Source organism: Oncorhynchus mykiss, chromosome 4, assembly GCF_057628025.1.
Source record: "Oncorhynchus mykiss isolate SJ-2025 chromosome 4, ASM5762802v1, whole genome shotgun sequence".
Taxonomy (NCBI): domain Eukaryota; kingdom Metazoa; phylum Chordata; class Actinopteri; order Salmoniformes; family Salmonidae; genus Oncorhynchus; species Oncorhynchus mykiss.
Genome location: NC_143025.1, coordinates 4,220,750 through 4,343,152, shown reverse-complemented (window position 1 = coordinate 4,343,152; position 122,403 = coordinate 4,220,750). Strand labels below are relative to the sequence as shown.

General features: G+C 44.1%; 5 protein-coding genes and 1 long non-coding RNA gene across 8 annotated transcripts in view; 4 read left to right on the top strand and 2 right to left on the bottom strand.

Moving 5' to 3' along the window:
* The first annotated feature begins 11,245 nt into the window (after positions 1–11,245).
* On the top strand, positions 11,246–27,193 carry LOC110517712 (E3 ubiquitin-protein ligase TRIM16). Its single transcript, XM_090230889.1, has 6 exons — positions 11,246–11,939; positions 12,363–12,458; positions 18,454–18,687; positions 23,948–24,107; positions 24,233–24,292; positions 24,524–27,193. Exons 1-6 carry the CDS (start codon positions 11,343–11,345, stop codon positions 25,033–25,035), a joined length of 1,659 nt encoding a protein of 552 aa, XP_090087015.1. The 5' UTR covers positions 11,246–11,342; the 3' UTR covers positions 25,036–27,193.
* A 4,320-nt stretch (positions 27,194–31,513) lies between these two features.
* Positions 31,514–32,483, top strand: LOC149983661 (uncharacterized). Its single transcript, XR_016495031.1, has 2 exons — positions 31,514–31,720; positions 31,778–32,483. It is a non-coding gene; the product is annotated as an uncharacterized LOC149983661 (long non-coding RNA).
* Positions 32,484–42,978: 10,495 nt separating this feature from the next.
* LOC110503178 (E3 ubiquitin/ISG15 ligase TRIM25) lies at positions 42,979–49,361 on the bottom strand. Its single transcript, XM_090230884.1, is given in 8 exon segments — positions 42,979–44,630; positions 44,673–44,743; positions 44,975–45,034; positions 45,160–45,319; positions 46,022–46,255; positions 48,179–48,227; positions 48,230–48,274; positions 48,709–49,361. Coding segments are annotated over 4 exon segments (723 nt in total). The 5' UTR covers positions 49,306–49,361; the 3' UTR covers positions 42,979–44,630; positions 44,673–44,743; positions 44,975–45,034; positions 45,160–45,319; positions 46,022–46,223.
* Positions 49,362–59,982: 10,621 nt separating this feature from the next.
* On the top strand, positions 59,983–72,805 carry LOC118947078 (E3 ubiquitin-protein ligase TRIM16). Of its 2 annotated transcripts, XM_090230875.1 has the most exons (6): positions 59,983–60,686; positions 61,121–61,216; positions 68,285–68,518; positions 70,627–70,786; positions 70,912–70,971; positions 71,204–72,805. In XM_090230875.1, exons 1-6 carry the CDS (start codon positions 60,090–60,092, stop codon positions 71,710–71,712), a joined length of 1,656 nt encoding a protein of 551 aa, XP_090087001.1. In that variant the 5' UTR covers positions 59,983–60,089; the 3' UTR covers positions 71,713–72,805. The 2 variants fall into 2 exon arrangements, with proteins under 2 accessions (XP_090087001.1, XP_090087000.1); XM_090230874.1 differs by lacking the exons at positions 59,983–60,686; positions 61,121–61,216; positions 68,285–68,518 and having other exon boundaries at positions 69,211–70,786.
* Positions 72,806–81,658: 8,853 nt separating this feature from the next.
* Positions 81,659–89,169, top strand: LOC149983660 (E3 ubiquitin-protein ligase TRIM16-like). Of its 2 annotated transcripts, XM_090230880.1 has the most exons (6): positions 81,659–82,255; positions 82,698–82,793; positions 86,130–86,363; positions 87,286–87,445; positions 87,571–87,630; positions 87,862–89,169. In XM_090230880.1, the coding sequence occupies exons 1-6, from the start codon at positions 81,659–81,661 to the stop codon at positions 88,383–88,385; spliced, it is 1,671 nt and encodes a 556-aa protein (XP_090087006.1). In that variant the 3' UTR covers positions 88,386–89,169. The 2 variants fall into 2 exon arrangements, with proteins under 2 accessions (XP_090087006.1, XP_090087005.1); XM_090230879.1 differs by lacking the exons at positions 81,659–82,255; positions 87,571–87,630 and having other exon boundaries at positions 82,695–82,793.
* A 13,521-nt stretch (positions 89,170–102,690) lies between these two features.
* Positions 102,691–122,403, bottom strand: part of LOC110513990 (E3 ubiquitin/ISG15 ligase TRIM25) — a 26,374-nt gene continuing 6,661 nt past the window's right edge. Inside the window, 3 exon segments of the mRNA XM_036972157.2 lie at positions 102,691–104,125; positions 104,357–104,416; positions 104,542–104,701. The gene's annotated coding sequence lies outside the window, so the exon portion shown is untranslated.

The following is a 122,403-nucleotide window of genomic DNA, read 5'->3' as shown; positions in this document are numbered from 1 at the left end:
TTTAACCCGATAGAACATCTCTGGAGAGACCTGAAATAGCTGTGCAGTGACACTCCCCATCTAATCTGACAGAGCTTGAGAGGATATGAAGAGAAGAATGGGAGAAACTCCCCAAATACAGGTGTTCTGTAGCGTTATACCCAAGAAGACTCGAGACTGTAATCGCTTCGAAAGGTGCTTCAACAAAGTACTGAGTCAAGGATCTGGATACTTAAAATATATATATATATATGATATTTATGTTTTTATTTTTTATACATTTGCAAAACGTTCTACAAACCAGTTTTTGCTTTGTCATTGTGGGGCATTTTGATACAGTTATACTGAGGCAGAGATTGTCAAGTGTAGGTCTTTCAGAGCATGCAGTTGCATGGTTTGCTAACTATCTGTCTGATAGAACAATTTGATGGGCTCATGTCTGTTAAATTGTCTGTCTGTAATGGTGTGCCCCAGGGCTCTGTACTTGGTCCCCTCTTATTCACTATTTATATGAATCATTTAGACAAAAATGTGCAAAATGCACAAATTCACTTTTATGCTGATGATACTGTTATTTACTGTTGTGCCTCGTCTCTTACAAAAGCTTTCCAGAACTTGCTGCTTTTTATACTGTTCAACATACCTTGTGTCAATTGAAGCTTATCCTCAAAACTGACAAAACTAATCTAATGGTGTTTTCTAAAGCAAGAAATAGACCTCTGAACCTTTCACCTATTACTACCTGTCAGGGCAAGGAGATTGAGGTTGTAACCTCAAATACATATCTTGGAATTTTAATTGATGATGGCCTCTCTTTTAAATTACATATTCAAAAACTTACAAAATAATTTGAGCTGAAGTTGGGATTTTATTTTAGGAATGTTTATTTTTTTTATTTCACCTTTATTTAACCAGGTTAAGTTGGAAACTAGGAGGAGGCTGAAAGGAGGCTAGTATCTGCTACATTTATGCCTTTACTAGACTATGGGGATATTTTATATATGAATGCTTCCATTCAGTGTTTGAGATCAATTGACTCCTTTACCATTGAGATGTATTATAAACTGCAAAACCCTTACACACCACTGCACTTTGTATATCAGGGTTGGCTGGCCTTCTCTAGTCAATTGTTGGCTCAGTCACTGGTATACTTTTATTTACAAAGCCATTTTGGATTTACTACCATTTTTGGGGGGCATTTGTATTGTTCAGAAATGTGGTGGTTCAGAAATGTGGTGGGTCGTCTCTTCGTTCACTGGACTTTATCCTGCCAACTGTTCCAAATGTTCCAAATGTTCCAAATGTTCCAACTGTTCCAAATGTCCGAACTGAATTTGGTAAAAGGGCTTTTATGTGCTCAGTACCAATACACCAACATCATCTGGGTCTCACTGGTTCTGTTCCAGTCTGTCCTGTCTCCATCTCTGGTATATTCAGTACCAATACACCAACATCATCTGGGTCTCACTGGTTCTGTTCCAGTCTGTCCTGTCTCCATCTCTGGTATATTCAGTACCAATACACCAACATCATCTGGGTCTCACTGGTTCTGTTCCAGTCTGTCCTGTCTCCATCTCTGGTATATTCAGTACCAATACACCAACATCATCTGGGTCTCACTGGTTCTGTTCCAGTCTGTCCTGACATATCATTACATACAGTATAGAACACCATCTAGAATACGTATCATTACATACAGTATAGAACAATATCTAGAAGACATATAATTACATACAGTATAGAACACCATCTAGAAGACATATCATTACATACAGTATAGAACACCATCTAGAAGACAGAGACATATCATTACATACAGTATAGAACACCACCTAGAAGACATATCATTACATACAGTATAGAACACCATCTAGAAGACATATCATTACATACAGTATAGAACACCATCTAGAGGACAGACATATCATTACATACAGTATAGAACACCATCTAGAAGACAGAGACATATCATTACATACAGTATAGAACACCATCTAGAAGACAGAGACATATCATTACATACAGTATAGAACACCATCTAGAAGACATATCATTACATACAGTATAGAACACCATCTAGAAGACATATCATTACATACAGTATAGAACACCATCTAGAACAGTATAGAACATACACCATCTACATACAGTATAGAACAATATCTAGAAGACATATAATTACATACAGTATAGAACACCATCTAGAAGACATATCATTACATACAGTATAGAACACCATCTAGAAGACAGAGGCATATCATTACATTCAGTATAGAACACCATCTAGAAGACATATCATTACATACAGTATAGAACACCATCTAGAAGACAGAGACATATCATTACATACAGTATAGAACACCATCTAGAAGACATATCATTACATACAGTATAGAACACCATCTAGAAGACAGAGACATATCATTACATACAGTATAGAACACCACCTAGAAGACATATCATTACATACAGTATAGAACACCATCTAGAGGACAGACATATCATTACATACAGTATAGAACACCATCTAGAAGACAGAGACATATCATTACATACAGTATAGAACACCATCTAGAAGACATATCATTACATACAGTATAGAACATCATCTAGAAGACAGAGACATATCATTACATACAGTATAGAACATCATCTAGAAGACAGAGACATATCATTACATACAGTATAGAACACCACCTAGAAGACATATCATTACATACAGTATAGAACACCACCTAGAAGACATATCATTACATACAGTATAGAACACCATCTAGAAGACATATCATTACATACAGTATAGAACACCATCTAGAAGACAGAGACATATCATTACATACAGTATAGAACACCATCTAGAAGACATATAATTACATACAGTATAGAACACCATCTAGAAGACATATCATTACATACAGTATAGAACACCATCTAGAAGACAGAGACATATCATTACATACAGTATAGAACACCATCTAGAAGACATATCATTACATACAGTATAGAACACCATCTAGAAGACATATCATTACATACAGTATAGAACACCATCTAGAAGACAGAGACATATCATTACATACAGTATAGAACACCATCTAGAAGACAGAGACATATCATTACATACAGTATAGAACACCATCTAGAAGACATATCATTACATACAGTATAGAACACCATCTAGAAGACATATCATTACATACAGTATACAACACCTAGAAGACATATCATTACATACAGTATAGAACACCATCTAGAAGACAGAGACATATCATTACATACAGTATAGAACACCACCTAGAAGACATATCATTACATACAGTATAGAACACCATCTAGAAGACAGAGACATATCATTACATACAGTATAGAACACCATCTAGAAGACATATCATTACATACAGTATAGAACACCATCTAGAAGACATATCATTACATACAGTATAGAACACCATCTAGAAGACATATCATTACATACAGTATAGAACACCATCTAGAAGACATATCATTACATACAGTATAGAACACCATCTAGAAGACATATCATTACATACAGTATAGAACACCATCTAGAAGACAGAGACATATCATTACATACAGTATAGAACACCATCTAGAAGACAGAGACATATCATTACATACAGTATAGAACACCATCTAGAAGACATATCATTACATACAGTATAGAACACCATCTAGAAGACATATCATTACATACAGTATAGAACACCATCTAGAAGACAGAGACATATCATTACATACAGTATAGAACACCATCTAGAAGACAGAGACATATCATTACATACAGTATAGAACACCATCTAGAATACATATCATTACATACAGTATAGAACACCATCTAGAAGACATATCATTACATACAGTATAGAACACCATCTAGAAGACAGAGACATATCATTACCTACAGTATAGAACACCATCTAGAAGACATATCATTACATACAGTATAGAACACCATCTAGAAGACAGAGACATATCATTACATACAGTATAGAACACCATCTAGAAGACATATCATTACATACAGTATAGAACACCATCTAGAAGACATATCATTACATACAGTATAGAACACCATCTAGAAGACAGAGACATATCATTACATACAGTATAGAACACCATCTAGAAGACAGAGACATATCATTACATACAGTATAGAACACCATCTAGAATACATATCATTACATACAGTATAGAACACCATCTAGAAGACATATCAATACATACAGTATACAACACCACCTAGAAGACATATCATTACATACAGTATAGAACACCATCTAGAAGACAGAGACATATCATTACATACAGTATAGAACACCACCTAGAAGACATATCATTACATACAGTATAGAACACCATCTAAAAGACATATCATTACATACAGTATAGAACACCATCTAGAAGACAGAGACATATCATTACATACAGTATAGAACACCATCTAGAAGACATATCATTACATACAGTATAGAACACCATCTAGAAGACATATCATTACATACAGTATAGAACACCATCTAGAAGACAGAGACATATCATTACATACAGTATAGAACACCATCTAGAAGACATATCATTACATACAGTATAGAACACCATCTAGAAGACAGAGACATATCATTACATACAGTATAGAACACAATCTAGAAGACATATCATTACATACAGTATAGAACACCATCTAGAAGACATATCATTACATACAGTATAGAACACCATCTAGAAGACAGAGACATATCATTACATACAGTATAGAACACCATCTAGAAGACAGAGACATATCATTACATACAGTATAGAACACCATCTAGAAGACATATCATTACATACAGTATAGAACACCATCTAGAAGACATATCATTACATACAGTATAGAACACCATCTAGAAGACAGAGACATATCATTACATACAGTATAGAACACCATCTAGAAGACAGAGACATATCATTACATACAGTATAGAACACCATCTAGAATACATATCATTACATACAGTATAGAACACCATCTAGAAGACATATCATTACATACAGTATAGAACACCATCTAGAAGACAGAGACATATCATTACATACAGTATAGAACACCATCTAGAAGACATATCATTACATACAGTATAGAACACCATCTAGAAGACAGAGACATATCATTACATACAGTATAGAACACCATCTAGAAGACATATCATTACATACAGTATAGAACACCATCTAGAAGACATATCATTACATACAGTATAGAACACCATCTAGAAGACAGAGACATATCATTACATACAGTATAGAACACCATCTAGAAGACAGAGACATATCATTACATACAGTATAGAACACCATCTAGAAGACATATCATTACATACAGTATAGAACACCATCTAGAAGACAGAGACATATCATTACATACAGTATAGAACACCATCTAGAAGACAGAGACATATCATTACATACAGTATAGAACACCATCTAGAAGACATATCATTACATACAGTATAGAACACCATCTAGAAGACATATCATTACATACAGTATAGAACACCATCTAGAAGACATATCATTACATACAGTATAGAACACCATCTAGAAGACAGAGACATATCATTACATACAGTATAGAACACCATCTAGAAGACAGAGACATATCATTACATACAGTATAGAACACCATCTAGAAGACATATCATTACATACAGTATAGAACACCATCTAGAAGACATATCATTACATACAGTATAGAACACCATCTAGAAGACATATCATTACATACAGTATAGAACACCATCTAGAAGACATATCATTACATACAGTATAGAACATCATGTAGAAGACAGAGATATATCCTTACATACAGTATAGAACACCATCTAGAAGACAGAGACATATCATTACATACAGTATAGAACACCATCTAGAAGACATATAATTACATACAGTATAGAACACCATCTAGAAGACAGAGACATATCATTACATACAGTATAGAACACCACCTAGAAGACATATCATTACATACAGTATAGAACACCATCTAGAAGACAGAGACATATCATTACATACAGTATAGAACACCATCTAGAAGACATATCATTACATACAGTATAGAACACCATCTAGAAGACATATCATTACATACAGTATAGAACACCATCTAGAAGACAGAGACATATCATTACATACAGTATAGAACACCATCTAGAAGACAGAGACATATCATTACATACAGTATAGAACACCATCTAGAAGACATATCATTACATACAGTATAGAACACCATCTAGAAGACATATCATTACATACAGTATAGAACACCATCTAGAAGACATATCATTACATACAGTATAGAACACCATCTAGAAGACATATCATTACATACAGTATAGAACATCATGTAGAAGACAGAGATATATCCTTACATACAGTATAGAACACCATCTAGAAGACAGAGACATATCATTACATACAGTATAGAACACCATCTAGAAGACATATAATTACATACAGTATAGAACACCATCTAGAAGACAGAGACATATCATTACATACAGTATAGAACACCACCTAGAAGACATATCATTACATACAGTATAGAACACCATCTAGAAGACAGAGACACATCATTACATACAGTATAGAACACCATCTAGAAGACATATCATTACATACAGTATAGAACACCATCTAGAAGACATATCATTACATACAGTATAGAACACCATCTAGAAGACAGAGACATATCATTACATACAGTATAGAACACCATCTAGAAGACATATCATTACATACAGTATAGAACACCATCTAGAAGACATATCATTACATACAGTATAGAACACCATCTAGAAGACAGAGACATATCATTACATACAGTATAGAACACCATCTAGAAGACATATCATTACATACAGTATAGAACACCATCTAGAAGACATATCATTACATACAGTATAGAACACCATCTAGAATACATATCATTACATACAGTATAGAACACCATCTAGAAGACATATCATTACATACAGTATACAACACCACCTAGAAGACATATCATTACATACAGTATAGACCACCATCTAGAAGACATATCATTACATACAGTATAGAACACCATCTAGAAGACATATCATTACATACATTATAGAACACCATCTAGAAGACAGAGACATATCATTACATACAGTATAGAACACCACCTAGAAGACATATCATTACATACAGTATAGAACACCATCTAGAAGACATATCATTACATACAGTATAGAACACCATCTAGAAGACAGAGACATATCATTACATACAGTATAGAACACCATCTAGAAGACATATCATTACATACAGTATAGAACACCACCTAGAAGACATATCATTACATACAGTATAGAACACCATCTAGAAGACATATCATTACATACAGTATAGAACACCATCTAGAAGACAGAGACATATCATTACATACAGTATAGAACACCACCTAGAAGACATATCATTACATACAGTATAGAACACCATCTAGAAGACATATCATTACATACAGTATAGAACACCATCTAGAAGACAGAGACATATCATTACATACAGTATAGAACACCATCTAGAAGACATATCATTACATACAGTATAGAACACCATCTAGAAGACATATCATTACATACAGTATAGAACACCATCTAGAAGACATTGACATATCATTACATACAGTATAGAACACCATCTAGAAGACATATAATTACATACAGTATAGAACACCATCTAGAAGACAGAGACATATCATTACATACAGTATAGAACACAATCTAGAAGACATATCATTACATACAGTATAGAACACCATCTAGAAGACATATCATTACATACAGTATAGAACACCATCTAGAAGACAGAGACATATCATTACATACAGTATAGAACACCATCTAGAAGACATATCATTACATACAGTATAGAACACCATCTAGAAGACAGAGACATATCATTACATACAGTATAGAACACCATCTAGAAGACATATCATTACATACAGTATAGAACACCATCTAGAAGACATATCATTACATACAGTATAGAACACCATCTAGAAGACAGAGACATATCATTACATACAGTATAGAACACCATCTAGAAGACAGAGACATATCATTACATACAGTATAGAACACCATCTAGAAGACATATCATTACATACAGTATAGAACACCATCTAGAAGACAGAGACATATCATTACATACAGTATAGAACACCATCTAGAAGACAGAGACATATCATTACATACAGTATAGAACACCATCTAGAAGACATATCATTACATACAGTATAGAACACCATCTAGAAGACATATCATTACATACAGTATAGAACACCATCTAGAAGACATATCATTACATACAGTATAGAACACCATCTAGAAGACATATCATTACATACAGTATAGAACATCATGTAGAAGACAGAGATATATCCTTACATACAGTATAGAACACCATCTAGAAGACAGAGACATATCATTACATACAGTATAGAACACCATCTAGAAGACATATAATTACATACAGTATAGAACACCATCTAGAAGACAGAGACATATCATTACATACAGTATAGAACACCACCTAGAAGACATATCATTACATACAGTATAGAACACCATCTAGAAGACAGAGACATATCATTACATACAGTATAGAACACCATCTAGAAGACATATCATTACATACAGTATAGAACACCATCTAGAAGACATATCATTACATACAGTATAGAACCCAATCTAGAAGACAGAGACATATCATTACATACAGTATAGAACACCATCTAGAAGACATATCATTACATACAGTATAGAACACCATCTAGAAGACATATCATTACATACAGTATAGAACACCATCTAGAATACATATCATTACATACAGTATAGAACACCATCTAGAAGACATATCATTACATACAGTATACAACACCACCTAGAAGACATATCATTACATACAGTATAGACCACCATCTAGAAGACATATCATTACATACAGTATAGAACACCATCTAGAAGACATATCATTACATACATTATAGAACACCATCTAGAAGACAGAGACATATCATTACATACAGTATAGAACACCATCTAGAAGACATATCATTACATACAGTATAGAACACCATCTAGAAGACATATCATTACATACAGTATAGAACACCATCTAGAAGACAGAGACATATCATTACATACAGTATAGAACACCACCTACAAGACATATCATTACATACAGTATAGAACACCATCTAGAAGACATATCATTACATACAGTATAGAACACCATCTAGAAGACAGAGACATATCATTACATACAGTATAGAACACCATCTAGAAGACATATCATTACATACAGTATAGAACACCACCTAGAAGACATATCATTACATACAGTATAGAACACCATCTAGAAGACATATCATTACATACAGTATAGAACACCATCTAGAAGACAGAGACATATCATTACATACAGTATAGAACACCATCTAGAAGACATATCATTACATACAGTATAGAACACCATCTAGAAGACATATCATTACATACAGTATAGAACACCATCTAGAAGACATATCATTACATACAGTATAGAACACCATCTAGAGGACATATCATTACATACAGTATAGAACACCATCTAGAAGACATTGACATATCATTACATACAGTATAGAACACCATCTAGAAGACATATCATTACATACAGTATAGAACACCATCTAGAAGACAGAGACATATCATTACATACAGTATAGAACACAATCTAGAAGACATATCATTACATACAGTATAGAACACCATCTAGAAGACATATCATTACATACAGTATAGAACACCATCTAGAGGACATATCATTACATACAGTATAGAACATCATCTAGAAGATATATCATTACATACAGTATAGAACACCATCTAGAAGACATATCATTACATACAGTATAGAACACCATCTAGAAGACAGAGACATATCATTACATACAGTATAGAACACAATCTAGAAGACATATCATTACATACAGTATAGAACACCATCTAGAAGACATTGACATATCATTACATACAGTATAGAACACCATCTAGAAGACATATCATTACATACAGTATAGAACACCATCTAGAAGACATATCATTACATACAGTATAGAACACCATCTAGAAGACATTGACATATCATTACATACAGTATAGAACACCATCTAGAAGACATATCATTACATACAGTATAGAACACCATCTAGAAGACAGAGACATATCATTACATACAGTATAGAACACCATCTAGAAGACAGAGATATATCATTACATACAGTATAGAACCCAATCTAGAAGACATATCATTACATACAGTATAGAACACCCTCTAGAAGACATATCATTACATACAGTATAGAACACCATCTAGAAGACATATCATTACATACAGTATAGAACACCATCTAGAAGACAGAGATATATCATTACATACAGTATAGAACCCAATCTAGAAGACATATCATTACATACAGTATAGAACACCCTCTAGAAGACATATCATTACATACAGTATAGAACACCATCTAGTAGACATATCATTACATACAGTATATCATAGATGTATAAATCCTTCCTTTATATTTCCTGTACCACTTTCCATGACAGTAGCCTTATTACTGGTTCGGGTTACTGCTGCTGGTACAGTGGAGGAATGAGGCATCACAGTACCTGTTACACCAATAAACACACTGTAATGTAAAGTGTTCCATCATTCTCAATGATCAGTCTGTACATACAGTATTCATTTCACCTAAAGTACATTGTATCCATTTCAAGTCCCCCCTCCCCCCATTGTAGCTAATTATCTAGAACACATTGTACAGTTTTACAACCACGTATGAGTTATTATGGACACTTATAGTTAGTATCACAGCACATCAGTTTAAGACTTTACAACATTCATTAAAAGCATTATAGATATGTACTTCATAGAAACTGTTACCCTTTATATATTCTAACCACTCTATTTAATTTATTCTATATTAAGGGTCCTAACCTAGGAACTAAGGCCTTCTCAACTCTGCCTGCAGTTTTCTCTCTCCCTCCCTTCCTCTAACCCCTCCCTCTCTCGCTCCCTCCTTCTCTCCCTCTAACCCCTCCCTCTCTCTCTCCCTCCCTTCCTCTAACCCCTCCCTCTCTTACTCACTCCTTCCTTCCCTCTAACCCCAGCCCTCTGGCAGAACCAGGAAGTCCCTCCCCTTCACAAACTCTCTTCAGTGTAAACTAAACTGATCTGAGTCTCTCTGTCGTCTGTCTGTGTGAGAGTGAACAGCCGTCCAAATGGCTCAACAGGGAGTTCTGCTGGACCAGGACCAGTTATGTTGTTCTGTCTGTCTGGATCTACTGAAGGAGCCGGTCACTATTCCCTGTGGACACAGTTACTGTATGAGCTGTATTGAGGGCTGCTGGGATCAGGATGTCCTGAAAGGGGTCTATAGCTGTCCTCAGTGCAGAGAGACTTTCACTCCAAGGCCTAATCTGAGGAAAAATAACATGTTGGCTGAGGTGGTGGAGAAACTGAGGAAGACAGGACTCCAGGCTGCTCCCCCTCCTGCTCTGTGCTATGCTGGACCTGGAGATGTGGTGTGTGATTTCTGCACTGGGACCAGAAAGCAGAAAGCCCTCATGTCCTGTCTGGTGTGTCTGGCCTCTTACTGTGAGACTCACCTCCAACCTCACTATGAATTTCCTGCTTTGAAAAAGCACAAGCTGGTCAAAGCCACCGCACAACTACAGGAGAAGATCTGCTCTCATCATGACAAACTGCTGGAGGTTTACTGTCGTACCGATCAGCAGTGTATCTGTCTGCTGTGTGTGATGGATGAACATAAAGGCCATGATACAGTGTCAGCTGCAGCAGAGAGGACTGAGAAACAGGTAAGACCAGAACAACTTGTTGGTGACTGTCTGATAAACAAAGAATTAAAGATACAGTAGGAACTAAATCTGTTTGAATATGAGATCATTATATTATATACAATATGAAATGGATCCCCAAATATGAACACAAACCTTGAGTATATTGAGTTTGTTACAAATGTATCACTATTTTCTAAAGTCAAACACTATTATCATTCTGAATGGCCTTTTATGAGTCCAAAGTTCAGTCTCAACCCCTTGATACATGTAGGCCTACCATACAAACTATAATCATTCACATAGCAACATAATATCATATTGTAAAGGGACTTCCTCAGGATTGTAGACCTTCCTCTCTATGGGTCCTATGTCACATTACTATACTATTGATCTACTGGACTAATAAAGCTTGATAGCTCATTGAAGAGTGATTCTCCACAGAGGCAGCTGGGGATGAGTCAGCAGAAGGTCCAGCAGAGATTCCAGGAGCGAGAGAAGGAGCTGAAGGAGCTCCAACAGGCTGTGGAGTCTTTCAAGGTGAGTATTGTTGACCAGAGGAGACACACCATTTCACTTCTCTCCTCCAGTCAGAGAGAGAGAGAGAGAGGGGCCCCTATCCAATCCCACTGACCCCACTGTTGGGAACAGGCTGTCTGGACCCCTTTCAGAGAATAGACTGGTTCATGTAACCAACTGGGCTGCCTCATCACATAACCATGAGTAACCATGACTGACTCATGTCCCCTATACATTAAAATGGAACTGTCTCTCTCTCAATTGAATTAAATTCATAGGGCTTTATTGGCATGGAAATATATGTTTACATTGCCAAGCAAGTGAAATAGACAATAAACAAAAGTGAAATAAACAATCAGAAATGAACAGTAAACATTACACTTGGAAGGTATTTGGGGGATGGGGGAGGGTCTATTAGAAGTTAGTAGGACTCTTTTATTTTCTCAGAAGTACTGAGTTAGGTAGGAGGATTTAGAGGGCTGTAAATCGTGATTGAACACACTCCAGCCCAGTAGGTGGCGCCATGCACCTCTTAAAGGATAGGGTGCAGCATTTCTACTTTTTGATAAAAAGCGTGCAAAATTTCAACTTCCTGCTACTCATGCCAGGAATATAGTATATGTATATGATTAGTATGTGTGGATAGAAAACACTCTGAAGTTTCTAAAACTGGTTCAATCATGTCTGTGACTATAACAGAACTTATGTAGCAGGCAAAACCCCAAGGAAAAACTGTTCAGAAAAAAAAAATCACTCTGGCAGTTGCCTGAATTGTCTTTGTCAAGGGAAATTAGATAGCGCCCAGTTTACAGTTCCTACAACTTCCACAGGATGTCACCAGTCTTTGGGTTGAAGTTAATCATTGGTGAAATGAAGAAGAGGCAGAGGGGTTACACTGTGGATTATGTAAGAGAGAAAATCGTGCATGTATTGTTGACTTGCTGTTTTTGAAATCAGATCAACCCGTCAACAATTTGATCGATTATTAACGTTTAAAAATACCTAAAGTTGGATTACAAAAGTAGTTTGAAATATTTTGGCAAAGTTTATAGGCAACTTTTGATGTCAAATGTTTTGTAATGACGTTGCGTTTTGGAAAGCTGTTTTTTTCTGGATCAAAACGGGCTTTATAAATGGACATTGTGGGTATACATGGACGGAATTATTCGAAAAAAAGGACCAATTGTGATGTTTATGGGACATATTGGAGTGCCAACAAAGAAGCTCGTCAAAGGTAAGGCATGTTTTATATTTTATTTCAGCGTTTTGTGTAGCGCCGGCTACGCTAATTCTTTTGTTTACATCTCGTTCAGGTTGTTCAGGGTTAGGGTTAGGGTTAGGGTTAGGGTTAGGGTTAGGGTTATCGGCCTAATTCTGTTTTGGTTTGTTTGGTTGTCAATTAGGGTGTGCAGGGTGAATACATGGTCTGTTGTACGGTAATTTGGTAAAAAGCCAATTTGACATTTGCTCAGTACATTGTTTTCATTGAGGAAATGTACGAGTCTGCTGTTAATGATAATGCAGAGGATTTTCCCAAGGTTACTGTTGACGCATATTCCACGGTAGTTATTGGGGTCAAATTTGTCTCCACTTTTGTGGATTGGGGTGATCAGTCCTTGGTTCACAATATTGGGGAAGATGCTAGAGCTAAGTATGATGTTAAAGAGTTTTAGTATAGCCAATTGGAATTTGTTGTCTGTATATTTGATCATTTCATTGAGGATACCATCAACACCACAGGCCTTTTTGGGTTGGAGGGTTTTTATTTTGTCCTGTCACTCATTCAATGTATTTGGAGAATCCAGTGGGTTCTGGTAGTCTTTAATAGATGATTCTAAGATCTGTATTTGATCATGTATATGTTTTTGCTCTTTATTCTTTGTTATAGAGCCAAAAAGATTGGAGAAGTGGTTTACCCATACATCTCCATTTTGGATAGATAATTCTTCGTGTTGTTGTTTGTTTAGTGTTTTCCGATTTTCCCAGAAGTGGTTAGAGTCTATGGATTCTTCAATTGCATTGAGCTGATTTCTGACGTGTTGTTCCTTCTTTTTCCGTAGTGTATTTCTGTATTGTTTTAGTGATTCACCATAGTGAAGGCGCAGACTCAGGTTTTCCGGGTCTCTATGTTTTTGGTTGGACAGGTTTCTCAATTTCTTTCTTAGATTTTTGCATTCTTCATCAAATCATTTGTCATTGTTGTTAATTTTCTTCGGTTTTCTATTTGAGATTTTTAGATTTGATAGGTAAGCTGAGAGGTCAAATTTACTGTTAAGATTTTCTACTGCCAGGTTTACACCTTCACTATTACAGTGGATGTTTTTACCCAGGAAATTGTCTAAAAGGGATTGAATTTGTTGTTGCCTAATTGTTTTTTGGTAGGTTTCCAAACTGCATTCCTTCCATCTATAGCATTTCTTAATGTTACTCAGTTCCTTTGGCTTTGATGCCTCATGATTGAGTATTGCTCTGTTTAAGTAGACTGTGATTTTGCTGTGGTCTGATAGGGGTGTCAGTGGGCTGACTGTGAACGCTCTGAGAGACTCTGGGTTGAGGTCAGTGATAAAGTAGTCTACAGTACTACTGCCAAGAGATGAGCTATAGATGTACCTACCATAGGAGTCCCCTCGAAGCCTACCGTTGACTATGTACATACCCAGCGTGCGACAGAGCTGCAGGAGTTGTGACCCATTTTTGTTGGTTATGTTGTCATAGTTGTGCCTAGGGGGGGCATATGTGGGAGGGAATGCTGTCACCTCCAGGCAGGTGTTTGTCCCCCTGTGTGCTGAGGGTGTCAGGTTCTTGTCCGGTTCTGGCATTTAGGTCGCCACAGACTAGTACATGTCCCTGGGCCTGGAAATTATTGATTTCCCCCTGCAGGATGGAGAAGCTGTCTTCATTAAAATATGGGGATTCTAGTGGGGGGATATAGGTAGCACACAGGAGGACATTTTTCTCTGTTAGGATAATTTCCTTTTGAATTTCTAGCCAAATGTAGAATGTTCCTGTTTTGATTAATTTAATGGAGTGAGTTAGGTCTGCTCTATACCAAATTAGCATACCCCCTGAGTCCCTTCCCTGTTTCACACCTGGTAGTTTGGTGGATGGGACTATCAGCTCTCTGTAACCTAGAAGGCAATCAGTGGGTCTGTCTCCTCTATACCAGGTTTCTCGCAGGATGACAATGTCTGTATTACCGATTTCTTTGGTGAAATCCGGGTTTCTGCTCTTTAGGCCAAAGGCAGATGACCTCAGGCCTTAGATATTCCAGGATGATATAGTGAAGGCTTTTTGTTCCATAGAGTGTCCAATGTTGTTGGTTGTGGTTTGGCCTCAGGCCAGTAAGTGTGAGCAGAGCCTGCTGAGCATCTGGTACATGCCATTGGCTTGGGCGAGTGTGAGAGTGGGGGTTGGGACTGTTTGCCCGCTCACTACCTGGGTGTATGTGTGGCTTCCATGTTGAGGCCCTCTTTGTGGGGGTGGGGTGCATGGGGTGGGCAGGAGTGGCATAGGTCTGATCTGAGGGGGCCTAAATGGGGTGTGGGCATGGTTGACGTGGGGGGGTGTTGATTGGTTGGGGTGGGGGTGTGGATGTGTCTGGGTGTACTGTGGTCTGGATGTAATTCCTCTTGGCGTGGGTCCTCTATGTGTAGGTCCAGGGGGGGGTCCTGCAGGTCTGGGAGAGTGTCTATTGATCTGTTGCTCCTGTGTGAAGTGTTGGGGATACGTTTGAGGGCGATGTCCTTTAGAGTCTGGGCAAAGGTGGGCACTGCTGCCTTGTAGAGGTGGACCTGGTCATAGAGGCTGTTCAAGTCCAGGGTGGAGTGGTGGGCCAGGAAAACATTTGGTTTTGAGGCACAGTCACGGGAAATACTTGCGTTTACCCGCTGTATTGTGGCAGGGTCGAAGTCTTTTCGTGGTAGCAGGGTGGAGATAACCACTTGTGCGTTGGGGAAAGTAGAAGAAGCCTTTTCAATCACTCCCTTCAGTGCTGTGGCCACCCTTTCCTGCTGTGCTCTCAGGTCGTTTGTGCCTGTGTGTATTATTATGTGGCTGGGTGAACCTAGTTGGTCCTCAGACAGAAGGTCGAGGGCGCCCTGGGTGTTTGGACACCAGAGTTTAGACAGAAAGTTTTTTATCTTCTATATATTTCCCATTTGAGTCCATAAGTTGTACAATCTGTGTCTTGTGTTTGTCCTCAGTGGGTGTGGAGGGGTTGTCAGAAGGGCTATCAGGGTGGCTGACAGGGGGGGTGCTCAGAGGGGGTGAGAGCCGCTGGGCTTGGGGTTCCTCATTTATCTGTTCTGCTGTGATGTCGACTCTATGGTCAGGGTCTGGTGTGGACTGTTCTGCTGTGGTGTTGAGACTTTTGTCAGGTGCTGAGGTGGGCTGTTCTGCTGGCTTCTCTGTGGGGGTGGCCACTTCTCTAGTGGATTGTTCTCTGTCACACTCCGCCCCCTCACCCTCTCCTCCATCCCCCTCAACCTCTCCTCCACCAGCAGTCTGATCCTCTCCTCTAATGCTCTGTTCTGCTCCTCTTTCTCCTGTTGAAGTTGTCTCACCACTGTCCAGAGTGCAGATATGTCTCTGTCCACCTCCAGCTCTCCGGGTCTGGTTAAGGGGGTGTTGTTGTGCTGAACTGTTGTCTGGGTCTGTGCTGACTGAAGTGTAATCACCTGCTGTTCCAGCTCCACCTGCCTTATCTCCAGCTGGGTGAATTTGTCCTTCATTTCAATGATTTTCGATAAGGAGCTTCATTTTGTAATCTTTTCTTGCTTTATCATTCTTTACATGCAAAGGGTACTGTAATTACCTCTGAACAGCGGGAGGGAGCTTCTAAGGCCTCTCCATTTGGTTGGGGTAGACTGTGTGACTCTCCTGCCATTGTTGGGCTAATGGACTTTGACACCTCTCACTTGACACGTCAGTGCTAGTTGAAGCTGTATCAGCTTGGCAGAATTATGTTAGAATTCAGTCCTTATAAAGTAATGTTGTGTATTTTTCTTCTTGGCTTTTGGAAATAAAATATTGTTTCAGACTAAACATTACTCACTCAGTTCCAGGTTGGATGGTGTTTTCAGGTTTCTGTTGTTTTCCAGAGAATTTGCTGTATAGAGAAATAAATCTTGGTAGTTGTGAACCTTCCAGGTAATTCCGTCCAAAATCAGGTTGTAGGTTTTAAGTTTAATTTGAAGTAGGGGTTATGTTGAAGAGGGTAGAATCCAGTATGTGTTCCTGACAAAAAATCCAAGTTTATCTAACTTCTAATCTATCTTTTTTTAAGAAAATGCTGAAAAATGCAGGAGCTCATCTGATCCTGACCTGTACTCTCTCTCAATTCAATTCAATTCAAGGGCTTTATTGGCATGGGAAACATGTGTTAACATTGCCAAAGCAAGTGAGGTAGACAACATACAAAGTGAATATATAAAGTGAAAAACAACAAAAATTAACAGTAGACATTACACATACAGAGGTTTCAAAACAATAAAGACATTACAAATGTCATATTATATATATATATATATATATATATATATATATATATATATACAGTGTTTTAACAATGTACAAATGGTTAAAGGACACAAGATAAAATAAATAAGCATAAATATGGGTTGTATTTACAATGGTGTGTGTTCTTCACTGGTTGCCCTTTTCTCGTGGCAACAGGTCACAAATCTTGCTGCTGTGATGGCACACTGTGGAATTTCACCCAGTAGATATGGGAGTTTTTCAAATTTGGATTTGTTTTCGAATTCTTTGTGGATCTGTGTAATCTGAGGGAAATATGTATCTCTAATATGGCCATACATTGGGCAGGAGGTTATGAAGTGCAGCTCAGTTTCCACCTCATTCTGTGGGCAGTGAGCACATAGCCTGTCTTCTCTTGAGAGCCATGTCTGCCTACGGCGGCCTTTCTCAATAGCAAGGCTATGCTCACTGAGTCTGTACATAGTCAAAGCTTTCCTCTCTCTCTCTCTCTCTCTCTCTCTGTCTCTCTCTCTCTCTCCAGCGCTCTGCACAGTCAGCAGTGGAGGACAGTGATCAGATCTTTACTGAGCTGATCCGCTCCATTGAGAGAAGGAGCTCTGAGGTGAAGGAGCTGATCAGAGCCCAAGAGAAGGCTCAAGTGAGTCAAGCTGAAGGACTCCTGGAGCAACTGAAGCAGGAGATAGCTGAGCTGAGGAAGAGAAGCACTGAGCTGGAGCAGCTCTCACACACAGAGGACCACATCCATTTCCTCCAGGTAACTAAACTGTCTTGTTACATGTGATATGAAATTAACTTCATGTGAAACTATTCATCTCAATCATTATGTTGTCCTGTCTCTCTCTCTTTCCCTGTCTGTCCCTCTTTCCCTCTCTGTCGGTCTCTCCCTCTCTCTGTCGGTCTCTCCCTCTCTCTGTCTGTCCGTCCCTCTCTCTCTGTCCGTCCCTCTCTCTCTGTCCGTCCCTCTCTCTCTCTGTCCGTCCCTCTCTCTCTCTGTCCGTCCCTCTCTCTCTCTGTCCGTTCCCTCTCTCTGTCCGCCTCTCTCTCTCTGTCCATTCCCTCTCTCTCTGTCCGTCCCTCTCTCTCTCTGTCCGTTCCTCTCTTTGTCCGCCCTCTCTTTGTCCGCCCTCTCTCTCTGTCTGTCCCTCTCTCTCTGTCTGTCCCTCTCTCTCTGTCTGTCCCTCTCTCTCTGTCTGTCCCTCTCTCTCTGTCTGTCCCTCTCTCTCTGTCTGTCCCTCTCTCTCTGTCTGTCCCTCTCTCTCTGTCTGTCCCTCTCTCTCTGTCTGTCCCTCTCTCTGTCTGTCCCTCTCTCTCTGTCTGTCCCTCTCTCTCTGTCTGTCCCTCTCTCTCTGTCCGTCCCTCTCTCTCTCTGTCCGTCCCTCTCTCTCTCTGTCCGTCCCTCTCTCTCTCTGTCCGTCCCTGTCTCTCTCTGTCCGTCCCTCTCTCTCTCTGTCCGCCCCTCTCTCTCTCTGTCCGCCCCTCTCTCTCTCTGTCCGTCCCTCTCTCTCTCTGTCCGTCCCTCTCTCTCTCTGTCCGCCCCTCTCTCTCTCTGTCCGCCCCTCTCTCTCTCTGTCCGCCCCTCTCTCTCTCTGTCCGCCCCTCTCTCTCTCTGTCCGCCCCTCTCTCTCTCTGTCCGCCCCTCTCTCTCTCTGTCCGCCCCTCTCTCTCTCTGTCCGTCCCTCTCTCTCTCTGTCTGCCCCTCTCTCTCTCTGTCCGCCCCTCTCTCTCTCTCTCCGCCCCTCTCTCTGTCTCTCCGCCCCTCTCTCCGTCTCTCCGCCCCTCTCTCCCTCTGTCCGCCCCTCTCTCTCCGTACCTCTCTCTCTCTCTGTCCGCCCCTCTCTCTCTGTCCGCCCCTCTCTCTCTGTCCGCCCCTCTCTCTCTGTCCGCCCCTCTCTCTCTGTCCGCCCCTCTCTCTCTGTCCGCCTCTCTCTCTCTCTGTCCGTCCCTCTCTCTCTGTCCGTCCCTCTCTCTCTGTCCGTCCCTCTCTCTCTGTTCGTCCCTCTCTCTCTGTTCGTCCCTCTCTCTCTCTTTCTTTCCCTCTCTCTCTCTGTCCGTCCCTCTCTCTCTCTGTCCGTCCCTCTCTCTCTCTAGTCCGTCCCTCTCTTTCTCTGTCCGTCCCTCTCTCTCTCTGTCCGTCCCTCTGTCTCTCTGTCCATCCCTCTCTCTCTCTGTCCGTCCCTCTCTCTGTCCGCCTCTCTCTCTCTCTGTCCGCCCCTCTCTCTCTGTCTGCCCCTCTCTCTCTGTCCGCCTCTCTCTCTCTCTGTCCGTCCCTCTCTCTCTGTCCGTCCCTCTCTCTCTGTCCGCCCCTCTCTCTCTGTCCGCCCCTCTCTCTCTGTCTCTCTCTCTCTCTGTCCGTCCCTCTCTCTCTGTCCGTCCCTCTCTCTCTGTCCGCCCCTCTCTCTCTGTCTCTCTCTCTCTCTGTCCGTCCCTCTCTCTCTGTCCGTCCCTCTCTCTCTGTCCGCCCCTCTCTCTCTCTGTCCGTCTCTCTCTGTCCTTCCCTCTCTCGCTCTGTCCGTCGTTCTCTCTCTGTCCGTCGTTCTCTCTCTGTCCATCGTTCTCTCTCTCTGTCCGTCCCTCTCTCTCTCTGTCCATCCCTCTCTCTCTCTCTGTCCATCCCTCTCTCTCTCTCTCTCTGTCCCTCTCTCTCTCTCTCTCTCTCTCTCTCTCTAATTCTCTCTCTCTCTCTCTCTCTCTCTCTCTCTCTCTCTCTCTCTCTGTCCGTCCCTCTCAATTCAATTCAATTCAAGGGCTTTTTGACATGGGAAACATGTGTTAACATTGCCAAAGCAAGTGAGGTAGATAATATATAAAGTGAATATATAAAGTGAAATAAACAATAAAAATTAACAGTAGACATTACACATAGAGACGTTTCAAAACAATAAAGACATTACAAATGTCATATTATATATATAGTGTTTTAACAATGTACAAATGGTTAAAGGACACAAGATAAAATAAATAAGCATAAATATGGGTTGTATTTACAATGGTGTGTGTTCTTCACTGGTTGCCCTTTTTTCGTGGCAACAGGTCACAAATCTTGCTGCTGTGATGGCACACTGTGGAATTTCACCCAGTAGATATGGGAGTTTTTCAAAATTGGATTTGTTTTCGAATTCTTTGTGGATCTGTGTAATCTGAGGGAAATATGTCTCTCTAATATGGTCATACATTGGGCAGGAGGTTAGGAAGTGCAGCTCAGTTTCCACCTCATTTTGTGGGCAGTGAGCACATAGCCTGTCTTCTCTTGAGAGCCATGTCTGTCAACAGTCTGTACATAGTCAAAGCTTTCCTTAATTTTGGGTCAGTCACAGTGGTCAGGTATTCTGCCGCTGTGTACTCTCTGTGTAGGGCCAAATAGCATTCTAGTTTGCTCTGTTCTTTTGTTAATTCTTTCCAATGTGTCAAGTAATTATCTTTTTGTTTTCTCATGACTAAAGTTATCAGTCTCTCTCTGTCTCTGTCTCTCTCTCTCCAGAGATATCAGTCTCTCTCTCTCTCTCTCCAGAGTTATCAGTCTCTCTCTCTCTCTGTCCGTCCCTCTCTCTCTCTGTCCGTCCCTCTCTCTCTCTGTCCGTTCCCTCTCTCTGTCCGCCTCTCTCTCTCTGTCCATTCCCTCTCTCTCTGTCCGTCCCTCTCTCTCTCTGTCCGTTCCTCTCTTTGTCCGCCCTCTCTTTGTCCGCCCTCTCTCTCTGTCTGTCCCTCTCTCTCTGTCTGTCCCTCTCTCTCTGTCTGTCCCTCTCTCTCTGTCTGTCCCTCTCTCTCTGTCTGTCCCTCTCTCTCTGTCTGTCCCTCTCTCTCTGTCTGTCCCTCTCTCTCTGTCTGTCCCTCTCTCTCTGTCTGTCCCTCTCTCTGTCTGTCCCTCTCTCTCTGTCTGTCCCTCTCTCTCTGTCTGTCCCTCTCTCTCTGTCCGTCCCTCTCTCTCTCTGTCCGTCCCTCTCTCTCTCTGTCCGTCCCTCTCTCTCTCTGTCCGTCCCTCTCTCTCTCTGTCCGTCCCTCTCTCTCTCTGTCCGCCCCTCTCTCTCTCTGTCCGCCCCTCTCTCTCTCTGTCCGCCCCTCTCTCTCTCTGTCCGTCCCTCTCTCTCTCTGTCCGTCCCTCTCTCTCTCTGTCCGCCCCTCTCTCTCTCTGTCCGCCCCTCTCTCTCTCTGTCCGCCCCTCTCTCTCTCTGTCCGCCCCTCTCTCTCTCTGTCCGCCCCTCTCTCTCTCTGTCCGCCCCTCTCTCTCTCTGTCCGCCCCTCTCTCTCTCTGTCCGCCCCTCTCTCTCTCTGTCCGCCCCTCTCTCTCTCTGTCCGTCCCTCTCTCTCTCTGTCCGCCCCTCTCTCTCTCTCTCCGCCCCTCTCTCCGTCTCTCCGCCCCTCTCTCCGTCTCTCCGCCCCTCTCTCCCTCTGTCCGCCCCTCTCTCTCCGTACCTCTCTCTCTCTCTCTGTCCGCCCCTCTCTCTCTGTAAGCCCCTCTCTCTCTGTCCGCCCCTCTCTCTCTGTCTGCCCCTCTCTCTCTGTCCGCCCCCTCTCTCTGTCCGCCTCTCTCTCTCTCTGTCCGTCCCTCTCTCTCTGTCCGTCCCTCTCTCTCTGTCCGTCCCTCTCTCTCTGTTCGTCCCTCTCTCTCTGTTCGTCCCTCTCTCTCTCTTTCTTTCCCTCTCTCTCTCTGTCCGTCCCTCTCTCTCTCTGTCCGTCCCTCTCTCTCTCTGTCCGTCCCTCTCTCTCTCTGTCCGTCCCTCTGTCTCTCTGTCCGTCCCTCTCTCTCTCTGTCCGTCCCTCTCTCTCTGTCCGCCTCTCTCTCTCTCTGTCCGCCCCTCTCTCTCTGTCCGCCCCTCTCTCTCTGTCCGCCTCTCTCTCTCTCTGTCCGTCCCTCTCTCTCTGTCCGTCCCTCTCTCTCTGTCCGCCCCTCTCTCTCTGTCCGCCCCTCTCTCTCTGTCTCTCTCTCTCTCTGTCCGTCCCTCTCTCTCTGTCCGTCCCTCTCTCTCTGTCCGCCCCTCTCTCTCTGTCTCTCTCTCTCTCTGTCCGTCCCTCTCTCTCTGTCCGTCCCTCTCTCTCTGTCCGCCCCTCTCTCTCTCTGTCCGTCTCTCTCTGTCCTTCCCTCTCTCGCTCTGTCCGTCGTTCTCTCTCTGTCCGTCGTTCTCTCTCTGTCCATCGTTCTCTCTCTCTGTCCGTCCCTCTCTCTCTCTGTCCATCCCTCTCTCTCTCTCTGTCCATCCCTCTCTCTCTCTCTCTCTGTCCCTCTCTCTCTCTCTCTCTCTCTCTCTCTAATTCTCTCTCTCTCTCTCTCTCTCTCTCTCTCTGTCCGTCCCTCTCAATTCAATTCAATTCAAGGGCTTTTTGACATGGGAAACATGTGTTAACATTGCCAAAGCAAGTGAGGTAGATAATATATAAAGTGAATATATAAAGTGAAATAAACAATAAAAATTAACAGTAGACATTACACATAGAGACGTTTCAAAACAATAAAGACATTACAAATGTCATATTATATATATAGTGTTTTAACAATGTACAAATGGTTAAAGGACACAAGATAAAATAAATAAGCATAAATATGGGTTGTATTTACAATGGTGTGTGTTCTTCACTGGTTGCCCTTTTTTCGTGGCAACAGGTCACAAATCTTGCTGCTGTGATGGCACACTGTGGAATTTCTAGCCTGTCTTCTCTTGAGAGCCATGTCTGTCAACAGTCTGTACATAGTCAAAGCTTTCCTTAATTTTGGGTCAGTCACAGTGGTCAGGTATTCTGCCGCTGTGTACTCTCTGTGTAGGGCCAAATAGCATTCTAGTTTGCTCTGTTCTTTTGTTAATTCTTTCCAATGTGTCAAGTAATTATCTTTTTGTTTTCTCATGACTAAAATTATCAGTCTCTCTCTGTCTCTCTCTCTCCAGAGATATCAGTCTCTCTCTCTCTCTCTCCAGAGTTATCAGTCTCTCTCTCTCTCTCTCTCTCTCCAGAGTTATCAGTCTCTCTCTCTCTCTCTCTCTCTCTCCAGAGTTATCAGTCTCTCTCTCTCTCTCTCTCTCCAGAGGTATCAGTCTCTCTCCAGTATCAGTGTATCTTCAGACTTACCCAGCATCGTTGTCCGTCCTCTTCAGTACTTTGGAGATGTGAGTAAGACTGTGTCTGAACTGAGAGAGAAACTAGAAGACTTCCTTAAAGGAGAATGGACCAAGATCTCCACTACAGGTGTGTTGAAAACAATAAGAACATCAACTTTAGACCATTGAAAGTTCCCTACTAGTCATATACATGTGGAATATGGTCTGATCTTAACATTCCCTCTCTCTTTCAATGTGTTTGTGTGTCTGTAGTGAATATAGTGGATGTTGTACTGCCTCCAGAGCCCAAGACCAGAGAACAGTTGTTACAATGTGAGTCTCTTTATTGTGAAGTAACTAACAGTCTCTTTTTACTGACACTCCTAACAATCCCTCTAGAAATATATAGCAATAGTAGATCTAATCAAAGACTGGGTATCTATCTGACTCCTCATATTTCTCTGATTTGATCTCTGCTGTGCTCTAATCAAAGACAGGGTAGATACAGTATCTGACTTAACTTATTGTTCTGACTCCCCTCATTGGTCTCTGCTCTTCTCCCAGATTCCTGTCAGCTCACACTGGACCCAAACACAGCAGGCACACTCCTCTCTCTGTCTAAAGGGAACAGAAAGGTGACCTGTACAGACCAAGTCCAACCATATCCTGACCATCCAGACAGATTCACCTACTGGTACCAGGTTCTGTGTAGAGAGGGTCTGTCTGGACGCTGTTACTGGGAGGTGGAGAGGACTGGTTATGTTGTTGATACAGCAGTCTCATATAAAGACATCAGCAGAACAGAGGATGATGGTGGATTTGGACACAATAGCAAGTCCTGGAGTTTAGAGTACTATAGAGGTGGTTATTGTTTCAGACACAATAATCTTGTGACTAAAGTATCAGGCCCTCAGTCCTCCAGAGTAGGAGTGTACCTGGATCACAAGGCAGGTACTCTGTCCTTCTACAGTGTCTCTGACACAATGACCCTCCTCCACAGAGTCCAGACCACATTCACTCAGCCCCTCTATCCTGGGTTTTATCTCTCTGGTTCGGCTGAGCTGGTTAAACTGTAGTAGGGTCCAACCATATCCTGACCATCCAGACAGATTCACCAAATACAGGCAGGTTCTGTGTAGAGAGGGTCTGTCTGGACGCTGTTACTGGGAGGTGGAGTGGAGTGGGGATGTTGTTACAGCAGTCTCATATAAAGACATCAGCAGAACAGAGAGAGGTAATGATGGTGGATTTGGAAACAACAAGTCCTGGAGTTTACAGTACTATAGTGGGGATTATTGTTTCAGACACAATAATGTTGTGACTAAAGTATCAGGCCCTCAGTCCTCCAGAGTAGGAGTGTACCTGGATCACAAGGCAGGTACTCTGTCCTTCTACAGTGTCTCTGACACAATGACCCTCCTCCACAGAGTCCAGACCACATTCACTCAGCCCCTCTATCCTGGGTTTGGGATTGAATATTGTTTTGCTCTCACTGGTTCTGCTGAGCTGGTTAAACTGTAGTAGGGTCCACATAGATACTAGTCATGCTGGTGTAGTCTATAGCTGAGCTGGTTAAACTGTAGTAGGGTCCACATAGATACTAGTCATGCTGGTGTAGTCTATAGCTGAGCTGGTTAAACTGTAGTAGGGTCCACATAGATACTAGTCATGCTGGTGTAGTCTATAGCTGAGCTGGTTAAACTGTAGTAGGGTCCACATAGATACTAGTCATGCTGGTGTAGTCTATAGCTGAACTGGTTAAACTGTAGTAGGGTCCACATAGATACTAGTCATGCTGGTGTAGTCTATAGCTGAGCTGGTTAAACTGTAGTAGGGTCCACATAGATACTAGTCATGCTGGTGTAGTCTATACCTGAGCTGGTTAAACTGTAGTAGGGTCCACATAGATACTAGTCATGCTGGTGTAGTCTATAGCTGAGCTGGTTAAACTGTAGTAGGGTCCACATAGATACTAGTCATGCTGGTGTAGTCTATAGCTGAGCTGGTTAAACTGTAGTAGGGTCCACATAGATACTAGTCATGCTGGTGTAGTCTATAGCTGAGCTGGTTAAACTGTAGTAGGGTCCACATAGATACTAGTCATGCTGGTGTAGTCTATAGCTGAGCTGGTTAAACTGTAGTAGGGTCCACATAGATACTAGTCATGCTGGTGTAGTCTATAGCTGAGCTGGTTAAACTGTAGTAGGGTCCACATAGATACTAGTCATGCTGGTGTAGTCTATAGCTGAGCTGGTTAAACTGTAGTAGGGTCCACATAGATACTAGTCATGCTGGTGTAGTCTATAGCTGAGCTGGTTAAACTGTAGTAGGGTCCACATAGATACTAGTCATGCTGGTGTAGTCTATAGCTGAGCTGGTTAAACTGTAGTAGGGTCCACATAGATACTAGTCATGCTGGTGTAGTCTATAGCTGAGCTGGTTAAACTGTAGTAGGGTCCACATAGATACTAGTCATGCTGGTGTAGTCTATAGCTGAGCTGGTTAAACTGTAGTAGGGTCCACATAGATACTAGTCATGCTGGTGTAGTCTATAGCTGAGCTGGTTAAACTGTAAACTGATTTGTTATTAATTAAAATTCAATACAATGTTTTAATCTTGTACATTTCCATGAATCATGATGTCTGGTGTTGATGTATATTGGTTGTCATTCAGAACCATTGATATGTTTTCTCAGTTGGTTCTCTGTCTCTATGTAATTCTCCTCTGTATCATTGATCAGCTTGTTGGCTCGGTCCTAATTGATGTGTTCTCTGTCACCTGGAGCTGCATGGAAAATGGTCCAGGAACTAAAGGACAATTCAGGACTAGTCAGCCCACTACAAGCTGGTATCACTTACTTTCTACTAAACTATATGGTCTGGTTTCCCAGACACAGATGAATCCTAGTCCTGGACTAAACAGTATGTTCAATGTAGATGTCCAGGAAACCGGCCCTAAATGTGTCATCTTTCATCCTCCCATACTGCTCAGTCCAGCAACATTAAACCTGTCCAGCAGGTGGTGCTGTTGACCAAACAATAAAACCAGCAGATATCTTGACTTTTCACTCAGTATATCAGTAATGTTCAGAATAGTACTTTAATATCATTGGAGATTGATGGTCTTTTTAATCCACTATCCAGAGTCAGGAACAGATGAAGTTAGGTCTGCTACTGTTCAGTGATTAAATATGATTTATGGTGATGGGAAATAATAAAAAACACTCAACTTCATCTAGTAATAGTTTTCCTTTGTTATTTATTCCAAGGTGTGTCTTTAACTTGTAAATGTATTGTGTGGAGGTGAGCTAGTGGTGTGGCTGATAGAATAGAATGAAAAGGGAGGAGGGGAGGAAGAGGTGAAGGGCTGTTCAAGAAACCAGATGAGGAAGAGGAAGATGTTCAGGGGAATTACTGTCTCTGTTCCAAATGGTTCCCTATTCCCTACGTAGTGCACTACGGTGCTTCTGACCAGGTCTAAAGTAGTGTTCTACGTAGGGAATAGGGTGTAGATTTATTACAATATCATGCTTTAGTGTTTGGCACAAAATATATTAGATCTCCACCCCCCCACTTCCTGTCTGTCATCCCCCAGTTCTGTTAAGACTTCCTCTCATTGAACTGGGTCTCATTCTAAATGATCACTTTGCATTGATAGTCCATACTGGTCTTTACTATGGTTCTACATACAGTACCTGTATTGATAGTCCATACTGGTCTTTACTATGGTTCCACATACAGTATCTGTATTGATAGTCCATACTGGTCTTTACTATGGTTCCACATACAGTATCTGTATTGATAGTCCATACTGGTCTTTACTATGGTTCCACATACAGTATCTGTATTGATAGTCCATACTGGTCTTTACTATGGTTCTACAGACAGTATCTGTATTGATAGTCCATACTGGTCTTTACTATGGTTCCACATACAGTATCTGTATTGATAGTCCATACTGGTCTTTACTATGGTTCCACATACAGTATCTGTATTGATAGTCCATACTGGTCTTTACTATGGTTCTACATACAGTATCTGTATTGATAGTCCATACTGGTCTTTACTATGGTTCTACATACAGTATCTGTATTGATAGTCCATACTGGTCTTTACTATGGTTCTACATACAGTATCTGTATTGATAGTCCATACTGGTCTTTACTCTGGTTCTACATACAGTACCTGTATAGATTTTCATACCAGTGTTTAAACCTACAATATGGCCTTATAAATCAGTGTATATCAGTGTTTAAACCTACGCAAGGTAGATGACCACCAGCCAACAGCGCTGTAGAGATCACAATGATGTGTTAGACGTTTCTGATTTGTAAAGAACCTGAGGGCTGCATGATACACTGAATCAAGTGCTCTCAGGGTCGTGGCTGAGGCCTGCATATATATAACATCACTAAAATCTAAAACCGCCAGTAATGTACATCATACCAGCTCCTTCCTGGCCTCCAGAGAAAAACAAGCCTGATGCCAGTAATGTACATCATACCAGCTCCTTCCAGGCCTCCAGAGCCTGATGCCAGTAATGTACATCATACCAGCTCCTTCCTGGGCTCCAGAGAAAAACAAGCCTCATGCCAGTAATGTACATCGTACCAGCTCCTTCCTGGCCTCCAGAGAAAAACAAGCCTCATGCCAGTAATGTACATCATACCAGCTCCTTCCTGGCCTCCAGAGAAATACAAGCCTGATGCCAGTAATGTACATCATACCAGCTCCTTCCTGGTCTCCAGAGAAAATCAAGCCCGATGCCAGTAATGTACATCATACCAGCTCCTTCCTGGCCTCCAGAGAAATACAAGCCTGATGCCAGTAATGTACATCATACCAGCTCCTTCCTGGCCTCCAGAGAACAACAAGCCTGATGCCAGTAATGTACATCATACCAGCTCCTTCCTGGCCTCCTGATGCCAGTAATGTACATCATACCAGCTCCTTCCTGGCATCCAGAGAAAAACAAGCCTCATGCCAGTAATGTACATCATACCAGCTCCTTCCTGGCCTCCAGAGAAAAACAAGCCTGATGCCAGTAATGTACATCATACCAGCTCCTTCCTGGCCTCCAGAGAAAAACAAGCTTGATGCCAGTAATGTACATCATACCAGCTCCTTCCTGGCCTCCAGAGAAAAACAAACCTGATGCCAGTAATGTACATCATACCAGCTCCTTCCTGGCCTCCAGAGAAAAACAAGCCTGATGCCACTAATGTACATCATACCAGCTCCTTCCTGGCCTCCAGAGAACAACAAGCCTGATGCCAGTAATGTACATCATACCAGCTCCTTCCTGGCCTCCAGAGAAAAACAAGCCTGATGCCAGTAATGTACATCATACCAGCTCCTTCCTGGCCTCCAGAGAAAAACAAGCCTGATGCCAGTAATGTACATCGTACCAGCTCCTTCCTGGCCTCCAGAGAAAAACAAGCCTCATGCCGGTAATAAAAACCTATTTTCAGCTTGAGCTTCCTGATCAAGTTCTCCACATGAACAGTGAAGCTCAGCTTGTCATCAACCCACTCACCCAAATAGTTGTACACTTTGACTTGCTGTATAGTATGTCCAGCCATTGTAGCAATGACATGATTAGTAACATGCCTGGCATCTGAAATTCAGAACCAGCTTCAAATCATTCAGATTCAGTTGTATGATGTTAAATGCTCTTTGGGCATTTTCAAAAGATAAAGATAACCTACTACCACTTGAATACAGAACAGTATCATCTGTATAAAAATGAACATCCGCTGTTTCATTAAGATCCCCAGTGTTGTTGATATACAAAAGGAACAACATTGGTCCCAAAATAGAACCTTGCGGAACACCTGAGCACAACTCTATGGACTCAGATTTCATAATCCGCCATTACACATTGTGTACGATTTGATAGGTAATTTATTAATTAATTTATTAACCAATCACAACATTTTTACTTTTGCACTAACACAGCACGGTCCACAGTGTCAAAAGCCTTCGAAAAATCAACAAAGACAGACACACTTCTTGTCAAGAGCACAGTGGATGTCATGTAAAACCTTCAATGTAGCTGAAACAGTGCTGTGTCCAGACCTAAAGCCTGACTGCATCCATGTAAAACCCTCCATGTAGCTGAAACAGTGCTGTGTCCAGACCTAAAGCCTGACTGCATCCATGTAAAACCCTCCATGTTGCTGAAACAGTGCTGTGTCCAGACCTAAAGCCTGACTGCATCCATGTAAAACCCTCCATGTAGCTGAAACAGTGCTGTGTCCAGACCTAAAGCCTGACTGCATCCATGTAAAACCCTCCATGTTGCTGAAACAGTGCTGTGTCCAGACCTAAAGCCTGACTGCATCCATGTAAAACCCTCCATGTTGCTGAAACAGTGCTGTGTCCAGACCTAAAGCCTGACTGCATCCATGTAAAACCCTCCATGTAGCTGAAACAGTGCTGTGTCCAGACCTAAAGCCTGACTGCATCCATGTAAAACCCTCCATGTAGCTGAAACAGTGCTGTGTCCAGACCTAAAGCCTGACTGCATCCATGTAAAACCCTCCATGTTGCTGAAACAGTGCTGTGTCCAGACCTAAAGCCTGACTGCATCCATGTAAAACCCTCCATGTTGCTGAAACAGTGCTGTGTCCAGACCTAAAGCCTGACTGCATTAATGTAAAACCCTCCATGTAGCTGAAACAGTGCTGTGTCCAGACCTAAAGCCTGACTGCATCCATGTAAAACCCTCCATGTTGCTGAAACAGTGCTGTGTCCAGACCTAAAGCCTGACTGCATCCATGTAAAACCCTCCATGTTGCTGAAACAGTGCTGTGTCCAGACCTAAAGCCTGACTGCATCCATGTAAAACCCTCCATGTTGCTGAAACAGTGCTGTGGCCAGACCTAAAGCCTGACTGCATCCATGTAAAACCCTCCATGTTGCTGAAACAGTGCTGTGTCCAGACCTAAAGCCTGACTGCATCCATTAAAGAAGTTGTTTTCTTGGAGGCCTTCAGCTGCCTACTAACTAAGCACTCCAGTACCCTTTTGAAGACCTGAAGCATTATGGACTCTACCTCTGAACGAGGGTAATGAAACAGACGATATTCTACCATTCTGTACGAACGTCTTTACCAGAACTCCAAACAACACAAGCAGCTTTAACACACAGACACACCCCCCTGGAACATCCAGCCAATCAAACATAATCTAGCCCCTAAGACGCATCACACTACTTTGTTACAAGTGCATCGCAGAATCAGCAAGGCCCGAGAGGGGCGCCTGGTCTGAAAATGATTCAAGAACATGGATACGGTATGACCCCATTATACATTTGTTGATAGAATATGTTAAAACAATGTCAACTAATGTTTAATTTCAGACTCCAACAATATCTATACAAACAGAATCTCCAAAGCCAGACGAGAAAGGGGCGCAGTATCCAGGATTCCTCAGAACAGCGTCAAAATAACACAGCTCATTTAACTATATATTGTTAATATGTTAATATATAATTTTTATATAATATATATTTTATTTTTAATACCCTATTTTGTATATATTTTTCTTTCAGAGTCCTCCCAGGCGTGCACCAACACAGAATGCCCAATACGTGGAGAGGACGTGGTCGAGGAGGAATTCGGCACCCAGGACATACATCGTAAAATATGAGTGAATATTGAAGTCTGATAGTTTCAAGGCTTTAGTAAATAACAATTCTGAGGTAGACGATTTGTTGATGTATGAGGTGGCCAAACAGCTTGATACAGCCAATTCTGAGGTAGACGATTTGTTGATGTATGAGGTGGCCAAACAGCTTGATACAGCCAATTCTGAGGTAGAAACAACAGATCCTAAAGTAGATCAAGAGGTTTCTCACAGCCTTTTACATGGCTCTTAAAATCCAGAGAGGTTCGGCTACACCAACGAATGGTTGCTTTTCTAATGTGTCAATAGAGTCTAGATCCTTCTGGCATAAAAGCTTGTTAAACAACAATCTGATTCAAAAATGTAACATGGATCCTTCCAGAATACCAAAAGAACACATATCCGTAATTAACCAAATTAATGAGACAGGGCCGACATCTCCACCTATAATTCAGACACTTGAAAACCTGCTATCACAGATACCGGCAGAACTCATATCCTTAATTAACCAAATGAATGAGACAGGGCCGACATCTCCACCTATAATTCAGACACTTGAAAACCTGCTATCACAGATACCGGCAGAACTCATATCCTTAATTAACCAAATGAATGAGACAGGGCCGACATCTCCACCTATAATTCAGACACTTGAAAAGCTGTTATCACAGATACCGGCAGAACTCATATCCTTAATTAACCAAATGAATGAGAGCACAACATCCTTAACACCCTCCCTGCCACACACACACACCTCCTTAAACTCCCATGTCCGAGGAGTCTGAGCAACCACACAATGTTTTTGAGGAATTGGAAAATGGTGTAATAAATCAGTGTTGATGGTTTTGATAGAAGTGTTTGTGTTGTTTACAGAAATAAATACAGCAATACAGAGAGTCGGCTGTTTTTTAATTTCACAGGGATGAATCAGATCCTTGATTATGCTGTTTTTTAATTTCACAGGGATGAATCAGATCCTTGATTATGCTGTTTTTTAATTTCACAGGGATGAATCAGAACCTTGATTATGCTGTTTTTTAATTTCACAGGGACGAATCAGAACCTTGATTATGCTGTTTTTTAATTTCACAGGGATGAATCAGATCCTTGATTATGCTGTTTTTTAATTTCACAGGGATGAATCAGATCCTTGATTATGCTGTTTTTTAATTTCACAGGGACGAATCAGAACCTTGATTATGCTGTTTTTTAATTTCACAGGGATGAAACAGAACCTTGATTATGCTGTTTTTTAATTTCACAGGGATGAATCAGAACCTTGATTATGTTGTTTTTTATGTTATGATATTGGATACTCTGAGCGAACTTCTAGAAAGGGCTACAGATTTTGCAGAACCTCGTGATGTCTTACAACATGAAATTTGTGGAGATAGTATGCAAAACACTGTATCTCTTGTTTTACCCAACGGCGAAGCAGATCTTGAACAATTTATAGCCCTGCTGGAACGACTTGTTCAATCTAATTCATCCATCACAGCTGATAGGACCCTAGAGCTCGTTGCACAAATTGTACGTCAACCCTGAGGCGGAGGGGGTCAGAGAAGGAAACTGGATAGTCTCATGCAATCAGAAATCATAAACAATAAAAGGGCATATCTCATAAAAGTTCACAATCCTGGTAATCAGTTATGCTTTGCAATAGGCCTATCACATTTACTCAACCCTGGATGTGACTGATCTAGAGGCTTTACAAAAGGCTAGGGAGCTCCAGAATGCAGTGGGTCTAGGTATACAGGAGGCTGTGGCTTTCTCTGACATTGTCACATTTGAAAACTTTCTGAACATCAAGATTGTTGTTTTGTACCACAGTAGAGCTAATTCAGCTCTCTTGAAAGTCCAGAACAGCCCACAACCTCATCCTCAGATTCTGTACTTTTATGTGCAAAACACCCATTATTATGCTATTACCAACATCACAGCGTTTTTAGGAGCGCCTTATGTGTCCATCATGCCATACCGGCTACACCTGAAAGGGGGGGAACTCTTGTCGTTATAACTGTTCAGAGTATGTCAGGATGAAAATTTTCAGATGCAACCCTTAAACCTAACAGCCTGTGCAGATTGTCAACGCACGTTCAACCTACTGCTACGAAAAACACAAAATTGAAACATGGCATGTAAATCTGTAAGCAGTTGTGACGTTAACAGGAAATGTCCAAAATGCCATCGCAATTACAACCTTAAAATAGACAGCCCTAAACCTCACGTGTGTGGAATCATACACTGCCCAATCTGTAAAGGGCCTTTGAAAAGCAGAGACGCTGAAGTGGTTCAAGAAGTGCCACACGAGTGTTATATTCAGCCCTTGGCTGAAGATGAACATTCAGAGAAATATGTGTTTCATCATTTTGAAACTAATCAGCAATCAGGTGTTAATTTGCCTATTTTTGTATCTACCACGACATTCAAGGGTGAAAAGTGGTCAGCAGATGGACCCAATTGTGCATTACTCTTTCTAAAACACTTTAGCTTACAATTCTAGAGCCTATGATTCCTATGTTCTTCTGAACCCCTTGATACAACAAGGCGTTGCACCCAGTGTCATAGCGCAAGGTAGTAAAATCTAGTGTTTTTTAGACCCCGCCTTCAACCAGGGTCATAGTTCAAGGTAGTAAAATCTTGTGTTTTTTTAGACCCCGCCTTCAACCAGAGATACATTGACAGTTTAAGTTTCTTACCCATGAGATTGGCTCAAATGCCAGAGGCCTTGGGTTTTGAAAACTCTGTGAAAGGTTGGTTTCCTCATTTCTTCACATCTGAGGAGAATCTACATTATATCGGATCTTATCCCAGTCCCGAAATGTATGGGTGTGATCAAATGTCTCCCATAGAGGGAGAGAGATTCATGACGTGGTATGAGACAGTTCATTATAACACCTTTCCATAAAGAGATGGAGTCAAACTGTGACAACGATGTGGATATACTTCGTGACGGATGCTTCAGGTTCAGAGAAGAGGTAATCAAAGATGCCGGCATTGACCCCTGGAGTTGTACAACTATTGCATCGGCATGCATGAAAACCTATCGTACACACTATCTGCCTACATCCTCTATAGCAATTCCCTCACCTGACAACTACCGACGCCAATTCAAGTCATACTCTAGCGGGTCCATTCGATGGTTGGAGTACTTGGCCCAGGATAAAAACATTTTTTTTCAACATGCTGTGAATAGTGGGGAGAAGGCTAACCCAGAAGACTTTTTGGGAAATGTACCAGGAGTTCCAAGACAATTTGGAATCTTTACAGGTTACTTATGGTTTGAAAGGGAATGTGATGTGGAGCATGAGTGGACCGAACTCAAAAAGTCTGATCCTCATGTTCGAGCTTTCCTTTCCAGCTTTGACACACCAGAACCCTTGGAACCCCGACAGGCTTTGTATTGAGGCCGTACCAATGCTTTGACATTGAGGTATGTAGCGCAACCCGACGAGACAATAGGATATGTAGATTTTACATCCCTTTATCCTCATGTAATGAGTTCCTTTTGCTATCCGGAAATTATTCACCGTGACTTTGACTTACCACAAAACTATTTTGGTCTGATAAAAGCAACTGTTTACCCTCCCCGGGGTTTGTTTCTGCCCGTGCGGCCTTACAAGGGAGCTCAAGGAAAACTTTTCTTTGCCCTTTGTCATACCTGCAGTGAAAACAACAACCAGCCCTGCGATCATTCAGATCAAGAAAGAGCCCTGACAGGGGTTTGGGTCACAGTTGAATTCTCTAAGGCTCTAGAGAGGGGTATCGTGTGGCCAAAATCTTTGAAGTGGGGAACTTTTCCAGGAAATCAGACACTCTTTTAAAATGGTACATCAATAACTTTTTGAGATGCAAGCAAATGGCATCAGGCTACCCTGCATCGGTCACAGATCAGGAGAGCAAAGACAAATACATTCAGGACTGTCACGTTCTGACCTTTATTTCCTTTGTTTTGTATTTAGTTAGTATGGTCAGGGCGTGAGTTGGGTGGGCAGTCTGTTTGTTTTTCTATGTTTTTGGGGCATTTCTATGTTTCGGCCTAGTATGGTTCTCAATCAGAGGCAGGTGTCATTAGTTGTCTCTGATTGAGAATCATACTTAGGTAGCCTGGGTTGCACTGTTTGTTTGTGGGTGATTGTCTATGTTGATGGCTTGTTTCAGCACAGTCCATATGATTAGCTTCACGGTTGTTATTTTGTTTACTGGTTTTGTATAGTGTTCAGTGTTCACTACTTTCTTTATTAAAGATTGACCATGGACACTTACCACGCCGCGTATTGGTCCTCTGATCCTTTTCGCCTCTCCTCTTCAGATGAAGAGTAGGACGACCGTGACAAGGACTATCACGACAGAGAAGGTATACATCTTGACCCTGACAGAATAGAGGTCAACAAAACCAAAAGAAATCTGTAGAAATTGTATTTAAACTCGCTTTGGGGCTAACTTTCCCAGAGAAGCAATATGCTAACAGTGTCGATCAATAAAGATTGCAAAGAATTTATAGGATATTTTGAACAGACATGGATTGAACCCCTAAGAAAAGGTCCAAAAATACACAAACCTCTTGCAAATATATTTGGCCTTGGTAAAACAAGGTGAGAGAGAGACCAACCATTAACCTCTTGGATCCGGGAGAATTGTCATCAACTACACTAATTAGCATAGCACAACGGTCAAAAAATATTACTAGAAAATATTCATATTCATGAAATCACAAGTGAAATATAGTTAATCACCCTGTCATCTCCGATTTTGAAATTATGCTTTACAGCCAAAGCAAGACAAGCGTTTGTGTAAGTTTATCGATAGCCTAGCATAGCATTATGTCCAGCTAGCAGCAGGAAGCTTGGTCACGAAAATCAGAAAAGCAATCAAATTAATCGTTTACCTTTGATGATCTTCGGATGTTTTCACTCACGAGACTCCCAGTTAGACAGCAAATGTTCCTTTTGTTCCTAAAGATTATTTTTATACCCAAAATACCTCCGTTTGTTGGTAGCATTATGTTGAGAAATCCACCGGAAATAGCGGTCACGACAACGCCGAAAAAAAAATTCAAAATTATATCCACAATATCGACAGAAACATGGCAAACGTTTTTTATAATCAATCCTCAAGGTGTTTTTCAAATACGTAAATTAAACTACGTCCAAGAGACGTAGACACCTTATGGAATACGTAGAAAAAGGAATCTGGTTGATATCCCTTTCAATGGCCAATAGGGATACATAGGAGCACAACGGTTTCAAAATAAGATGCACTTCCTGATTGGATTTTCCTCAGGGTTTAGCCTGCAATATCAGTTATGTTATACTCACAGACAATATTTTGACACTTTTGGAAACTTTAGAGTGTTTCCTATCCTAAGCTGTCAATTATATGCATATTCTAGCATCTGGTCCTGAGAAATAGGCTGTTTACTTTGGGCACGTTTTTCATGGTGTTCTATGAATTAAGTAAGAGAAACCACTTACCCGTGTGCCCCTACTGCTGGTCAGGTGTATCATGTGAAGGATCGGTGTAATTAATAGATTGTTTAACTGTGAAATCAGATCACGGTGACCCCAGAGTGACACGGTGACCCCACAGTAATCAGATCCCGGTGACCCCACAGTAATCAGATCACGGTGACCCCGCAGTAATCAGATCACGGTGACCCCACAGTAATCAGATCACGGTGACCCCACAGTAATCAGATCACGGTGACCCCACAGTAATCAGATCACGGTGACCCCAGAGTGACACGGTGACCCCACAGTAATCAGATCACGGTGACCCCAGAGTGACACGGTGACCCCACAGTAATCAGATCACGGTGACCCCACAGTAATCAGATCACGGTGACCCCGCAGTAATCAGATCACGGTGACCCCACAGTAATCAGATCACGGTGACCCCACAGTCATCAGATTTATAGAATATCTATCCAATGTGGAAGCAAAGGTGTGATCAATGGTGACGTCCTCAACAACGGTGACGTCTTCTACAATGGAGACGTCCTCTACAATGGAGACGTCCTCTACAATGGAGACGTCCTCTACAATGGAGACGTCCTCTACAATGGTGACGTCCTCTACAATGGTGACGTCCTCTACAATGGAGACGTCCTCTACAATGGAGACGTCCTCTACAATGGAGACGTCCTCTACAATGGAGACGTCCTCTACAATGGAGACGTCCTCTACAACGGAGACGTCCTCAACAATGGAGACGTCCTCTACAATGGAGACGTCCTCTACAATGGAGACGTCCTCTACAATGGAGACGTCCTCTACAATGGAGACGTCCTCTACAACGGAGACGTCCTCTACAATGGAGACGTCCTCTACAATGGAGACGTCCTCTACAATGTAATTATTTGTTGTATTTTTTAGATATAATTGCAACATAGGTGCAAATATAATAAATTAAATGAAACAAGTTACATTAATGAAAATAAACAACATTCATTTGATCAAGCATGTCTTGACCATTTGGAACAACATTCTGAATCACATCACAGTGAACGTCCTCATAGTTCGTTGTTTTTACAGTATAGTTCCAATATGATATTGTGAAGTAGAATGTACATTTAATAATACTTGTTTACCTTCATTTAACTCAGCAAGTCAGTTAAGAACAAATTCTCATTTCCAATGACGGCCTACCGGGGAACAGTGGGTTAACTGCCTTGTTCAGGGGAACAGTGGGTTAACTGCCTTGTTCAGGGGAACAGTGGGTTAACTGTCTTGTTCAGGGGAACAGTGGGTTAACTGCCTTGCTCAGGGGAACAGTGGGTTAACTGCCTTGTTAAGGGGAACAGTGGGTTAACTGCCTTGTTCAGGGGAACAGTGGGTTAACTGCCTTGTTCAGGGGAACAGTGGGTTAACTGCCTTGTTCAGGGGAACAGTGGGTTAACTGCCTTGTTCAGGGGAACAGTGGGTTAACTGCCTTGTTCAGGGGAACAGTGGGTTAACAGGGGATTCGATCAAACAACATTCAATCAAACAACAACGTTGGTTACTGGCCCAACACTCTAACCACAACGCTACCTGCCGCACGGCCCAACGCTCTAACCACTACGCTACCTGCCACACGGCCCAACGCTCTAACCACTACGCTACCTGCCACACGGCCCAACGCTCTAACCACTACGCTACCTGCCACACGGCCCAACGCTCTAACCACTACGCTACCTGCCACACGGCCCAACGCTCTAACCACTACGCTACCTGCCGCACGGCCCAACGCTCTAACCACTACGCTACCTGCCGCACGGCCCAACGCTCTAACCACTACGCTACCTGCCGCACGGCCCAACGCTCTAACCACTACGCTACCTGCCGCAAGGCCCAACGCTCTAACCACTACGCTTCCTGCCACACGGCCCAACGCTCTAACCACTACGCTACCTGCCGCACGGCCCAACGCTCTAACCACCACGCTACCTGCAGCACGGCCTAACGCTCTAACCACTACGCTACCTGCCGCACGGCCCAACGCTCTAACCACTGCGCTACCTGCCGCACGGCCCAACGCTCTAACCTCTACGCTACCTGCCGCACGGCCCAACGCTCTAACCACTACACTTCCTGCCGCACTGCCCAACGCTCGAACCACTACGCTACCTGCCGCAAGGCCCAACGCTCTAACCACTACGCTACCTGCAGCACGGCCCAACGCTCTAACCACTACGCTACCTGCCTCACGGCCCAACGCTCTAACCACTACGCTACCTGCCGCACGGCCCAACGCTCTAACCACTACGCTACCTGCCGCAAGGCCCAACGCTCTAACCACTACGCTACCTGCAGCACGGCCCAACGCTCTAACCACTACGCTACCTGCCTCACGGCCCAACGCTCTAACCACTACGCTACCTGCCGCACGGCCCAACGCTCTAACCACTACGCTACCTGCCGCACGGCCCAACGCTCTAACCACTACACTACCTGCCTCACGGCCCAACGCTCTAACCACTACGCTACCTGCCGCACTGCCCAACGCTCTAACCACTACGCTACCTGCCGCACGGCCCAACGCTCTAACCACTACGCTACCTGCAGCACGGCCCAACGCTCTAACCACTACGCTACCTGCCGCAAGGCCCAACGCTCTAACAACTACGCTACCTGCAGCAGGGCCCAACGCTCTAACCACTACGCTACCTGCAGCACGGCCCAACGCTCTAACCACTACGCTACCTGCAGCACGGCCCAACGCTCTAACCACTACGCTACCTGCCGCACGGCCCAACGCTCTAACCACTGCGCTACCTGCCGCACGCTCTAACCACTGCGCAACGCTCTAACCACTACGCTACCTGCCGCACGGCCCAACGCTCTAACCACTGCGCAACGCTCTAACCACTACGCTACCTGCCGCACGGCCCAACGCTCTAACCACTGCGCAACGCTCTAACCACTACGCTACCTGCCGCACGGCCCAACACTCTAACCACTACGCTACGTGCCGCACGGCCCAATGCTCTAACCACTACGCTACCTGCCGCACGGCCCAACGCTCTAACCACTATGCTGCCTGCCGCACGGCCCAACGCTCTAACCACAACGCTACCTGCCGCACGGCCCAACGCTCTAACCACTACGCTACCTGCCGCACGGCCCAACGCTCTAACCACTACGCTACCTGCCGCACGGCCCAACGCTCTAACCACAACGCTACCTGCCGCACGGCCCAACGCTCTAACCACTATGCTGCCTGCCGCACGGCCCAACGCTCTAACCACAACGCTACCTGCCGCACGGCCCAACGCTCTAACCACTACGCTACCTGCAGCACGGCCCAACGCTCTAACCACTACGCTACCTGCCGCACTGCCCAACGCTCTAACCACAACGCTACCTGCCGCACGGCCCAACGCTCTAACCACTGCGCTACCTGCCGCACGGCCCAACGCTCTAACCACTACGCTACCTGCCTCACGGCCCAACGCTCTAACCACCACGCTACCTGCCCAACACTCTAACCACTACGCTACCTGCCGCACGGCCCAAGGCTCTAACCACCACGCTACCTGCCCAACACTCTAACCACTACGCTACCTGCCCCACGGCCCAACACTCTAACCACCACGCTACCTGCCCAACACTCTAACCACTACGCTACCTGCCCCACGGCCCAACGCTCTAACCACTACGCTACCTGCCCAACACTCTAACCACTACGCTACCTGCCGCACGGCCCAACGCTCTAACCACTGCGCTACCTGCCTCACGGCCCAACGCTCTAACCACCACGCTACCTGCCCAACACTCTAACCACTACGCTACCTGCCGCACGGCCCAAGGCTCTAACCACCACGCTACCTGCCCAACACTCTAACCACTACGCTACCTGCCCCACGGCCCAACACTCTAACCACCACGCTACCTGCCCAACACTCTAACCACTACGCTACCTGCCCCACGGCCCAACGCTCTAACCACTACGCTACCTGCCCAACACTCTAACCACTACGCTACCTGCCCCACGGCCCAACGCTCTAACCACTACGCTACCTGCCCAACACTCTAACCACTACACTACCTGCCCCACGGCCCAACGCTCTAACCACTACGCTACCTGCCCAACGCTCTAACCACTACGCTACCTGCCACCCCAATAATAATAAAATACTTGGCTGTTTCACCTGGTCGTTGTTTCTCAGAGGCACCAGGTAAATGTGTTTCATAGACACCTGCTGCCTCTTCAAAAGGCAGGAGATTGATGGTAGGCTGATGGACGCCACGTTGGCAAAGGTGTCTTCGTTCTCCTCATTGGCCTGATTTATTTCAGACAGCTGTATGTCATTCCTGTCCCTCACCATTTCCTCCACTGTCCTCTCCTGCTGGTCAGTATATCATTCCTGTCCCTCACCATTTCCTCCACTGTCCTCTCCTGCTGGTCAGTATATCATTCCTGTCCCTCACCATTTCCTCCACTGTCCTCTCCCGCTGATCAGTATATCATTCCTGTCCCTCAAAATTTCCTCCACTGTCCTCTCCTGCTGGTCAGTATATCATTCCTGTCCCTCACCATTTCCTCCACTGTCCTCTCCTACTGGTCAGTATATCATTCCTGTCCCTCACCATTTCCTCCACTGTCCTCTCCTGCTGGTCAGTCAGCACACGACCACCACCATGGGGTCTTCTGTCTATTCTGAGGGTAGATCAGAGTTTACTGTCAATAGATCCTACTGGAACAATCCTGGAACATGTTGACATGCATTACAATATGTCATTTCCTGTAAAGGTAAAGCATAGTGCACATCCTGCTGACTTACCGCTTTTCTTAGTGAAATGTTCTCATGATGGAATTTGCCAGTTGATCTTTTCAGATTGGGGTGAACTAATGTGTCGGCCTCTGTCATGGTAAGACCTCTGTTGACCACATGATCAACGACGATGGACCGGACTTCATTAGATACAACAGTTCCCTGCCGCCTGCCTCCATCTCTCTGATGTCCACCTCTCTGAGGGCTCCTTAGAGAGGGCTTCATGTTTTGAGTTTGTACTAAGAGGTGTGAAATGTAGCTTTCCTTCTCTACTCCTCACAAATGTAAAAGCATTGGATTGGTGTTGACATGGGGTAGAGGGAGTTTACATAAACCAGTCATTTCCTTTAAATCCATGAAGGGAAGTGGACAAGTTCACACTTAGAAAGGAGAGATAATTGTTACACACCCCATGTGTTCTGATAACTACAGGAATGAAACCAGATTGAGGTTGTCTGCTTTCCACACACACACACACACACACACACACACACACACACACACACACACACACACACACACAGAGAGAGAACATCAGGTATAGTTGTGGAGATGAGGGAATATGTGATCAGAACCCCTCCAGTCTGGTTAACCACAGTCAGGTCCAGTATGGACTATCAATACAAGTCACCATTCAGAATGTGACCCAGTTCAATGGGTCTGAACAGAACTGGGGGACGTCAGACATCAAGTTGTCTAAACACAACTGGAATATAATTAGTTTGTGATTCATTGTTAATGGATTTTCAATGAGGAACACAGAGGAACAACCCTGACAACACACATAACAAAATAACACTAAAAACAAAGGGGGAGGAAACCACTAAAGTCATGACCATATTGTCATGTTGTGATGACAGGGAGAAACCATCTAACATCTAGAACACTACTTTAGACCTGGTTATAAGATGCCTAGTGCACTACGCAGGGAATAGGGAGCTATTTGGAACAGAGACACTAACTCCTGGATGAAAATCTCTCTCTCCCTCATCTGTCTGATATATCTGCCCATTTCCCCTCCCCTCCTCCCTTTTCATTCTATTCTATCAGCCACACCACTAGCTCACCTCCACACAATACATTTACAAGTTAAAGACACACCTTGGAATAAATAACAAAGGAAAACTATTACTAGATGAAGTTGAGTGTTTTTTATTATTTCCCATCACCATAAATCATATTTAATCACTGAACAGTAGCAGACCTAACTTCATCTGTTCCTGACTCTGGATAGTGGATTAAAAAGACCATCAATCTCCAATGATATTAAAGTACTATTCTGAACATTACTGATATACTGAGTGGCAAGTCAAGATATCTGCTGGTTTTATTGTTTGGTCAACAGCACCACCTGCTGGACAGGTTTAATGATGCTGGACTGAGCAGTATGGGAGGATGAAAGATGACACATTTAGGGCCGGTTTCCTGGACATCTACATTGAACATACTGTTTAGTCCAGGACTAGGATTCATCTGTGTCTGGGAAACCAGACCATATAGTTTAGTAGAAAGTAAGTGATACCAGCTTGTAGTGGGCTGACTAGTCCTGAATTGTCCTTTAGTTCCTGGACCATTTTCCATGCAGCTCCAGGTGACAGAGAACACATCAATTAGGACCGAGCCAACAAGCTGATCAATGATACTGAGGAGAATTACATAGAGACAGAGAACCAACTGAGAAAACATATCAATGGTTCTGAATGACAACCAATATACATCAACACCAGACATCATGATTCATGGAAATGTACAAGATTAAAACATTGTATTGAATTTTAATTAATAACAAATCAGTTTACAGTTTAACCAGCTCAGCTATAGACTACACCAGCATGACTAGTATCTATGTGGACCCTACTACAGTTTAACCAGCTCAGCTATAGACTACACCAGCATGACTAGTATCTATGTGGACCCTACTACAGTTTAACCAGCTCAGCTATAGACTACACCAGCATGACTAGTATCTATGTGGACCCTACTACAGTTTAACCAGCTCAGCTATAGACTACACCAGCATGACTAGTATCTATGTGGACCCTACTACAGTTTAACCAGCTCAGCTATAGACTACACCAGCATGACTAGTATCTATGTGGACCCTACTACAGTTTAACCAGCTCAGCTATAGACTACACCAGCATGACTAGTATCTATGTGGACCCTACTACAGTTTAACCAGCTCAGCTATAGACTACACCAGCATGACTAGTATCTATGTGGACCCTACTACAGTTTAACCAGCTCAGCTATAGACTACACCAGCATGACTAGTATCTATGTGGACCCTACTACAGTTTAACCAGCTCAGCTATAGACTACACCAGCATGACTAGTATCTATGTGGACCCTACTACAGTTTAACCAGCTTAGAAGTACCAGTGAGACCAAACCCAGGATAGAGGGGCTGAGTGAATGTGGTCTGGACTCTGTGGAGGAGGGTCATTGTGTCAGAGACACTGTAGAAGGACAGAGTACCTGCCTTGTGATCCAGGTACACTCCTACTCTGGAGGACTGAGGGCCTGATACTTTAGTCTCAACATTATTGTGTCTGAAACAATAACCACCTCTATAGTACTCTAAACTCCAGGACTTGTTATCTCCAAATCCACTATCTGTCCTTGTTCTGCTGATGTCTTTATATGAGACTGCTATAACAACAACACCACTCCACTTCACCTCCCAGTAAAAGCGTCCAGACAGACCCTCTCTACACAGAACCTGACAGTAGTTGGTGAATCTGTCTGGATGGACAGGATATGGTTGGACTTGGTCTGTATAGGTCACCTTTCTGTTCCTTTTAGACAGAGAGAGGTGTGTGTAGGTCACCTTTCTGTTCCCTTTAGACAGAGAGAGGAGTGTGCCTGCTGTGTTTGGGTCCAGTGTGAGCTGACAGGAATCTGGGAGAAGAGCAGAGACCAATGAGGGGAGTCAGAACAATAAGTTAAGTCAGATACTGTATCTACCCTGTCTTTGATTAGAGCACAGCAGAGATCAAATCAGAGAAATATGAGGAGTCAGATAGATACCCAGTCTTTGATTAGATCTACTATTGCTATATATTTCTAGAGGGATTGTTAGGAGTGTCAGTAAAAAGAGACTGTTAGTTACTTCACAATAAAGAGACTCACATTGTAACAACTGTTCTCTGGTCTTGGGCTCTGGAGGCAGTACAACATCCACTATATTCACTACAGACACACAAACACATTGACAGAGAGAGGGAATGTTATCATCAGACCATATTCCACATGTATATGACTAGTAGGGAACTTTCAATGGTCTAAAGTTGATGTTCTTATTGTTTTCAACACACCTGTAGTGGAGATCTTGGTCCATTCTCCTTTAAGGAAGTCTTCTAGTTTCTCTCTCAGTTCAGACACAGTCTTACTCACATCTCCAAAGTACTGAAGAGGACGGACAACGATGCTGGGTAAGTCTGAAGATACACTGATACTGGAGAGAGACTGATAACTCTGGAGAGAGAGAGAGAGAGACTGATAACTCTGGAGAGAGAGAGAGAGACTGATAACTCTGGAGAGAGAGAGAGAGAGAGACTGATAACTCTGGAGAGAGAGAGAGAGAGAGAGAGAGGGGGACAGAGAGAGAGAGAGGGGCGGACAGAGAGAGAGAGGGACGGACAGAGAGAGAAAGACTGATAACTCTGGAGAGAGAGAGAGAGAGAGACTGATACCTCTGGAGAGAGAGCGAGAGAGAGAGAGAGAGAGAGAGAGAGAGAGAGAGAGAGAGACTGATAACTCTGGAGAGAGAGAGAGAGACTGATACCTCTGGAGAGAGAGAGAGAGAGAGAGAGACTGATACCTCTGGAGAGAGAGAGAGAGAGAGACTGATACCTCTGGAGAGAGAGAAAGAGAGAGAGAGAGAGAGAGAGACTGATAACTCTGGAGAGAGAGAGACAGAGGGACGGACAGAGAGAGAGAGGGACGGACAGAGAGAGAGAGAGAGGGACGGACAGAGAGAGAGAGAGGGACGGACAGAGAGAGAGAGAGGGACGGACAGAGAGAGAGGGACGGACAGAGAGAGAAGGACGGACAGAGAGACAGACAGGGACAGAGAGGGAGAGGGACAGAGAGACAGACAGGACAACATAATGTGTGAGATGAATAGTTTCACATGAAGTTAATTTCATATCACATGTAACAAGACAGTTTAGTTACCTGGAGGAAATGGATGTGATCCTCTGTGTGTGAGAGCTGCTCCAGCTCAGTGCTTCTCTTCCTCAGCTCAGCTATCTCCTGCTTCAGTTGCTCCAGGAGTCCTTCAGCTTGACTCACTTGAGCCTTCTCTTGGGCTCTGATCAGCTCCTTCACCTCAGAGCTCCTTCTCTCAATGGAGCGGATCAGCTCAGTAAAGATCTGATCACTGTCCTCCACTGCTGACTGTGCAGAGCGCTGGAGAGAGAGAGAGAGAGAGAGAGAGAGAGAGAGAGAGAGAGAGAGAGAGAGAGAGAGAGAGAGAGAGAGAGAGAGAGAGAGACAGAGAGACAGAGAGACAGAGAGAGAGAGAGAGAGACATAGAGACAGAGAGACAGAGAGACAGAAACAGAGAGAGAGGGAGAGAAAGAGACAGAGGGAGACAGTAGGTACAGTAGTCTCTCTGCACCTCATTGCGTCAGACCTCTGCCACCCTGCTCTCCAGGTCCACCAGGACTTGTCCTCCCTCCTGGACAGACAGGTACAGAACACCTCTTGGTCCTGCTCTACTCTTCTCCCTCCTGGACAGACAGGTAATGAACACCTCTTGGTCCTGCTCTACTCTCCTCCCTCCTGGACAGACAGGTAGAGAACACCTCTTGGTCCTGCTCTACTCTCCTCCCTCCTGGACAGACAGGTACAGAACACCTCTTGGTCCTGCTCTACTCTCCTCCCTCCTGGACAGACAGGTACAGAACACCTCTTGGTCCTGCTCTACTCTCCTCCCTCCTGGACAGACAGGTACATAACACCTCTTGGTCCTGCTCTACTCTCCTCCCTCCTGGACAGACAGGTACAACGTTAACTAGATATTATCTGTGTCATTTATAGCCTGGCACAGATAGTAAAACTACTGTAGCGACCCGCACAGACAGCTGTGTGTTATGTGTTCGGCTAGTAGGTGGTTGTGTTGTACTTACCAGTTCCCAGTGTTCGCGGGGTCCGACATGCCAATCAACCTGCTATCTGCCAATCACAGGAATGCCTGGGATGTTCTGATGCCGGGCATCCTGGTGGTTGGCGGAGTGGCGTGGAGGGGGCGGGGCATTGGAAGTTAAGGTTCAGCCTTTGTTCTGTCTCTTACGTCTGGGCTTCACAAGAGAAGGTCCCGATTGGCTTGTGGGGTATCTTTCATTTATTTGGCGTGAGCTAAGGCCAAACAGTAGCCTGTGTAAAGTTGCTAATAAACCGTCAATTCGTAACTCAATCCTCTGTCGACATGAATGTGTCCTGTCAGAGCCGTTTCCTGTCCGTTAACTGTTAACAGTCTCGAGCCACAGCTTAACCAATGAGCTACAAGGAGGACTGACAGTCACGAGCGGTGCAGCAGCCTCTGCAGCAGCAGCCTCCCCCGGGTCCTAGTGCCCGTCCGGTAAGACGGTTAAGATGCGATGGAACGGTTGACGGAGAGAAAATAAATCACAGAGAAAATATATTGACTGATATATTGAATTGTTTAGGGAAGCTTTGGCTTTGGCTTTAATACATTCTGAAAATACTTGAAAACCAAAAGAGAAAAGAATAGTAGCCCTCCTCAGGAACAACAAAACCCTCACAGACCAACTTCTTCTTCTATGATATAATGGAGGTCCTCAAACCAACGTTAAAGGTGCATGGCGCCACCTACTGTTCTGGAGTGTGTTCAATCACAGTTTACACCACTCTAAATCCTCCTACCTAACTCAGTACTTCTGAGAAAATAAAAGAGTCCTACTAACTTCTAATAGACCCTCCCCCATCCCACAAATCCCTTCCAAGTGTAATGTTTACTGTTCATTTCTGATTGTTTATTTCACTTTTGTTTATTGTCTATTTCACTTGCTTTGGCAATGTAAACATATATTTCCATGCCAATAAAGCCCTATGAATTTAATTCAATTGAGAGAGAGACAGTTCCATTTTAATGTATAGGGGACATGAGTCGTCATGGTTACTCATGGTTATGTGATGAGGCAGTCCAGTCAGTTACATGAACCAGTCTATTCTCTGAAAGGGGTCCAGACAGCCTGTTCACAACAGTGGGGTCAGTGGGATTGGATAGCCCCCCCCCCCTCTCTCTCTCTCTCTCTGACTGGAGGAGAGAAGTGAAATGGTGTGTCTCCTCTGGTCAACAATACTCACCTTGAGAGACTCTACAGCCTGTTGGAGCTCTTTCAGCTCCTTCTCTCTCTCCTGGAATTTCTGCTGGACCTTCTGCTGACTCATCCCCAGCTGCCTCTGTGGAGAATCACTCTTCAATGAGCTATCAAGCTTTATTAGTCCAGTAGATCAATAGTATAGTGATGTGACATAGGACCCATAGAGAGGAAGGTCTACAATCCTGAGGAAGTCCCTTTACAATATTATATTATGTTGCTATGTGAATGATTATAGTTTTTATGGTAGGCCTACATGTATCAAGGGGTTGAGACTGAACTTTGGACTCATAAAAGGCCATTCAGAATGATAATAGTGTTTGACTTTAGAAAATGGTGATACATTTGGAGAATCTGGGTTAACATATCTATATACTCAAGGTTTGTGTTCATATTTGTCGATCCATTTCATATTGTATATAATATAATGATCTCATATTCAAACAGATTTAATTCCTACTGTATCTTTAATTCCTTGTTTATCAGACAGTCACCAACAAGTTGTTCTGGTCTTACCTGTTTCCCAGTCCTCTCTGCTGCAGCTGACACTGTATCATGGCCTTTATGTTCATCCATTGTACACAGCAGACAGATACACTGCTGATCGGTACGACAGTAAACCTCCAGCAGTTTGTCATGATGAGAGCAGATCTTCTCCTGTAGTTGTGCCGTGGCTTTGACCAGCTTGTGCTTCTTGAAAGCAGGAGATTCATAGTGAGGTTGGAGGTGAGTCTCACAGTAAGAGGCCAGACACACCAGACAGGACATGAGGGCTTTCTGCTTTCTGGTCCCAGTGCAGAAATCACACGCCACATCTCCAGGTCCAGCATAGCACAGAGCAGGAGGGGGAGCAGCCTGGAGTCCTGGCTTCTTCAGTTTCTCCACCAGCTCAGCCAACATGTTATTTTTCCTCAGATTAGGCCTTGGAGTGAAGGTCTCTCTGCACTGAGGACAGCTATAGACCCCTTTCAGAACATCCTGATCCCAGCAGCCCTCAATACAGCTCCTACAGTAACTGTGTCCACAGGGAATAGTGACCGGCTCCTTCAGTAGATCCAGACAGACAGAACAACAGAACTGGTCCTGGTCCAGCAGATCTCCCTGTTGAGCCATTTGGACGGTTGTTCACTCTCACACAGACAGACTCTGATCAGTTTCGTTTCCTCAGAAGAGAGTTAGTGGGAAGGGGAGGGACTTCCTGGTTCTGCCAGAGGGGTGGGGTTAGAAGGAGGGAGGGGTTCGAGGAATGGAGGAAGAGAGAGAGGAACTGCATGCAACAGCAAGAGGGAGACAAATAGTTTTGTTCCAAGGTTAGAGCCCTTAACATGGAACAAATGACATAATGAATCTTAAAATGTGAGTTGTTAGAATATATGAAGGGTAACAGTTTCTATGAAGTACGTATGTATCATTATTTTAATGACCTTTATAATGCCTTATAATACACCTATGTGTTGTGATTAATCAATAAGGCCTGAGGAGGTGTGGTATACAGTTAATATACAGTACCACAGATAAGGACTGAGGAGGTGTGGTATATAGTTAATATACAGTACCACAGATAAGGACTGAGGAGGTGTGGTATATAGTTATGATACAGTACCACAGATAAGGACTGAGGAGGTGTGGTATATAGTTAATATACAGTACCACAGATAAGGACTGAGGAGGTGTGGTATATAGTTAATATACAGTACCACAGATAAGGAATGAGGAGGTGTGGTATATAGTTAATATACAGTACCACAGATAAGGACTGAGGAGGTGTGGTATATAGTTAATATACAGTACCACAGATAAGGACTGAGGAGGTGTGGTATATAGTTAATATACAGTACCACAGATAAGGACTGAGGAGGTGTGGTATATAGTTAATATACAGTACCACAGATAAGGACTGAGGAGGTGTGGTATTGTAACGGTCTTCTAGGTGTGAAGGAGAGTCGGACCAAAATGCGGCGTGTAGATTGCGATCCATGTTTATTGTGACTATAGCAACATGAATCCAAATACAAACAGTGCAAAATAATAAACGTAATGAAAACCGAAACAGCCTAAACTGGTGCAAACTAACACTAAGGACAATCACCCACAAACACACAGTGAAACCCAGGCTACCTAAATATGGTTCCCAATCAGAGACAATGACTAACACCTGCCTCTGATTGAGAACCATATCAGGCCAGACATAGAAATAGACAAACAAGACATCCAACATAGAATGCCCACCCAGCTCACGTCCTGACCAACACTAAAACAAGGAAAACACACACGAACGATGGTCAGAACGTGACAGTACCCCCCCTCCAAGGTGCGGACTCCGGACGCACAACTTAAACCTATGGGGGAGGGTGTGGCTGGGCATCTGTCCGCGGTGGCGGCTCTGGCGCTGGACGTGGACCCCACTCCATAACAGTTTTAGTCCACCTCCTTAGCGTCCCTAGATAGGTGACCCTTCTTAATGACAGCTCGGGACAGAGGGTCAGCTCGAGACAGAGGGGCAGCTCGGGACAGAAGTAGCTCGGGACTGATGGGTAGCACAGCACTGAGAGGAAGCTCAGGCAGGTAGTTAGATCCGGCAGATCCTGGCTGGCTGGCGGTTCTGGCAGATCCTGGCCGACTGGCAGATCTGGAAGAGTCTGGCCGACTGGCAGATCTGGAAGAGTCTGGTCGACTGGCAGATCTGGAAGAGTCTGGTCGACTGGCAGATCTGGAAGAGTCTGGTCGACTGGCAGATCTGGAAGAGTCTGGTCGACTGGCAGATCTGGAAGAGTCTGGTCGACTGGCAGATCTGGAAGAGTCTGGTCGACTGGCAGATCTGGAAGAGTCTGGTCGACTGGCAGATCTGGAAGAGTCTGGTCGACTGGCAGATCTGGAAGAGTCTGGTCGACTGGCAGATCTGGAAGAGTCTGGTCGACTGGCAGATCTGGAAGAGTCTGGTCGACTGGCAGATCTGGAAGAGTCTGGTCGACTGGCAGATCTGGAAGAGTCTGGTCGACTGGCAGATCTGGCTGCTCCATGCTGACTGGCAGCACTGGCTGCTCCATGCTGACTGGCGGCCCTGGCTGCTCCATGCTGACTGGCGGCCCTGGCTGCTCCATGCTGACTGGCGACCCTGGCTGCTCCATGCTAACTGGCAGCTCTGGCGGCTCCTTGCAGACTGGTAGCTCCTTGCAGACTGGCAGCTCTGGCGGCCCCTGGTTGACTGGCGGCGCTGGCGCTGGGCTGACTGGCGGCACTGGCGGCCCCTGGCTGACTGGCGGCACTGGAGGCCCCTGGCTGACTGGCGGCACTGGCGGCCCCTGGCAGACGGGCGGCACTGGCGGCTCCTGGCAGACGGGCGGCGCTGGCGGCGCTGGGCAGACGGGCGGCGCTGGCGGCGCTGGGCAGACGGGCGGCGCTGGGCAGACGGGCGGCGCTGGCGGCGCTGGGCAGACGGGCGGCGCTGGCGGCGCTGGGCAGACGGGCGGCACTGGCGGCGCTGGGCAGACGGGCGGCACTGTCGGCGCTGGGCAGACGGGCGGCACTGTCGGCGCTGGGCAGACGGGCGGCACTGGCGGCGTTGGGCAGACGGGAAGCTCCGATGGCGCCGGGCAGACGGGAAGCTCCGGCAGAGGCGCCGGGCAGACGGGAAGCTCCGGCAGAGGCGCCGGGCAGACGGGAAGCTCCGGCAGAGGCGCCGGACAGGCGGGAGGCTCCGGCAGAGGCGCCGGACAGGCGGGAGGCTCCGGCAGAGGCGCCGGACAGGCGGGAGGCTCCGGCAGAGGCGCCGGACAGGCGGGAGGCTCCGGCAGAGGCGCCGGACAGGCGGGAGGCTCCGGCAGCGGCGCCGGACAGGCGGGAGGCTCCGGCAGCGGCGCCGGACAGGCGGGAGGCTCCGGCAGCGGCGCCGGACAGGCGGGAGGCTCCGGCAGAGGCGCCGGACATGCGGGAGGCTCCGGCAGAGGCGCCGGACAGGCGGGAGGCTCCGGCAGCGCTGGAGAGGAGGAAGGCTCTGGACGGATGGGCCGGAGAGACAGCCTGGTACGGGGAGCTGCCACCGGAGGGCTGGGGTGTGGAGGTGGTGACGGATAGACCGGGCCGTGCAGGCGCACTGGAGCTCTTGAGCACCGAGCCTGCCCAACCTTACCCGGTTGAATGGTCCCGGTCGCCCTGCCAGTGCGGCGAGGTGGAATAGCCCGCACTGGGCTATGCAGGCGAACCGGGGACACCGTGCGCAAGGCTGGTGCCATGTAAGCCGGCCCAAGGAGACGCACTGGAGACCAGATGCGTAGAGCCGGCTTCATGGCACTTGGCTCGATGCCCACTCTAGCCCGGCCGATACGCGGAGCTGGAATGTACCGCACCGGGCTGTGCACCCGCACTGGGGACACCGTGCGCTCCACAGCATAACACGGTGCCTGCCCGGTCTCTCTAGCCCCCCGGTAACCACAGGAAGTTGGCTCAGGTCTCCTACCTGGCGTAGCCATACTCCCTGTTAGCCCCCCCCCAATAAATTTTTGGGGCTGACTCCCGGGCTTCCATCCACGACGCCGCGCTGCCTCCTCGTACCAGCGCCTCTCCGCTTTCGCCGCCTCCCGTTCTTCCTTGGGACGGCGATATTCTCCTGGCTGAGCCCAAGGTCCTTTACCGTCTAATTCGTCCTCCCATGTCCATACCTCCTCGCGCTGCTCCTGCTGCTGCTTTCTCCTTTGCCCATTACCACACCGCTTGGTCCTGTTGTGGTGGGTGATTCTGTAACGGTCTTCTAGGTGTGAAGGAGAGTCGGACCAAAATGCGGCGTGTAGATTGCGATCCATGTTTATTGTGACTATAGCAACATGAATCCAAATACAAACAGTGCAAAATAATAAACGTAATGAAAACCGAAACAGCCTAAACTGGTGCAAACTAACACTAAGGACAATCACCCACAAACACACAGTGAAACCCAGGCTACCTAAATATGGTTCCCAATCAGAGACAATGACTAACACCTGCCTCTGATTGAGAACCATATCAGGCCAGACATAGAAATAGACAAACAAGACATCCAACATAGAATGCCCACCCAGCTCACGTCCTGACCAACACTAAAACAAGGAAAACACACACGAACGATGGTCAGAACGTGACAGGTATATAGTTAATATACAGTACCACAGATAAGGACTGAGGAGGTGTGGTATATAGTTAATATACAGTACCACAGATAAGGACTGAGGAGGTGTGGTATATAGTTAATATACAGTACCACAGATAAGGACTGAGGAGGTGTGGTATATAGTTAATATACAGTACCACAGATAAGGACTGAGGAGGTGTGGTATATAGTTAATATACAGTACCACAGATAAGGACTGAGGAGGTGTGGTATATAGTTAATATACAGTACCACAGATAAGGACTGAGGAGGTGTGGTATATAGTTAATATACAGTACCACAGATAAGGACTGTTCTTAGACACACAACGCGGATAGTTATTAATTAACACAAATACAAATACATTTATTTTATTGGTCGCATACACATATTTATCAGATGTTATCGCGGTTGTAGTGAAATGCTTGTGTTCCTGGCTCCAACAGGGCAGTAATATCTAACAATGCTTGTGTTTCTAGCTCCAACAGGGCAGTAATATCTAACAATGCTTGTGTTCCTGGCTCCAACAGGGCAGTAATATCTAACAATGCTTGTGTTTCTAGCTCCAACAGGGCAGTAATATCTAACAATGCTTGTGTTCCTGGCTCCAACAGGGCAGTAATATCTAACAATGCTTGTGTTCCTGGCTCCAACAGGGCAGTAATATCTAACAATGCTTGTGTTTCTAGCTCCAACAGGGCAGTAATATCTAACAATGCTTGTGTTCCTGGCTCCAACAGGGCAGTAATATCTAACAATGCTTGTGTTTCTAGCTCCAACAGGGCAGTAATATCTAACAATGCTTGTGTTCCTGACTCACAGAGGGCAAATCTAAAAAGTAAAATAAAATATTAGGACAAGCATTGATAGATATATATATATATACTGTTTACTGTGATGTGATGCATAGATAATTTGACTAGAATACAGTATATACATATGAAGTGGACAGTAGTAGTTAAATAGGACAGGCCTTGACTAGAATACAGTATATACATATGAAGTGGACAGTAGTAGTTAAATAGGACAGGCCTTGACTAGAATACAGTATATACATATGAAGTGGACAGTAGTAGTTAAATAGGACAGGCCTTGACTAGAATACAGTATATACATAAGAAGTGGACAGTAGTAGTTAAATAGGACAGGCCTTGACTAGAATACAGTATATACATATGAAGTGGACAGTAGTAGTTAAATAGGATGAACCATGACTAGAATACAGTATATACATATGAAGTGGACAGTAGTAGTTAAATAGGACAGGCCTTGACTAGAATACAGTATATACATATGAAGTGGACAGTAGTAGTTAAATAGGACAGGCCTTGACTAGAATACAGTATATACATATGAAGTGGACAGTAGTAGTTAAATAGGATGAACCATGACTAGAATACAGTATATACATATGAAGTGGACAGTAGTAGTTAAATAGGACAGGCCTTGACTAGAATACAGTATATATATATGAAGTGGACAGTAGTAGTTAAATAGGACAGGCCTTGACTAGAATACAGTATATACATATGAAGTGGACAGTAGTAGTTAAATAGGACAGGCCTTGACTAGAATACAGTATATACATATGAAGTGGACAGTAGTAGTTAAATAGGACAGGCCTTGACTAGAACACAGTATATACAGTGCCTTGCGAAAGTTTTCGGCCCCCTTGAACTTTGCGACCTTTTGCCACACACAGTTGACCTATACCCTACCATTATTGTCAATACAGGGATGAGATGTCTGTACTGGAGGGAGTTGACCTATACCCTACCCTTATGGTCAATACAGGGATGAGATGTCTGTACTGGAGGGAGTTGACATATACCCTACCCTTATGGTCAATACAGGGATGAGATGTCTGTACTGGAGGGAGTTGACCTATACCCTACCATTATGGTCAATACAGGGATGAGATGTCTGTACTGGAGGGAGTTGACCTATACCCTATGGTCAATACAGGGATGAGATGTCTGTACTGGAGGGAGTTGACCTATACCCTATGGTCAATACAGGGATGAGATGTCTGTACTGGAGGGAGTTGACCTATACCCTGATATCTGTACTCAGAACCATAACATGCAGGTGGTCTGTACAAGCTATACCCTTATGGTTGATTGTCTGTTTCAGGGTTCATGAATTACAGAAAAACATGCTGATCAAAATACACCAGGACCATCTAGGGATGGAAAAGTCAAAACGACGTCCAGAAGCAGTGTTATTCTGGCCCAAGATGAATGGTGATATAGAGCAGACAGTCAGAGCCTGTGGAACGTGCCAGAAATACAGGTCATAACAAAGCAAAGTGTGAGGACAGACGCTGATCTCATTACCCAGACAACCTGAATGGTGATATAGAGCAGACAGTCAGAGCCTGTGGAACATGCCAGAAATACAGGTCAAAACAAAGCAAAGAGCCAATGAGGGTTGAGGAAGAAGATATATTGGGACCATGTGACCAAGTAGAACTAGATGTCTGTTCTCTGGAGGGAGAGAACCATGTTCTACTGATGGACTCTCATTACCCAGACAGCTTTGCTGAAGGACACTACTGCTAGTCAGCTGATAACTCACATTCAGTCATTCTTTGCTCGTCATGGGGTCTCAGAGGTAGTCCGCACAGACAACACCTCACAGTTCAGCTGATAACTCACATTGAGTCATTCTTTGCTCGTCATGAGGTCTCAGAGGTAGTCCGAACAGACAACACCTCACAGTTCAGCTGATAACAGCTGATAACTCACATTCAGTCATTATTTGCTCGTCATGAGGTCTCAGAGGTAGTCCGTACAGACAACACCTCACAGTTCAGCTGATAACTCACATTGAGTCATTCTTTGCTCGTCATGAGGTCTCAGAGGTAGTCCGAACAGACAACACCTCACAGTTCAGCTGATAACAGCTGATAACTCACATTCAGTCATTATTTGCTCGTCATGAGGTCTCAGAGGTAGTCCGTACAGACAACACCTCACAGTTCAGCTGATAACTCACATTGAGTCTTTCTTTGCTCGTCATGAGGTCTCAGAGGTAGTCCGTACAGACAACACCTCACAGTTCAGCTGATAACTCACATTCAGTCATTCTTTGCTCGTCATGAGGTCTCAGAGGTAGTCCGTACAGACAACACCTCACAGTTCAGCTGATAACTCACATTGAGTCATTCTTTGCTCGTCATGAGGTCTCAGAGGTAGTCCGTACAGACAACACCTCACAGTTCAGCTGATAACTCACATTGAGTCATTCTTTGCTCGTCATGGGGTCTCAGAGGTAGTCCGTACAGACAACACCTCACAGTTCAGCTGTTCAGCTTTCAGTGATTTTGATCAGCTGTAGGGGTTCAAGCATGTCCCCTCAAGCCGACCGTACCCACAGTCTAATGGGTTACAGGAGAACGGTGTCAGAACAGTCAAACTACTGCTTAAGAAAGCTCTGGACTCAAAGACAGATCCGTATCTAGCTTTGTTAAACTAGAGGGCTCCTCCACTAAAACATGGCCTGTCTCCTGCAGAGCTGTTGTTCAACAGGAAACTCCAAACTAGGTTGTCCTCCTAGAAACAGAGCAGCAGGACGAGGTGATTCTTAACGGAGAGGAAAGAGGGAACAGAAAAGGTACTATGACAAAGGGTCCAAGGTGCTCCGTGATCTCAGTCCAAATGATAGGGGGGGAAATGCATGATGGGAAAACATGGAGCGTTGAGGCCTGTGTGGTGAAAACAGTGGCAACCAGGTCACATGATGTAATGACACCTGAGGGAGTTACGTCCAGGAGAAATAGGAGACACGTGTTCCATGTACCTGAGTGTGAGCAGACAGACAGCCACTCCTGTATCAGACCCACCAGGGCAGCCTGTTGTAATGAGACCGTCAGGTAGAGAAGCCCAGACACTCCTGTATCAGACCCACCAGGGCAGCCTGTTGTAATGAGACCGTCAGGTAGAGAAGCCCAGACACTCCTGTGTCAGACCCACCAGGGCAGCCTGTTGTAATGAGACCGTCAGGTAGAGAAGCCCAGACACTCCTGTGTCAGACCCACCAGGGCAGCCTGTTGTAATGAGACCGTCAGGTAGAGAAGCCCAGACACTCCTGTATCAGACCCACCAGGGCAGCCTGTTGTAATGAGACCGTCAGGTAGAGAAGCCCAGACACTCCTGTGTCAGACCCACCAGGGCAGCCTGTTGTAATGAGACGGTCAGGTAGAGAAGCCCAGACACTCCTGTGTCAGACCCACCAGGGCAGCCTGTTGTAATGAGAGGGTCAGGTAGAGAAGCCCAGACACTCCTGTATCAGACCCACCAGGGCAGCCTGTTGTAATGAGACGGTCAGGTAGAGAAGCCCAGACACTCCTGTATCAGACCCACCAGGGCAGCCTGATGTAATGAGACGGTCAGGTAGAGAAGCCCAGACACTCCTGTATCAGACCCACCAGGGCAGCCTGATGTAATGAGACGGTCAGGTAGAGAAGCCCAGACACTCCTGTATCAGACCCACCAGGGCAGCCTGTTGTAATGAGAGGGTCAGGTAGAGAAGCCCAGACACTCCTGTATCAGACCCACCAGGGCAGCCTGTTGTAATGAGACGGTCAGGTAGAGAAGCCCAGACACTCCTCTATCAGACCCACCAGGGCAGCCTGTTGTAATGAGAGGGTCAGGTAGAGAAGCCCAGACACTCCTGTATCAGACCCACCAGGGCAGCCTGTTGTAATGAGACGGTCAGGTAGAGAAGCCCAGACACTCCTGTATCAGACCCACCAGGGCAGCCTGTAGTAATGAGACCGTCAGGTAGAGAATCCCAGACACTCCTGTATCAGACCCACCAGGGCAGCCTGTTGTAATGAGACGGTCAGGTAGAGAAGCCCAGACACTCCTGTATCAGACCCACCAGGGCAGCCTGTTGTAATGAGACGGTCAGGTAGAGAAGCCCAGACACTCCTGTATCAGACCCACCTGGGCAGCCTGTTGTAATGAGACGGTCAGGTAGAGAAGCCCAGACACTCCTGTATCAGACCCACCAGGGCAGCCTGTTGTAATGAGACGGTCAGGTAGGGAAGCCCAGACACTCCTGTATCAGACCCACCAGGGCAGCCTGTTGTAATGAGACCGTCAGGTAGAGAAGCCCAGACACTCCTGTATCAGACCCACCAGGGCAGCCTGTTGTAATGAGACCGTCAGGTAGAGAAGCCCAGACACTCCTGTATCAGACCCACCAGGGCAGCCTGTAGTAATGAGACGGTCAGGTAGAGAAGCCCAGACACTCCTGTATCAGACCCACCAGGGCAGCCTGTAGTAATGAGACGGTCAGGTAGAGAAGCCCAGACACTCCTGTATCAGACCCACCAGGGCAGCCTGTTGTAATGAGACGGTCAGGTAGAGAAGCCCAGACACTCCTGTATCAGACCCACCAGGGCAGCCTGTTGTAATGAGACGGTCAGGTAGAGAAGGCCAGACACTCCTGTATCAGACCCACCAGGGCAGCCTGTTGTAATGAGACGGTCAGGTAGAGAAGCCCAGACACTCCTGTATCAGACCCACCAGGGCAGCCTGTTGTAATGAGACGGTCAGGTAGAGAAGCCCAGACACTCCTGTATCAGACCCACCAGGGCAGCCTGTAGTAATGAGACCGTCAGGTAGAGAATCCCAGACACTCCTGTATCAGACCCACCAGGGCAGCCTGTTGTAATGAGACCGTCAGGTAGAGAAGCCCAGACACTCCTGTATCAGACCCACCAGGGCAGCCTGTAGTAATGAGAGGGTCAGGTAGAGAAGCCCAGACACTCCTGTATCAGACCCACCAGGGCAGCCTGTAGTAATGAGACCGTCAGGTAGAGAATCCCAGACACTCCTGTATCAGACCCACCAGGGCAGCCTGTAGTAATGAGACCGTCAGGTAGAGAATCCCAGACACTCCTGTATCAGACCCACCAGGGCAGCCTGTAGTAATGAGACCGTCAGGTAGAGAAGCCCAGACACTCCTGTATCAGACCCACCAGGGCAGCCTGTAGTAATGAGACCGTCAGGTAGAGAACCCCAGACACTCCTGTATCAGACCCACCAGGGCAGCCTGTTGTAATGAGACGGTCAGGTAGAGAAGCCCAGACACTCCTGTATCAGACCCACCAGGGCAGCCTGTTGTAATGAGACCGTCAGGTAGAGAAGCCCAGACACTCCTGTATCAGACCCACCAGGGCAGCCTGTTGTAATGAGACCGTCAGGTAGAGAAGCCCAGACACTCCTGTATCAGACCCACCAGGGCAGCCTGTTGTAATAAGAGGGTCAGGTAGAGAAGCCCAGACACTCCTGTATCAGACCCACCAGGGCAGCCTGTTGTAATGAGACCGTCAGGTAGAGAAGTTAAAGCTCCTCAGAGGCTGATTGAGGAAGTAGAAATGTGTTATTGAAATGAAATATGAAATGAAGTGTTCACTATGAAAAGAAGTGTAACCAGCGCAGAGGAGAATGGAAGATCTCAGCTCAGTGCACAATACAATATGGCTCCGGTTAACTTAAATAATGACTTATGTTTTAAATAACACTTGTTTTCTTTAGTATTTCTTAAGGGCCCTAAACTTGGAACAAAACTATTTGTCTCCCTCTTGCTGTTGCATGCAGTTCCTCTCTCTCTTCATCCATTCCTCTAACCCCTCCCTCCATCTAACCCCAGCCCTCTGGCAGAACCAGGAAGTCCCTCCCCTCCCACAAACTCTCTTCTGAGGAAACGAAACTGATCTGAGTCTCTGTGTCGTCTGTCTGTGTGACAGTGAACAACCATTCAAATGGCTCAACAGGGAGTTCTGCAGGACCAGGACCAGTTCTGTTGTTCTGTCTGTCTGGATCTACTGAAGGAGCCGGTCACTACTATCTGTGGACACAGTTACTGTAGAATCTGTATTGAGGGCTGCTGGGATCAGGATGATCTGAAAGGGGTCTATAGCTGTCCTCAGTGCAGAGAGACCTTCACTCCAAGGCCTAATCTGAGGAAAAATAACATGTTGGCTGAGCTGGTGGAGAAACTGTGGAAGACAGGACTCCAGGCTGCTCCCCCTCCTGCTCTGTGCTATGCTGGACCTGGAGATGTGGCGTGTGATTTCTGCACTGGGACCAGAAAGCAGAAAGCCCTCATGTCCTGTCTGGCGTGTCTGGCCTCTTACTGTGAGACTCACCTCCAATCTCACTATGAATCTCCTGCTTTCAAGAAGCACAAGCTGGTCAAAGCCACGGCACAACTACAGGAGAAGATCTGCTCTCATCATGACAAACTGCTGGAGGTTTACTGTCGTACCGATCAGCAGTGTATCTGTCTGCTGTGTACAATGGATGAACATAAAGGCCATGATACAGTGTCAGCTGCAGCAGAGAGGACTGAGAAACAGGTAAGACCAGAACAACTTGTTGGTGACTGTCTGATAAACAAAGAATTAAAGATACAGTAGGAACTAAATCTGTTTGAATATGAGATCATTATATTATATACAATATGAAATGGATCCACAAATATGAACACAAACCTTGAGTATATAGATATGTTAACCCAGATTCTCCAAATGTATCACCATTTTCTAAAGTAAAACACTATTATCATTCTGAATGGCCTTTTATGAGTCCAACATTCATTCTCAACCCCTTGATACATGTAGGCCTACCATAAAAACTATAATGATTCACATAGCAACATAATATAATTTTGTAAAGGGACTTCCTCAGGATTGTAGACCTTCCTCTCTATGGGTCCTATGTCACATTACTATACTATTGATCTACTGGACTAATAAAACTTGATAGCTCATTGAAGAGTGATTCTCCACAGAGGCAGCTGGGTATGAGTCAGAAGAAGGTCCAGCAGAGATTCCAGGAGAGAAAGAAGGAGCTGAAGAATCTCCAAAAAGCTGTGAAGTCTTTCAAGGTGAGTATTGTTGACCAGAGGAGACGCACCATTTCACTTCTCTCCTCCAGTCAGAGAGAGAGAGAGAGGGGGGGGCCCCTATCCAATCCCACTGACCCCACTGTTGGGAACAGGCTGTCTGGACCCCTTTCAGAGAATAGACTGGTTCATGTAACCGACTGGGCTGCCTCATCACATAACCATGAGTAACCATGACGACTCATGTTCCCTATACATTAACATGGAGCTGTCTCTCTCTCTCAATTCAATTCAAAGGTCTTTATTGGCATGGGAAACATATCTTTACTATGCCAAAGCAAGTGAAATAATAATGAACAGTAAACATTGAACAACATTTATTTTCAAAAGAATAGAGACATTTCAAATGTTATAATTCAAGTGCAAACAGAGTGAGTCGTGCCCCAGACTGAGTCCTGGAGGTGAAATGGAAATGAATGAGGGAGAGTTCAGTGAGGTAGAAGGTGTGGAGAAGAGTTCAGAACCAGAGAAGAATTTGGTCATATGAGATTTGACTTCAGAAGAGTTCCAGGGGGTGTTGAGTGGTGGTGTCCCGTCCTCCCAGGTCGTTGTCATGGTGCAGGAGCAGATAGGGTCAAAGTAGTGGAATGTGGTAGTGGGGTTTTAATGAGTGTAGGTTAGTTGTCATGGTGATGGAGCAGATAGGGTCAAAGTAGTGGAATGTGGTAGTGGGGTTTTAATGAGTGTAGGTTAGTTGTCATGGTGATGGAGCAGATAGGGTCAAAGTAGTGGAATGTGGTAGTGGGGTTTTAATGAGTGTAGGTTAGTTGTCATGGTGATGGAGCAGATAGGGTCAAAGTAGTGGAATGTGGTAGTGGGTTTTTAATGAGTGTAGGTTAGTTGTCATGGTGATGGAGCAGATAGGGTCAAAGTAGTGGAATGTGGTAGTGGGTTTTAATGAGTGTAGGTTAGTTGTCATGGTGATGGAGCAGATAGGGTCAAAGTAGTGGAATGTGGTAGTGGGGTTTTAATGAGTGTAGGTTAGTTGTCATGGTGATGGAGCAGATAGGGTCAAAGTAGTGGAATGTGGTAGTGGGGTTTTAATGAGTGTAGGTTAGTTGTCATGGTGATGGAGCAGATAGGGTCAAAGTAGTGGAATGTGGTAGTGGGGTTTTAATGAGTGTAGGTTAGTTGTCATGGTGATGGAGCAGATAGGGTCAAAGTAGTGGAATGTGGTAGTGGGTTTTTAATGAGTGTAGGTTAGTTGTCATGGTGATGGAGCAGATAGGGTCAAAGTAGTGGAATGTGGTAGTGGGGTTTTAATGAGTGTAGGTTAGTTGTCATGGTGATGGAGCAGATAGGGTCAAAGTAGTGGAATGTGGTAGTGGGGTTTTAATGAGTGTAGGGTTAGTTGTCATGGTGATGGAGCAGATAGGGTCAAAGTAGTGGAATGTGGTAGTGGGGTTTTAATGAGTGTAGGTTAGTTGTCATGGTGATGGAGCAGATAGGGTCAAAGTAGTGGAATGTGGTAGTGGGGTTTTAATGAGTGTAGGGTTAGTTGGCATGGTGATGGAGCAGATAGGGTCAAAGTAGTGGAATGTGGTAGTGGGTTTTTAATGAGTGTAGGTTAGTTGTCATGGTGATGGAGCAGATAGGGTCAAAGTAGTGGAATGTGGTAGTGGGGTTTTAATGAGTGTAGGTTAGTTGTCATGGTGATGGAGCAGATAGGGTCAAAGTAGTGGAATGTGGTAGTGGGTTTTTAATGAGTGTAGGTTAGTTGTCATGGTGATGGAGCAGATAGGGTCAAAGTAGTGGAATGTGGTAGTGGGTTTTTAATGAGTGTAGGTTAGTTGTCATGGTGATGGAGCAGATAGGGTCAAAGTAGTGGAATGGGGTAGTGGGGTTTTAATGAGTGTAGGTTAGTTGTCATGGTGTTGGAGCAGATAGGGTCAAAGTAGTGGAATGTGGTAGTGGGGTTTTAATGAGTGTAGGTTAGTTGTCATGGTGATGGAGCAGATAGGGTCAAAGTAGTGGAATGTGGTAGTGGGGTTTTAATGAGTGTAGGTTAGTTGTCATGGTGATGGAGCAGATAGGGTCAAAGTAGTGGAATGTGGTAGTGGGGTTTTAATGAGTGTAGGTTAGTTGTCATGGTGATGGAGCAGATAGGGTCAAAGTAGTGGAATGTGGTAGTGGGGTTTTAATGAGTGTAGGTTAGTTGTCATGGTGATGGAGCAGATAGGGTCAAAGTAGTGGAATGTGGTAGTGGGGTTTTAATGAGTGTAGGTTAGTTGTCATGGTGATGGAGCAGATAGGGTCAAAGTAGTGGAATGGGGTAGTGGGGTTTTAATGAGTGTAGGTTAGTTGTCATGGTGATGGAGCAGATAGGGTCAAAGTAGTGGAATGTGGTAGTGGGTTTTTAATGAGTGTAGGTTAGTTGTCATGGTGATGGAGCAGATAGGGTCAAAGTAGTGGAATGTGGTAGTGGGGTTTTAATGAGTGTAGGTTAGTTGTCATGGTGATGGAGCAGATAGGGTCAAAGTAGTGGAATGTGGTAGTGGGGTTTTAATGAGTGTAGGTTAGTCACATGCGTTGAATACAACAGGTGTTTTTACCTGACAGTGAAATACTGAATACAACAGGTGTTTTTACCTGACAGTGAAATACTGAATACAACAGGTGTTTTTACCTCACAGTGAAATGCTGAATACAACAGGTGTTTTTACCTCACAGTGAAATGCTGAATACAACAGGTGTTTTTACCTCACAGTGAAATACTGAATACAACAGGTGTTTTTACCTCACAGTGAAATGCTGAATACAACAGGTGTTTTTACCTCACAGTGAAATACTGAATACAACAGGTGTTTTTACCTGACAGTGAAATACTGAATACAACAGGTGTTTTTACCTCACAGTGAAATACTGAATACAACAGGTGTTTTTACCTGACAGTGAAATGCTGAATACAACAGGTGTTTTTACCTGACAGTGAAATGCTGAATACAACAGGTGTTTTTACCTCACAGTGAAATGCTGAATACAACAGGTGTTTTTACCTCACAGTGAAATACTGAATACAACAGGTGTTTTTACCTCACAGTGAAATACTGAATACAACAGGTGTTTTTACCTGGCAGTGAAATGCTGAATACAACAGGTGTTTTTACCTCACAGTGAAATACTGAATACAACAGGTGTTTTTACCTGACAGTGAAATACTGAATACAACAGGTGTTTTTACCTCACAGTGAAATACTGAATACAACAGGTGTTTTTACCTGACAGTGAAATGCTGAATACAACAGGTGTTTTTACCTCACAGTGAAATACTGAATACAACAGGTGTTTTTACCTGGCAGTGAAATGCTGAATACAACAGGTGTTTTTACCTCACAGTGAAATACTGAATACAACAGGTGTTTTTACCTGACAGTGAAATACTGAATAAAACAGGTGTTTTTACCTGACAGTGAAATGCTGAATACAACAGGTGTTTTTACCTCACAGTGAAATACTGAATACAACAGGTGTTTTTACCTGACAGTGAAATACTGAATACAACAGGTGTTTTTACCTGGCAGTGAAATACTGAATACAACAGGTGTTTTTACCTCACAGTGAAATGCTGAATACAACAGGTGTTTTTACCTGGCAGTGAAATGCTGAATACAACAGGTGTTTTTACCTGACAGTGAAATACTGAATACAACAGGTGTTTTTACCTTACAGTGAAATACTGAATACAACAGGTGTTTTTACCTCACAGTGAAATACTGAATACAACAGGTGTTTTTACCTGACAGTGAAATACTGAATACAACAGGTGTTTTTACCTCACAGTGAAATGCTGAATACAACAGGTGTTTTTACCTCACAGTGAAATACTGAATACAACAGGTGTTTTTACCTGACAGTGAAATGCTGAATACAACAGGTGTTTTTACCTGACAGTGAAATACTGAATACAACAGGTGTTTTTACCTGGCAGTGAAATACTGAATACAACAGGTGTTTTTACCTGACAGTGAAATGCTGAATACAACAGGTGTTTTTACCTGACAGTGAAATGCTGAATACAACAGGTGTTTTTACCTCACAGTGAAATGCTGAATACAACAGGTGTTTTTACCTTACAGTGAAATACTGAATACAACAGGTGTTTTTACCTCACAGTGAAATACTGAATACAACAGGTGTTTTTACCTGACAGTGAAATGCTGAATACAACAGGTGTTTTTACCTCACAGTGAAATACTGAATACAACAGGTGTTTTTACCTCACAGTGAAATACTGAATACAACAGGTGTTTTTACCTGACAGTGAAATGCTGAATACAACAGGTGTTTTTACCTCACAGTGAAATACTGAATACAACAGGTGTTTTTACCTGACAGTGAAATGCTGAATACAACAGGTGTTTTTACCTTACAGTGAAATACTGAATACAACAGGTGTTTTTACCTCACAGTGAAATGTTTACTTATGAGATCCTAACTAACAAAAAAATATATATGGATAAGAATAAGAATTAAAAGTAACAAGTAATTAAAGAGCAGCAGTAACAATAGTGAGACTAAAATCAGACTATATACAGGTGGGAACCGGTACAGAGTCAATGCACGGGGTCATAGGTTAGTTGAGGTAATATCAAGACTTGCATGTGTTGTGATATTGTTATAAGGATGTTGAAGAGAGGGAAAGATTGAAGTGTCATTGGGGTTGGACAGGGTTGGGGGAGTTTGGAAGGAATTTGGGGGATGGGGGAGGGTCTATTATAAGTTAGTAGGACTCTTTTATTTTCTCAGAAGTACTGAGTTAGGTAGGAGGATTTAGAGTGGTGTAAACCGTGATTGAACACACTCCAGCACAGTAGGTGGCGCCATGCACCTTTAACGTTGGTTTGAGGACCTCCATTATATCATAGAAGAAGAAGTTGGTCTGTGAGGGTTTTGTTGTTCCTGAGGAGGGCTACTATTCTTTTCTCTTTTGGTTTTCAAGTATTTTCAGAATGTATTAAAGCCAAAGCTAAAGCTTCCCTAAACAATTCAATATCTCAGTCAATATATTTTCTCTGTGATTTATTTTCTCTCCGTCAACCGTTCCATCGCATCTTAACCGTCTTACCGGGCGGGCACTAGGACCCGGGGGAGGCTGCTGCTGCAGAGGCTGCTGCACCGCTCGTGACTGTCAGTCCTCCTTGTAGCTCATTGGTTAAGCTGTGGCTCGAGACTGTTAACAGTTAACGGACAGGAAACGGCTCTGACAGGACACATTCATGTCGAGGCAGTGATGTGAATGTGTGGTAAGTTAGAATAGAGAGAGAGAGTTTTCACTGCTATAGACTTTGGTCATAATCAAAGCTTTGTTAACCAATAGGTTTTTATGTGAGGCTGCCTGTAAGTTACAGTGTAACAGACGTTACTAACGGTGTCTTTTAAATTCGACATAAGTTATGTGGCGATGATATCTAGTTAACGTTGTATTTAATGTAGTGTAATGACCTGACTAGATCATAAAGGAACAATTGTCCAGACAGAGGATTGAGTTACGAATTGACGGTTTATTAGCAACTTTACACAGGCTACTGTTTGGCCTTAGCTCACGCCAAATAAATGAAAGATACCCCACAAGCCAATCGGGACCTTCTCTTGTGAAGCCCAGACGTAAGAGAGAGAACAAAGGCTGAACCTTAACTTCCAATGCCCCGCCCCCTCCATGCCACTCCGCCAACCACCAGGATGCCCGGCATCAGAACATCCCAGGCATTCCTGTGATTGGCAGATAGCAGGTTGATTGGCATGTCGGACCCCGCGAACACTGGGAACTGGTAAGTACAACACAACCACCTACTAGCCGAACACATAACACACAGCTGTCTGTGCGGGTCGCTACAGTAGTTTTACTATCTGTGCCAGGCTATAAATGACACAGATAATATCTAGTTAACGTTGTATTTAATGTAGTTTTACTATCTGTGCCAGGCTATAAATGACACAGATAATATCTAGTTAACGTTGTATTTAATGTAGTTTTACTATCTGTGCCAGGCTATAAATGACACAGATAATATCTAGTTAACGTTGTATTTAATGTAGTTTTACTATCTGTGCCAGGCTATAAATGACACAGATAATATCTAGTTAACGTTGTATTTAATTGATCACAGCTTTCTGCTTTCCATGTAGAGTTTTTGGTAAAAAACATTACATTTGACTATTTTGTCAGTAATGGCTGCAAAAATTGGAAAAAAATCTTAATTTATCTTTGTCAAACATGAGATGACACAAACACACAGAGACAGTGTTGTGGCAAAGCTACCAGGAAACTATCAATCATGGGAACATTGCTCAGATTTGAACATCTGACCCTGCTGGTGATATTGCAGAGAGAAGGGAGTATCTGAGGAGAATTGTTGTGGTCACATCAATGTTAGGAAGACAGGGACTCTCTTTCCGTGACAATGATGAATCTAGTGAAAGCACAAATAGAGGGAACTCTCAATAGTAAAACTAAAATAAAACTCAAACAACTTCCTAGATACATCATGCTGAACTGAGTTTACCAAGAACTACGGTATTGATGTCAAAACAGAAGACATGTTGGTGGACAGAAACTTTCTTGCCCGGAAAAGAGAGGCTGGTGTTCTGTACCTGTCTGTTCAGGAGGGAGGAGAGTAGAGCAGGACCAAGAGGTGTTCTGTACCTGTCTGTCCAGGAGGGAGGAGAGTAGAGCAGGACCAAGAGGTGTTCTGTACCTGTCTGTCCAGGAGGGAGGAGAGTAGAGCAGGACCAAGAGGTGTTCTGTACCTGTCTGTCCAGGAGGGAGAAGAGTAGAGCAGGACCAAGAGGTGTTCTGTACCTGTCTGTCCAGGAGGGAGGACAAGGCCTGGTGGACCTGGAGAGCAGGGTGGCAGAGGTCTGACTCAATGAGGTGCAGAGAGGCTACTGAACCTACTGTCTCACTCTGTCTTTCTCTCTCTGTCTCTCTCTCTCTCTTTCTCTCTCTCTCTCTTTCTCTCTCTCTCTGTCTCTCTCTCTCTCTCTGTCTCTCTCTCTCTGTCTCTCTCTCTCTGTCTCTCTCTCTCTCTGTCTCTCTCTCTCTCTCTCCAGCTCTCTGCACAGTCAGCAGTGGAGGACAGTGATCAGATCTTTACTGAGCTGATCCGCTCCATTGAGAGAAGGAGCTCTGAGGTGAAGGAGCTGATCAGAGCCCAAGAGAAGGCTCAAGTGAGTCAAGCTGAAGGACTCCTGGAGCAACTGAAGCAGGAGATAGCTGAGCTGAGGAAGAGAAGCACTGAGCTGGAGCAGCTCTCACACACAGAGGATCACATCCATTTCCTCCAGGTAACTAAACTGTCTTGTTACATGTGATATGAAATTAACTTAATGTGAAACTATTCATCTCAATCATTATGTTGTCCTTTCTCTCTCTCTTTCCCTGTCTGTCCCTCTCTCTGTCGGTCTCTCCCTCTCTCTGTCCGTCCCTCTCTGTGTGTCACTCTCTCTCTGTCGTCCCTCTCTCTCTGTCCGTCCCTGTCGCTCCCTCTCTCTCTCTGTCTGTCCGTTCCTCTCTCTCTGTGTCCGTCCCTCTCTCTCTCTGTGTGTCACTCTCTCTCTGTCGTCCCTCTCTCTCTGTCCGTCCCTGTCGCTCCCTCTCTCTCTCTGTCTGTCCGTTCCTCTCTCTCTGTCCGTCCCTCTCTCTCTCTCTGTCCGTCCCTCTCTCTCTCTCTGTCCATCCTTCTCTCTCTCTGTCCATCCCTCCCTCTCTCTGTCCGACCCTCTCTCTCTCTCTGTCCGTCCCTCTCTCTCTCTGTCCGTCCCTTTCTCTCTCTGTCTCTGTCTCTCTCTCTCTTTCTGTCCACCCCTCTCTCTCTCTCCACCCCTCTCTCTCTCTCTGTCCACCCCTCTCTCTCTCTCTGTCCGTCCCTCTCTCTCTCTGTCCGTCCCTCTCTCTCTCTCTGTCCGTCCCTCTCTCTCTCTCTGTCGTCCCTCTCTCTCTCTCTGTCATCCCTCTCTCTCTCTCTGTCTGACCCTCTCTCTCTCTGTCTGACCCTCTCTCTCTCTGTCCGACCCTCTCTCTCTCTGTCCGACCCTCTCTCTCTCTGTCCGACCCTCTCTCTCTCTGTCCTACCCTCTCTCTCTCTGTCCGACCCTCTCTCTCTCTGTCTCTGTCTCTCCCTCTCTCTGTCTCTCCCTCTCTCTGTCTCTGTCTCTCCCTCTCTCTGTCTCTGTCTCTCCCTCTCTCTGTCTCTCCCTCTCTCTGTCCCTGTCTCTCCCTGTCTCTCCCTCTCTATGTCGGTCTCTCCCTCTCTCTGTCTCTCCCTCTCTCTGTCCCTGTCTCTCCCTGTCTCTCCCTCTCTATGTCGGTCTCTCCCTCTCTCTCTCTGTCTCTCTCCGTCCCTTTCTCTCCCTCTCTCTGTCCCTGTCTCTCCCTCTCTCTCTCTGTCTCTGTCTCTCCCTCTCTCTGTCTCTCCCTCTGTCTCTCCCTCTCTCTCTCTCTCTCTCTCTGTCTCTCTCTCTCTCTGTCTCTCCCTCTCTCTGTCTCTCCCTCTCTCTGTCTCTCCCTCTCTCTGTCCCTGTCTCTCCCTCTCTCTGTCCCTGTCTCTCCCTCTCTCTGTCCCTGTCTCTCCCTCTCTCTGTCTCTCCCTCTCTCTGTCCCTGTCTCTCCCTGTCTCTCCCTCTCTATGTCGGTCTCTCCCTCTCTCTGTCTCTCCCTCTCTCTCTCTCTCTCTGTCTCTCCCTCTCTCTGTCTCTCCCTCTCTCTGTCGGTCTCTCCCTCTCTCTCTCTCCCTCTCTCCGTCCCTTTCTCTCCCTCTCCCTCTCTCTGTCCCTGTCTCTCCCTCTCTCTCTCTGTCTCTGTCTCTCCCTCTCTCTGTCTCTCCCTCTGTCTCTCCCTCTCTCTCTCTCTCTCTCTCTGTCTCTCTCTCTCTCTGTCTCTCCCTCTCTCTGTCTCTCCCTCTCTCTGTCTCTCCCTCTCTCTGTCCCTGTCTCTCCCTCTCTCTGTCCCTGTCTCTCCCTCTCTCTGTCCCTGTCTCTCCCTCTCTCTGTCCCTGTCTTTCCCTCTCTCTGTCCATGTCTCTTCCTCTCTCTGTCCCTGTCTCTTCCTCTCTCTGTCCCTGTCTCTCCCTCTCTCTGTCCCTGTCTTTCCCTCTCTCTGTCCCTGTCTCTTCCTCTCTCTGTCCCTGTCTCTTCCTCTCTCCGTCCCTGTCTCTCCCTCTCTCCGTCCCTGTCTCTCCCTCTCTCTGTCGGTCTCTCCCTCTCTCTGTCTCTGTCTCTCCCTCTCTCCGTCCCTGTCTCTCCCTCTCTCTGTCCCTGTCTTTCCCTCTCTCTGTTCCTGTCTCTCCAGAGGTATCAGTCTATCTCTCTCTCCAGAGTTATCAGTCTCTCTCTCTCTCTCCAGAGGTATCAGTCTCTCTCCAGAGTTATCAGTCTCCCTCTCTCTCTCTCTCCAGAGTTATCAGTCTCTCTCCAGTATCAGTGTATCTTCAGACTTACCCAGCATCGTTGTCCGTCCTCTTCAGTACTTTGGAGATGTGACTAAGACTGTGTCTGAACTGAGAGAGAAACTAGAAGACTTCCTTAAAGGAGAATGGACCAAGATCTCCACTACAGGTGTGTTGAAAACAATAAGAACATCAACTTTAGACCATTGAAAGTTCCCTACTAGTCATATACATGTGGAATATGGTCTGATGATAACATTCCCTCTCTCTGTCAATGTGTTTGTGTGTCTGTAGTGAATATAGTGGATGTTGTACTGCCTCCAGAGCCCAAGACCAGAGAACAGTTGTTACAATGTGAGTCTCTTTATTGTGAAGTAACTAACAGTCTCTTTTCTACTGACACTCCTAACAATCCCTCTAGAAATATATAGCAATAGTAGATCTAATCAAAGACTGGGTATCTATCTGACTCCTCATATTTCTCTGATTTGATCTCTGCTGTGCTCTAATCAAAGACAGGGTAGATACAGTATCTGACTTAACTTATTGTTCTGACTCCCCTCATTGGTCTCTGCTCTTCTCCCAGATTCCTGTCAGCTCACATTGGACCCAAACACAGCACACACAGACCTCTCTCTGTCTGAAGGGAACAGAAAGGTGACACGTACAGACCAAGTCCAACCATATCCTGACCATCCAGACAGATTCACCAACTACTGTCAGGTTCTGTGTAGAGAGGGTCTGTCTGGACGCTGTTACTGGGAGGTGGAGAGGACTGGTAATGTTGTTACAGCAGTCTCATATAAAGACATCAGCAGAACAGGTAATGGTGGTAGATTTGGATACAATAACAAGTCCTGGAGTTTACATTACTATAGAGGTGATTATTGTTTCAGACACAATAATGTTGTGACTAAAGTATCAGGCCCTCAGTCCTCCAGAGTAGGAGAGTACCTGGATCACAAGGCAGGTACTCTGTCCTTCTACAGTGTCTCTGACACAATGACCCTCCTCCACAGAGTCCAGACCACATTCACTCAGCCCCTCTATCCTGGGTTTAGTCTCTCTGGTTCTGCTGAGCTGGTTAAACTGTAGTAGGGTCCACATAGATACTAGTCATGCTGGTGTAGTCTATAGCTGAGCTGGTTAAACTGTAGTAGGGTCCACATAGATACTAGTCATGCTGGTGTAGTCTATAGCTGAGCTGGTTAAACTGTAGTAGGGTCCACATAGATACTAGTCATGCTGGTGTAGTCTATAGCTGAGCTGGTTAAACTGTAGTAGGGTCCACATAGATACTAGTCATGCTGGTGTAGTCTATAGCTGAGCTGGTTAAACTGTAGTAGGGTCCACATAGATACTAGTCATGCTGGTGTAGTCTATAGCTGAGCTGGTTAAACTGTAGTAGGGTCCACATAGATACTAGTCATGCTGGTGTAGTCTATAGCTGAGCTGGTTAAACTGTAGTAGGGTCCACATAGATACTAGTCATGCTGGTGTAGTCTATAGCTGAGCTGGTTAAACTGTAAACTGATTTGTTATTAATTAAAATTCAATACAATGTTTTAATCTTGTACATTTCCATGAATCATGATGTCTGGTGTTGATGTATATTGGTTGTCATTCAGAACCATTGATATGTTTTCTCAGTTGGTTCTCTGTCTCTATGTAATTCTCCTCAGTATCATTGATCAGCTTGTTGGCTCGGTCCTAATTGATGTGTTCTCTGTCACCTGGAGCTGCATGGAAAATGGTCCAGGAACTAAAGGACAATTCAGGACTAGTCAGCCCACTACAAGCTGGTATCACTTACTTTCTACTAAACTATATGGTCTGGTTTCCCAGACACAGATGAATCCTAGTCCTGGACTAAACAGTATGTTCAATGTAGATGTCCAGGAAACCGGCCCTAAATGTGTCATCTTTCATCCTCCCATACTGCTCAGTCCAGCAACATTAAACCTGTCCAGCAGGTGGTGCTGTTGACCAAACAATAAAACCAGCAGATATCTTGACTTGCCACTCAGTATATCAGTAATGTTCAGAATAGTACTTTAATATCATTGGAGATTGATGGTCTTTTTAATCCACTATCCAGAGTCAGGAACAGATGAAGTTAGGTCTGCTACTGTTCAGTGATTAAATATGATTTATGGTGATGGGAAATAATAAAAAACACTCAACTTCATCTAGTAATAGTTTTCCTTTGTTATTTATTCCAAGGTGTGTCTTTAACTTGTAAATGTATTGTGTGGAGGTGAGCTAGTGGTGTGGCTGATAGAATAGAATGAAAAGGGAGGAGGGGAGGAAGAGGGGAGGAGTGAAGGGCTGTTCAAGAAACCAGATGAGGAAGAGGAAGATGTTCAGGGGAATTACTGTCTCTGTTCCAAATGGTTCCCTATTCCCTACGTAGTGCACTACGGTGCTTCTGACCAGGTCTAAAGTAGTGTTCTACGTAGGGAATAGGGTGCAGATTGATTACAATATCATGCTTTAGTGTTTGGCACAACAATATATTAGATCTCCACCCCCCCACTTCCTGTCTGTCATCCCCCAGTTCTGTTAAGACTTCCTCTCATTGAACTGGGCCTCATTCTAAATGGTCACTTTGGATTGATAGTCCATACTGGTCTTTACTATGGTTCTACATACAGTACCTGTATTGATAGTCCATACTGGTCTTTACTATGGTTCTACATACAGTACCTGTATTGATAGTCCATACTGGTCTTTACTATGGTTCTACATACAGTACCTGTATTGATAGTCCATACTGGTCTTTACTATGGTTCTATATACAGTATCTGTATTGATAGTCCATACTGGTCTTTACTATGGTTCTACATACAGTACCTGTATTGATAGTCCATACTGGTCTTTACTATGGTTCTACATACAGTATCTGTATTGATAGTCCATACTGGTCTTTACTATGGTTCTATATACAGTACCTGTATTGATAGTCCATACTGGTCTTTACTCTGGTTCTACATACAGTACCTGTATTGATAGTCCATACTGGTCTTTACTATGGTTCTATATACAGTACCTGTATTGATAGTCCATACTGGTCTTTACTATGGTTCTACATACAGTACCTGTATTGATAGTCCATACTGGTCTTTACTATGGTTCTACATACAGTATCTGTATTGATAGTCCATACTGGTCTTTACTATGGTTCTACATACAGTATCTGTATTGATAGTCCATACTGGTCTTTACTATGGTTCTACATACAGTATCTGTATTGATAGTCCATACTGGTCTTTACTATGGTTCTACATACAGTATCTGTATTGATAGTCCATACTGGTCTTTACTATGGTTCTACATACAGTATCTGTATTGATAGTCCATACTGGTCTTTACTATGGTTCTACATACAGTATCTGTATTGATAGTCCATACTGGTCTTTACTATGGTTCTACATACAGTATCTGTATTGATAGTCCATACTGGTCTTTACTATGGTTCTACATACAGTATCTGTATTGATAGTCCATACTGGTCTTTACTATGGTTCTACATACAGTATCTGTATTGATAGTCCATACTGGTCTTTACTATGGTTCTACATACAGTATCTGTATTGATAGTCCATACTGGTCTTTACTATGGTTCTACATACAGTATCTGTATTGATAGTCCATACTGGTCTTTACTATGGTTCTACATACAGTATCTGTATTGATAGTCCATACTGGTCTTTACTATGGTTCTACATACAGTACCTGTATTGATAGTCCATACTGGTCTTTACTATGGTTCTACATACAGTATCTGTATTGATAGTCCATACTGGTCTTTACTATGGTTCTACATACAGTATCTGTATTGATAGTCCATACTGGTCTTTACTATGGTTCTACATACAGTATCTGTATTGATAGTCCATACTGGTCTTTACTATGGTTCTACATACAGTACCTGTATTGATAGTCCATACTGGTCTTTACTATGGTTCTACATACAGTATCTGTATTGATAGTCCATACTGGTCTTTACTATGGTTCTACATACAGTACCTGTATTGATAGTCCATACTGGTCTTTACTATGGTTCTACATACAGTATCTGTATTGATAGTCCATACTGGTCTTTACTATGGTTCTACATACAGTATCTGTATTGATAGTCCATACTGGTCTTTACTATGGTTCTACATACAGTACCTGTATTGATAGTCCATACTGGTCTTTACTATGGTTCTACATACAGTACCTGTATTGATAGTCCATACTGGTCTTTACTATGGTTCTACATACAGTATCTGTATTGATAGTCCATACTGGTCTTTACTATGGTTCTACATACAGTACCTGTATTGATAGTCCATACTGGTCTTTACTATGGTTCTACATACAGTACCTGTATTGATAGTCCATACTGGTCTTTACTATGGTTCTACATACAGTACCTGTATTGATAGTCCATACTGGTCTTTACTATGGTTCTACATACAGTACCTGTATTGATAGTCCATACTGGTCTTTACTATGGTTCTACATACAGTACCTGTATTGATAGTCCATACTGGTCTTTACTATGGTTCTACATAGTCATTATATTATAATGTATTATATTGTAAGAGTCTCCACTCAGTATGGTGTTAATGATGACTGTGTTGTGTACATTGATTGAATGGTTAGGACTCTCTCTCTGTATTCACAGTTTATATCCCAAGAGACCAGGAGACCTAAAGGAAGCATTCAACACTGCATCCCTTCATCCAGTCATAGTAAACTGTCTGTCTGCCTGTCTGTCTGTCTGTCTGTCTGTCTGTCTGTCTGTCTGTCTGTCGACACAGCCAACTTCTCTGCTGTGGTTGTTGTTGCTGCTATCAGTGTTAAGGTCAAGGTACAAAGTGATTGACCTCCCTCTGAGCCATATACAGAGTTCAACCCCTCTAAACATGTCATCTTTTATATCCTATATTGTATATAGCTCTGATGTCACTGTCCTTAAACAACTTGTCGTGTCTTTGGCTATGCCGGATTAAGTGATATGACATGCTATTCTATAAAATGATTTCTCCGTAATTAATATCACCTGATTGAGCTAATCATGTAAATAACTAGAGAGTCGGGCACCACAAAATAATATTTATAGAGCTGTTATCTTCCAAATAAACTCTTAAAGACCTAGTAATATTTGACATCAATAGCAGTCAATATCAATCGTCATCTTAATTCAGTCTCATCTGAAAGTTGTAAATTCTTGGTTATCTGCACAAACCCTGGCTAACAATTTGAATCAGCAAATACAAAATTGGGTTTAATTATTTATTTACTAAATACCTAATTAATCACACATACACACAATGAATCATACCTTGATTACATATTAGGTCATAAAGGAAAACGTCCCTAGTGGGCGGAACAGATATGAGAGCTGGTTACACAAAGAACGGGGGGGCTGGGTTTGAGTGAAAGAGCGGGAAGACTGAGGGACACAGGGAGAAGCTGTGCTATCGTAAATACAGCATCTGATCCATTCTAAATTCCCGCCCATTTGGATAAGAAAAATGCAATAAATATTTACTCTGAGCTGCGCTTCGGTAGGTTGGTGGTAGATGGAAGGCCGTGTTGCCCAACTGAGTCCTGTGTCCTTTGAAGAATGTCTCTGCTGGTAAATTGAATACGTTGTAGTAACGTCGTTGTGTGGTAGACGGGATACTCTGTCTGTTCCTTCCTAACCTGCGTTTGCTGCTACTGTTGCTAACTCAACGGCTAGGAGGTATCACTTCTGTAGTGAATAAGAGTTCAAAGTTCATACCATTTGCAACCAAAGCTCACGCTTATGTTGGCTTCGTTCTGTAGTTATTATCTGAACCATTCTGACATAGGACCGTCGTCCTCACATCTTTGGAACAGGAGGTTATATAGTCATCAAGGGCTTATATAGGAAGGGAGAGGAGGGCGTGTTTGAAAAGTTTTATAGCCCATCCACAGGGGTGGGCCACTGATTGAGCAGCCCTATTCTTATGAAAACCCAAATCTCACATTTTAGAAGCTAGAATAACATTTCATCCCAACACGAATAATTTAATATTCAAACATTTAAATTGAACATTAATTCCATGTGAATCCGATAACTCTGATGTGTAGACTTTCCACTGTAGAGTTTGTCATCTTCTCATTGATGAGAATGTCTCAGATGACAACCGAACTGACATCATATTCATTAAGTACCACCGCATATGTTCAATTGTTCGGATTACCAGAATATAGTTAATTTCCCTCCACCTTCTGATGTTCCCAGAATCTCTATGTTAACCAAGGGGTTTGCAAATGTAACATCATTAGGGTAGAGAGAGGAAAAAGGGGGGAAGAGGTATTTATGACTGTCATAAACCTACCCCCCCTTGTGGGAAGGAGTGAATGGATCCTGTGAGATCCAGTCGTGTTTCTTCCTGCTCTGTAAGGACCTGTGTCTCTGAGTGCTTCATGTGATGGTATACAGTCTGGGTCTGGAGGCTGTAAGGACCTGTGTCTCTGGGTGCTTCATGTGATGGTATACAGTCTGGGCCTGGAGGCTGTAAGGACCTGTGTCTCTGGGTGCTTCATGTGATGGTCTACAGTCTGGGTCTGGAGGCTGTAAGGACCTGTGTCTCTGAGTGCTTCATGTGATGGTGTACAGTCTGGGCCTGGAGGCTGTAAGGACCTGTGTCTCTGGGTGCTTCATGTGATGGTCTATAGTCTGGGTCTGGAGGCTGTAAGGACCTGTGTCTCTGGGTGCTTCATGTGATGGTCTACATTCTGGGTCTGGAGGCTGAAAGGACCTGTGTCTCTGGGTGCTTCATGTGATGGTCTACAGTCTGGGTCTGGAGGCTGTAAGGACCTGTGTCTCTGGGTGCTTCATGTGATGGTCTACAGTCTGGGTCTGGAGGCTGAGGTCTTACTGAGTGCAACACAGATACATAGGGAGTGAATACAGCTCTCTCTCTCTCTCTCTCTCTCTCTCTCTCTCGCAGGGGGTTCTCTATGTACAATCACACCTGGGTGAAGGAGCTCTCAGTCCTAGGAATGTAAAACTGAAGTTGGTCATTTCCATGGTAACAGAGTGACATTGAGAATCAGATTTTTAACTTGAAAATGTCTGTCAAACAAAACACAATCATTGCAAAGTTAAACAAAGTTTACAACTCTATGCAGAAGGACAACTTTTAACAATATACAAAAACACATGAACAAAAACACATTGACTTGAAGAACAGTGCAGATACAAACTTCAGTAAGAGAATGACAAACCCTCATTGTGTTTGACATTTTAAAGTGTAAATCTGAGTCTGTGTCACTCTGTTCCTGTGGAAAGTTCAGGATGAACTTCAGCTTATTTCCTTCAACGATATGAAATGTTAAATAGTTTTGGAGCTTCTTCATCAAAGCAACACAGTGTCAATGTTACACCTGGTAAAATAAGGGTCAAATAAAAATAAATAAATTGGCTCTGATACCACGTCATGCCTCAGCCGGCTCATCATGCTCCCTGAGCTCAGCCGGCTCATCATGCTCCCTGAGCTCAGCCGGCTCATCATGCTCCCTGTCCTCAGCCGGCTCATCATGCTCCCTGGCCTCAGCCGGAACATCATGCTCCCTGTCCTCAGCCGGCTCATCATGCTCCCTGGCCTCAGCTGGCTCATCATGCTCCCTGAGCTCAGCCGGCTCATCATGCTCCCTGGCCTCAGCCGGCTCATCATGCTCCCTGGCCTCAGCCGGCTCATCATGCTCCCTGAGCTCAGCCGGCTCATCATGCTCCCTGGCCTCAGCCGGCTCATCATGCTCCCTGAGCTCAGACGGCTCATCATGCTCCCTGGCCTCAGCCGGCTCATCATGCTCCCTGGCCTCAGCCGGCTCATCATGCTCCCTTGCCTCAGCTGGCTCATCATGCTCCCTGGCCTCAGCCGGCTCATCATGCTCCCTTGCCTCAGCTGGCTCATCATGCTCCCTGAGCTCAGCCGGCTCATCATGCTCCCTGGCCTCAGCCGGCTCATCATGCTCCCTGAGCTCAGCCGGCTCATCATGCTCCCTGGCCTCAGCCGGCTCATCATGCTCCCTGGCCTCAGCCGGCTCATCATGCTCCCTTGCCTCAGCTGGCTCATCATGCTCCCTGGCCTCAGCCGGCTAATCATACTCGCTGGCCTCAGCCGCCTCATCATGCTCCCTGGCCTCAGCTGGCTCATCATGCTCCCTGGTCTTAGCCGGCTCATCATGCTCCCTGGCCTCAGCCGGCTCAACATGCTACCTGGCCTCAGCCGGCTCATCATGCTCCCTGAGCTCAGCCGGCTCATCATGCTCCCTGGCCTCAGCCGGCTCATCATGCTCCCTGGCCTCAGCCGGCTCATCATGCTCCCTTGCCTCAGCTGGCTCATCATGCTCCCTGGCCTCAGCCGACTAATCATGCTCGCTGGCCTCAGCCGGCTCATCATGCTCCCTGGCCTCAGTCGGCTTATCATGCTCCCTGGCCTCAGCCGCCTCATCATGCTCCCTGGCCTCAGCTGGCTCATCATGCTCCCTGGTCTTAGCCGGCTCATCATGCTCCCTGGCCTCAGCCGGCTCAACATGCTCCCTGGCCTCAGCTGGCTCATCATGCTCCCTGGCCTCAGCCGGCTAATCATGCTCGCTGGCCTCAGCCGGCTCATCATGCTCCCTGGCCTCAGTCGGCTTATCATGCTCCCTGGCCTCAGCCGGCTCATCATGCTCCCTGGCCTCAGCTGGCTCATCATGCTCCCTGGTCTTAGCCGGCTCATCATGCTCCCTGGCCTCAGCCGGCTCAACATGCTCCCTGGCCTCAGCCGGCTCATCATGCTCCCTGGCCTCAGCCGGCTCATCATGCTCCCTGGTCTTAGCCGGCTCATCATGCTCCCTGGTCTTAGCCGGCTCATCATGCTCCCTGGCCTCAGCCGGCTCATCATGCTGCCTGGCCTCAGCCGGCTCATCATGCTCCCTGGCCTCAGCCGGCTCATCATGCTCCCTGGCCTCAGCCGGCTCATCATGCTGCCTGGCCTCAGCCGGCTCATCATGCTCCCTGGCCTCAGCCGGCTCATCATGCTCCCTGGCCTCAGCCGGCTCATCATGCTCCCTGGCCTCAGCTGGCTCGACAGGATGCCGCACCTCGGCTGGCTCGTTCGGCTCCCATGCCTCGGCCAGCCCGTCAAGCTCACCCAGGTGGGTGTCCCTAGAAAGGGGGTGGGTAACTGTCACGTCTGCTCTCACTCCCCCTCCCTGCCCATCGTTTACGGACACCTGTCACCATCGTTTACTCACACCTGTCACCATCATCATCATTACTGTCACACCCTGACCATAGTTTGCTTTGTATGTTTCTATGTTTTGTTTGGTCAGGGTGTGATCTGAGTGGGCATTCTATGTTGTGTGTCTAGTTTGTCTGTTTCTGTGTTGGCCTGAAATGGTTCTCAATCAGAGGCAGGTGTTAGTCATTGTCTCTGATTGGGAACCATATTTAGGTAGCCTGATTGGTGTTTGGTTTTGTGGGTGATTGTTCCTGTCTTTGTGTTTGTTCCACCAGATAGGGCTGTTTTTGGTTTTTCCACATTTCTTGGTTATGTTAGTCTATTCATGTATAGTTTCTTTATTAAAGAACCATGAATAATAACCACGCTGCGTTTTGGTCCGCCTCTCCTTCGACACAAGAAAGTCATAACATCTGCGCAAGCTGGTTACACTTCTTTGCATAGTGAACACTTCATTTCAATAACACATTTCTACTTCCTCAATCAGCCTCTGAGGAGGTTTTACTTCTCTACCTGACCGTCTCATTACAACAGGCTGCCCTGGTGGGTCTGACACAGGAGTGTCTGGGCTTCTCTACCTGACCGTCTCATTACAACAGGCTGCCCTGGTAGGTCTGACACAGGAGTGTCTGGGCTTCTCTACCTGACCGTCTCATTACAACAGGCTGCCCTGGTGGGTCTGACACAGGAGTGTCTGGGCTTCTCTACCTGACCGTCTCATTACAACAGGCTGCCCTGGTGGGTCTGACACAGGAGTGTCTGTGCTTCTCTATCTGACCGGCTCATTACAACAGGCTGCCCTGGTGGGTCTGATACAGGAGTGTCTGGGCTTCTCTACCTGACCCTCTCATTACAACAGGCTGCCTTGATGGGTCTGATACAGGAGTGTCTGGTCTTCTCTACCTGACTGTATATTAACTATATACCACACCTCCTCAGTCCTTATCTGTGGTAATGTATATTAACTATATACCACACCTCCTCAGTCCTTATCTGTGGTACTGTATATTAACTATATACCACACCTCCTCAGTCCTTATCTGTGGTACTGTATATTAACTATATACCACACCTCCTCAGTCCTTATCTGTGGTACTGTATATTAACTATATACCACACCTCCTCAGTCCTTATCTGTGGTACTGTATATTAACTATATACCACACCTCCTCAGTCCTTATCTGTGGTACTGTATATTAACTATATACCACACCTCCTCAGTCCTTATCTGTGGTACTGTATATTAACTATATACCACACCTCCTCAGTCCTTATCTGTGGTACTGTATATTAACTATATACCACACCTCCTCAGTCCTTATCTGTGGTACTGTATAGTAACTATATACCACACTTCCTCAGTCCTTATCTGTGGTACTGTATATTAACTATATACCACACCTCCTCAGTCCTTATTGATTAATTACAACACATAGGTGTATTATAAGGCATTATAAAGGTCATTAAAATAATGATACATACGTACTTCATAGAAACTGTTACCCTTCATATATTCTAACAACTCACATTTTAAGATTCATTATGTCATTTGTTCCATGTTAAGGGCTCTAACCTCTAACCTCTAAAACTATTTTTCTCCCTCTTGCTGTTGCATGCAGTTCCTCACTCTCTTCCTCCATTCCTCTAACCCCTCCCTCCTTCTAACCCCAGCCCTCTGGCAGAACCAGGAAGTCCCTCCCCTTCCCACAAACTCTCTTCTGAGGAAACGAAACTGATCTGAGTCTCTGTGTCGTCTGTCTGTGTGAGAGTGAACAACCGTCCAAATGGCTCAACAGGGAGTTCTGCTGGACCAGGACCAGTTCTGTTGTTCTGTCTGTCTGGATCTACTGAAGGAGCCGGTCACTACTATCTGTGGACACAGTTACTGTAGAATCTGTATTGAGGGCTGCTGGGATCAGGATGATCTGAAAGGGGTCTATAGCTGTCCTCAGTGCAGAGAGACCTTCACTCCAAGGCCTAATCTGAGGAAAAATAACATGTTGGCTGAGCTGGTGGAGAAACTGAGGAAGACAGGACTCCAGTCTGCTCCCCCTCCTGCTCTGTGCTATGCTGGACCTGGAGATGTGGCATGTGATTTCTGCACTGGGACCATAAAGCAGAAAGCCCTCATGTCCTGTCTGGCGTGTCTGGCCTCTTACTGTGAGACTCACCTCCAACCTCACTATGAATTTCCTGCTTTGAAGAAGCACAAGCTGGTCAAAGCCACCGCACAACTACAGGAGAAGATCTGCTCTCATCATGACAAACTGCTGGAGGTTTACTGTCGTACCGATCAGCAGTGTATCTGTCTGCTGTGTACAATGGATGAACATAAAGGCCATGATACAGTGTCAGCTGCAGCAGAGAGGACTGAGAAACAGGTAAGACCAGAACAACTTGTTGGTGACTGTCTGATAAACAAGGAATTAAAGATACAGTAGGAACTAAATCTGTTTGAATATGAGATCATTATAATATATACAATATGAAATGGATCCACAGCAGAACAAATATGAACACAAACCTTGAGTATATAGATATGTTAACCCAGATTCTCCAAATGTATCACCATTTTCGAAAGTCAAACACTATTATCATTCTGAATGGCATTTCATGAGTCCAATGTTCAGTCTCAACCCCTTGATACATGTAGGCCTACCATAAAAACTATAATCATTCACATTGCAACATAATATAATATTGTAAAGGGACTTCCTCAGGATTGTAGACCTTCCTCTCTATGGGTCCTATGTCACATTACTATACTATTGATCTACTGGACTAATAAAGCTTGATAGCTCATTGAAGAGTGATTCTCCACAGAGGCAGCTGGGGATGAGTCAGCAGAAGGTCCAGCAGAGATTCCAGGAGAGAGAGAAGGAGCTGAAGGAGCTCCAACAGGCTGTGGAGTCTTTCAAGGTGAGTATTGTTGACCAAAGGAGACACACCATTTCACTTCTCTCCTCCAATCAGAGAGAGAGAGCGAGAGAGAGGGGCACCTATCCAATCCCACTGACCCCACTGTTGGGAACAGGCTGTCTGGACCCCTTTCAGAGAATAGACTGGTTCATGTAACTGACTGGGCTGCCTCATCACATAACCATGAGTAACCATGACTGACTCATGTCCCCTATACATTAATATGGAACTGTGTCTCTCTCAATTGAATTACTTTCATAGGGCTTAATTGTCATGGAAATATATGTTTACATTGCCAAAGCAAGTTTAATAGACAATAAACAAAAGTGAAATAAACAATTAGAAATGAACAGTAAACATTACACTTGGAAGTGATTTGGGGGATGGGGGAGGGTCTATTAGAAGTTACTAGGACTCTTTTATTTTCTCAGAAGTACTGAGTTAGGTAGGAGGATTTAGAGTGGTGTAAACCGTGATTGAACACACTCCAGAACAGTAGGTGGCGCCATGCACCTCTTAAAGGATAGGGTGCAACATTTCTACTTTTTGATAAAAAGCGTGCACAATTTCAACTTCCTGCTACTCATGCCAGGAATATAGTATATGCATATGATTAGTACGTGTGGATAGAAAACACTCTGAAGTTTCTAAAACTGTTTCAATCATGTCTGTGACTATAACAGAACTTATGTAGCAGGCAAAACCCCAAGGAAAAACTGTTCCGAAAAAAAAAATCCCTGAATTGTCTTTGTCAAGGGAAATTAGATAGCGCCCAGTTTACAGTTCCTACAACTTCCACCGGATGTCACCAGTCTTTGGAATTGAGTTGAAGTTAATCATTGGTGAAATGAAGAAGAGGCAGAGGTTACACTGTGGATTATGTAAGAGAGAAAATCGTGCATGTATTGTTGACTTGCTGTTATTGAATACAGATCGACCCTTCAACAATTTGATCGATTATTAACGTTTAAAAATACCTAAAGTTGGATTACAAAAGTAGTTTGAAATATTTTGGCAAAGTTTATAGGCAACTTTTGAAATGTTTTGTAGTGACGTTGCGTTTTGGAAAGCTGTTTTTTTATGGATCAAAACGGGCTTTATAAATGGACATTTTGGGTATACATGGACGGAATTAATCGGAAAAAAAGGACCAGTTGTGATGTTTATGGGACATATTGGAGTGCCAACAAAGAAGCTCGTCAAAGGTAATGCATGTTTTATATTTTATTTCAGCGTTTTGTGTAGCGCCGGCTACGCTAATTCTTTTGTTTACATCTCGTTCAGGTGGTTCAGGGGGGGGTGCATGCTATCAGATAATAGCTTCTCATGCTTTCGCCAAAAAGCATTTTTAAAATCGGACATGTTGGCTGGATTCACGAGTATAGCTTTAATTGAGTACCCTGCATGTGTGATTTAATGAAAGTTTGAGTTTTATCGCGTATTATTTGAATTTGGCGCTATGCATTTCCCCAGGCTATTGGCCACACGAGACGCCTCCATATCCCTACAATAAGATTTGAGGACCTCCATTATATCATAGAAGAAGAAGTTGGTCTGTGAGGGTTTTGTTGTTCCTGAGGAGGGCTACTATTATTTTCTCTTTTGGTTTTCAAGTATTTTCAGAATGTATTAAAGCCAAAGCTAAAGCTTCCCTAAACAATTCAATATATCAGTCAATATATTTTCTCTGTGATTTATTTTCTCTCCGTCAACCGTTCCATCGCATCTTAACCGTCTTACCGGGCGGGCACTAGGACCCGGGGGAGGCTGCTGCTGCAGAGGCTGCTGCACCGCTCGTGACTGTCAGTCCTCCTTGTAGCTCATTGGTTAAGCTGTGGCTCGAGACTATTAACAGTTAACGGACAGGAAACGGCTCTGACAGGACACATTCATGTCGAGGCAGTGATGTGAATGTGTGGTAAGTTAGAATAGAGAGAGAGAGTTTTCACTACTATAGACTTTGGTCATTATCAAAGCTTTGTTAACCAATAGGTTTTTATGTGAGGCTGCCTGTAAGTTACAGTGTAACAGACGTTACTAACGGTGTCTTTTAAATTCGACATAAGTTATGTGGCGATGATATCTAGTTAACGTTGTATTTAATGTAGTGTAATGACCTGACTAGATCATAAAGGAACAATTGTCCAGACAGAGGATTGAGTTACGAATTGACGGTTTATTAGCAACTTTACACAGGCTACTGTTTGGCCTTAGCTCACGCCAAATAAATGAAAGATACCCCACAAGCCAATCGGGACCTTCTCTTGTGAAGCCCAGACGTAAGAGAGAGAACAAAGGCTGAACCTTAACTTCCAATGCCCCGCCCCCTCCACGCCACTCCGCCAACCACCAGGATGCCCGGCATCAGAACATCCCAGGCATTCCTGTGATTGGCAGATAGCAGGTTGATTGGCATGTCGGACCCTGCGAACACTGGGAACTGGTAAGTACAACACAACCACCTACTAGCCGAACACATAACACACAGCTGTCTGTGCGGGTCGCTACAGTAGTTTTACTATCTGTGCCAGGCTATAAATGACACAGATAATATCTAGTTAACGTTGTATTTAATGTAGTTTTACTATCTGTGCCAGGCTATAAATGACACAGATAATATCAAGTTAACCCCGGGGGGGTCTGTGTGGCCGGAGAGAGAGGGATGTTCCATGATAATGAGACAGGTACAGAAAACCTCTTGGTCCAAGATGATGATATGATATATATATATATATATATATATATCCTAAGAGGACTGGCCACCCCACAGCCTGGTTCCTCTCTAGGTTTCTTCCTAGGTTTTGGCCTTTCTAGGGAGTTTTTCCTAGCCACCGTGCTTCTACACCTGCATTGCTTGCTGTCTGGGGTTTTAGGCTGGGTTTCTGTACAGCACTTTGAGATATCAGCTGATGTACGAAGGGCTATATAAATACATTTGATTTGATTTGACCAAGAGGTGTTCTGTACCTGTCTGTCCAGGAGGGAGGAGAGTAGAGCAGGACCAAGAGGTGTTCTGTACCTGTCTGTCCAGGAGGGAGGAGAGTAGAGCAGGACCAAGAGGTGTTCTGTACCTGTCTTTCCAGGAGGGAGGAGAGTAGAGCAGGACCAAGAGGTGTTCTGTACCTGTCTGTCCAGGAGGGAGGAGAGTAGAGCAGGACCAAGAGGTGTTCTGTACCTGTCTGTCCAGGAGGGAGGACAAGTCCTGGTGGACCTGGAGAGCAGGGTGGCGGAGGTCTGACTCAATGAGGTGCAGAGAGGCTACTGAACCTACTGTCTCTCTCTCTGTCTCTCTCTCTGTCTCTCTGTCTCTCTCTCTCTCTCTCTCTCTCTCTCCAGCGCTCTGCACAGTCAGCAGTGGAGGACAGTGATCAGATCTTTACTGAGCTGATCCGCTCCATTGAGAGAAGGAGCTCTGAGGTGAAGGAGCTGATCAGAGCCCAAGAGAAGGCTCAAGTGAGTCAAGCTGAAGGACTCCTGGAGCAACTGAAGCAGGAGATAGCTGAGCTGAGGAAGAGAAGCACTGAGCTGGAGCAGCTCTCACACACAGAGGATCACATCCATTTCCTCCAGGTAACTAAACTGTCTTGTTACATGTGATATGAAATTAACTTCACGTGAAACTATTCATCTCAATCATTATGTTGTCCTGTCTCTCTGTCCCTGTCTCTCTCTCTGTCCGTCCCTCTCTCTCTGTCCGTCTCTCTCTCTCTCTGTCCGTCTCTCTCTCTCTCTCTCTGTCTGTCCGTCCCTCTCTCTCTGTCCGTCCCTCTCTCTCTCTCTCTCTGTCCGTCCCTCTCTCTCTCTCTCTGTCCGTCCCTCTCTCTCTGTCCGTCCCTCTGTCTCTGTCCGTCCCTCTCTCTCTCTCTCTCTCTCTCTCTCCAGAGGTATCAGTCTCTCTCTCTCTCCAGAGTTATCAGTCTCTCTGTCTCTCTCTCTCCAGAGGTATCAGTCCCTCTCTCTCTCTCTCCAGAGTTATCAGTCTCTCTCTCTCTCTCCAGAGGTATCAGTCCCTCTCTCTCTCTCTCCAGAGTTATCAGTCTCTCTCTCTCTCTCTCTGTCTGTCCGTCCCTCTCTCTCTGTCCGTCCCTCTCTCTCTGTCCGTCCCTCTCTCTCTGTCCGTCCCTCTCTCTCTCTCCAGAGGTATCAGTCCCTCTCTCTCTCTCTCCAGAGGTATCAGTCTCTCTCTCTCTCTCTCTGTCTGTCCGTCCCTCTCTCTCTGTCCGTCCCTCTCTCTCTCTCTCTCTGTCCGTCCCTCTCTCTCTCTCTCTGTCCGTCCCTCTCTCTCTGTCCGTCCCTCTGTCTCTGTCCGTCCCTCTCTCTCTCTCTCTCTCTCTCTCTCTCCAGAGGTATCAGTCTCTCTCTCTCTCCAGAGTTATCAGTCTCTCTGTCTCTCTCTCTCCAGAGGTATCAGTCTCTCTCTCTCTCTCTCTCCAGAGGTATCAGTCCCTCTCTCTCTCTCTCCAGAGTTATCAGTCTCTCTCTCTCTCTCCAGAGGTATCAGTCTCTCTCCAGTATCAGTGTATCTTCAAACTTACCCAGCATCGTTGTCCGTCCTCTTCAGTACTTTGGAGATGTGAGTAAGACTGTGTCTGAACTGAGAGAGAAACTAGAAGACTTCCTTAAAGGAGAATGGACCAAGATCTCCACTACAGGTGTGTTGAAAACAATAAGAACATCAACTTTAGACCATTGAAAGTTCCCTACTAGTCATATACATGTGGAATATGGTCTGATGATAACATTCCCTCTCTCTGTCAATGTGTTTGTGTGTCTGTAGTGAATATAGTAGATGTTGTACTGCCTCCAGAGCCCAAGACCAGAGAACAGTTGTTACAATGTGAGTCTCTTTATTGTGAAGTAACTAACAGTCTCTTTTTACTGACACTCCTAACAATCCCTCTAGAAATATATAGCAATAGTAGATCTAATCAAAGACTGGGTATCTATCTGACTCCTCATATTTCTCTGATTTGATCTCTGCTGTGCTCTAATCAAAGACAGGGTAGATACAGTATCTGACTTAACTTATTGTTCTGACTCCCCTCATTGGTCTCTGCTCTTCTCCCAGATTCCTGTCAGCTCACACTGGACCCAAACACAGCATACACACACCTCTCTCTGTCTGAAGGGAACAGAAAGGTGACCTTTACACGCCAAGTCCAACCATATCCTGTCCATCCAGACAGATTCACCAACTGGTACCAGGTTCTGTGTAGAGAGGGTCTGTCTGGATGCTGTTACTGGGAGGTGGAGTGGACTGGTGATGTTGTTACAGCAGTCTCATATAAAGACATCAGCAGAACAGAGAGAGGTAATGATGGTGGATTTGGACTCAATAACAAGTCCTGGAGATTAGAGTGCTCTAGTGATGGTTATTGTTTCAGACACAATAATGTTGAGACTAAAGTATCAGGCCCTCAGTCCTCCAGAGTAGGAGTGTACCTGGATCACAAGGCAGGTACTCTGTCCTTCTACAGTGTCTCTGACACAATGACCCTCCTCCACAGAGTCCAGACCACATTCACTCAGCCCCTCTATCTTGGGTTTTGGCTCGATGATTATAATGATACTGCTGAGCTGGTTAAACTGTAGTAGGGTCCACATAGATACTAGTCATGCTGGTGTAGTCTATAGCTGAGCTGGTTAAACTGTAGTAGGGTCCACATAGATACTAGTCATGCTGGTGTAGTCTATAGCTGAGCTGGTTAAACTGTAGTAGGGTCCACATAGATACTAGTCATGCTGGTGTAGTCTATAGCTGAGCTGGTTAAACTGTAGTAGGGTCCACATAGATACTAGTCATGCTGGTGTAGTCTATAGCTGAGCTGGTTAAACTGTAGTAGGGTCCACATAGATACTAGTCATGCTGGTGTAGTCTATAGCTGAGCTGGTTAAACTGTAGTAGGGTCCACATAGATACTAGTCATGCTGGTGTAGTCTATAGCTGAGCTGGTTAAACTGTAGTAGGGTCCACATAGATACTAGTCATGCTGGTGTAGTCTATAGCTGAGCTGGTTAAACTGTAGTAGGGTCCACATAGATACTAGTCATGCTGGTGTAGTCTATAGCTGAGCTGGTTAAACTGTAGTAGGGTCCACATAGATACTAGTCATGTTGGTGTAGTCTATAGCTGAGCTGGTTAAACTGTAGTAGGGTCAACATAGATACTAGTCATGCTGGTGTAGTCTATAGCTGAGCTGGTTAAACTGTAGTAGGGTCCACATAGACACTAGCATTGCTGGTGTAGTCTATAGCTGAGCTGGTTAAACTGTAGTAGGGTCCACATAGATACTAGTCATGCTGGTGTAGTCTGTAGCTGAGCTGGTTAAACTGTAAACTGATTTGTTATTAATTAAAATTCAATACAATGTTTTAATCTTGTACATTTCCATGAATCATGATGTCTGGTGTTGATGTATATTGGTTGTCATTCAGAACCATTGATATGTTTTCTCAGTTGGTTCTCTGTCTCTATGTAATTCTCCTCAGTATCATTGATCAGCTTGTTGGCTCGGTCCTAATTGATGTGTTCTCTGTCACCTGGAGCTGCATGGAAAATGGTCCAGGAACTAAAGGACAATATAGGAACTAGTCAGCCACTACAAGCTGGTATCACTTACTTTCTACTAAACTATATGGTCTGGTTTCCCAGACACAGATGAATCCTAGAGGGGAGGAGTGAAGGGCTGTTCAAGAAACCAGATGAGGAAGAGGAAGATGTTCAGGGGAATTACTGTCTCTGTTCCAAATGGTTCCCTATTCCCTACGTAGTGCACTACGGTGCTTCTGACCAGGTCTAAAGTAGTGTTCTACGTAGGGAATAGGGTGCAGATTTATTACAATATCATGCTTTAGTGTTTGGCACAACAATATAGTAGATCTCCACCCGCCCACTTCCTGTCTGTCATCCCCCAGTTCTGTTAAGACTTCCTCTCATTGAACTGGGCCTCATTCTAAATGGTAACTTTGTATTGATAGTCCATACTGGGCTTTACTATGGTTCTACATACAGTATCTGTATTGATAGTCCATACTGGTCTTTACTATGGTTCTACATACAGTACCTGTATTGATAGTCCATACTGGTCTTTACTATGGTTCTACATACAGTATCTGTATTGATAGTCCATACTGGTCTTTACTATGGTTCTACATACAGTATCTGTATTGATAGTCCATACTGGTCTTTACTATGGTTCTACATACAGTATCTGTATTGATAGTCCATACTGGTCTTTACTATGGTTCTACATACAGTACCTGTATTGATAGTCCATACTGGTCTTTACTATGGTTCTACATACAGTATCTGTATTGATAGTCCATACTGGTCTTTACTATGGTTCTACATACAGTACCTGTATTGATAGTCCATACTGGTCTTTACTATGGTTCTACATACAGTACCTGTATTGATAGTCCATACTGGTCTTTACTATGGTTCTACATACAGTACCTGTATTGATAGTCCATACTGGTCTTTACTAGCAGGGGGCAGTAAAACCCTATGGACCAGAAAGCGACTGCAGTGTGCTCCAGTCTCCAGCAGGGGGCAGTAAACCCCTATGGACCTGAATGGTACTGCAGTGTGCTCCAGTCTAAAGCAGGGGGCAGTAAACCCCTATGGACCTGAAAGGGGCTGCAGTGTGCTCCAGTCTCCAGCAGGGGGCAGTAAAACCCTATGGACCTGAAAGGGGCTGCAGTGTGCTCCAGTCTCCAGCAGGGGGCAGTAAAACCCTATGGACCTGAAAGGGACTGCAGTGTGCTCCAGTCTCCAGCAGGGGGCAGTAAAACCCTATGGACCTGAAAGGGGCTGCAGTGTGCTCCAGTCTCCAGCAGGGGGCAGTAAAACCCTATGGACCTGAAAGGGACTGCAGTGTGCTCCAGTCTCCAGCAGGGGGCAGTAAAACCCTATGTTCGTGAAAGGGACTGCAGTGTGCTCCAGTCTCCAGCAGGGGGAAGTAAACCCCTATGGACCTGTAGGGGAAGTGAGGAGTAAAAATCATAGGTGAATTTTCATTGATGTTTCCACGGAGACCTGAATCATATCCACGAGGCACCAAACTGAAGAATATGAACTGAAACACGAAGGAACTAACTGATCTAAAATAATTCTGTTGCTAAATGTTTTGCTACAGTGTTCTCTAACAAATAATACCCTGGATTCAAATACTATTTGAAATCTTTCCAACACTTTGAGCATTTCCTTTGTCCTCCAGGTGGGCGGGGATTGTTTGTACTTTTAGGACTTTTCTATTGGTTCCATTACAACAAACTCAATCAAACACTGCTTATTAAATATTCAACACTATTTTAACGTCTGTTTCCACATGCAATAAGCCTGTAACGTCTTGTATGATCTCATCAGGTGAAGGTGTGTCAAATGGAAGGGCAAGTCTCACCACTGAGAGGAAAACATCACTGGTCCACCTCTGCATCAGGTCAGCTATGTTGATCAGTACTGTCCCAGGGATGCTGGGAGCAGAGATGAACTCCCCTGACCTGGTACCACCTATGGAGTTGTCATTTTAATATCAGTTTAACCCCATTACTGCTATAACACATAAACCATGTTAATAGAATGAAATGGATCCAGGTTCCATTTATTCTACATTAGATTTACTGCCTGTGGATCACTTCTCCAAAGTGGTCTGAAATCAAGATGACTGCAGGTCTGAATCCCAAACTAATGGGGGGAAATGGATCCATCTAATAAGATGGTATTTAGAGGTATGGAGAAAAACATCACAAACTGTACTATTGGGGTGAACAAATTCCATTAACATACATACAGGGCATTCAGAAACATTTTGTCACGTTACAGCCTCATTCTACAATGGATTAAATAAATCATGTTCCAATTCAATCTACACACCATACCCCATAATGACATCACAATACTCCACATTGACCTCACAATACTCCATAATGACATCACAATACTCCATAATGACATCACAATACCCCATAATGACATCACAATGGAACCTTTCTATTGGGGTGAACAATCCCCTTAACATACAGTTCCAGTCAAAAGTTTGGACACACCTACTCATTCAAGGCATATTTTTACTATTTCCTACATTGTAGAATAATAGTGAAGACATCAAAACTATGAAATAACACATATGGAATCATGTAGTAACCAACAACGTGTTCAACAAATCAAGTGGAGGCCAGGTCATCTGATGCAGCACTCCATCACTCTCCTTCTTGGTCAAATAGCCCTTACACAGCCTGGAGGGGTGTTGTCCTGCTGAAAAACAAATGATAGTCCCACTAAGCACAAACCAGATGAGATGGCGTATCGCTGCAGAATGCTGTGGTAGCTATGCTGGTTAAGTGTGCCTTGAATTCTAAATAAATCACTGACAGTCACCAGCAAAGCACCATCACACCTCCTTCTCCATGCTTCACGATGGAAAATACACATGCTGAGATCATCTGTTCACCTATAGTTATCTGTACTTAATCCTATAATGGCCCATATATAGTGAACTATAGTTATCTGTAGTTATTGGTATAATTCTATAATGAACTATAGTTATCTGTACTTATTGGTATAATTCTATAATGAACTATAGTTATCTGTACTTATTGGTATAATTCTATAATGAACTATAGTTATCTGTACTTATTGGTATAATTCTATAATGAACTATAGTTATCTGTACTTATTGGTATAATTCTATAATGAACTATAGTTATCTGTACTTATTGGTATAATTCTATAATGAACTATAGTTATCTGTACTTATTGGTATAATTCTATAATGAACTATAGTTATCTGTAGTTATTGGTATAATTCTATAATGAACTATAGTTATCTGTAGTTATTGGTATAATTCTATAATGAACTATAGTTATCTGTACTTATTGGTATAATTCTATAATGAACTATAGTTATCTGTACTTAATGGTATAATTCTATAATGAACTATAGTAATCTGTACTTATTGGTATAATTCTATAATGAACTATAGTGGTCTGTACTTAATGGTATAATTCTATAATGAACTATAGTGGTCTGTACTTAATGGTATAATTCTATAATGAACTATAGTTATCTGTACTTAATGGTATAATTCTATAATGAACTATAGTAATCTGTACTTATTGGTATAATTCTATAATGAACTATAGTGGTCTGTACTTAATGGTATAATTCTATAATGAACTATAGTGGTCTGTACTTAATGGTATAATTCTATAATGAACTATAGTTATCTGTACTTAATGGTATAATTCTATAGTGAACTATAGTTATCTGTACTTATTGGTATAATTCTATAATGAACTATAGTGGTCTGTACTTAATGGTATAATTCTATAGTGAACTATAGTTATCTGTACTTAATGGTATAATTCTATAATGAACTATAGTGGTCTGTACTTAATGGTATAATTCTATAGTGAACTATAGTTATCTGTACTTAATGGTATAATTCTATAATGAACTATAGTTATCTGTACTTAATGGTATAATTCTATAATGAACTATAGTTATCTGTACTTAATGGTATAATTCTATAATGAACTATAGTTATCTGTACTTAATGGTATAATTCTATAATGAACTATAGTTATCTGTACTTAATGGTATAATTCTATAATGAACTATAGTTATCTGTACTTAATGGTATAATTCTATAATGAACTATAGTTATCTGTACTTAATGGTATAATTCTATAATGAACTATAGTTATCTGTACTTATTGGTATAATTCTATAATGAACTATAGTTATCTGTACTTATTGGTATAATTCTATAATGAACTATAGTTATCTGTACTTAATGGTATAATTCTATAATGAACTATAGTTATCTGTACTTAATGGTATAATTCTATAATGAACTATAGTTATCTAAAGAACTTAGATTTGGAAACAATGAAAGTATAAAATAAATATTATTGTGGCCGCTGCAGATTGGGAGTTGTGTGTTTCATCTGTTCTGGATGGTTCAGTTGAGTGGAGTTATTCACCTGTCTTGTTCAGGTGGTTCATCTGACCAGTCTGTTCAGTCTGTTTGAGTTAGGATTGTGTTGTCTGATTCAGTTTGTTCAGTCTGTTTGAGTTAGGATTGTGTTGTCTGATTCAGTCTGTTCAGTCTGTTTGAGTTAGGATTGTGTTGACTGATTCAGTTTGGCCAGACTTGTTTGTTCAGTCTGTTTGAGTTAGGATTGTGTTGTCTGATTCAGTTTGGCCAGACTTGTTTGTTCAGTCTGTTTGAGTTAGGATTGTGTTCTCTGATTCAGTTTGGCCAGACTTGTTTGTTCAGTCTGTTTGAGTTAGGATTGTGTTGACTGATTCAGTTTGGCCAGACTTGTTTGTTCAGTCTGTTTGAGTTAGGATTGTGTTCTCTGATTCAGTTTGGCCAGACTTGTTTGTTCAGTCTGTTTGAGTTAGGATTGTGTTGTCTGATTCAGTTTGGCCAGACTTGTTTGTTCAGTCTGTTTGAGTTAGGATTGTGTTGTCTGATTCAGTTTGGCCAGACTTGTTTGTTCAGTCTGTTTGAGTTAGGATTGTGTTGTCTGATTCAGTTTGGCCAGACTTGTTTGTTCAGTCTGTTTGAGTTAGGATTGTGTTGTCGGATTCAGTTTATTCAGACTTGTTTGATTAGAACTGTTTGAGTTCTTTCATCTTATTGAATCAGTCTGAGTCAGGTGAGTCATTCAATTCATCTGGGGCATTTATTCCATCTCATTCATCTGTCCTGTTGACTGTTCTGTTACATACAGTTTGGAGTGGCAACTGTCCATCTGCATGGTGGAATAGAATTAAATTAAAGACCTGTGGTTACTGTCCTATAGTGTCTAGGACATGTATCGATAGGGGACTGATCAGACAGGCAAATAGACCTGTGGTTACTGTCCTATAGTGTCTAGGAAATGTATCGATAGGGGACTGATCAGACAGACAAAAATACCTATGGTTACTGTCCTATAGTGTCTAGGAAATGTATCGATAGGGGACTGATCAGACAGGCAAAAAGACCTGTGGTTACTGCCCTATAGTGTCTAGGAAGTGTATTGATAGGGGACTGATCAGACAGGCAAAAATACCTATGTTGACCGCCTATTGTGAAGATGAAGTGAATCAATTAGGGACTGCTCAGATAGGCAAATATCCTGTTGTTACCGCTTGGCTGTGTTGAGGAAGTGAATCAGTAAAGGACTACTCAGACAGGTAAAACCCTGTGGTTACTACTCAGACAGGTAAAACCCTGTGGTTACTGCTTGGCTGTGTTGAGGAAGTGAATCAGTAAAGGACTACTCAGACAGGTAAAACCCTGTGGTTACTACTCAGACAGGTAAAACCTTGAGGTTACTACTCAGACAGGTAAAACCCTGTGGTTACTACTCAGACAGGTAAAATCCTGTGGTTACTGCTTGGCTGTGTTGAGGAAGTGAATCAGTAAAGGACTACTCAGACAGGTAAAACCCTGTGGTTACTGCTTGGCTGTGTTGAGGAAGTGAATCAGTAAAGGACTACTCAGACAGGTAAAACCCCGTTTAATACCGCTTTTTTCTGTGACGAGGAAGTATATCAGAAAAAGGCTGAATTTGCAGGTGGTTTAGGAAAGCGTAAGAGTTGTGTAAAGGTGAGTGTAAAAGTTCTCTGCTGTTGGTGCTGAAGGGGTTGCACACTTCTCCCGGACCGTCACTTGACTGTGACCTGGTAGGGAGGACACACCCAGTCCCACACTACTTCTCCCGGACCGTCACTTGACTGTGACCTGGCAGGGAGGACGCACCCAGTCCCACACTACTTCTCCTGGACCGTCACTTGACTGTGACCTGGTAGGGAGGACGCACCCAGTCCCACACTACTTCTCCCGGACCGTCACTTGACTGTGACCTGGTAGGGAGGACGCACCCAGTCCCACACTAGTTCTCCCGGACCGTCACTTGACTGTGACCTGGCAGGGAGGACACACCCAGTCCCACACTACTTCTCCCGGACCGTCACTTGACTGTGACCTGGCAGGGAGGACGCACCCAGTCCCACACTACTTCTCCCGGACCCTCACTTGACTGTGACCTGGTAGGGAGGACGCACCCAGTCCCACACTACTTCTTCCGGACCGTCACTTGACTGTGACCTGGCAGGGAGGACACATCCAGTCCCACACTACTTCTCCTGGAACGTCACTTGACTGTGACCTGGCAGTGAGGATGCACCCAGTCCTACACTACTTCTCCCGGACCGACACTTGACTGTGACCTGGTAGGGAGGACGCACCCAGTCCCACACTACTTCTCCCGGACCGTCACTTGACTGTGACCTGGCAGGGAGGACAAACCCAGCCCCACACTGAAGGAGGCAAGTGTGAATGGAACATGAATAACCATTGAACTAATATAATACTAGAAGTTTGAACAGGATAAATTAAAAATACATGAACACTACAAAATAAAATGGTAATAAATGTCATGACGATATCAGCGATTGACCAGTAAGACCATTAAACATTACATACTGTGCTGCAAGGTAGAAGAATATACAGTACAGAGAAACATACAAGTAATAACATTTGAAGTAAGCAGATACTCAATAAGAGAGAACAATTATAAAACCTAGAGACAGGGGTAATAAACCAATAACCAATAGTGCAATAATCAGAGAAAGAAAAGTAATGTGGATATCAATAGGAGGGAACAGCGTGGGGTCAAGACATCCAGGACTTAACGGACTGTTAGGAAGGTTTGGCCCTGGACCAGGAGGGAGAAATATAACAACAAGAGAAACAGAGAGGTTTTAATAAAGTGAAGAGCACAATACAACGAAACTAGGGAGCAAAATAAATAGGAATATCTCAGGAAGTTAAAGGAATAAACAGACAAATAAACCCAATAAAAGAGACCACGAGGTGCTAAAAATGTTCAAAGCAGAAGGATTGTTGGAAAGTATAAAGAAAACTGGAGGAATGTTGAAGAAAGAATGAAAAGTCAGACAGGAAGAAGGTGGAATGGTTGGCAGAACCTCCACCATACACCAGTGGGTAAAACCCCCACCATGCACCAGTGGGTAAAACCCCCACCATGCACCAGTGGGTAAAACCCCCACCATGCACCAGCGGGTAAAACCCCCACCATACACCAGTGGGTAAAACCAGTGGGTAAAACCCCCACCATGCACCAGTGGGTAAAACCTCCACCATGCACCAGTGGGTAAAACCCCCACCATGCACCAGTGGGTAAAACCCCCACCATGCACTAGTTAGTAAAACCTCCACCATACACCAGTGGGTAAAACCCCCACCATACACCAGTGGGTAAAACCTCCATCATACACCAGTGGGTAAAACCCCCACCATACACCAGTGGGTAAAACCCCCACCATGCACTAGTTAGTAAAACCTCCACCATACACCAGTGGGTAAAACCCCCACCATACACCAGTGGGTAAAACCCCCACCATACACCAGTGGGTAAAACCTCCAGCATACACCAGTGGGTAAAACCCCCACCATACACCAGTGGGTAAAACCTCCACCATACACCAGTGGGTAAAACCCCCACCATGCACTAGTTAGTAAAACCTCCACCATACACCAGTGGGTAAAACCTCCACCATACACCAGTGGGTAAAACCCCCACCATGCACCAGTGGGTAAAACCTCCACCATACACCAGTGGGTAAAACCCCCACCATACACCAGTGGGTAAAACCCCCACCATACACCAGTGGGTAAAACCTCCACCATACACCAGTGGGTAAAACCCCCACCATACACCAGTGGGTAAAACCCCCACCATACACCAGTGGGTAAAACCCCCACCATGCACTAGTTAGTAAAACCTCCACCATACACCAGTGGGTAAAACCCCCACCATACACCAGTGGGTAAAACCCCCACCATACACCAGTGGGTAAAACCTCCAGCATACACCAGTGGGTAAAACCCCCACCATACACCAGTGGGTAAAACCTCCACCATACACCAGTGGGTAAAACCCCCACCATGCACTAGTTAGTAAAACCTCCACCATACACCAGTGGGTAAAACCTCCACCATACACCAGTGGGTAAAACCCCCACCATGCACCAGTGGGTAAAACCTCCACCATACACCAGTGGGTAAAACCCCCACCATACACCAGTGGGTAAAACCCCCACCATACACCAGTGGGTAAAACCTCCACCATACACCAGTGGGTAAAACCCCCACCATACACCAGTGGGTAAAACCCCCACCATGCACTAGTTAGTAAAACCTCCACCATACACCAGTGGGTAAAACCCCCACCATACACCAGTGGGTAAAACCCCCACCATGCACCAGTGGGTAAAACCTCCACCATACACCAGTGGGTAAAACCCCCACCATGCACTAGTTAGTAAAACCTCCACCATGCACCAGTGGGTAAAACCCCCACCATGCACTAGTTAGTAAAACCTCCACCATACACCAGTGGGTAAAACCCCCACCATGCACTAGTGGGTAAAACCTCCACCATGCACCAGAGGGTAAAACCCCCTGGTGTCCAGAGTGGTGGAAATAAAGAGAGAAACAAAGGTGGAAGATGAGAAGGAGACTCCCTCTGTGGCCTCTCAGGTAAAAGAAAAGGACCTGGAAAGGACAGGGGAGACTGAGCAATGTGCAGGAAGGAACCCAGAAAAGTTGAACTGTTATGAAAGATTATGTGGAAATAGGAAGACAAGTGTGAATGATTTGGTAACATGGGGTTATTAATAATAGTGATATTTAAGGTGCAATACTGGAATAAGACATTAAGTCATCCATATTCTCCACTAATACATTTTCAAACTTTATAGTTTAGTTTCTAATACTAGGTATTAAGTGTTGTGACCAATGAATTATTATCCGGGGAAGTGGGTAGCGCTGCCTTGGAAAATAGTTAATAGAAGGTGTGTATTATTTAAAGAAGGGAAAGGTTTGGGAATAATAACGACCCCGTTTCTCCCTGTAAGATGGAGGATTTTAATAAAGCCATGGAGTCGCTGAAAGAAGCACGAGAGCTTTCTACCAATTCTTCTGGAATATGGGGAATTAATAGATGTACTTAGCTACAAAAAGACTGGGTATGTAAGGACATTGACATAATTAATAGATGTACTTAGCTACAAAAAGACTGGGTATGTGAGGACATTGATATAATTAATAGATGTACTTAGCACAAAAAGACTGGGTATGTGAGGACATTGATATAATTAATAGATGTACTTAGCTACAAAGAGACTGGGTATTTGAGGACATTGATATAATTTGTATTTCGGCTTTGATGGCAGGTTTGAAACCTGTGATCAAAACGACTGTAATGGCTGTCGTCCTCCTCTCCTGAGGAGTAATAGGAAGGATCGGAGGACCAATGCGCAGAGAGGTAAGTGTTCATGATACTTTTAATAGAACACAAAAAAATACCAAAATAACAACGTGGGACTGGAACCTGCTGCATTCGAAGGAAATGGCGCTATACATGCGTTTGCAGCTTTTTCAAAAGAGCAACAACAAATCCTTTTGAGAGCAGCAGGAGAGGAAATTTCACATATCGGTGTATAGCCTCAGTTCGATCTATAGTGTTTCATAGAGGTTACAGATTCTATGTGAAGGATGTTGTATGAGATCACGTCTTACCCAACTTTTTATTAGAGGCCAGGGATCCCAGGAAAACGTATTTCGGGATGAAGAATCTGGTGAAATGCCAGGGGAAGGGATTCTAAAGGGAACACATTTAAATTATATGGCCAAACACTCCTAGTTAACTCAGAAAGTCTTGTGTTTTTTGATCTCATGAGATGTTGAATGTGGTTTTATTCTGATATAGATTTACATTTGATGTGGTTTTATTCTGAAATAGATTTACATTTGATGTGGTTTTATTCTGATATCGATTTAAATTTGATGTGGTTTTATTCTGAAATAGATTTCTAGAATGTAGGAAAGGGGTGGAGGGGTAACGAGGAATTAGCAAAGGGGTTACTAAACCTAAAATGAAGTGGACATGTTTTCAGTTAGTTCATGAACATTGTGGTGGTTATGGAGAATAGGACTGAATAAAAGATACATAAACGTTGGTGGATTGAAACAAACATTTAATGATGAGAGTAAAGACAGTGGATTTACAATTATCATGTTTGGTTTATAATTCATACATTTAATGATGAGAGTAAAGACAGTGGATTTACAATTATCATGTTTAGTTTATAATTAATACATTTAATGATGAGAGTAAGGACAGTGGATTTACAATTATCATGTTTGGTTTATAATTCATACATTTAATGATGAGAGTAAAGACAGTGGATTTACAATTATCATGTTTGGTTTATAATTCATACATTTAATGATGAGAGTAAGGACAGTGGATTTACAATTATCATGTTTGGTTTATAATTAATACATTTGGCTTGCTGATTAATATGTAACATAGTGAATGCTAACGAAATGTACAATTTCTTTTCCAGAAAAGGGGGTTTCATTATCTCTCGTTGGAATGTCCCCGGAGACTGTGGTATTGGGGAGAGCAGTATAAAAGTATCTGGATTAGGCCATAAACAGACTTCCAGATAAGTGAGGCCTTGTTCAGGTGTGTTTTTGACCTACGGTTCACCAGCACACACAATTTACTGGTTACGAATATGCATTAGTGGTGTTGATACTGTGGGATGTATCTTGGATGGGGTCTTTTCAATTCAGTTGTAAATTGGGTTTGAAGAAGGATGGAAATGTTTGAAAGGTTTTGAAATGATTTGTGAAGGACAGGGAAAGAAAAGGGAGAGGGAATATTTAATGGTGTCAAATGCCATGTATCCTGACTTTCTGGTGAGACCAGAACAATCTCACTAGAAATGATAGAAACAGGTGGGATTTAATTATACAATGAATGAGAAACACCAGTTTCTACTCTATTTAACCATTGCTTTTTGAGATAAGTTGATTGGTTATTCAAATTAGTTTATTTTTGATTTAACATGTTTTTGAATCATGTTATGAATCATGTCCAGTTGGAGACTGGAGCACACTGCAGTCCCTTTTAGATCCATAGGGCTTTACTGCCCCCTGCTGGAGACTGGAACACACTGCAGTCCCTTTTAGATCCATAGGGCTTTACTGCCCCCTGCTGGAGACTGGAACACACTGCAGTCCCTTTCAGGCCCATAGGGTTTTACTGCCCACTGCTGGAGACTGGAACACACTGCAGTCCCTTTCAGGTCCATAGGGTTTTACTGCCCCTTGCTGTGACGGATCCAACAAATATCCCCAGGTCCCATCTCATCCAACACATCAATGACTCTTATAGGAGGGAGGGAGCATTACTCATGTTAAGCTATGGAATGAACTGGACATTTTATGGTGAATTTTAATACAGATTTACTTTAATACAATAATAATTCCTTGAATGTAATTAGTTTGTGTTTTGTAATTATGTTATTGAAACAGAATAAGTCTGTAATGAGGGAATAAATAAGTCCAGTCCAACCATGACCTCTCTCCTCTTTCTCATCCCTCTATCATCACTCCATGGGGGAGTCCAACCATTACCTCTCCTCTTTCACATCCCTCCATCATCACTCCATGGGGGAGTCCAACCATTACCTCTCTTCTTTCACATCCCTCTATCATCACTCCATGAGGGAGTACAACCATTACCTCTCTCCTCTTTCACATCCCTCTATCATCACTCCCAGGGGGGAGTCCCAATAATCTCTCCTTCCTCCTGAAGTGGAACATTCCTTCTCTACTCCTCACAAATGTAAAAGCATTGGATTGGTGTTGACATGGGGTAGAGGGAGTTTACATAAACCAGTCATTTCCTTTAAATCCATGAAGGGAAGTGGGAGAGAATCAGATAAAGTTGTGGAGATAAAGGAATATGTGAGGTGAAACCCTCCAGGTACAGATACTGTATGTAGAACCATAGTAAAGACCAGTATGGACTATCAATACAGGTACTGTATGTAGAACCATAGTAAAGACCAGTATGGACTATCAATACAGGTACTGTATGTAGAACCATAGGAAAGACCAGTATGGACTATCAATACAGGTACTGTATGTAGAACCATAGTAAAGACCAGTATGGACTATCAATACAGGTACTGTATGTAGAACCATAGTAAAGACCAGTATGGACTATCAATACAGGTACGGTATGTAGAACCATAGTAAAGACCAGTATGGACTATCAATAGTCCACCGCCCCCAGGTGGTGAGGGTAGGCAACAACATCTCCACCCCGCTGATCCTCAACACTGGGGCCCCACAAGGGTGTGTTCTGAGCCCTCTCCTGTACTCCCTGTTCACCCACGACTGCGTGGCCACGCACGCCTCCAACTCAATCATCAAGTTTGCGGACGACACAACAGTGGTAGGCTTGATTACCATTTCGCTACACTCGCATTAACATCTGCTAACCATGTGTATGTGACAAATAACATTTGATTTGATTTGATACAGGTACTGTATGTAGAACCATAGTAAAGACCAGTATGGACTACCAATACAAAGTGACCATTTAGAATGAGGCCCAGTTCAATGAGAGGAAGTCTTAACAGAACTGGGGGATGACAGACAGGAAGTGGGGGGTGGAGATCTACTATATTGTTGTGCCAAACACTAAAGCATGATATTGTAATAAATCTACACCCTATTCCCTACGTAGAACACTACTTTAGGCCTGGTCAGAAGCACCGTAGTGCACTACATAGGGAATAGGGAACCATTTGGGAACAGAGTGGGTAAATCCCCTGAACATCTTCCTCTTCCTCATCTGGTTTCTTGAACAGCCCTTCACTCCTCCCCTCTTCCTCCCCTCCTCCCTTTTCATTCTATTCTATCAGCCACACCACTAGCTCACCTCCACACAATACATTTACAAGTTAAAGACACACCTTGGAATAAATAACAAAGGAAAACTATTACTAGATGAAGTTGAGTGTTTTTTATTATTTCCCATCACCATAAATCATATTTAATCACTGAACAGTAGCAGACCTAACTTCATCTGTTCCTGACTCTGGATAGTGGATTAAAAAGACCATCAATCTCCAATGATATTAAAGTACTATTCTGAACATTACTGATATACTGAGTGGCAAGTCAAGATATCTGCTGGTTTTATTGTTTGGTCAACAGCACCACCTGCTGGACAGGTTTAATGTTGCTGGACTGAGCAGTATGGGAGGATGAAAGATGACACATTTAGGGCCTGTTTCCTGGACATCTACATTGAACATACTGTTTAGTCCAGGACTAGGATTAATCTGTGTCTGGGAAACCAGACCATATAGTTTAGTAGAAAGTAAGTGATACCAGCTTGTAGTGGGCTGACTAGTCCTGAATTGTCCTTTAGTTCCTGGACCATTTTCCATGCAGCTCCAGGTGACAGAGAACACATCAATTAGGACCGAGCCAACAAGCTGATCAATGATACTGAGGAGAATTACATAGAGACAGAGAACAAACTGAGAAAACATATCAATGGTTCTGAATGACAACCAATATACATCAACTCCAGACATCATGATTCATGGAAATGTACAAGATTAAAACATTGTATTGAATTTTAATTAATAACAAATCAGTTTACAGTTTAACCAGCTCAGCTATAGACTACACCAGCATGACTAGTATCTATGTGGACCCTACTACAGTTTAACCAGCTCAGCTATAGACTACACCAGCAATGCTAGTGTCTATGTGGACCCTACTACAGTTTAACCAGCTCAGCTATAGACTACACCAGCATGACTAGTATCTTATGTGGACCCTACTACAGTTTAACCAGCTCAGCTATAGACTACACCAGCATGACTAGTATCTATGTGGACCCTACTACAGTTTAACCAGCTCAGCAGAGCCAGTGAGAACAAAACAATATCCAATCCCAAACCCAGGATAGAGGGGCTGAGTGAATGTGGTCTGGACTCTGTGGAGGAGGGTCATTGTGTCAGAGACACTGTAGAAGGACAGAGTACCTGCCTTGTGATCCAGGTACACTCCTACTCTGGAGGACTGAGGGCCAGATACTTTAGTCACAACATTATTGTGTCTGAACCAATAAACACCTCTAGAGCACTCTAAACTCCAGGACTTTTTATTGTATCCAAATCTACCATCTGTCTCTGTTCTGCTGATGTCTTTATATGAGACTGCTGTAACAACAACACCAGTCCTCTCCACCTCCCAGTAACAGCGTCCAGACAGACCCTCTCTACACAGAACCTGCCTGTAGTTGGTGAATCTGTCTGGATGGTCAGGATATGGTTGGACTTGGCCTGTACGTGTCACCTTTCTGTTCCCTTCAGACAGAGAGAGGCGTGTGTATGCTGTGTTTGGGTCCAGTGTGAGCTGACAGGAATCTGGGAGAAGAGCAGAGACCAATGAGGGGAGTCAGAACAATAAGTTAAGTCAGATACTGTATCTACCCTGTCTTTGATTAGAGCACAGCAGAGATCAAATCAGAGAAATATGAGGAGTCAGATAGATACCCAGTCTTTGATTAGATCTACTATTGCTATATATTTCTAGAGGGATTGTTAGGAGTGTCAGTAAAAAGAGACTGTTAGTTACTTCACAATAAAGAGACTCACATTGTAACAACTGTTCTCTGGTCTTGGGCTCTGGAGGCAGTACAACATCCACTATATTCACTACAGACACACAAACACATTGACAGAGAGAGGGAATGTTATCATCAGACCATATTCCACATGTATATGACTAGTAGGGAACTTTCAATGGTCTAAAGTTGATGTTCTTATTGTTTTCAACACACCTGTAGTGGAGATCTTGGTCCATTCTCCTTTAAGGAAGTCTTCTAGTTTCTCTCTCAGTTCAGACACAGTCTTACTCGCATCTCCAAAGGACTGAAGAGGACGGACAACAATGCTGGGTAAGTCTGAAGATACACTGATACTGGAGAGAGACTGATACCTCTGGAGAGAGAGAGAGAGAGAGAGACAGAGAGAGTTTGAGTTTTAAATACTCTTTATTGGGTCTGGGGGCCCACCACACAATAAATACTCATACAAAACCACAGTTACACATCAATTAAAAACACAACTCCAATTCCTCCTCCACAGTAACTAAACACAACAGCCTCTGAATACCCCATATACTCAAAAACAGATCAATATTGTTGACAAGTTTATAATAGGCAAACTCAACCCTTAGTCTCGCTGCCAACATTCCCTCCAGCATTCCCACCACATCCACAGACCCCTGTCCCCGAATGCTGTTCTTTCGGGTCTTCCATATCGCTAATTTTGCTGCCCCTAACACAAAATTAAGCAACACAACTACACCCTTTTAACTGAACCTGTACTTTGGCCAAAATATATACAGTTGGGAAGAGAAAACCTCTCCCAACATTGAGAACCAATCAGTGATCAGTTCAATCATCCCAACCAACCTGGGACACAGCAAAAACAGATATGCCAGAGATTCATCCTCAGCACAGAATTGACACCCCTTCCCAACAGTAGGGTCCAGGTGTACCAGATGCATGTTGGTGGCTATAGCTCCATGTATTATCCTCCATTGGAGGTCAGCTGTCCTCTCATCAATAGGCAGTTTATATAATGATCGCCAACAGCCTTTTGGAGAAGCACCTGGACCAAGCACATCCGCCCACCTCGTCGATTTTACCCCTTCCAGGGAAGAGGCATGGGACACCTTCACACATGTTCTGTACATAGCCTTCTTTCCCACCTCCTTGAACTCCCCCAGCTCCGGGGTATCGAAGGAAAGCAGCCTCCCCGCGTCCTCCTCAAATGCCCCCATCGCAGCACTAACAATCAGTGCAGGGAACACATAATCCAGACCCTCCTTCCACCGATCAGAATTGGAAATGTCAGTCACATACTGCAGATGAAGCAATGGCAAGGAGTCGCAGACCTCATCAACGACCTTCCTCAGTAGGCGAGATGATCGGATCCCCGCTCTTTCTCTCAGCTCCTCCAATCTGCTCCTGCTCCGCATCAGATGACCCAGCTTGGTACACCCCACGCCTAATAGGCATGAACGTAGGCTAGCTGAACCCAGAACACGGGACTGGATGGCAGTGTTATGAAAAAGAGGCTCTTCAAAAAGCCACATCCCTGGTGGCGTGCCGGTCTTACGGGACTTGACAAAGACTCTCCAAGCCTGCATAACAGACTCATAAAATGGAGTCAGGCCAGTCAAATCCCCCCTCCAGCTTTAAGAGGAAAAGATGTTTGTCTAAGCCCAAACAGCCCGCTCTCCTCATCAATATGTAGGCTGTTTCGACCCAGCTAGAACAGTCTCTGTACAACAATCTCTGGGCTGCTTGGAGCCAGAAAGCCGTGATCCCAGAGGAAATGTCCACCAGGCCTTGCCCACCCTCGTGCAGTGGCAGATACAAGGCTGCAGCTTTGATCCAGTGTTGTCCAGACCAGAAGAAATTGACAAGGGTCCTCTGAAGCTCTTGTATCAGACCCTTTGGTGGCTGTAAAATCATTAGTCTGTGCCACAGGGTAGAAGCAGCAAGATTATTAGCTACCAGGACCCGTCCCCTATAGGACAGCTGGGGCAACACCCATTTCCACCTTGACAGTCTGGCACACACTTTCTCCACTACACCCTCCCAGTTCTTTTTCTGAAAGACATCGGAGCCTAGAAAAACTCCCAAAGTCTTCATTCCATCTCTGCCCCACTGAAGCCCCCCTGGTAACCACGGAGCGGACCCCATCTGAAGCTGACCTGCCCACAGCGCTTCACTCTTTCCCCAATTGACTCTAGCTGAGGAGGCCCCCTCATACACCTTTAAAGTGTTTGAGAGAACCTTAACATCCTCACCCCCTGTAATAAAAACGATCACGTCATCTGCATACGCAGACAGTGCTAACGTGGGACCCTTCATTACACCTGGCACAGAGAAACCAGTAAGCTTCGCTCTTAAAAAACAAAGCATTGGTTCAATCGCCAGACTATATAACTGCCCTGAAATTGGGCATCCCTGCCTGATGCCCCTTTCGACAGGGATGGGGCAACTCAAACCACCACCAACCTTCACCATACACGAGGCTCCAGCATACAGTAAATTCACCCAAGACAGAAAAACATCCCCAAACCCAAAGGCTTTCATTGTTTGAAACAAGTACTGGTGGTCCACACGATCAAAAGCCTTCTCCTGATCCAACGAAAGTAAACCCACATTTACATCAGACAGTTTACAAATGTCTAAAACATCTCTTATCAGAAACAAGTTGTCAACAATAGAGCAATCAGGTACACAGTAGGACTGGTCCTTGTGGATCAACAATCCCAGATACTCTTTCAACCTGTTTGAGAGACATTTAGAAACAATTTTGTATTCTGCGCACAGCAAGGCAACAGGTCTCCAATTTTTTATGAGAGCCAAATCCCCCTTTTTTTGGCAACAGTGAAAGCACCGCACGTTGACATGATACAGGAAGAGAACCCTCATGAAAAGATTCACACAGCACTTCATAAAATTCCTCCCCAATAGACCCCCTTATATGCTTATAAAACTCAGATGGTAAACCATCGATGCCAGGGGCTCGGCCTGTTGAGAGCTGCATAACTGCTGTGGACAGCTCTTGCAGTGTAATATCAGCGTCCAATGCGACTCTCTGCTCAGGTCCCAATTGAGGAAGACCGTGTAACAACTGTTCAGTACATAAAGAGTCACAATCCTCCGCCTTATAAAGGGATGAGTAAAAATCCACGGCATGTTGACGCATTTCAATAGCATTCGTGGTCACCTTCCCATCAGGGAGACGAAGGCAGACCATCTGTTTGCGTTGAAATTTCGACTGTCCTAGGTTGGAAAAAAAAAGCGCTAGGAGCATCCATATCCTTGAGGGAAGCGAAACGAGACCTAATCAAGGCACCCTTCACTCTTTCATGCAGAAACGACCTCAGTTCATGTCTCTTGTCCTGGAAGTTCATGACTGGTCCAGGGTCGACCTCAGTTCATGTCTCTTGTCCTGTAAGTTCATGACTAGTCCAGGGTCGTTCTGAGTGAGCAGCTTCAATTCAGTAGATTTGATGTCCTGTTCAAGGGCCTTGATAGTCTCTTTAACCTCCATTTGAGACAGAGCAGTATACTGTTGACAAAAAACTCATATTTGGGCCTTCCCAACCTCCCACCATTGTCTCAAGGACTCAAAATTCCCTTTTATACCCCTCCATTTTTCTCAAAACAACAAAAACCTGCCACAAAACATGACATCATGTAACAATTTAACATTAAAATACCAGTAAGGCGATGACCGTCGTGGACAGGACAAGTGAATATCAACAGTAACGATATGATGATCAGAGAAACCCACAGGAGTAATGGCACACTTTCCAACCCTACTACAGTAGTGATCAGATACATACAACCTGTCTAACCTTGCTGCACTGACACGACCTTCATTAATTTTTAGCCATGTGTACTGCCTAACTTTTGCATTCCTTACTCTCCACACATCAGAAAGCTCAAACTCAGTTAATAGGCCAGACAGGCAAGTGGCTGACCGCAGGTGAGGTTCTTCAGCGGTGCGATCAACAGTAAAATCCACAGTACAGTTCCAGTCCCCCCCTAAAACCACACACCCCTCTTGATCACACTGTCTTAAGGTTTCCTTTATTTGATCAAATATAGCAATACGCTCTGTACCCTCATTAGGAGCATAAACATTCAAAAAAACAAACAGAAACCCCATAACATCCACCTTGACCAATAAAACCCGACCCTTGACAATCTCTGTTGTAGATACCACAGTCACCCCTAAGCCTGAGGAAAACAAGATTGCCACCCCAGCACTGGAATTAGTACCATGACTGAGTACATGCTGCCCCTCCCACCACATACCCCAGTCAACCTCATTTTCCTCATCACTGTGTGTCTCCTGTAGGAAAACTACATTAAGCCTTTTCTGTTTTATTACTTCTAATACCCAAGCCCTCTTATTCCTGTCCCTTCCCCCATTAATATTGAGAGAACCTACCCTTAGTACCTCCATATAGAAAAGAGAAAAGAAAAGCAGAAGAAACCACAGAGAAACCAACGAGAAAAAAGACACCCTATGAAGCATGATCATCATCATTATTTTTCTTTCTTCTCTTAACCTGAACACGTTTCCCACCACCTTTTGCTGCTGAAACAGTAGTAATAAATTTCCTCAAGCGAAACCGCTTCTTCTCACTCAATTGGTCTAACCCCACCGTCTTCTGTAACATCACAGCTGACCTCACAAACTTATCAACATCAAAATAATCTGCCAATTTGACAGATTTCCCAAAAGTCTGATCCAAAAACTCATTTACCTCCTCTAGATCATAAACTGAGTCCTCGCCAGCAGTTGTAATATCTAAAGAGATATCCATATCATTCTCCTGATCCTCAGCTGAGACCACAGACAACTGACTCCCCTCTACCACATCCCTTTCAACACTCCCCACTTGCACCTCATCACTCGTACCAGGCATCTCCTCCACTACCTGGGAGACTAGCCCCACCTGAACATCACTACTCATAGTGGGCATCTCCTCCACTAACTGGGAGCCTAGCTCCACATGAAAACCCTCCTGTACCTCATTACTCGTAGTGGGCATCTCCTCCACTACCTCAAATCAAATCAAATTTTATTTGTCACATACACATGGTTAGCAGATGTTAATGCGAGTGTAGCGAAATGCTTGTGCTTCTAGTTCCGACAATGCAGTAATAACCAACAAGTAATCTAACTAACAATTCCAAAACTACTGTCTTGTACACAGTGTAAGGGGATAAAGAATATGTACATAGGGATATATGAATGAGTGATGGTACAGAGCAGCATAGGCAAGATACAGTAGATGGTATCGAGTACAGTATATACATATGAGATGAGTATGTAAACTAGGGTGGCATAGTTAAAGTGGCTAGTGATACATGTATTACATAAGGATACAGTCGATGATATAGAGTACAGTATATACGTATGCATATGAGATGAATAATGTAGGGTAAGTAACATTATATAAAGTAGCATTGTTTAAAGTGGCTAGTGATATATTTACATCATTTCCCATCAATTCCCATTATTAAAGTGGCTGGAGTTGAGTCAGTGTCAGTGTGTTGGCAGCAGCCACTCAATGTTAGTGGTGGCTGTTTAACAGTCTGATGGCCTTGAGACCTGGGAGCCTAGCTCCACATGAAAACCCTCCTGTACCTCATTACTCGTAGTGGGCATCTCCTCCACTACCTGGGAGCCTAGCTCTACATGAACCCCAGCACTCGTAGTGGGCATCTCCTCCACTACCTGGGAGCCTAGCTCCACATGAATCCCCTCCTTTACCCCAGCACTCATACTGGGCACCTGCTCACCAGTCTGACGAACTGGCTCTTCAGATACATCCTTACCTTCTACAACAATACTTTTCTGTAGCATAACATTTCCCTCTAATACAAGTTGCAACCCCGTGCCCTCAACACGGATAACTTGTTCCTCAGCACCAGGTGCTTGTGGCTGCTCTGCCGCTGTCGGTCCACCTCTCCCTACATCAGTGGGCCCAGGCATTATGATGACCACCTGCGCCCCTCCCTCGGCCTTCTCCCTTTTCGGGCAAGCATGTCGCTTATGACCAACATCCCCACACTCAAAACACCGTTGACTACCCGTGCTAGCATAAGCCATATACAATCTGTTGTCATACTTGACTTTAAACGATAACTCTAAAGTCTGCTCCGGTGAGTCCAAAAACATAAACACCTGTCGCCGAAATGACATTACCTGTTTCAACGCCGGGTGTTTGCAACCCAACGGAACAACCTTAATTGAACTGGCGAACTTCCCAAAGCGCAATAACTCGCGCTCCAATAGCTCATTTGGAATAAACGGTGGTACATTTGAAATCGTTACCCTTGTTGACGGAGAAAAAAAGTGGCGTAACTTGAATAAACATTCCTTTAAGAAGTACACCATGCTCAACCATCCGATCAACCAGACACTCTTCTTTAAGAAGTACACCATGCTCAACCATCCGATCAACCAGACACTCTTCTTTAAGAAGTACACCATGCTCAACCATCCGATCAACAAGACTCTCTTCTTTAAGAAGTACACCATGCTCAACCATCCGATCTACCAGACACTCTTCTTTAAGAAGTACATCATGCTCAACCATCCGATCAACCAGACACTCTTCTTTAAGAAGTACACCATGCTCAACCATCCCATCTACCAGACACTCTTCTTTAAGAAATACCACCACAGCTTTATTCATCCGGGATGCATAAGCAATATTCTCATAGCCTACCTTCTCTCCTACGACGACCAGAAACTCCTCCACCGTGACAGTAGCTTCAGTAACACACCTAAAGCCGTGTCGAAGTGACAGGGACGGCATCCCCATTCGGGCTGCCATCCCCGCCAAAATCAGGGTAATTTCGATACGAAAAATAAAAAACTTAATTCTACCACAACAAAAAAAGTAAAAATAATGCACAGAAGAAAACCAAAAAAATGCCACCAAGAAATAGCAAACCGAAAGAAAGTTGTGAATATCTAACTCTCCACAACACACGCACTCCTTCACTCAAACATTTCCCAGCATGCACCAATCACTCCCAGCATGCAGAGACAGAGAGAGAGAGAGAGAGACAGAGAGACTGATAACTCTGGAGAGAGAGAGAGAGACAGAGAGAGAGAGACAGAGAGACTGATAACTCTGGAGAGAGAGAGAAAAAGAGACTGATAACTCTGGAGAGAGAGAGACAGAGAGAGAGAAGAGCAGAGCAGAGCAGAGGTCAGGATCAGAGCTCCTGCATTTTCTTTAAAAAAGATAGATTAGGAGTTAGATAAACTTGGATTTTTTGTCAGGAACACATACTAGATTCTACCCTCTTCAACATAACCCCTACTTCAAATCAAAACTTAAAACCTACAACCTGATTTTGGACGGAATTACGGAATCACCTGGAAAGTTCACAACAACCAAGGATTTATTACCCTATACAGCAAATTCTCTGGAAAACAACAGAAACCTGAAAACACCATCCAACCTGGAACTGAGTGAGTAATGTTTAGTCTGAAATTATATTTTATTTCCAAAAGCCAAGAAGAAAAATACACAACATTACTTTATAAGGACTGAATTCTAACATAATTCTACCAAGCTTGATAGAGCTTCAACTAGCACAGACGTGTCAAGTGAGAGGTGTCAAAGCCCATTAGCCCAACAATGGCAGGAGAGTCACACAGTCTACCCCAACCAAATGGAGAGGCCTTAGAAGCTCCCTCCCGCTGTTCAGAGGTAATTAAAATACAGTACCCATTGCATGTAAAGAATGATAAGGCAAGAAAAGACCACAAGAAGAAGCTCCTTATGGAAAATCAAGAAACACTTTTTGCTGACTATTACAAAAATGGGAACATCAGCAACCTTATCTTCCACACAAACCATCCCCTGGCATGGCACAGTGCCATATTAGCACACTACCCCTTTGTTAAGAGAGGGGGGGTTAACGAGGGGTGGAAACTCAGGATACTTGATAACGAGGACTCTGAGTTAAGTAATATAAATATCTATAAATCCGGAACAGTAATGGTACAGGGTAACCACAAACAGTTTCAGCTGGACTTTCACCTAATCAAAGAATTAGCCCTGCAGGAGAAGCTCTCCCTTGATAAAGATACCCCCATACCGAGCGGGTCAGACCAGACCTCTTCATTATATAACCCCACAGGCGAGCAACCCCCAGCGGAGAGTCAACCTCCCAGCACAGATTACCACTCCCTCATTGAAATGAAGGACAAATTCACCCAGCTGGAGGTAAGGCAGGTGGAGCTGGAACAGCAGGTGATTACACTTCAGTCAGCACAGACCCAGACAACAGTCCAGCACAACAACAGCCCCTTAACCAGACCCGGAGAGCTGGAGGTGGACAGAGACATATCTGCACTTTGGACAGTGGTGAGACAAATACAACAGGAGAAAGAGGAGCAGAACAGAGCACTAGAGGAGAGTATCAGACTGCTGGTGGAGGAGAGGTTGAGGGGGATGGAGGAGAAGTTGAGGGGGACGGCGTGTGACAGAGAACAACCCACTAGAGAGGTGGCCACCCCCACAGAGAAGCCAGCAGAACAGCCCACCTCAGTACCCAACAAAAGTCTCGACATCACAGCAGAACAGACAAATGAAGAACCCCAAGCCCAGAGGCTCTCACCCCCTCTGAGCACCCCCCCTGTCAGCCACCCTGATAGCCCTTTGGACAACCCCCCCACACCCACTGAGGACAAACACAAGACACAGATTGTACTACTTATGGACTCAAATGGGAAATATATAGAAGAAAAAAAACTTTTTCCCAAACACAGTGTGTCTAAACTCTGGTGTCCAAACACCCAGCGCGCCCTAGACCTTCTGTCTGAGGCCAAACTAGGCTCACCCAGCCACATAATAATACACACAGGCGCAAACGACCTGAGAGCACAGCAGGAAAGAGTGGCCACAGCACTGAAGGGAGTGATTGAAAAGACTTCTTCTACTTTCCCCAACGCACAAGTGGTTATCTCCACCCTGCTACCACGAAAAGACTTCCACCCTGCCACAATACAGCGGGTAAATGCAAGTATTTCCCGTGACTGTGCCTCAAAACCAAACGTTTTCCTGGCCCACCACTCCACCCTGGACTTGAACAGCCTCTATGACCAGGTCCACCTCTACAAGGCAGCAGTGCCCACCTTTGCCCGAACTCTAAAGGACATCGCTCTCAAACGTATCCCCAACACTTCACACAGGAGCAACAGATCAATAGACACCCCATCCAGACCAGCGAGACACCCTCCCAGATCTGCAGGACCCCCCCCTGGACCTACACATAGAGGACCCACGCCAAGAGGAATTACATCCAGACCACAGTACACCCAGACACATCCACACCCCCACCCCAACCAATCAACACCCCCCCCACGTCAACCATGCCCACACCCCATTTAGGCCCCCTCAGATCAGACCTATGCCACTCCTGCCCACCCCACGCACCCCACCCCCGCAAAGAGGGCCTCAACATGAAAGCCACACATACGCCCAGGTAGTGAGCGGGCAAACAGTCCCAACCCCCACTCTCACACTCGCCCAAGCCAATGGGATGTACCAGATGCTCAGCAGGCTCTGCTCACACTTACTGGCCTGAGGCCAAACCACGACCAACAACATTGGACACTCTATGGAACAAAAAGCCTTCACTATATTATCCTGGAATATCCAAGGCCTGAGGTCATCTGCCTTTGGCCTAAATAGCAGAAACCCGGACTTCACCAAAGAAATCGGTAAAACAGACATTGTCATCCTGCAAGAAACCTGGTATAGAGGAGACGGACCCACTGGTTGCCCTCTAGGTTACAGAGAGCTGGTAGTCCCATCCACCAAACTACCAGGTGTGAAACAGGGAAGGGACTCAGGGGGTATGCTAATTTGGTATAGAGCAGACCTAACTCACTCCATTAAATTAATCAAAACAGGAACATTTTACATTTGGCTAGAAATTTTAAAGGAAATTATCCTAACAGAGAAAAATGTCCTCCTGTGTGCTACCTACAGTGCCTTGCGAAAGTATTCGGCCCCCTTGAACTTTGCGACCTTTTGCCACATTTCAGGCTTCAAACATAAACATATAAAACTGTATTTTTTTGTGAAGAATCAACAACAAGTGGGACACAATCATGAAGTGGAACGACATTTATTGGATATTTCAAACTTTTTTAACAAATCAAAAACTGAAAAATTGGGCGTGCAAAATTATTCAGCCCCTTTACTTTCAGTGCAGCAAACTCTCTCCAGAAGTTCAGATCATTGGATCTCTGAATGATCCAATGTTGACCTAAATGACTAATGATGATAAATACAATCCACCTGTGTGTAATCAAGTCTCCGTATAAATGCACCTGCACTGTGATAGTCTCAGAGGTCCGTTAAAAGCGCAGAGAGCATCATGAAGAACAAGGAACACACCAGGCAGGTCCGAGATGCTGTTGTGAAGAAGTTTAAAGCCGGATTTGGATACAAAAAGATTTCCCAAGCTTTAAACATCCCAAGGAGCACTGTGCAAGCGATAATATTGAAATGGAAGGAGTATCAGACCACTGCAAATCTACCAAGACCTGGCCGTCCCGCTAAACTCTCAGCTCATACAAGGAGAAGACTGATCAGAGATGCAGCCAAGAGGCCCATGATCACTCTGGATGAACTGCAGAGATCTACAGCTGAGGTGGGAGACTCTGTCCATAGGACAACAATCAGTCGTATATTGCACAAATCTGGCCTTTATGGAAGAGTGGCAAGAAGAAAGCCATTTCTTAAAGATATCCATAAAAAGTGTCATTTAAAGTTTGCCACAAGCCACCTGGGAGACACACCAGACATGTGGAAGAAGGTGCTCTGGTCAGATGAAACCAAAATTGAACTTTTTGGCAACAATGCAAAACGTTATGTTTGGCGTAAAAGCAACACAGCTGAACACACCATCCCCACTGTCAAACATGGTGGTGGCAGCATCATGGTTTGGGCCTGCTTTTCTTCAGCAGGGACAGGGAAGATGGTTAAAATTGATGGGAAGATGGATGGAGCCAAATACAGGACCATTCTGGAAAAAAACCTGATGGAGTCTGCAAAAGACCTGAGACTGGGACGGAGATTTGTCTTCCAACAAGACAATGATCCAAAACATAAAGCAAAATCTACAATGGAATGGTTCAAAAATAAACATATCCAGGTGTTAGAATGGCCAAGTCAAAGTCCAGACCTGAATCCAATCGAGAATCTGTGGAAAGAACTGAAAACTGCTGTTCACAAATGCTCTCCATCCAACCTCACTGAGCTCGAGCTGTTTTGCAAGGAGGAATGGGAAAAAATGTCAGTCTCTCGATGTGCAAAACTGATAGAGACATACCCCAAGCGACGTACAGCTGTAATCGCAGCAAAAGGTGGCGCTACAAAGTATTAACTTAAGGGGGCTGAATAATTTTGCACGCCCAATTTTTCAGTTTTTGATTTGTTAAAAAAGTTTGAAATATTCAATAAATGTCGTTCCACTTCATGATTGTGTGCCACTTGTTGTTGATTCTTCACAAAAAAAAATACAGTTTTATATCTTTATGTTTGAAGCCTGAAATGTGGCAAAAGGTCGCAAAGTTCAAGGGGGCCAAATACTTTTGCAAGGCACTGTATATCCCCCCACTAGAATCCCCATATTTTAATGAAGACAGCTTCTCCATCCTGGAGGGGGAAATCAATAATTTCCAGGCCCAGGGACATGTACTAGTCTGTGGCGACCTAAATGCCAGAACCGGACAAGAACCTGACACCCTCAGCACACTGGGGGACAAACACCTGCCTGGAGATGACAGCATTCCCTCCCACATATGCCCCCCTAGGCACAACTATGACAACATAACCAACAAAAATGGGTCACAACTCCTGCAGCTCTGTCGCACGCTGGGTATGTACATAGTCAACGGTAGGCTTCGAGGGGACTCCTGTGGTAGGTACACCTATAGCTCATCTCTTGGCAGTAGTACTGTAGACTACTTTATCACTGACCTCAACCCAGAGTCTCTCAGAGCGTTCACAGTCAGCCCACTGACACCCCTATCAGACCACAGCAAAATCACAGTCTACTTAAACAGAGCAATACTCAATCATGAGGCATCAAAGCCAAAGGAACTGAGCAACATTAAGAAATGCTATAGATGGAAGGAATGCAGTTTGGAAACCTACCAAAAAACAATTAGGCAACAACAAATTCAATCCCTTTTAGACAATTTCCTGGGTAAAACGTTCCACTGTAATAGTGAAGGTGTAAACTTGGCAGTAGAAAATCTCAACAGTATATTTGACCTCTCAGCTTCCCTATCAAATCTAAAAATCTCAAATAGAAAACCGAAGAAAATTAACAATAATGACAAATGGTTTGATGAAGAATGCAAAAATCTAAGAAAGAAATTGAGAAACCTGTCCAACCAAAAACATAGAGACCCGGAAAACCTGAGTCTACGCCTTCACTATGGTGAATCACTAAAACAATACAGAAATACACTACGGAAAAAGAAGGAACAGCATGTCAGAAATCAGCTCAATGCAATTGAAGAATCCATAGACTCTAACCACTTCTGGGAAAATTGGAAAACACTAAACAAACAACAACATGAAGAGTTATCTATCCAAAATGGAGATGTATGGGTAAACCACTTCTCCAATCTTTTTGGCTCTATAACAAAGAATAAAGAGCAAAAACATATACATGATCAAATACAGATCTTAGAATCATCTATTAAAGACTAACAGAACCCACTGGATTCTCCAATTACATTGAATGAGTTACAGGACAAAATAAAAACCCTCCAACCCAAAAAGGCCTGTGGTGTTGATGGTATCCTCAATGAAATGATCAAATATACAGACAACAAATTCCAATTGGCTATACTAAAACTCTTTAACATCCTACTTAGCTCTGGCATCTTCCCCAATATTTGGAACCAAGGACTGATCACCCCAATCCACAAAAGTGGAGACAAATTTGACCCCAATAACTACCGTGGAATATGTGTCAACAGTAACCTTGGGAAAATCCTCTGCATTATTATTAACAGCAGACTCGTACATTTCCTCAATGAAAACAATGTACTGAGCAAATGTCAAATTGGCTTTTTACCAAATTACCGTACAACAGACCATGTATTCACCCTGCACACCCTAATTGACAACCAAACAAACCAAAACAAAGGCAAAGTCTTCTCATGCTTTGTTGATTTCAAAAAAGCCTTCGACTCAATCTGGCATGAGGGTCTGCTATACAAACTGATGGAAAGTGGTGTTGGGGGTAAAACATACGACATTATAAAATCCATGTACACAAACAACAAGTGTGTGGTTAAAATTGGCAAAAAACACACACATTTCTTCACACAGGGTCGTGGGGTTAGACAGGGATGCAGCTTAAGCCCCACCCTCTTCAACATATATATCAACGAATTGGCGCAGGCACTAGAAAAGTCTGCGGCACCCGGCCTCCCCCTGCTAGAATCCGAAGTCAAATGTCTGCTGTTTGCCGATGATCTGGTGCTTCTGTCACCAACCAAGGAGGGCCTACAGCAGCACCTAGATCTTGTGCACAGATTCTGTCAGACCTGGGCCCTGAGAGTAAATCTCAGTAAGACCAAAATAATGGTGTTCCAAAAAAGGTCCAGTCACCAGGACCACAAATACAAATTCCATCTAGACACTGTTGCCCTAGAGCACACAAAAAACTATACATACCTTGGCCTAAACATCAGCGCCACAGGTAACTTCCACAAAGCTGTGAACGATCTGAGAGACAAGGCAAGAAGGGCATTCTATGCCATCAAAAGAAACATAAATATCAACATACCGATTAGTAAATACTTAAATACTTGAATCAGTCATAGAGCCCATTGCCCTTTATGGTTGTGAGGTCTGGGGTCCGCTCATCAACCAAGACTTCACAAAATGGGACAAACACCAAATTGAGACTCTGCACGCAGAATTCTGCAAAAATATCCTCCGTGTACAACGTAGAACACCAAATAATGCATGCAGAGCAGAATTAGGCCGATAGCCACTAATTATCAAAATCCAGAAAAGAGCCGTTAAATTCTACAACCACCTAAAAGGAAGTGATTCACAAACCTTCCATAACAAAGCCATCACCTACAGAGAGATGAACCTGGAGAAGAGTCCCCTAAGCAAGCTGGTCCTGGGGCTCTGTTCACAAACACAAACACACCCTACAGAGCCCCAGGACAACAGCACAATTAGACCCAACCAAATCATGAGAAAACAAAAAGAGAATTACTTGACACTGTTACGTTCCCCAGTTTGTGTTGTAGTTTGTGTTTGTGCATGTGTTTTATTTCAGGAAATGGCTTCCTGAAATCCTCAAGCAGCTGATTGGTCGACTCCAGGGCTAATTGGAGAGCTGACCCCGCCTCCTCGTCAAGACACAGCTGTCTCCAGTTACATTCATTCTGAAGCTATATAAAAGCCAGTGTTCTGTTCAGGAGAGAGAGATTTTTGGAGGTAGGGATTGCATAGAGAGATTTTGGAGGTAGGGATAGCTGAGAGAGATTTTGCTAGAGGGATTTTGGAGGTAGGGATTGCTGAGAGAGATTTTGCTAGAGAGATTTGGAGGTAGGGATTGCTGAGAGAGTTTTTGCTGAGGTCATTGCAGAGCGATTGTTTGTGATAGAGAGTTTTTGCTAGAGGTTGATTTTGCTGGGAGTTCATTGCTGAGAGTGGGTATGTTCTGTGAGTTTGTTGCTCAGGTAGAGCTTATTTGATGTCCTCTGTTTCTTAGTTTGTTTGTAAAATTGTTTAATATTCTGTTTCATTTGTTCCCAGGGGGAAAGGGGAAGGCACCTTGGGAGTGCTTAGGCAAGAGGCCCGCGGGCATACATATACCCATAGTATATTCACTGTCTAGGCACACTAGGTAAGACCTGGGCGGACCACTCCCTGTATTTTGGTTAGGGCACCAGGTGGTGCTAAATTAGTAAGGGAATACCCCCCTGATTTGGACAAAAATTAATGGCAAAATATTGGCATTGGACAAACCATATACACAATGGCCAATACCACCCAATTTGGCGTTGATTCATGCAAAGTATATTGCAAATGCCATATGGCAATTGCCAATTGTAACGCTTCAAAAATCCAATAGGGGGCGTGTGCGTTCCACCGGGGCTTTTCATATTGCAAATGCAACCCAAGTCAACATCCAAAAGCAAAATTTTGAAAAAAGAATAAAAAAATAAAAAAAACTTATCACCCCTTAAAGTGCTTTCTGGACCTTTTTTTGAAATTCTTTCGATTTTTTTTTGTCAATTACACATGTGTAAGAACTGTATGAGTATACTTTTGTCATCATATATATTTTTTTTTTAATTACATGCGCATAAGGCATATGTTTTGTCCATTTGCAATATGATTTCATGGGAAGTCAAAAGTCAAAAATGTAAAAATTTGGTAAAAAACTTCACACATCCTTAAAGTGCTTTCTGGACCGTTTTTTAAAATTCTTTCGATTTTTGTGTCAACACATGTATAAGAACTTTATCAACATACTTTAGTCATACTTTATTATCATATATATATATTTTTTTTACTTGTGCATAAGGCATATGTTTTCTCCATTTGCAATATGATGTCATAGGAAGTCAAAAGTCAAAGTCAAAAGTAACGATTTTCCTCCGTGCAACTGGTGATCTAAAATGTGCAACAAAATTTTTTAGATTTTTTTTGTTTGTTTCCTTACTTTTTCAAAGTCACTGTGCATTTGCAATATGTTTTAATGGGCAGGTACCATCACGAATTTGTCATGCTATAAAAATCCTGCAGGAATGTGAAATTGACTGGCCCGATGAACTCGGGATGGCTTTGCAGTGATTCTGGGTCATCTCAATCGCTCGTTTGGGTTGATTTCAGAATGTCGCTTTTGGTGATGTTTTTTCACTATAGAATCATATTGCAAATGTACAAGAGTCAAGTGGACAAGAGTCCATCAGTCAATTAGATATCATTCTGACCACCAAACTGATACAAAATGACACCAAACCCACTTTTTCCAACTCGTTTAGTAGCCAACTATTACATACTTCAGAGCTGGCCCAAAATTCACAAGGCCTTCGGTTCAAACCATAAAAAAACCATAAAACACGTAGTTACGTTCTAGCTGCGGGTCCATTTCTTATGTTATGTGTTGGCCTAGCTGAGGCGACCCCGAATCCCAAGTTTTGGCTCGATAGGTCATTTGGTGTCCGAGAAAAACCCTAATTGGTGCTGAAAATCCACTATTTTCCATGACTTGCTACGGGGTCCTTGAACGAGCTATCGGACAGAAACGTTGGGGTCTGTCTATATGGGCCGAGACGTTCGCAATGCACCTAGTCTTGCGACTCTGGGACATTTCTAAATGTCATTTTCGTGATGCAAAAATGAATTGAAGTTATTGCAAATGTACGAGGCTGTTTCTCGGTCCGAGAACCTTCTAGAGCCGCGTAACTCACCACGCACCATCGACGGGAGGTCTATAACAGGTTTCTAAAGTTTCGGAACTCTAGGTCTGACGGTTCTTTTTTAGCTCCAACAAAGCTAACTATTGCAGCCACTGTCTGTCTCTACGCACTCCAATACGTCCCTCCTTCCAAGTTGTGTTTTAGTGTGATTTTTTTTTCCTTTGAATTTTTTTGGGAAAAATGACTGATTTACAGTTCATGGGGGTTGCCTAATCACACATATGAAGTTTTGGAAAGATCAGACTTTTTTAACCCTTCGAAACAGCCCCTGAGACACCAATTATGACACTTCCGGTTGGCACAGGAAGCTATAAATCAACACATATCCTCATTGGGGTATGCTGTTACAGAATCCTGAGTTTTAAGTCCTTACGTTTAGAACTGACTGATTTACACAGGCTTGAATGCACTATGTCTATCAAACTGCAGGCAGGGTATGGGTAAACACTTTTAGGGTGATTTTAACCACTTCCGGTTGGTCCAGGAAGCTTAGATTCGACACAGGTAGACCTCATAGTGGCCTGATGGACTGGTACCGAAGACAGGTTCATACGGCATTCATAACCCACATAGGCCTCAGGTTGAAATTAGGGGTGCAGGCAATGTATTCCTATGGGGAGAGATGACACTGTAATCTGTGAGATCAAAAAACCCTGTTTTTCTGTGAAGGGTTAATGCCACACGGTCAAGGTTAGGCTTGTTCAGATCGGGAGGACCTTAGGAACATTCATGTGGTGGAATTTTTCTTCTCACTCTAACGGTTCTCTCACTCTCACCCAAAATCAAATGACATTGTGGGGCAGGCTTCATTTTGGGCCTACTATTCTAATGGTCGCTGCGCCTAGACCGAGCGAGCTACGGTCAAGCGGGATATCTCGTTGAACTCGGTACAGCCTAGGGATTATGCTAATGCCATTTCCTGCTCTCTGTGTCTTTAAGCACCGCACTTTATCACTCCATCCTTCCTGTGTGTGTGTGAGGGAGCTTTTCTTTGACATCTGTTGGGAATAATGACTGATTTACAGTTCAGAAGGGTTACCTAGTCACACATATGAAGTTTTGGAGAGATGTGACTTTTTTAACCCTTCGAAACAGAGAGTGTGACCCAATTAAAGGCACTTCCGGTTGGCACAGGAAGCTATAAGTAAACACATGTCTTGATTGACATAGCCACTTACAGAATCCCGAGTTTTAAGTCTTTACGTTAAGAATTGACTGATCTACACAGGGTTGAATGCACTATGTCTATCAAACTGCAGGCAGTGTATGGGTAAACACTTTTAGGGTGATTTTAACCACTTCCGGTTGGTCCAGGAGGCTTAGAATCAACACAGGTAGACCTCATAGTGGCCTGATGGACTGGTACCGAAGACAGGTTCATACGGCATTCATAACCCATATAGGCTTCAGGTTGAATTTTGTGGTGCAGGCTATGTATTCCTATGGGGAGAGATGACACTGTAATCTGTGAGATCAAAAAACCCTGTTTTTCTGTGAAGGGTTAATGCCACACGGTCAAGGTTAGGCTTGTTCAGATCGGGAGGACCTTAGGAACATTCATGTGGTGGAATTTTTCTTCTCACTCTAACGGT

Coding starts and splice junctions, on each gene's coding strand:
- LOC110517712 (XM_090230889.1), top strand. CDS start 11,343: ATGGCTCAACAGGGAGTTCTGCTGGACCAGGACCAGTTATGTTGTTCT. Junction 11,940..12,362: donor CAGAGAGGACTGAGAAACAG/GTAAGACCAGAA, acceptor GATTCTCCACAG/AGGCAGCTGGGGATGAGTCA. Junction 12,459..18,453: donor AGGCTGTGGAGTCTTTCAAG/GTGAGTATTGTT, acceptor CTCTCTCTCCAG/CGCTCTGCACAGTCAGCAGT.
- LOC118947078 (XM_090230874.1), top strand. CDS start 69,535: ATGTCGGTCTCTCCCTCTCTCTCTCTGTCTCTCTCCGTCCCTTTCTCT. Junction 70,787..70,911: donor GACCAAGATCTCCACTACAG/GTGTGTTGAAAA, acceptor GTGTGTCTGTAG/TGAATATAGTGGATGTTGTA. Junction 70,972..71,203: donor CAGAGAACAGTTGTTACAAT/GTGAGTCTCTTT, acceptor CTCTTCTCCCAG/ATTCCTGTCAGCTCACATTG.
- LOC149983660 (XM_090230880.1), top strand. CDS start 81,659: ATGGCTCAACAGGGAGTTCTGCTGGACCAGGACCAGTTCTGTTGTTCT. Junction 82,256..82,697: donor CAGAGAGGACTGAGAAACAG/GTAAGACCAGAA, acceptor GATTCTCCACAG/AGGCAGCTGGGGATGAGTCA. Junction 86,364..87,285: donor ATCACATCCATTTCCTCCAG/GTAACTAAACTG, acceptor CTCTCTCTCCAG/AGGTATCAGTCTCTCTCCAG.